This window comes from Periplaneta americana, chromosome 5 (genome assembly GCF_040183065.1).
Source record: "Periplaneta americana isolate PAMFEO1 chromosome 5, P.americana_PAMFEO1_priV1, whole genome shotgun sequence".
In the NCBI taxonomy this organism is placed as follows: Eukaryota; Metazoa; Arthropoda; class Insecta; order Blattodea; family Blattidae; genus Periplaneta; species Periplaneta americana.
The window spans coordinates 47,366,556-47,510,734 of record NC_091121.1 but is presented as its reverse complement, the minus strand read 5'-3'; the positions used below and the strand labels follow the sequence as shown (position 1 = coordinate 47,510,734).

Here is a 144,179-nt window from a genome sequence, read left to right as displayed (position 1 = left end):
AATTTATGTAATATTATCACATATCAAACCCAAAGACCTTGTATAGTAATATATACAAAGTCTTTGATCAAACTGCCTTCCGTAAGGTGTATTAAAATTCGTGTTTTAATTATCTATACAGAGACAACAATTCTCCATTTAATTAATGTATTAATCAGGTTACTGTAATTATAGTATAAGATTTTAAATTATATTATGATTTCTGCAGACAATGAAAATGTATTTATGTTATAATAATAAGAGGAAAGTGCAGTATATGTAATTAACATTGTTAAACCTGTATTTCGCTTTTCGCAATTGGCATTACTGAATAATAACATCGAATTTCTTTATTGCAGTAATCGATATTCATGTATTTCAACTTCACAATGTCTGAATATTTTAAATATTCGTAAATATACAATTATTAACATTTTGTGATCGAATTTTAGGGACATATTATTTACATTTTTATTGTATTCACGAAATAGTCCTAATAAATGTCACTCCAGATCTGAGATTACTACAGATAATATTCAAGTACGATACATTTTGAGTGAAATATGTGTTAAATTTGTTGTGATCTGGGAATAATTTTGTAAGGTTTCATATGAAGAGAAAATACACAGTTGTTGTTTAGTCAACTGTCCGAAGACAAGCCTGAACCTCACAAGTGATACCAATAAGGCGCTACTTATGAGGCAACTAAGCCAGGAGATAATAGGGTTGAGTGGTCAATTCCTTTCCCCCTCCATTGCATACATCGTTGACTATGGTCCGTCTCAGAAATCTGTAGAGTAGAAATACGAAATAAGACCTCTGCGCAAGTGGTATGTGGGAGGGCTAGGACCAATGACCGCTCTGGGCAGAGGCATTGGTTGAACAAAGCTACCAATCGCTTGCAGGAAGGGATTCATTTCTATCTGAACACTCTACCACGAGCATCTTACCCCTTAGCGGCCTCGAGCTGATGCTCCCGCAATACACTCCGGCACAGATAGACTCCGTCCCCATACGCGCCAAAGTCTCTACAGATTCCTGGGACGGATCATAGCTACATATTGCATATTACAGCGCTCTGCAAATGAACAACCAAAGCGACTATGACCATGTAATAGAGTATGAAAGTGACCGAACTTAGAAAGCTACAACAGTTTCCTGACAAATCTCAAGAAGCCATATAATACTGCTCTTCAACTTTCGCACCATGTTCTCTGGCTGGAATGAGCGGAATTGTAGCTCGAAAAATGTTAATACTTTGAGGCCTATGCAATGAAATTCTTGCTTCATAAGTCTCCAGGCTTGGCTGACATGCCTAAGGCTGGAACCGTGTACGAATATCACATTGGCCAATTGTGGATCCTATATGCAATGATGATTCTTTCCAACAGATGAAGAGAGTGGCGTTTATGAATCCGTTGTTGATAGGCGGACTATCTTGACTCAACCCCAAAAGAACCAGGTGTCAACCCCAGACGAGTGCCTGATAAACCCCGGGGCAAGGAACACCAAGGCCATAAATTTTGTAATAGTATCAGAATCCAGTACTGTCCTCGATATTTCACTGCAGACTATTCTTAATTATTGCAAATGAAGAAGAAAACGGGCAGGAAATAATATGAAGGATATAAAGAAAAGGAAGAAAAGTTAAGAAAGATACAATTGAAAAGAGATGAGTGAAATTATAAAAATAGGAAAAGAAGACTGTAAAAAAGAGACAAAATCTGATGAAGATGGGTAAAGGAAGAAAAATGAAATTATGAAAACAGGAAGACAAGACGATTAAATAGGGACAAAAAGTAGTGATGAAGATGAGTGAAAGAAGAGAAAAAATGAAATTATGAAAATAGGAAGAGCAGACGGTGAAAAAGGATAAAAATTAGTGATGAAGATGAGTAAATGGAGGGAAAAATGAAATTAAGAAAACAGGAATATAAGACGGTAAAAAGGAATAAAAAGTAGTGATGAATGTGAGTAAAAGAAGGAAAAAATGAAATTATGAAAATAGGAACAGAAGACGGTGAAAAGGGGCAGAAAGTAGTTATGAAGATGAGTAAAAGAAGGAAAAAATGAAATTATGAAAATAGGAACAGAAGACGGTGAAAAGGAACAGAAAGTGGTTATGAAGATGAGTAAAAGAAGGAAAAAATTAAGTTCTAAAAACAGGAAGAGAAGACGGTGAAAATAGGCTGAAAGTAGTGATGAAGATGAATAAAACAAGAGAAAAAAATGAAATTAAGAAAACAGGAAGAGAAGACGGTGAAAAATGGGCTGAAAGTAGTGATGAAGATGAGTAAAGGAAGAGAAAAAATGAAATTAAGAAAACAGGAAGAGAAGACGGTGAAAAATGGGCTGAAAGTAGTGATGAAGATGAGTAAAACAAGAGAAAAAATGAAATCAAGAAAACAGGAAGAGAAGACGGTGAAAAATGGGCTGAAAGTAGTGATTAAGATCAGTAAAAAAAGAGAAAAAATTAAATTAAGAAAACAGGAAGAGAAGACGGTGAAAAATGGGCTGAAAGTAGTGATGAAGATGAGTAAAGGAAGAGAAAAAATGAAATTAAGAAAACAGGAAGAGAAGACGGTGAAAAATGGGCTGAAAGTAGTGATGAAGATGAGTAAAGGAACAGAAAAAATGAAATTAAGAAAACAGGAAGAGAAGACGGTGAAAAATGAGCTGAAAGTAGTGATGAAGATGAGTAAAAGAAGAGAAAAAATTAAATTATAAAAACAGGAAGAGAAGACGGTGAAAAAGGGGAAAAAAATTAGTGATGAAGATGAGTAAAAGAAGGAAAAAATGAAGTTATGAAAACAGGAGGAGAAGACGGTGAAAAATAGGCAGAAAGTAGTGATGAAGATGAGTGAAAGAAGAGAAAAAATGGAATTATGAAAACAGGAAGAGAAGACAGTGAAAAAGGGGCAAAAATTAGTGATGAAGATGAGTAAAGGAAGAGAAAAAATGAAATTATGAAAAGAGGAAGAGAAGACGGTGAAAAAGAGACAAAAGTATTGATGAAGGTGAGTAAAGGAAGGAAAATGAAATTATGAAAACAGGAAGAGAATACGGTGGAAAGGGAATAAAAAAGAGTGATGAAGAGTAAAAGAAGACAAAAAAATGAAATTATGAAAATAGGAAGAGCAGACGGTAAAGAAGAAACAGAAATTAGTGATGAAGATGAGTAAAGGAAGAAAAAATGAAATTATGAAAACAGGAACAGAAAACGGTAAAAGGGAACAAAAAGTAGCGATGAAGGTGAGTAAAAGAAGAGAGAGAAATGCAATTATGGAAACAGGAAGAGAAAACGGTAAAAAGGAACAAAAATTAGTGATGAAGATGAGTAAAAGAAGAGAGAGAAATGCAATTATGGAAACAGAAAGAGAAGACGGTAAAAAGAGAAAAATATAGTGATGAATATGAGTAAAAGGTGAAGGGAACGCGGTGAAAAAGGAACAAGAAAACAAGAAGTACTGATGAAGATGAGTAAAAAAAGAGAAAAAGGACGATAAGAAGGCAAGGAAGAAAGGAGTAAAGAGAAGTGAAGAAAATGAGAAGAAAGGAACTGAAAGAGGCGGAGATGGGAAGGAAGAACCGAAAGGAACAAGAAGGAAGAACTAAAAGGAACAAAAAATGAAATAAGGAGAATAAGAATTGAAGAGGTGGATTTGGAGAAGAAGAAAGTAAGAGAAAAAAATTAAAAAATTAGAAAGATAAATACTGGGAGAGGCTGAGATGGAAAGGAAGGAAAAAGGGAAGAAAACTTAAAAGGAAGCAAAGGATTTGAAGCAAAACGGAACGGGAAAAGAATTAAGAATTTGTAAATCCTACGTTCTATTATATTTCAGTATTTAACAATAGCGTATATTAGAGATAAAAAGCATTTAAATTCCCAGTATAACTAAATATGTAAGTTAATCCATGTTACAACCGCATAAAACGAAAATTAAGTAGGCTATATAATTTGGTATTATTTGTGCTGACATTATTATTTTCTTAAAAGTAATCTACATTCTCCCTCTTCTCCCGCTTCCTTGACTCCGTCATCGAATTCAGGACCCCTAGCTACGAGTTTTGTTCATTACGAGCCGCAGAAAGGCAATTTGTGGGCTTTCTATGGCTCGCGGGTCACTCAGTGAGAATGCAACATAAATTTAAAAACCTGTAGATTACATCATGAACTCCTCGGTTGTGACAGACAGACAGGCAATAAATAATAAGATTCGGGTAAAGAATGCTGGCATTTCCACTCCCTCGCCATTTTCCTCGACCAATCACTTCAAGAATATGGAAACAAGTGACTGCGCTCGGGATGAGTAGTACAAGGCTGTGCATAAACGAAGCTGTACACTCCGGGCTCGAAGAATGGGCCTTCATGTTGAAATTCACCGTCTTCTAAACTTTGTGTTTATATCTATATGTTAGATCATTAGGTTTCGAAATAGGGGTAGCGACCCCCTGGGGGGTTGTGTAAAGAGGGGTCGCGAGATTATTTACAAAATAAAACAAAGTACAAATTGTTTAGATTAGATTTTTAATATTTCACCTGGGTACAATAATATAACTTTATGAACATGATTAATTATTATTTTATGGAATTCATTTTCACATGTACATAAAATATCAAAATTAAAATCTAGACAAAAGTTGACTTATAGTCTGCTAAAGGTGTGTTCAAAATTTCATGAACTTCTCTTCAGTGGTTCCCGAGTTATGTCCGTTTTTGTAAGTACCTCGTCAGAAAATCAAACTTGCGAGAAATAAACAAGCAGCGTGCCATTTAAAATCCCAGCGCGCAGGTTATTTAAAAATGGCTACTAATAACCTCCTATTATGTAAGATGGCCAATAAAGTAATATATATTGTGTTCTACAGATATCAAAGAACAGTTCTACACAGTAACGTTTTGGAAAAAGTTCAAATTCTTTTGCCAAATTTCACCATCCACTTCCCTCAATAGTGATGTTGCAGGCTTATTAATTGAAAATAATGCAATGAGGATTCTTTGTTTTCGAAACAGAAACTTCTAAAAATATTGCTCAAAATGGCCACTATGAGTTCTAATACAGGCTCCTAAAAAAAGGCAGCATCATCGATTGTATTACCACAGTCTAATGTATACATTCACGAAGCTTGAGTTGTGAGGGTGCTAGGAACAATAGTCTGTGCCGGTACTATTTCGCATTGTCTATAATGAGGCGATAGTAGCGATCCTAGTTGTTAGCAACTACCTATGAATGCATATTTACTACATATTGAGCTTCGTGACTGTATATACTAGACTGTGTATTACTCTCTTCCATATTCCAGGTGTCTGTTTTATCTGCTGACAGCCTTGTTCAATATATTCATGAAGAATTTCTACTTTAGCATTAGGCCTGAAATACAAAATGGCCTTAAAATGACTTTGTTAATAAAAATCCAATAAATTGAGCTCAGGAGATCGAGAATATATATATATATATATATATATATATATATATATATATATATATATAATTTGAACTGGTAATGGAAATTACGGGAAAACGGCTGAGCGGATTTTAATGAGTGACCCCTCATTTTCATGCCTGGCATCCAAGGTTTTTCGGAAAAGTAGTAGTTTTCAGTGAAATGTCAATTTTCCTATATAATTTTCCTATTTTCCAAAATCCATCTGTTGTCAGTTTTGAGAACTAATTCTATTCAATCACGGCCGACTTGATTGAATTTCAGAACAAAACACAAACTACAATAAACAGTAGGCTATTACACGAAGGCCATGACCTGCAGGATTGCCGACATATTTAGATCTCAATTCAATTTGTTATTAAAAACTGATTCTGCAGTGTATAACTTTCTGAGTACAGCTGTGTATTGGATATTCAAATCTACGAAACTTGAGGTAGTTTGATGACATTATTACCATTAAAAATTAAATATTATTATCATGATGCGTCTATTCTTCATTAATTGTACATCATATTGATGCTATATTGATGACATGAAAGTGAAACGTTTTGAGGTTATGTAAGTAAATGTAGAGAATATCATAATTTAGATCTTCATTTCTATAATTTACTGAGTGGCTGCTATATATAACTACAAAACTTAAATAAGGTAATAATATTGTTACTAAAAATCAAATATTTTTATACTTATTAAACCAGTGGGGTTGGGTCTTTTTCATATACTTAATGGCGGTGTAGTGTAGATATTGATATGTGTCATTGTCTTCAGTATTGGCTCGAAAGAGCGCAAAAATTACAGTTCCTAAGGAAAGATCAAAAGGTATTACTTACTGATAAAATAAGAGGCCTAGAAAATTTTGTAGCCTCCAGATCATTTCAGCAAGATTTCTTAGTAGGATAAAATGATTTTCCGCTGTACATTTCAAGTTCTACATGCAGCAGCTATACGAAAATGCTATTGTTCGAAAGCTTAGCAAACCTGACATTTTTTTTAACTTTTGCCTACAATCCACAATGACCTGAAATAGCTACTGCTATCGTCCTGACATTGATACTTGCGTTTTCGCGTTGAAACTCAAAAACTGAAGTTGGATAGGTTCAAGAAAAAGTATTTGGCCTAAAAAAATCCACTCAGAGGGAGTATGTTTCATTATTATGGAAGCAAATAACTATCAAAAAGACAAGTATTCTTCATTGAAAATAAATCTGAAAAAATTTTATTTGAACGTCTAACGAACTTAGTTTGCAGCAGTATTTGCTGCACCAGCCACTAGTATAGCTTGAAACAAAACAGCAATACCTTGAATGAAGAACATTCTTTATCTGTGTGTTTATCTGCACACATACTTACTTACTAACTTACTGGCTTCTTTCAAGGAACCCGGAGGTTCATTGCCGCCCTCACATAAGCCCGCCATTGGTCCCTATCCTGAGCAAGATTATTCCAGTCTCTATCATCATATCCAACCTCCCTCAAATCCATTTTAATATTATCTTCCCATCTACGTCTCGGCCTTCCCAAAGGTCTTTTTCCCTCCGATCTCCCAACTAACACTCTACATGCATTTCTGGATTCGCCCATACGTGCTACATGCCCTGTCCATCTCAAACGTCTGGATTTAACCCAGATGTTCCTGAATTATTTTTTTTTTTTTGTTTCAAATTTCGAAAGATAGCATGTATATTGTTCCTAGTGATCCTTAGTAATGGACAAATATGTTTTAAGTAATAATCTTCCTAGGTTTTGTAGAAAAGTGCGTCCTTCTGGGAGGACGTCAGGATAATATGACTACAATTTCATAAGAAATGTGAAGAACGATTTTTCGTAATAGAAAAGCGAATTTCAGCAGTGCGTACCAGAAGATTATACTCGTGGTCCTCCAAAAACATAAGAAATACTAAAAATAACATTTAGGGGCCTAATCATGTTAAAATTAGATATCGTTGCGCAGAATTAGATTTATTGGTATTTATTTAGGAATGATAATATGTTGGAATACCACAAAACAATTGAGAACATGCAGACATAAATAAATATCACAAAGTATAGCATGAATTAGCTGTGGATATCCAGTCATTCATGCTTATCACTAATCCAGTGATTATGTTTTTTTACTAATCTAGTAAATAATGTTCTTTCACCAATCATTTCACTTGATGTGAAAAGATACAAAACAGCTGACATGAAGGGGCAGATAACACTTGAGGCTCATTGTGGTTGCTTTTTTCTGGCATATCCTGCATTTCAGTTGCTTCTTCTTATGATTATGAATGTCCACTGGCAGATCAGAAACGAAGTGGTCCCGTCCATCATACCGGGATTCAATTTTCGATACCTTGGAAGGCCTACCTTTGCTGGTGAGAACCCGTTTGTTTGATTCCAGAATAGCTGTAGCAACTCGTCTCTGAAAAGACAGATGATCTATATTCTCTTCATTATGCCTCTACAAAAGCCAGGCGTTCTGTTCAGCGACATCTATGAGATGAGCAATGATTGGGAAGTACCATTTCTTCCCTCTGATGGACGTCCGATAGAGAGACACGTTCTGGTCCCCGCGATCAATGCCTCCCATATGACTGTTGTGTGACTCAAAAAGACGAGGTTGAGGCACAGCTATCCTTCGTTTCTTCTCTCTTGAAAAGCGCCAAACTTGTCTCAGTGGAAAAACTTCTCTAGGTCATCGTTATCTGTCACACACATGCCAGTTCATCATGATGAAGTCGAATCTGTCTCTCGATATTGCATTTGACACAAGTTCATTGTGACTGTCTTGTTCCCCTTGCCAGTACATTCTTCTTCTGGGAACTACTACATAACCACTAAGCAGGACTACAGCTAGAAACACCATCATTTCATTTTCAGAGCAGTCTCCTACTCTGTTCTTCTTTGCCGCGTACTGATTGGTATAAGTGACCATCATATTTAGAATTTCTTCAACGAAAAATTGTGTGAAGTATTCTAATGGACTTCTACAGGGTTTGAGTGATACTTTACACATCAGAGGCCATTCCATGCTTGGAAGAGTAGAGTCTTCATTTTCAGGTTCCTCTGTAGTTTCTCTCTCGGCAACCAGTGTCCCAGTAATGCCTTCCTTGTTTGTCTGCAGAGATGGAGGGGCCATTGTAGACCTGGTGCTTGGGAGTGTTGAATCTACTTTTACAGGTTCCCCTCTATCTTTTTTCTTGGTAGCCTTATTCCCAGTAATGTCTTCCTTGTTTGTCTCCAGGGCTATAGAAGGCGTTGGAGATCTTGTCCTACACTTTCTAGATAGCGGAGATGAACCAGGTAACAGACGGCAAATTTCACACCTGTGGAGTAATGGTCAGCGCATCTGGCCGCGAAACCAGGTGGCCCGGGTTCGAATCCTGGTCGGGGCAAGTTACCTGGTTGAGGTTTTTTCCGGGGTTTTCCCTCAACCCAATACGAGCAAATGCTGGGTAACTTTCGGTGCTGGACCCCGGACTCATTTCACCGACATTATCACCATTTCATTCAGACGCTAAATAACCTAGATGTTGATACGGCGTCGTAAAATAATCCAATAAAAAAACAGACTGCAATCCTATGTCATATGATGATTCCTCACATACATTGTTGATAGCCATGTCAGTTACAAACACACCGGCACTCAGCTGACTTGCAGGCAAATTATCTATATATTGGTTGTCTTCTGCACCTGAATCCTCATCAGTCAAATCATCATTTTTGCATTGAGAGGTGGCAAAAGTGCGACATCTACACCACTGTTTGGAATAGTTTCACTGCTGTCCATGATTTCCAGAAGTTCATGCAGGGTGTAATTTTTCTCCTGGAAACACAAAGAAAATACCATATTATCCTGACGTCCTTCCAGAAGGACGCTAAAACATATAACGTTATAACTAGTTATGAATGTAAGTTCACCCAAATTTAACATAAGTGTATTGAAATCCCTAACCTTTGAGATATTGCCCCATAAATTTCAAAAAAATAATCCGTAAATTACGGTAAATATAATTACCCATTTATAACAAGGTCAGTCAAATCATCCATCGACGCTGAAGTCCAACATTCAGGTCTAAATTCCCCGCTCACAACTGACGATTAACATGCAGCTGCTGTGCAGTCGTCAACAATGGACATTCAAAAGGCGCGTGACTAACAATAGTAACATTTCGAGCCTAATATTAATTATTACATCATTATTTCTTAGGGCATGCATTCCGTCCTTTTGGAAGGACGTCAGGAACATCTGGGTTTAATGTTCCTAATTATGTCAGATGAAGAATACAATGCGTGCAGTTCTGTGTTGTGTAACTTTCTCCATTCTCCTGTAACTTCATCCCTCTTAGCCCCAAATATTTTCCTAAGCACCTTATTCTCAAACACCCTTAACCTATGTTCCTCTCTCAAAGTGACAGTCCAAGTTTCACAACCATAAAGAACAATCGGTAATATAACTGTTTTATAAATTCTAACTTTTAGACTTCTTGACAGCAGACTGAATTGATAATAGCTTCTCAACCGAATAATAACAGGCACTTCCCATATTTATTCTGTGTTTAATTTCCTCCCGAGTATCATTTATATTTGTTACTGTTGCTCCAAGATGTTTAACTGTACACTGCAGACAATAACTGTATCTCAGAAACTAAGTGAAATTGAAATGTTCTTCTTGTTTTTATGTCGTCTACCAATTCACCAGAGATATCCAATATGTTTGGTTACACCCTGTATACTATTGAGTAACTCTACATTTCCCTCTCCGCATTTTTTCCACAACAGCCTCGTATATCAGGCTTGAATCATCATAATGCATAGATTCTCTGAATGTACTAAAACCTATACTCGTGTAATGAAATTGAAACCCTCTCTCCACTCCTAAACGTTGGAGCTTTCTAATCACAAGAGCCACACGCCCACTCCATTGTAATAAATCAGTATCGACGTCTTGGTCACACGGCCCTGACTTCAGTCATCGAGCAGTAATTTATGTGGCTGGGTGGGGCATTAAGGTCGGGGCCGTTCGGGACCAAATTATCACTCCATTCCCTCTCTTCCGTCACGACACAATAAATTTCCCTCACGTAGGATTTAGCACAGGTGCACACTAATATTCCATTGCTGTATACAGTAGACCTATACTTTTTGCTTATTTCATTATCTTCATGTACATTAATGTACGTTCCAACAGTCTCCGGAGCAGTTTTGCTGGCCGCCTCTAAATAATAATATTTATTATTAATTATCATAATAATCATAACAATAATAATACTTATTTTTAATAATAAAACAATAATAATAATAGGCCTAATAACAATGGTAGTAGTAGTAGTAGTAGTAGTAGAAGTAGTAGTAGTAGTAGTAGTAGTGGTGGTAGTAGTATACTTATTTATTTATTTATGTGCTGGACAACAGACATTGGTCAATAAAAGTCCAGCACAGTGATAAAAATAGTAGTAGTAGTAGTAGTAGCAGTAGTAGTAGTAATAACAATAATAATAATAATAATAATAATAATAATAATAATAGTAGTAGTAGTAATAGAAGGCTAATAACGATGGTAGTGGTAGTAGTCGTAGTAGTAGTAGTAGTAGCAATAATAATAATAATAATAATAATAATAATAATAATAATAGTAATAGTAGGCCTAATAACAATGGTAGTAGTAGTAGTAATTTATTTATGTAGCTTATTTATTTATGTAGTTTGTTTATTTATTTATTTATTTATTTATTTACGTGCTGGACAACAGCCATTGGCCAATAACAGTCCAGCACAGTGATACAATTAGTAGTAGTACTAGTAGTAGTAGTAGTAGTAGTAGTAATAGTAGTAGTAGTAATAGTAATAGTAGACTAATAAAAATGGTGGCAGTAGTAGTAGTAGTAGTAGTAGTAGTACTAGTAGTAGTAATAATAGTAGTAGTAAAAATAGTAGGCCCAATAACAATGGTAGTAGTAGTAATAGTAGTAGTAATAATAATAGTAATAGTAATAGTAGGCCTAATAACAATGGCAGTAGTAATAATAATAATAATAATAATAATAATAATAATAATAGTAGGCCCAATAACAATGGTAGTAGTAGTAGTAGTAGTAGTAATGGTAATAGTAGGTAATAGTAGGCCTAATAACAATGGTAGTAGTAGTAATAGTAGTAGTAGCAGTAATAATAATAATAATAATAATAATACAGTAATAATAATAATAATAATAATAATAATAATCTTTGGGGAGGCCTAAACGTAGATAGGACGATAATATCAAAATGGATTTCAGGGAGGTGGGATATGATGATACAGACTGGATTAATCTTGCACAGGATAGGGACGGATGGCAGGCTTATGTGAGGGCGGCAATGAATCTGCGGGTTCCTTAAAAGCCATTTGTAAGTCAATAATAATAATAATAATAATAATAATAATAATAATAATAATAATAATAATAATAATAATAATAATACAGATATCTAGTTCTCGCAAACCACGGATGTACAAAATAAGGTTCGTCAGCTGACAGAAGCAAATAATTTACAAGGTATTTCAAGTCCTTCCAGTTCAAAATATCGTAAGTTCAAACTCGCGAAATAATGTGAAATTTTGTGTCTATGGGAAATTCTTTTATTTTTAGCTCAGATATATTCTAAATTAGTGTTTTTCAATAGAAATTTCGACTTTAGTTCAAAGTGCGCAAAAGATAACTAATAGCATATCTGACCGTGAAACGAGTGGGTCCGTGTTCAAATTCTGGTTGGGATACGTTACCTGGTTAAGGTTTTTTCCAGGGGTTTCTCCCAGCTCATTAAGAGCAAATGCTGGGTAACTTTGGGCGCTGAATTTCGTCGGCATTATAACCTTCGTCTCATTCAGACGCTAGATAATCATAGCACTTGATAAAGCGTCGTAAAATAACCAATATATTCTATCAGGATCGCAATTATCTCATTTTCTCTTAGGAACATCATGTTTTATCTGTAGTAATGTCACGAGAGGTCTGAGATCTGCCGATAAATCCACGAGCGAAGCGAGTGGATTTATCTGGGAAATCTCAGACCTCGAGTGACATTTATTAGGACTATTTCGTGAATAAAATATAAATTTAAATAATATATCCCTAAAATTCGATCACAGAATGTTAATAATTGTATATTAACGAATACTTAACCTATTCAGACATTGTGAAGTTGAAATACTCGTAGATGAATATCGATTATTGCAATAAAGGAATTCGATGTTATTATTCAGTAATGCCAATTGCGAAAAGCGAAATACAGGTTTAACAATGTTAATTACATGTACTGCACTTTTCTCTTATTATTATAACAAATACATTTTCATTATATGCGGAAATCATAATTTAATTTAACAGTAACAGTGGGGACAGCTATATACCAATGCTTATGTATTCACAGCGAGACATGTTGCTACACAGTGAAGCCATCTCTGTATAGATAGGCCTAATTAAAACACGAATTTTATTACGCCATACGAAAGGCAGCTACACGAAAGCATTTTTTATAGCTCGACAAACGCATTCTCGCTGTAGTGTGTAACGGAACTAAAGCTGCAGCTACACAGTTCAATATTCCAATCGCGTATGCGTGCAATCTGGGAAGAATATTGAAAGAATCAAGTTTAAAAGGTACGTTCAATTAAGATGCATAAAGATTTTGTGTCTACATGGTGCGCCGTTTTGAACATGGTCTTCACTGCGTAAATGTATTAATTAATATTAAACATCAATCTTGCATTCATTGCTTAAAAGTTGAAAGAAAAGTTTAACCGTGTAGTTGCATCTTAATGGATTCATGATAATCAATTTACGGGGAAACAGTTGGCGACAACGACTAAACAAAAGAACGACCATGCGATAAATTCATAGCGATAAATCTAGCTGTAGAAATTATCGCAAAGTCTGACTGTGATTGGTTGGAATTCAAAATTTCATTACACTTCATTGGTCGAAAGTGGAATGACGTCATATAAACGAAATAGTCATAAATAAAACTGCCTTCGTTACACATTACAAAGAAACAAAATGTATCAACAATTAAATTGTTACCATAGTAACCATAACCATAGTGTTTCTGTGTAAAACAACAGTAACCATAACCATAGTGTTTCTGTGTAAAACAGAAGTATTACATACTTACTTACTTACTTACAAATGGCTTTTAAGGAACCCGAAGGTTCATTGCCGCCCTCACATAAGCCCGCCATCGGTCCCTATCCTGTGCAAGATTAAGCCAGTCTCTATCATCATACCCCACCTCCCTCAAATCCATTTTAATATTATCCTCCCATCTACGTCTCGGCCTCCCTAAAGGTCTTTTTCCCTCCGGTCTCCCAACTAACACTCTATATGCATTCTGGATTCGCCCATACGTGCTACATGCCCTGCCCATCTCAAACGTCTGGATTTCAAGTTCCTAATTATGTCAGGTGAAGAATACAATGCGTGCAGTTCTGTGTTGTGTAACTTTCTCCATTCTCCTGTAACTTCATCCCGCTTAGCCCCAAATATTTTCCTAAGCACCTTATTCTCAAACACCCGTAACCTATGTTCCTCTCTCAGAGTGAGAGTCCAAGTTTCACAGCCATATAGAAGAACCGGTAATATAACTGTTTCATAAATTCTAACTTTCAGATTTTTTGACAGCAGACTGGATGATAAGAGCTTCTCAACCGAATAATAACACGCATTTCCCATATTTATTCTGCGTTTAATTTCCTCCCGAGTGTCATTTACATTTGTTACTGTTGCTCCAAGATATTTGAATTTTTCCACCTCTTCGAAGGATAAATCTCCAATAAAGTATTACATAGCGATAAAAAATATACATTTTCAAATTATATTAAAAAACTGTAAGGTGTCACTTATTGATCTCGATGAAGTTATAACACACACAATACTTGCAGAAATATTTTGTTACAATAAAAATATTCGTTTCTAAATGTAAGGTTTGACGCATCTGAGCTTTTTATCCTAAATTCCCTCATTCAGTTTCAATTGAAATCTGTACATTACTTCTAAAAACCCCTGTTTACTGCATAATGAGGCTAATTGTAATTCTAACAATGTCCGTGTATTTGAATTGAAGATACTTTGAAAATAATGCATTTCCAATAGGCCTACAAAGATGTAGGCCTAACTCATATCGTAATACTAAGAATATAATAATTTGCCTTCACATTAACGAGATCATGTTGGCAACACTGAATGTAGCTTGTTTTAATTAATAAAATTCCCACCGTCTGGTCGGGGTGTACTTGAAGCTTTACGTAACACGTAATGAGGTTTTATATATAGAATTGTGTACCGATTGTTGCGTGTCGTGCTACACATGATTCATTGCGCTCGAAACAAAAATGTTTGCATAAAATATTATCAGGTTACAACCTAAATTCTTACGCGTGACAAGTCGCCATTGTAATTGTCCCGTAACAGTCTATTGTTTCGCATAAACAACACACAATTAGAACATGTCGCAATGTTTTTGTTCTGTCCTTTATTAACATTCTTGCTCGGAATTCTTGAACCTGATTCCGAACTCATAACTTGCAATTAAACGTTCTTAATAATGTAGATGGGAGATCTGAAAAGAAAAAAAACCTATGATAGCAATATTTATTCATTTAGTTATAACGTCTTGGAAGTCGGTATCTAGAAAAACGGCGTCTCTACTCCCAGCAAACAACAACACAAATCTGCAGCAGATAATGTATTTAATTTGTTTCGTGCTTCAGAGACATTTTATTCTTCTTGTAAAAACATATCAATGGCAGCGCTCGAATAATTCTTTGTGGTGTTTTTTTTTTTTCGTGCTCAATACTTCACCTTTATTTCAATTACAGAAAAGTAATTTCAGAAATTTTATCTTATAGTTTTACTTAATGATTCGGCTTGTTGGAATTCGCAATTTAAAAAAATAGAGGATTAATATTATCGTGCAACCATTTTATAAAACAGAAGACACGCGATTGTTATAAATTCAAGCAGTCGCAGATCTGGTTATTTCTATCGGGAATGAACACAGCTTCCAACAGATGACATCTCAATGTGAAAGGTGGAATATATTTATTAACAAGAGAAAGTGGCATTCCTGTTCCCGATTTTGTTGTTATTCAATACGTAATAAGAGAGTTGAATCTCTGTTATATAGATAGCATTTTTTTCAGTATTGTTTTAATATCCGTGCAATGAATTATACCAGCATGTTTAGATTCCATAGCAACTGAACAACCAAATTACATCTAATTGGAATGCTGGTCGCTACAGAGACAAATGAATGATATTATTGAAGAAACAGTTGAATCGCTATATAATACTGTAGTAATTTGTTTTATCATTTTCTACACGTTACTATGCATGTACGTCCATACTTGGTGACGTCCTTAATTGTAACTATGTGGTCATGACCGTATACTGTTATGACAAGCGTCTTTCAAATGCTACTCAACTTGAATAAGATGTGTGTGTACGTTTACAGTATACTGACGTAGTACATATAGGATGATGCATCGAATATGTTGCAATTACATACGAAAAAGTACATAAAACAGAAATAAAAGGTTCTATTTATGATTATTTTGATTATACATCTTGATTACACTTTGTATCATTATACATTTAATTATAATAACAAACTTTCTAGTGTTAAAATGAAAGTGATTGATTAGTTTCGACTTTGTGTTAGTCATCTTCAGAACTAGTGAGGTCCTTGCTTCGTCTGATTTCTTCAGTTGTTTTGCTGTGGGGTGCGTTTGTGTTTGGGAGTGTGGAGTGAAATAGGGTGTGTGTTCTGAAATTTAGTTCTGTATTGAGGATGTACTGTAGGTGTGTTTTTGTGTTCTATGTATTTAATTTCTGGTTTTTCGGTTGAATATCTACGATTTCCATGTCTGTTGGTGTTTGTGACGTATTCTGCGAAGGAATTGTGTGATTTGGGTATGCCTGTGATGTGTTCTTTGTATCATTTTTGAAATGGTCTTCCAGTTTGTCCGATGTAGAAGCTGTTACAACTATTGCATGATAATTTGTATATCCTTGTTAGGTTGTATTTGTTTGTTTGTCTTATTTGAGTATTGAGATATACTTGTAGTGTTTTGTGTTCTGTATTAAATGTTGCAATTTAATTTCCTGAATGAAAATCACCAAATTTACACAAATTTTAGGAATAATAAATAATACATTAAAAGCTAAATTAGTACAAAAATCCACAAGAATAAAAATATACTAGTGGCTTGTGCAGCAAATGCTGCTGCAAACTAAGTTCGTTAGACGTTCAAATAAAAATGTTTCAGATTTATTTTCAGTGAAGAATACTTGTCTTTTTAATAGTTATTTGCTTCCATAATAATGAAACATACTCCCTCTGAATGGATTTTTTTAGGCCAAATACTTTCTCTTGAACCTATCCAACTTCAGTTTTTGAGTTTCAACGCAAAAACGCAAGTATCAATGTCAGGACGATAGCAGTAGCTATTTCAGGTCATTGTGGATTGTAGGCGAAAGTTAAAAAAATGTCAGGTTTGCTAAGCTTTCGAACAAAAGCATTTTCGTATAGCTGCTGCATGTAGAACTTGAAATGTAGAGCGTAAAATCATTTTATCCTACTTGCTGAAATGATCTGGAGACTACAAAATTTTCTAGGCCTCTTATTTTATCAGTAAGTAATACCTTTTGATCTTTCCTCAGGAACTGTAATTTTTGCGCTCTGTCGAGCCAATACTGAAGACAATGACACATATCAATATCTACACTACACCGCCATTAAGTATATGAAAAAGACCCAACCCCACTGGGCTAATAAGTATAAAAATATTTGATTTTTAATAACAATATTATTATCTTACTTAAGTTTTGTAGTTATATATAGCAGCCACTCAGTAAATTATAGAAATGAAGATCTAAATTAAGATATTCTCTACATTTACTTACATAACCTCAAAACGTTTCACTTTCATGTCATCAATATAGCATCAATATTATGTACAATTAATGAAAAATAGATGCATCATGATATTAACTGTAATAATATTTAATTTCTAATGATAATAATGTCATCAAACCATCTCAAGTTTCGTAGATTTGAATATCCAATACACAGCTGTACTCAGAAAATTGTTATACACTGCAGAATCAGTTTTTAATAACAAATTGAATTGAGCTCTAAATATGTCGGCAATCCTGCAGGTCATGGCCTTCGTGTAATAGCCTATTGTTTATTGTAGTTTGTGTTTTGTTCTGAAATTCAATCAAGTCGGCCGTGATTCGATAAAATTAGTTCTCAAAACTGACAACAGATGGATTTCGGAAAATAGGAAAATTATGTAGGAAAATTGACATTTCACTGAAAACTACTACTTTTCCGAAAAACTATAAATTCCAAGCTTCAAAATGAGGGACCATTTATTAAAATCCGTTCAGCCGTTTTCCCGTAATTTCCATTACCAGTTAAAATTATATATATAGATAATACTCTAGCATTACCCTCCCTTTTATACGGTAGTGAGATTTGGACATTAAGTAAAATAGATATGAGCAGAATCAAAGCAACGGAAATGAAATTTCTTAGACGGACAGCAGGATCTATTCTTTTAGATCGAAAAAGGAATGAAGAAATATTGGAACAATTAGAAGTAGAGTCAGTAGAAGAAAAAATAAACAGATACAAACTAAATTGGCTACACCATGTAAAACGAATGGACAATTCAAGAATCCCGAAAATGATGATGCAATATCAACTCACAGGACATCGACGGTTAGGAAGACTCTTTAGAAGACTGCTAGATGGGGCCGAAACATCTACACAGGCCTAATTCGTGACGGATGATGATGACGATGAATGAAAATGTTATCTTGTGTGTGTTTCTTATCTTGTCTCGAGTATCTACTCAAATTCTTTTGCATTCTTGTTTGTATTGTTGCTCCTTTTTCAACGGAATTCTTACATTAACGATCAATCGTGAGATTTCAAATTTACATTCTATAGTGACACGATTTTTATAAAGGTGCGGCAATAAATCGGGCAATTTTGCGACAGCACTTATTTTGATTATCAATTTGAGCTTATTTTGATTTGGCTTGAGTGGGGGGAATGACGCTACCATCAGCACTTTAAAGCATTTCAGTTGCACTGGAGTTGTGGACTGGAGCACAACGTGCATCAGCTAATGCCAACAAGACCTGGGTAACTTTGAGATTACTGGTTCTACACAAAAGAAGAAAGGTGGTAGTTTGAAAACATCCGACAATATAGAGGCAGTAAGAGAGGCCATTGAACGGAGTTCACGCCGGCCTCCGGTATCACTCGGGCTTTCCGACGGATTGTACATAATGGTCTTCATTCCCACCCTTATAAGATTCAAATTATTCATGCACTACAGAGAAATCTGTCAGTGCACAGTATAATATCTTCTTTATACTGTGGGCAGTGTCTCCTGCAGTTTATTAACCCTTAAATTGGCAAAACTTCATTTCTCACACTGGTTTATTAAACCGTGTCGGATGTAAAAAAAAATAACTATCGCAATGTCCATATTTTATATTATGTCGTACAATTTTAATTTAGTAGTCTGACCCAATATTTTGGGTTTGTCCTGCAACACAGAATAGCTCACAATAAAAATAGCAAATACCTTACTATAATAAAAACCGGACAGTTGTATACTAGCAGCATTGGCGTGAGTGCGAAATATCGCGGACCTGACATCTAGCGGAGCGGGATGGAATTACGTCCACATATGCAAATATTAACATAGCGGGATTCGGACTATTGTTTAAAACGTGAGTTACTAATGTGGAATAATATATGAAACACTTAAGAAACGTTGAATAGTATTTAATGTAAAATTATTATCTTATATCAAAGCTGCATAGGCCCTATTATGAGAAATATTGTACACTTCATATTACTTTCCATAATTAATTGTTACATATTTTCTCTTAGCTTTAATGAGACGAAATCAATTCTGACATTAAGAATGAATTTACAGTAATGTTTTATATACGCGTTGCTGACAACTGCAAAGATAAATTGATAGTAATCTGATGCTTGTAATAATTAGTAAAGGCATGTGAACAACAATAAAACTTAATTTGATAAAACCTTAAAATTTTCAATACATTTTAACTTCTATTCATTTATTAGGTCTAAATAAAAAAGCTAATTTGTATTTTTCTATCAACACAAAGACGAAGGAATTAGGCCTACTAAAGAATGTTGTTGACTCACGTTTTATGATACCTCGGAAACCGAAGGTACGATTTGGAGCAATTTGTAATGCTGTAATTTTGTAGCAATTATAAACAGCACATATACACCCTGACATTTTAACACAGTACTAATTAATAAAACTATTAACTAGCCCAGCAACAATATACATTGCAGTTGATTACAGCTTCTTTCACGAGTATCATCACACCGGCCGCCTAGGTAGCAGCACCAACGTCGTTCGCACGTAAATTTCTAGCTGTCCGGTAATATTATAGTAAGGTATTTGATTGTAGTATTGTGAAATTTTATGACACTCGGGAGGAAATTAAACACAGAATAAATATGGGAAACTCGTGTTATTATTCGGTTGAGAAGCTTTTATCATCCAGTCTGCTGTCAAAAAATCTGAAAGTTAGAATTTATAAAACAGTTATATTACCGGTTCTTCTTTATGGTTGTGAAACTTGGACTCTCACTCTGAAAGAGGAACATAGGTTAAGGGTGTTTGAGAATAAGGTGCTTAGGAAAATATTTGGGGCTAAGCGGGATGAAGTTACAGGAGAATGGAGAAAGTTACACAACGCAGAGCTGCACGCATTGTATTCTTCACCTGACATAATTAGGAACATTAAATCAGACGTTTGAGATGGGCAGGGCATGTAGCACGTATGGGCGAATCCAGAAATGCATATAGAGTGTTAGTTGGGAGACCGGAGGAAAAAAGACCTTTAGGGAGGCCGAGACGTAGATGGGAGGATAATATTAAAATGGATTTGAGGGAGGTGGGATATGATGATAGAGACTGGATTAATCTTGCACAGGATAGGGACCGATGACGGGCTTATGTGAGGGCGGCAATGAACCTTCGGGTTCCTTAAAAGCCATTTGTAAGTAAGTATGTAAGTATTGTGAAATTTTAATATTCCTACCAATTTTTTTTCTATTGTATTATTAAAATTATAGCATATAGTACATTAACCTGTTGTATCTATAGGATACTTTGCGGATTTAAGAGTTAATGGAAACCAGAATCTCGTCATGAGCGATGAAGCCCATTTCCATTTATCAGGGTTTACTAACAAACAAAATTTTCTTGTAGGTCTGCTTAACTTTTTAGACAATTGTCAAAACTGGGGTACGGCTCTACTCAGCTTGTTATGAGGAGGTAAGCAAGAATTTATGTTGTTCTGAGTTTCGGTTGCAAATTCATACCCATCGTCAACCACGATCTCCTAATAAGGTGCTGTAGAGACGATATGCGATCTTAATCCTCCTCTGGTGATACCAAGGCAAGGAGCTTCCAGACACTTCATAAATCCACTGTCAGAGTGATTCTCATAGAGATGCAAGGATACGAAACCAGGACATGCTGCAAGCAAACGAGATCTAGAGCGAGGCCAGAGCACGCTGTTCCGGCCAACGTTTCCTTCTCAGCACAGACGTGTTAATTCCTAAACGTCCAGTATCAAGTGCAACATACTGAATCTGCAAAGTTTAAAACACTTCTAATGGTTTTACAATTCATTTTAAAGATAAGTCGCAGTAAGTTCAATTAAATGGTTATACCCTATTTCAGAAAAGGACGATCATGTGCGGTTTGTGTTTTTATAATGAAACAATTAATACAAAAAAGAAGAGAATTCAATTTAGAAACACACTTACTATTTGTAGACTACATTAAAGCGTTCGATACGTATTAAGAGGAAAATTCTGGACAATAATGACTGAAAAAGGATACCCAAAACATTTTATAGATATGATTAAAATAATGTATAAAGATACAACAATTGTTATAGATAATGGTAATTGCACTAATTTTAAAATAGAAAAAATAAACTTTGGAGTAAGACAGGGCTGTTCTCTTTCGCCGACTTTATTTAATATATATCTGGACGCAGCTGTCACAGAATGGCAAACACAGCTAAGTAAACATTTTAAACTAGGAACTACTATTGTAGACACAATTATGTTCGCAGACGATCAAGTCATATGTGCAGAATCAGAAAATCAATTACAAATAGCCAAACTACTGCTCAGAAAATTATGGAGAATTATAATCTCAAGATTTCGACAAAAAATTAAAACAATGACCTTTCGAGGGAAATATGCAGTCCGATCCAAAATAGTTTTAAACGATGAAATTATCGAAAAAGTACAGAGTTATAAATATTTAGGATGTCACATATCTTACAATTGGGAAAATGATATAAAAGAAAAAAATTACAAATTTCAAAAGATGTGTGGGACGATTAAAAGAACATTACAAACAAAAACAATAAAAGAAGCGAAACTAAAGTTTTATAAAGTAATGGCAGTTCCTATTGTGACATATGGATCAGAAAATTGGGCCATGAATAGATCAGACAGAAGATTACACTAGTCTGCGATGAAATTACTGCCTCCAAAGTTTGAATGTTTTTAGAGTATTTTTAGCATGCTGAAGTCAAATTCGAAGCCAGAAAGTTCCTATCACGTACCATTTTTTTTTGTTATTTTAATTTTCTTATAATGTATTACGACAATTTATAGAGTAATTATTTAAACTATAATACTTCAACAACTGCAGTTTTAATATGTTAATATATGAAAACCAAATATATTCAACATAGTTTTAAGATGTTTATATTGAAAATCAAGGATAACAGATGTTTCTCAGCAGATAGAGGGTGCAAGCGTATAAGGAAGTTAGAGTGAAATAACGTGCAGCCTTGCCATCATCTTTATTTGTGGGAGATAGAAATGTCAGCCATACCTTGGTGAGAGACTCAACTCAACTCGTCTAGTTCCTCTCACATTTCAATAGTCGGTGTTTCACCTGGAAACGAAACGAAATCAGTTTTTGAAGCTTTATTGTGGAGTAGAAAGTTGAGAGTTTTTTAGTAAAAATGTATTTACCATGTCGCATCGAAAATGTATAAATAATCCAGACCATTTTTGTTATATAACTTATGTAGGCTATACACATTGCCTAAGCAAAGGCGTAATTTTACAGATTTTGTGAAAAAGTCATATCATGCCTATTTTGGAATCAAACTTGGAGACCAAAGTAAAGCTTGGACACCACACAAAGTATGTAGAGTATGCACTGAAGAACTTCGTCATTGGATCAACGGCAGAAGACTGTTGCTATCTTTTGGAGTACCTATGGTTTGGAGAGAGCAGTTGAACCATAGTAATGACTGCTACTTCTGTTCGTGTGATGTGAAGGGATACGATTCTAAAAATAAAAAAACAAATCGTGTATCCAGTTATTCGGTCAGCCATTTTACCCGTACCTCATGGCCTGATGTATCAATCACTGTGCGACTAGAAAATCTTGAATAGTTTTCATCTGAGTCTGATGTAGAGGTGAGGGAAATTGTGACGAGTGACAGTGACTATCTACCAGAGTCGGGTGCTGCAGAACGTGGCATTAAATAAGGAAAGAGACTGTTTCTAGTACATATGTGAGAAATTTCCAATACTACCTGAAGCAAATTAAAAGACAATATATTTAATGGTCCTGACTAAAGAAAACAGATGTCTGATGCAGCATTTAAAACACTGTGGGTGAAAAGGGGAAAGCAACATGGATATTCTTCTGTGAATTTGTTTTAAAATTTCTTGGTAACAACAAGGGTCCTAATTACCGAAACATTGTGGCTAACATGCTTGAAGCATACAGGGACCTTGGTTGTAACATGAGTATCAACATTTATTTTCTGTTTTCTCACCTAGATTATTTCCCCGAAAATCTAGGAATTTTGAGCAAAGAGCAAGGTGAACGATTTCACAAGGATCTGCAGGAGTTCGAAAGGAGATGCCAGGGACTCTGGAACATCAGTATGCTTTCTGATTATTGTTGGATGTAAAAGCGTAAAATAGCTGAAGACAAAAATAAAAGAAAGAGGACCAGGAGGACTTCCTCAACTAAGAAGCAAGTGGTGTAATTTTTTATGTGATACATTGTGCTAATTTATACATCCAATAGTGAAGGAAACAAGACAAAACAAAGCAAAAACACTCTAGTGACATGTATGAACAACCATACGCATAATTTCAGCAAGTTGTGTGTTTTAAATATTCCTTTTTCATTTGAAATAAAAAAGTGAAATGAAAAAGTTTGTGATAAAATTCACGTAATTATGCAATGCATTTAAAGTGATTTTGCAAACAAACCTGACGTGATAGAAGTAAACGGATTGAAAATTCGAATTCAGCACATCGACATTATATAAAATCACATTATTTACTTTAGGCAACAAACACAAAGTTAAAATTCGCAGGCTAGTGTTATTAGAAACGTCAGAGATGAAGTTCCTCAGATACGTTGCAGAATGTACTCTAAAAGACCATATTCCTAGTGAAACAATAAGACAAGAACTCAAAATTTTTAATTTAAGTGAAAAGATACAAAGTTACAAACAAAAATGGCATGGACATATTTTAAGAATGGATTCTTCTAACCTAACCAAACAAGCATTACTATACCAGCCACAAGATCACAGAGATGTGGGACGTCCTAGAAGACGATGGGAAGACGAATTCTGAGAGCGGAACGGGCCGATGGCCTATCATGAAGATGAAGAAGAAGAAGATTATTTTTCAGTCTATGACATCACACAATATTTAAGGAATAGTTCGTAGCATAAAAATTAAATATTGTGACATCCTTTACCATTTGAACATAGGAAATGTGTTGGAGGAAGAAAAAGTGAGACAAAACACCTTGTAAAGCTTGATTCGAATTCAAATTCAAGAGTGCAGGCATTTAAATATGACGTAACTTTTATGCTTCCAAGCGCTGCAGACCACTGAAACTTGCTGGATATATAACTAAGACATTGTTGATTAATTTTTCACAATATATAAAAAATGGCCAACATTTCACCCGTTCTCCTTTAATATTGCAAACAGAAATATTTGCAAGGATGTTCATTATTCGGTTTGTGGTTTTATCTTAGTGATAACTAGGGCCCGGAAGTTCATGCCCTAAAAAAAAACTACGAAATTGTATGCAAATATGCTCTTAAAAACTTGAAAATATGCCAATAAATATGCACTATTAAATTAGAAGAATTAATGTCCCTTGGCAGTAGACAAGACGAGTCAGTATTAATAATAATAAACTTACATTATTCCTTAGAGGTTGAAGCAGAAGTGGTCCCGCTGCCAATGTTGGCTGATGAATTGCAGTTCACAACCATCACTTTGCACAAATTTTCAACTGAAAAACTTCGTCTGTTGTCTCGCAGAACACTTTTGTAACGTGAAAAAACTTCTCTCCACGTCACAAGGTGTTATTGAGGCATATTTAAATGATGTTAACTGCTCCACAGAGAGAGGCAAGTCTCTTGGTGTCACAGACGGTTTTCCTTCGACGATGTCTCGAATATCGCAGATCTATTTATAACCAGGATTTTTGAAATTACATAATTCACTTTCTCTTTCACTTTTTGTCCCATACTACAAGGAATAGAACTTAGATCGCATATTGTTTTTTCAAAAACTGTAGTGATTCATTTAAGGGAGATCCTACAGCTTCCAATGACGTTATGGCGTTGGTAAGAAAGAAAAATGGGCAGATATGAAAGCAAAGATTCTCTTCTAACCCAGTCCATGACAAAATATTTTGCACTATTTCTATTTATGTAGCATCATTCGAATCCAACGAATTAACAACCTCGTTGACTATTAAAATGTGCCGAGCATAATACAAAGCTCCAGATGAAAAATAATAAAAACCATAAAACTCATTAAAATATGCCATATAGGCACTAAAATATTAAAATATGATGCATTTATCAAAGTCACGAAAATATGCAGTTATGTGTACAATAAAATCATGTTCATATAACTGAAAATTCCATAATTCGTGCACACAATGTATAAGCATACATTTTTAACACCTAAGAAAAAACATGCAAATGCATGAACTTCCGGGCTAGTGATAACGAAATTTTTCTATGCATATGACCAAATAAAGCAACAAAATATCTGTAGGCCTATTATTTCTTTCAATTCGTCATTTTTTGTACCATAAGAAAACCTAAATATTTCCTTCGGAGGTAGACGATTCTTCCACGAAGCTCAAATGTGGTCATGCAGTGGATATGGGATTGTCTTTAGAGAATTATCACCGCCTTCTTTTACGCTCCGTTTCACACACTAAGTTTTTATACTTGCGAGTTGGTGCAGCAAGTGTTTTAACTCCGTTTGAAATGCTCTACTAAATTTCATAGCTCAAGTTTATCAGCCTCAAGTTATATATTAAATTCTCGCACATTAAAAATATATAATCTTGATTGAAGATCGAGACAGGAACAACGAAACAAAAAAAAAAACACTTGAGCAATAAACTGAAACGGAGAGTAAAAAGGTATGTGATAACTTAGATGCATGAATCATCATTAGCTACAAGAATGTTGAAACGTTTTTAATTTAGGATAACTTTTTAATGTCATCCCATTTTAAGATATTACATGAATTTGTAAATGTTTGTAGAGTCAGAAAGGAGAAGTCACTGCAAAATATGCTCACAGTTTCAGACGAAAATTAAAAACAAAAAATTGTAAAAATTTCTACTTATTTAACAGAAAATATTCTACAACAAGTGGAGGAATACGAATATGTAAAAATTACGACTCTCAGATGAAATTGTCTGTTTTATAATACATACACAAAACAATATCACGCAGCGTTATCGGACGGCGGGAAACATTCCGAAAAAGGGAATTTTAGGCACGGAGCGAGATGATGGCGGAACTTGTTTTTGCAATAAAGGGTCAAATTCAAGATTTTTAGTATTAAATGTGTTATAAATAGTGCTGTCGACCGATCAAAATATTTAATCGATTAATGATATGAATTTGCAAAAAGTTGTAACATACTGTAATACACAATTATTGTTAAATTTAATTTATGTTCAGTGATAAGAATAAGAATAAAATGTTGTGTACTTGTTTATGCATTATCATTATATTACAAACAATATTATTTATAGTTATTTACTAACATATTTATTATGTAGACTAATAATTTATTGTGTCAATTCTCCGGGGATTTTTAAGACAAACACAAATTAAAAGAGTATGAAGACTCATCTAGTTAATATTGCTTCATCCATGATTTTAAACTTGCTTCGAATTAAGTACCGCTCTGCATTTCGTAACAATGTTTCCTCCATCACTAAACACGAAAAACCTTTTTTTTTTTTTGTCAAGCACTTCTTCACGATCGTTCAATTTAATTCCAAACGTTTCACCGAGTTCACCTCTCAAATTCTCATATGACATAATGGAGTTTTCACTTTTCACAAACCTCAGAAATCTGATTTTTTTTTACCAAACTAAATATACGTACAAGCTTAATCTACAAATTCAGTATAGAAACTGCAACAGTGCAGCAAACTGGCCCCTATTGTAACCGGGTTACAAAATTTTAGAAAGAAAAGTTAAGTTACTCTCTCACTTGCACACAGTGTATCCAAGGCTAAAGGATAAAGGGGACGAATCCCAGAAAAGTATGTATTTCATATGCTAGAAAGATGAGTTGACAACAAGATGGAAGTTTTCTTAGAAAACCATGAAACTTAATAAGGATTTCACATTGTGTTTCAACTTTAAATAGGAGTCGACCAAATCACCGTCCTCATATTGTCTTTGAAGTATTTGTGCAAAGATTTGCCTCTTGCTATCTGCTTTGTAGTTACAAAATAACGATACTATTGTGCTTTGAAGTAAGCAATTTCTGAGAGACGAATATTGTTGGAATTTTTAGTATGAGTTTGCATTAAAAAAAATAATAATTAATATCAAATACAACCGAATAATTTTAATCAGTCTTAAGGACTCTATACTTATACTAAAGATTCATTTGTATTCTACGTATTAATGCGATTGTATAAAAATTTTACAGCAATTTTTATAGTTAGTAATACTAGTTTCCAAATTAGTACAGTTTTCATGTTAATTAAATTTATTCTGCGTTTAATTTCCTCTCGAGTGTCAGTTGTGTTTGTAATGTAACATAAGGGAAAAATTAAATATAAATGTCCCTTGTTTTATTGTTACACTGTTTCTCAAATACGTATTGATATGACATTTCAAAACAACTTAAGACTATTATTTTATAGATATTTAAAAATGGTAGGAGGGCGAGATCTTTTGTGTCGGAACGGGACTTCTTACACACTTGAACTAAAAATATTTGCATATAAGATAATTCTGGCCAAAATTTGTAAATGTAATACGTGAGACCTATTTCATAGAGAAAATTACGACGTAAAAATATGTAATCGAATTTGATCCGTACTTAGGCTTTTCTTCTACCGTTTCATTAGATATAGTTTGTACCTATACTTAGTATTATCAAAAACTGAATTCGAAATTTTCAATGGAGTAGTAGTAGTAGTAGTAGTAGTAGTAGTAGTAGTAGTAGTAGTAGTAGTAGTAGTAGTAGTAGTAGTAGTAGTACTATAGCAGTATCAGTAGTGGTAGAAGTAGCAGTACCAGCAGTAATAGTAGTTGTATTATCAATAGTAGTAGTATTAGCAATAATAGTAATATCAGTAATCATAATGGTAATTTATTGTTAATGGCAGTAGTAATAAGACTAGTAACAATAGCAATAGTTATAGTAGGCCTATTAGTAGTAATAAAAATTCCGATCACATTGGTCTGCCCCGTGATTTGAACCCGGGACCAACCCGATGTTTTATCACAAAGCCATCTTGCTCAGTAGTCTAATCCTTGTTCTAATGACAGTGTGGATCAGCTATCATTAATTCAAATACACAAAATGCTTTACAGTGCACAATGAATTTCTTTATTAACCCAACGACACATTAACGAGTCCGTAATAATTCCTTAGCGCGTGACTCTCTGTAGGAAATATGAATTTTTACCATCGGTTGTTAATAGCAACGAATAAATTAGCATCATTGCCTATTAATGCCATTATTACAACCGTTTTTGCCTCTATGCTCAACACTAAGTAAAAACACGCTACGTCGCAATAAATCACCAAGGCAACAAGAACAAGCTGTTTTCTTCACATTTCAGCCACCATTAGAGCCACATATGTTCTTATATACTGGTTGTGTACGGAGATAGGGAGTTCTGGCGATTTATAAATAACATAATTGCCTGTACCTCATAAATAAGGCGGATTAATCAAACTATAATACATACATTGTGTTGGGGAGTGCGAATTTACTGCCTCAAGAACATGGGCTACAGTATGTAAAACAGATCAGATTAAGATTAGACCGTATGTCCTCTATGCAAAGTTGATTACATACAGTGGCGGCAAGTGTGTTTAAATTCGACACAGTTAACAGTTGGTAACTCAATCAGCTGAAGAATTATCATCAAAGTAATCAGAATTTCACCCTCAATATTTATCCTTTGCAACAGCAGCAGCAGTATGGGTTTCCAATTCACTGTGGGCTAAAGCAAGGAGATGCACTATCACCTTTACTTTTTAACTTTGCTCTAGAGTATGCCATTAGGAAAGTCAAGGATAACACAGAGGGTATGGAATTGAACGGGTTACATAAGCTTCTTGCCTATGCGGATAACGTGAATATGTTAGGAGAAAATCCACAAACGATTAGGGAAAATACGGCATTTTACTTGAAGCAAGTAAAGAAATAGGTTTGAAAGTAAATCCCAAAAAGACAAAGTATATGATTATATCTCGTGACGAGAATATTGCACGAAATGGAAATATAAACATTGGAAATTTATCCTTTGAAGAGGTGGAAAAATTCAAATACCTGGGAGCAACAGTAACAAATATAAATGATACTCGGGAGAAAATTAAACACAGAATAAATATGGGAAATGCCTTTTATTATTCGGTTGAGAAGCTTTTATCATCCAGCCTGTTGTCAAAAAATCTGAAAGTTAGAATTTATAAAACAGTTATATTACCGGTTGTTCTTTATGGTTGTGAAACTTGGACTCTCACTTTGAGAGAGGAACATAGGTTAAGGGTGTTTGAGAATAAGGAGCTTAGAAAAATATTTGGGGCTAAGAGGGATGAAGTTACAGGAGAATGGAGAAAGTTACACAACGCAGAACTGCACGCATTGTATTCTTCACCTGACATAATTAGGAACATTAAATCCAGACGTTTGAGATGGGCAGGGCATGTAGCACGTATGGGCGAATCGAGAAATGCATATAAAGTGTTAGTTGGGAGGCCTGAAGGAAGAAGACCTTTGGGGAGGCCGAGACGTAGATGGGAAGATAATATTAAAATGGATTTGAGGGAGGTGGGATATGATGATAGAGACTGGATTAATCTTGCTCAGGATAGGGACCGATGGCGGGCTTATGTGAGGGCGGCAATGAACCTTCGGGTTCCTTAAAAGCCAGTAAGTAAGTAAGATAGTTTTTGCACGTGTTCCAATGGTTCGTTTTCCGTTATGATGATAATGAAAATAATATTTTTTTTTTCTGAATTACTACAGTTTAGAAGTCAATGCAATAACATTTTTCAATTTCAAGGCTATCGGAGAAGTATTGTGACAGGAGGTGAACGAGACTTGAAATTGTGTGCACTGTACTGATGCGATGACTGACGACGATAAGTAGATGGATTCTGAGTCATCACGCACATCATCTGCACACGGCGCGCTCGTCCATAACAAGGCAGATTAATTACGTGAAGCTAGATAAATGATCTCGTTTTTCAAGAAAGCAAGTTTCTCACATTTGGCTATCTGAAATCGAAATTTTGTTGCTTCCAGCGTTCAACTGCCGACGCCCTTTCCGGTGGAACAGTAAAATGAAAGAGAGATTACGATAAAAAGATAGGCTCATCAATTTATCATAGAATATACAAAATAAAAAAAAACGATTTCCTGTAATTTATTTTGATACAGAACAAAGAGAAATAGTTTCCTTTTGGGTGACAGCTAATGGCATTGATAAAAGACCGTCGATTCATAAGGTAGGTAAAAATTAAAATAAGGCAAGTTATGTCTATTTATTAATGTAAAAAAATGTAAGACAAAGAATTTTCAAATTGGATTTTGAATACTGTTATAAAATTATCTACGTAGAAATGAGTCACTGTCCCAGTTGCCAGTGAACGTTCGTAAATAATCACTTTAAAATCTTTTCAATAAATGTCGCGAGAATTGCTTTGTCGTATAAGATCTATATCTGAATAAATATGAAGTAGAATGAGAGAGAAATTTCAAGTGTGATTAAGTGAATTAGATATTTGATGTTTTTCTATGTTATGGGTTGAGTTTAGTATGAGGAGTACTATAACTGTAGGAGTATTATAGAAATAAATATATGGAAAAAGGAATAAAATAGGAAATTTAGGAGTGAAGCGAAGAGAAAGAGATCAATACGTAAATAAACAAAGGGTAGGAAAAAAAAGTGATGCAAGTGTTGTAAAATAGAGTAAACGAAAAAGTCAGCACGTAATGTAGGAGAAAATGGCTGGAAAACAATGATTAAGAGTAGGTAGGATTTGAGGGTAGAGAAGAAAATAAATAAATAACGCAAATTATTAAAGAAGGAATATGCAATATTTAATAGGTGAGCGAGAAATGGAAGGGAGACAGTCTAGGTAGGAGGGAGAGAATAAAAGAGGGTAGAGAGGGAAGGACATATAGCAATTCAGTCTTAACAGAACATTAGAAAGTAATCAGGAAATTCTCGGCAAAGAATACACTAATAGAAATGAGTTGTAGTATTAAAGGGATGGTGGATCGAAAAACAGAAATGTGAAGGTCCACCATAACTGTGAATTGTAAAGTTGACTGACAAATATCATATCATATCATATCAAGGTGTATATCCAAATATCTACTTTAAAACCCCGTATTTTTTCAATGACTTTTTCGGTCCATATTGAATCTTTCGTACACTACTTTTAACACTTGAATATAAATAATTGATTAAATGGCGATCTTACTCGTGTTAATTATGTAAGCATGTGCGGCTTACAGCTGTTTCGGTGCTACTTGACACCATCCTCAGAGACATTTTTGGCATTAAGTTTCTATGGGGTGGGCAAAATAAAACTGACCCGCGGAAAATATATATGAAATATATGAATGTATATGTATAAGACTGACGCGGAAATGACCCTGAAAGAAAACCGTGATTTCGATGCAACAGTGGGTTATTAGATATTAATTAATATTCTTCAAAGAATATTCATTGTTACAGACCCGTAATACATGTACAGTTACCCTTAAAAAGAATGAGACGATTCTTGGTTGTCGGAAGTTAAAGTTTTACAGCGCGGTTCACTCGATATCGACGTATAACGATAAGTACCATGACAAATAGAACAAGAATTGTTACAAGGACCACAACAAGGACAAGGATCAGAATAAGGATCACGAAGAAGACAGTCATTTAAGGCCACGATTTCACAACATAGCTCGGGTAACAAAATATCATTGCTTCTCTGTACCGAATGGCAAATGCCTGCTATCGGATCTACATTCTGGACTGCTGCTGTCACTGTCTTGTCTCGGTAGCTCATATAGCAGCGTGTCTGTTCCACCGTATAACCGAAATGTTTCGTGTTCGATCCCAGGTAAAACCCTTTTTCTTATTGAGGTGTAATTAATTTGTTCAGAGTTCCTCGACTGTATAATTTGTCGAAAAATATGGAATAATTTATGCCCAATTTTTTTATCTACAAGTGGGCTGAATCTCGTCAAAAAGTAAATAAATCTTACTTGGAAGTTAAAAGTATTCTTCCTGAAACAAAAATCATAAAAAACAAAAAGAGACCCGTTAACTTAAAATCTTGTACACATACCATCATACATTTCACCAATCGAAATCCACTAGATTGGTAGCGAAGGCAAGATGGTTGACAGCTTGTGCTTCCCCCAATATTTCCATTTGCGCAGCCCTCCGGCTCCTAATACCGCGGTTCCTCAATCTGCTGATCACAGTCTGTGAAGAACCAGGAAAGTTAGATGCTGCTCTTATTTCGTTAGCAGTCCGAAAGGGGTCCAGTCGAACTGTCTCGAATAAGAGAGCATCCTCTTCCAATGAAGAAATCCGCGGACGCCCAGGAATAGGGCGATTTTTGACCTCCCCTGAATTTTGTAACAATGAACCCCCTCGCGACTGTACTTCCAGGAGCACCGACCAAACGGCCAGCAGATCTAGCCCCATATCCAGCCTCAACTAGAGCTATAACTCGCTGTCTCATGTCACGTCGCGTCGGTACGCCATTACGATGAGAAATGAGAGATGACGATAATACTTTAGTGTAGACAATGACTATTTAACGTGATATAGAATTATTGAAATAACAGGCATCTTGCATAGTAAAATTAATAAATCAACCCTGAATTAAATATTTCAATAACAGGATATAACAGGAAATCCAATTATTGTTGCGAAACTAATCAAATTAAATCTAATTACGTTAAGTAAACAAATCCCAAGTTATGACACCACATTGCTACAGCTAAATTCTATGTTATTAACATAAGCATTGAATAGGTCCGTGCTTATGCGTTGGACGACAAAACCAAACATCGAAAGTGCGAATGTTGCCGCGGAATGTAACTTCTTGCTTTTTATAATGTAAATCAGACTTCTAACTACAATCATTCATATTTCTTACATTATTTATTAATATTTATGGCCAACATTGAATTTGTAAAGAAAAGACTTTAGAAATCTCATATGGAATTTGTGATCTGTAGAGACATAAACATAGATTAACTCTCGGAACTTTTCCGTAAAAGTAAATTAAATTCACTCCTTGAAACTGGAAACCCTAGTCGTAGAGCCATTTTCCCACCAGCATACAAGCTGAAGTAGCACAGCCATTGATAAACGTTTTGTACACAGAATTAGACTGAATTCCTATTCGACAGAACCTATAATCAATGGCTTGTCTGAACATGATAAACAAATCCTAAGTGTTTCCAATGTCACTGAACAATTTCAAAATATTAATTTAAAAACTAAGAAAGGATCGTAAATGTTGTATCTAATGATTATTTACATTTATGTCTACAAAATGAATATTGGAAAAACGTATATGATACTGGTACTACTGATATTAACAGTTAATGTATTGCATTTTTCACTTAATTTCATAATCACTTCAGTGGATTTTCTCCACTCAATGTTGTGAAAAAATTCAAAAGTAAAAACATGTAGATAACGCAGGGACTTCAAAATCTCGTGTATTAAAAAGAAGAATCTATATGTAATGAGTTGCAATGTAATGATCCTCATGTTCTTAAACACTGCAAGGAGTACAGTGTAATTTATCAAAAATTATGAAAGAGGGAAATAGAATATGTTTGAATAGAAAAGTACAAAATTCAGATAATGCAATTAAATCTATTCGGAATATTATTAAATTTAAACTTGTAGATATCCTAAGAAAGAAAATACTTTTTCACTAAAACCAATGATTATAAAGTAGAGGATCCCAAATCTATTGCAAATTCTTTTAACGTATTATAGTATATAGTACAGAAATATTATTGACAACTTAAACATTCAAGATTTTGCAAAAGATACTGCAATTGGTTACTTAACAGATGCATTTAATAATTAGTATTAATATATGTAATTAGTCAAGAACTGCAACAGTGCTTTTCCATTCAATCATAACATGAATAAAATTGAATGCATACTAAATTAAACACTATTGCAAACACGTAGATAAAATAGTTAAAATTAACTGAAGGTGTGAGAATGAAATAATCTAAAGCCATATTTTTAACAAAAATTGTTTTGTGCGAGTGCATTTCTTACACACATGGGAAAGCTATTAATAAAATATTGTAATAATTACTCAACAAATTACATAGCCTAAGGACTCTAAACCTTTGTAAAATTTTGTCTATTATTATATATATTTTTATAATTTCATTTTAATTGTTAGTTTTTAATATATATGCATTTACATTGTATGTGTGTATGTATAAATGCATTCATTAGATTAACGTTTACAATATTATAACTTGTAATTTTGTATTGTCTGTAATCATTAACACATTAACACTTAATCTGAGGACTCTGTAAAACTCTATTTCAACGTTATTTAGCTATTTCAAAGTTATTTAAACTTTGAAAAAAAAAATCGTTGTGTAGAGTAGGAATCGAACTCGCACTCTTCTACACGAGACGCAGAAGTCTTAGGGTCTGAGCTATTGAAACGACACGAAAGCTTTCCTTTCTGTGCGGAATGTCGATCTAGTCATGAAGGTCCATTGTCGATTTAACTACATGATTTATGTATATATTTATCTTTTATTTACGTAATATTATCATATTTTTTGCAGTTTTTTAATTGAATTTCGGAACGATGCTAGTAACAAACCAAATAGCCTGAATTTAAGTAACTCAATATTCGTTATCTTGTGTATCAGTGCTCTGGTCTCCGATCATGCGCAGTGTCTTACATCTGAGACTTAGGAATATTCAATCGTCTCATCCTTTTCTAGGGAAACTGTAAATATTACAGATTTTCCGGGCCAGTTTTATTTTGCGCACCCTGTATAACATTTCTGTTTGCGCTAAATCATACGCAATAGGTTTATAATAATTTTATTGTAATATAATAATAATCCGAGGCATGACAGCCCATGCAGGACCATGACAGACCAGCCGGCTGCTCGCCTCACGTCCACATGCCGAAGCATACGTGTTTGAACGGCTTGATTGATGGGTTGCGATCACCCCCTTATAACACATGGTGGGAAATAAATGACAAGCGGCAAAAACAGTTGAAAATTAGCGTTAAAAATAATTTTCGCAGTAGTTAAAAAAGTCACGCTACTATACAGAGTGAACTGTAAGTAACGTACTTAATTTCAGAGGGTTATTCTTTGAGATATTTCAAACAAAAAGGTTTAATTCAATTTTCCTCATCTTTTGCTTCCTTTCCGAAATAAAAATTGTTCTATATGAAACATTTCATAGTCTGTTTTGGGAAAGCCATTGATTTAGTTCCCAATATGATCAGTCAATTTAAGAGATCAGTGTATTATGATAATAAATGACAGGACAAATTTCAGTACTGTCCTTTAAATCTGCATAAATTTGATCTGATTTACCATGTAGCATTGTAAAATTCCTTTACAGAACGAGTCCACACTTGTGGAGTAAGTCCACACCTGTGGAGTAACGGTCAGTGCGTCTGTCCGCTAAACCAGGTGGCCCGGGTTCGAATCCCGGCCGGGGTAAGTTACCTGGTTGAGGTTTTTTTCTGGGGTTTTACCTCAACCCAATACGAGCACATGCTGGGTAACTTTCGGTGCTGGACCCCGGACTCATTTCACCGGCATTACCACCTTCATTTCATTTAGACGCTAAATAACTTAGATGTTGGTACAGTGTTGTAAAATAACCCAAAAAATTAATTTACAGAACGAAAAGTTGCATTAGTTGGGATCATATTTCTGCACATTTAAAAAATAAAATAAAAATTCTTCCAATCATTTATTATAATACACTGCTCTATTAAATTCACTCAGCATGGCTTTCCCAAAACATGCTATGAGATGTTTAATATAAAACAATTTTTATATCGAAAATGAAGCAAAAACGAAAAAAATTGTTTTAACTTCTTTTGTTTGAAATACGTCAAAGAATAACCGCCTCAATTAATGGCATTACTTACTAAGTAATAGTCAATTTTAAACGATTGTCTGGCGTTAAAATATAAACTTTTTGGAATGGCTGCCTAGAAATAATTATTCACGAGAAAAGTTCGTAAAGATTCCCTTTTGGCACAAACACACGAGGACCAAAAATATAATATTACGAATGTGTGACATACAATGTTTTTTCTACGACAGCACAAATTTATATTAAATAAATATTTCAAGTTTGAGAGGTTATGAGATCACATTATCACGGCCGTATAAACTCAGAATCATTAAGAAGTAAGTATGCATGGGATGGTAGCCTGTTTCATTGATGTTCACGATTTCATGGCCGTCTAAACCTGCCATATAATCAAAAAGCGGTTAGGAACAATTCAATGCTACATCTTGTAACAATGACTACTACATACATATAATTAACTTCAGAATAATAAGGGCTAAAATGTAGATATGAATGTTAAATTTGTTACTGTATTTGTATAACGTGTAATATTTAAGTAATGAAAGATCGAGGAAGTGCATTAGTTTCTCACTAAATGAATGGAATGGAATTTAACTGGGGGAACACGGACGGCCCAACACTGCGACCTATTGAGATCTATTGCGCTAACCCTCGATATGGAATGAGTTGCATGCTATAGATCCCCTATGCGCACCGCCCTAACCACATGACTCCCTAACGACCGGTCCCTACAGCCAACAGAATCCATATACCATTCCTGCTTCGGCAAATTCCCCCAAGGCCCCCTGTCGGTCCGAGGCGAAACTCCTCCCCCGAGTAGGTCCGCCTCGGGTACTCGTTGCAGAAGCCATCCAACATCGCTTAACTACATTCCACGGAGGCCGGTCGAGAGGGCCAGCAGCTTCGGGGGACGACCGGTAGAGTGATCTGAAAAACCAGAAACGGGATGATAAGGAAAGGATGATGGAGGAGGAAAGGAAGTGGCAAAGATGAATGGGGTTCCAATCGCCTGATAAAGTTACCTGATATTCATCCATAGGAGTGAGGGAAAAGACCCGAAAAAAACCTCACCCAGGCACTCGTCCTCACCGGGAATCGAACCCGGAACCGCTGGATTTGGAGCTAGACTCGTTAACCCTCCCACTATATGAAGTTTGTACAGTAGTGGCAAAAAAAAACTGGACCGACCCTTGTAGCTGATTTCAGAGCCTTGTTCACTCAGAGCACGATAGACTGGTAACTAAGACTTTCGTAGTTCGAATCCTGCCTGGGAAGGAAACTTTTTTTTTGTTCCTTATTCAAATTTATTCCCAATACTTTTCGAGTGCAGCGATATTTTACTACTTAATTAACTTATTATTAAGATACGATACTTTCTGCCGATGATCAGGTTTTAATCTGAGCTTCCGAAGATGACCTACAAATGGCAATATTTAAATTAAACAAAATTAGCAAAGAAAATGGCTTAACTATATTGGCTACTGAAACAAAAGTGTTAGCCTTTAGAGGATTAGAAACAATTAGAGCCAAAATCGTGTTGAATGGAAGGATGATAGAACAAATTAATGCTTTTAATTATCTGGACTGCAATATCTCATATAGGCTACAAGAAAAGAAGATTTTACAAATAAAATAAACAAATTTAATTACTTCTGTGGGGTAATAAAAAGAACTTTAAAATACACTAGCAAAGAAACAACATTAAAATTTTATAAGTTATGGCAATCCCTATGTTGCTATACGGCTCTGAATTCTGGACTCTTACTAAATCCGAAGAAAAAAGAATCTAGGTGATAGAAATGAGTTTTTTGAGGAGTATAGCAGGTTATACTGTCTTAGACAAGAAACGCAATGAAGACATCAGACTAGAACTGAATATATTCAATTAAATTGAAAAACTCACAGAATATAGGAATAAATGGAAGCAACACGTTGAAAGAATGACTAAAAACCGTATTCCTAAATTAGTATTCAACGAACTGGTAAATGAAACATAGGTAGACCCAGGGAAAGATGGCTTCAACAATTTTAAAATTTATATACTTCATGAGGCCGGAACGAGCCAAACAAGGCTTAAACCATGTGGCTGATGATGATGAAGAATTAACTTATTATTCCCAGAACATGAATTTTACCAGCAATCGAAAAGTATTGGGAATAAATTTGAATAAGGAAAAAAAAAAATTTTTTCCTTCCCAGGCAGGATTCGAACCACGAAAGTCTTAGTTACCAGTCTATCGTGCTCTGGAGTGAACAAGACTCTGAAATCAGCTACAAGGGTCGGTCCGGTTTTTTTTTTGTCACTACTGTACATTAAATATTACATTTTCTTTGGCAGTGCGTAAAATGAATAGCAGTGCCTAAAGTGATTAATTACTTTTTTACGCACTAATGTTTTAAAGGCTCACTTTAGGCATTGAAAACAGTGGGTAAATTGCAACGTTGTGCACTATCGTAGAAATATATATATATATATATATATATATATATATATATATTTTATTCCCACAATTACAACCTCAATATGTTGAATATGTATTTTTTTAACATTCTCTTTACAATAGTTACATCGAATACATATGCACAAAGCTATCAAGAGTTTTATATTTGTTAAAGAAATTAACGACTTCGGTTTCTCAAAATTATTTAAGATGTGCCTACTTTTCTTTCTTTCAGTCGATAATCCGATATGCCCTAATTTTCTGGGGAAATAGAATCAAAATTGGAAGCGTCTTGATTTTGCAAAAGAAAGTTATTAGAATGTTATGTAAATCAAACTGTCTGGAACATTGTCGGCCACTTTTCAGACAATCACGAATTTTAACAATCATAAATTTGTATATATATGATCTAATACTTTACACTCGACAAAATATCGACAATTACTCATTAGTGGCCAATATACATGATCATGAAATTAGAAATAGTAAACAAATTAATATTCCATATTGTAGATTACACAAGAGCAACACAAACTTTTTAATTATGGGGACGAAATTATATAATAAGCTCCCAAGTCAATATTATAAATTACCAATCAATAGCTTCAAAACTAGATTTTACAATTGGTTATTAAGTGATCCTTTTTATTCTGTTGCTGAGTTTTTCAACACAAATTTGTATAAAATTGTATTCTAATAAATGAGTTTAATTGCAATTTAGTTAGTTTTCTTTAATTTAAAAGTTTCAAATTATTTCATGTTTTCATTGTATTATTTAAATTTTACCGTTTCTTTTATTAGTGTTTTTTAAAATGTATTTATATGTTTTTAAATGTATTTTGACGAAGCCTAAAACTGCATATCTAACGGCCAAATAAATTGAATTGAATTTAAGTTAATTTCTCTCTCAGAAGTATCCGCGTCTAAACTTAATATTGAGTGTCAGTTTTCGGATACAAAATTTGCTCACAATTATGATAGAAATCATAAACCAACCTCGCAGGGTAAGAGAAGGAAATAATTCCGAAATTATTATGAGAAGGATAGAGAACGTCTAGCTCCCCCGCCAGTCTTTAGTGCGAGCTGCGTGGAACATGCAATTACCAGAGATTCGATATCTCTCGAACCTGCTACCACGCTCCAAGGTTAATTTTTATAAGAATTATTATAGCATGAACTAATTTAATTATAGAGAAAAGTAAATGGAGAATTCTTTTAGAGGGAATTGTGAAGACTATGATCTCACTATTTCGTCACGTACGTGCAAGAAATACGCCCTATAGCGGACGTGACACTGGCCGACGAATTAACTGACTACAATGTTATGAAATACATGTAAATACAGCAACTGATAAGTCTCTATGCCTCTCGCTATGGACTAAATAACCAGACAGAAACCTTGAAATTACTAAGTATGTCACAAATATAGTACGAAACTACGTGACAGAAATCTCTTGCAATTCCATCTCACAATACTGACTACTCAGAATGCAACTTACTTTGCTTCAGTATTTCCTAGGGAATTAAAAATCATAAACCGAAAAACACATCACAATAGGCAATAACTATAAAGATAACCAGCTATGCAGACGACACGGTCCTTATTGCACGAACTGAATTAAGGGGACTGGGTATAGATGGCTGTGGGATTAAAAAATTTCAATACAAAAGTTTAGTTCAATATTTCTAGGCTTTTAGTACTCACACTGGAATAAAAATGTCCGTGCTTATTCTGAATTCAGTGATATTAAAGACAACTATTAGTTTCGTACCCAAGTGCAAAAGAAAGGCCCTAACTGATAATCTGTTTCCCCACTTTGCTAAGTGTATCTCTCTTGAGATGCACATTACTTGCTACAATCTTCACTCAATCAATATCCCGAATTTAAAAGAAAACCTACAAATTAAACCAAACCCTTTAACTCTATTAAATATGGAATATAATCTAAATTTAACAGAAGAAATAATGAAATCAGAAGTAAACACTGAAATACTAAAACAATTGTCTTTAGAGACAATTAATATTAGATACCCTCCACAAAACTGGCTTCATTTATACACTGACGGATCCTTGATCTCCAGAGAACAAGGTGCCGGTGCAGATGTTACGTGCTGTCTCTTCTCACTTTATAGATTTCTTGGGTATGGAACAACAAGTTTCGATGGAGAAATCATTGCAATAAGTGAAAGTCTCAGGAATCTTCTATACCACATCAGTAAATTTAAAAATGCAGTTATATTGTCAGACTCCAAAGCAGCTATTCTATCAATAGTCTCTAAACACACACCTTCATCTCAAACAGCAGAAATAAATAAAATGCTCTCTCAATTAATATCACTCAATAAAAGAATTTTATTCCAATGGATACCATCCCACTGTGGAATCCTGGGAAACGAGAATGCGGATGCTTTAGCAAAGAAGGGCAGCACTGCTACTTACAGACCTGTTACTAAATCTACGTATTACTCTGTAAAAAGATTTATTAAATCTACATACTTAGACTTTAACAAAAAAAATTGATAGCACAATCCCAAGGGAAAAAAATGGAACTCTCTGCATCAAAATCCACAGTTAATTCCAGATTTACCACGAAAATCGTCTGTAGCTGCATTTAGATTGGCAACAGGCCATGATTGTTTGGCCAAACACCTGCATAGAATTGGAATATATCAGTCCCCTAACTGTCCATTGTGCAACTCAAACCAAGAAATGGATTCGGAACACCTCAAAATCTGTGCTTCAGTGGCTGGCCATGACAATATCTTTGAAAAATATTGGAGTGCAAGAGGTCAAATGACTTTATTGTCAAATGCCTGGCATTAGAAAACAACAACAATCTTCACTCATATACCTTGTATTTTTTTAGTTATCAAATAATGTATATTGTAAATTTCTAAAGCAAAATTTAGTTAAATATTTCACCCCTAGTGAAACAGAAGAAATATTTAAATTTGTTTAACATTTTTTCAATTTTTTCAGTGCATATATATATTTTTTTCTCGTGTTATGTGTGTGATATTCTTGAACCCGTGGGTCTACTATGTAGAACACAGGCTGCAGAAAACACTGTAAAAATTTCATGTAAATTTATTTAGTAGTTTCAGAGAAAAATGCACTTAAGTATGAAAAATGTCAACTGCATTAAAAAAAAGACTGTATTAATTACATGCACCGCCAAATCTAAAAGGGTTTGTCTGTAGAAATACCTCCACAATATTTATATTGTTTTAAAGAGAAAGCTTTGTACTTTTTTTAAACACAAAATAAGCACAAAACCTGATTTTTGGCCCCTAATCACTACCTGGTTCCCTTAAGGGGAGACTCCACTGAAAATAATGAAAATTTTCCAAAAAACTTTTATTGCCTGTTTCACTTTTTCGGATATAATTTTTATACCCCAAACGAATTGAGTTCAATTCTGATTACAAGTATGTTTAAAAATGTTCTTAAATTAAGGCTATTAGGGGCGTGGCATTTAAATAGCTATCGAAATTATTTTTTCATCAAAGAACTCTCTTTAACAAATTTCTGATTAACTTTTTGTTCTAAAGTTGGCTCCCTGGAATTACTAGATGACTGTAGCAGAGGAGAATTTTAATAGGTATGTGTTACATAAATATTCATTTTTCTTTCAAATCCATTTTTCCGTAAATTTATTTTTCTTGATTCAACACCAACTTTTTAATTGCAAATATTAATCTATCTAGGTGAAATTTTTACTGTAAGTATTTATAAAGTAGATAGATGTTTCTATGCATTTATTTTGTAAAAAGTATTGCTAGATATTTTATTATATTAATATTTTTTCATGAATTATAGAAAAAAACAACATTTTGAACATTTCAAAACATTTTTTGAAAGTGAATAAATGATATATTTCATAAAATGAATTCATATAATTGTTTCTCTTTCTTGTGAATAACAAAAAAAAGGAAGCTTAAAAACTGAGATGTTCTACTAAAAAGTTGGGTTTGAAAATATTTCGAAAAAAAAAACACCACAGCAGTTACGTAAAATGTCACAAAGAAACTGGAGACGTATCCAACTCTGATGGAGCTCACACAGATCCATCAGATTAGGTAAGTAAGTAAGAAATATCTGGAAATACGGCGACTTGTGTCCCGTCCTGTACTTTGTTCTAGTCTTCCCAGTCTCTTTCAGTGTCCATCTTTGTCTCTTTTTTCCATCTCTTTCCCTTTTCTCCATTTCTTTTCCTTTTCTCCATCTCTTTTCCTTATCTCTGTCTCTATATCTATAGGCCTATCTCTTATACACAGAATCATCATGACTACAGTTTTGATGTTGCTTTATCATGAAACATATATGAGCTATTCCATCTCAAATCGACCGAAATATAGAGAAAATTGACTTTACAATTTCTAAATATAATCAAACTTTTTTGTACGTAGAGAACTGTGATACAATGCTTTGTGCAAAGCTTGAGGCATCAGAACTTCATAGTGTTTAAATTTAAAATATTTAAATTTATCGTATTTTCATAAAATTTGCAACTTTAAAATGTTGTAGCTCCGAAACCCTTTCACCCAATGATCAAAATCATGGTTTATTTTGATGCTGAGAAATTAAAGTTTATATTGACATATAAACAGGTTTTCTTACTTTTTTTTTATGTAAATGGAGAAATTTAGATTTTTCCTCATTAAGACGCTTTTGCTAGGGAAGAAAATTTTTTTTAAATATATAGTTAGATTCCGCATATGTTTTACTGATGGCACGTTGATAAAGTATTGAAAATATCAAATAAAGAAAATAAATAGTACGCGCGTGAACTAACCAGCTGACTGTGAGGCGGGAGCTAGCCGAGGTAAGCAAGGCCAGGAGACATAAACACGTGATATGTCGTCTAGCAGTCATGACTGTGCTAGCTTTATCACAGGTTTTCATAAACACAGGAGTAAAATGACGCCCAACGCTCTCTTATCTTCAGCTCTCGGCCAGTGCGTGCGGTACTGCGCCGTTAAACTCTAGTCGTGTGAAAATAATTTATTTAATACCCTCGAAACTTATTGCCGTACCACTAAGCAAACAATGCCGAATCCCTCTTAATAATGTAAGGTTTTTTCTCAATATTTTTTTACATTTTTACAAATTAGCAAAACGCCTAAAAGTAAGTAAAATCAGATTATCTGTCTCTCTGTGCACAATAAAAATAAGGATTACTTCTTAACATAACCTACCAAATGTCAGCTTCAAAAGAAGCTCTCGTTCAATGTTCTGCAGTAAATGGTTCCAGAGTTCTGAGCGCTGAAAGATGCTTGTTTTTATAAAATACGCTAAATTTGTCGCTCAATAGTACGAAAACCGTTTGACTTTCGATAGTAGGGGAACTAGGCCTAAAATGACATACCTTAAAGAAATCTTGAAAAAAATATGTATTCTTACCAAATTTGTTTTGGTCAATTATATATAACTGATACTACAACATTAACACATAATTAAGATCAACAGAAAGTGGAAAATACTGACAATCTTTAACTGAAAGGTATGTTTGAAAATAGACAAACTATGTCATTTTACCCAAGTTACTAGGGTAAAATGACACACTTAAGTTAATTTTTACATGGTTCAAAAAAAATTGTTCTCTTAGATACACTTGCACATTCATTGTGTCCCATGAGAAATATTTCTTGCACTGTAGCCATGTTTCTTCTGGTTTATATTGGCTGTAAAATTCATTGCAGTACAGACAAGGTGCATCGTTCTCAACATCACCATCAAAGGCCCGAAGAAAGAGACATCAAGTGGCTGGAGTCGGTGGGTGCAGTGACGAGGGAAGGCTAACATGACGTGTAATCACTGTTGCCAACTTCTGTGCACTATAGAGCTGTAAATCCAAACTCATCTTACAATGTTTTCCACAAAAGCGCTTTTTGGTGAAGTAGGTGCAAGTAAACTTCAGACTCGTCAAGCCTAGCTCATTCATAGAGGATAAATCAGAGTAACAAAATTCAGTGCATATAAATATTGAAAATATATTTATTTTAGAAACTTTCGTGTTTTATATATTTTAAAGAAATCCCCATCTCACCTATTTTAAAATCAGTTAGCTTTACGAAAAATTCAGTTGAGCAATGTAAATTACATAATTTCACAGAAGTAATCAGTAATCAGCCATTGCAAACAAATTTGACACCAATTTTGCAAATCGCTACCGCCCATAATATATGGCTTCTCATTTCCAGTCAGAAACATGCACGTGGGTAAAATGACATAGTATCACAGTCTACTATATACAGTCGCGAAGCTTGAGGTGATTTTTTGCAAATCTCGTGATAAAGCGCTCCAAGCGGTTAGCAACTAGAAACAATAGACTGTCCACGGTCGACTTTGGACTGTGTCGTATTTCCATCGAGTGCTAGCTCGTTGAGTATTTCACATTGATACTTGTGAAATGTTCGTTATTGGTTGTAATGAAAATGTTAATGGCTAAAATACAGTAATTGGAATAATAATATTTTACTAGAGACGTAGAAAAATTAAGTTTGTTTTAATGAAATTTATTGATCACGTTTTATTTTCAATTCTGGTGGGATTATTATTGCTTAGGCCTACTTTTTTTTTCAAAGGATATGTTTTTAATTATACCTGTTAATTTTGTTGTTATTTTTATTTGTTACTTTACTAGAGACGTAGAAAAAGTCTGTTACAATAAAATTTATTGATGACGTTTTATTTCCAATTCTGGTGTGATTATTATTGCTTAACCTCATCCCACTTTGTTAACTACGTAAGCCTACACTACAAGTACCGGTACACGTAAGTTACTCCATTAATTCATATTTCCATTATTATTGTTGTAAAGGGAAATGCAAATTAATATTTATTGCTTTCATAGTTAATTATCGCTATAATCTTGAATGAGTGAAGCGATTATAGTAAATTTCAGTTCGTTTTGCACAAAAAAAAAAAAACAAAAATAATAATATTAACCTATTTCTTGCAGATATCTTCGAGTTTATGGTGGAATTTAATATACTTCATTAAAATAATAAATTAACTTGATGCATTTAATATTTCAATAATGGAAGGAAGATGTTAATTTTTCCAAAAGAACACAACGAAAGTGTAACATATTTTGTCGTCTACTAGGAGAGAGATCTGCGATGATAAGGCGATAGTAGCGATCCTAGTGGTGGGCAACTACCCATGTTTGCATTTTTACTACATATTGAGCTTCGCGACTGTATATAGTAGACTGTGATAGTATGTCATTTTAGCCAAGTAGGTGGTATGTCATTTTACCCGGAATGAAGAAGAATAAGAAGTAGTGTTAGTACGACCTAACCTCTTTATGAATTTGGATATTGTAATGCTTGTTATAGAGGGAAATATTCATGTTTTCAGTCATGAACATTATTTCACTAATATCTGAAGCTTAAAAGGACAAAAAATACATAACATAACTCAACAATATTATATCGTCTTGCACTTTTTTCCTTTAGTTGCACCTGCTTCACCAAAAAGCGCCTTCGCTTGCTAAAACTTGGATGTAACCACTGTTTCCAGCTTCTGTGCACTATAGAGCTGTACATTCAAACTCAGCTTACAGTGTTTTCACAAAACACATAGTATGTCATTTTACCCAAGTATGTCATTTTAGGCCTAACTCCCCTATATTTTTTAAAATGCACTCTCCTCAGCACCTTGTCTAAATAGGGAAAAAATTAGAGTATAAAAAATGCGAGGTTTTTTACTGATCGATTTCATATGGAATAGCCCATATGGAATCTCCATTCTCTTATTACATTACTCCACCACGTAATGTTTTGCGCTTGTTTATCGAACTCATAACACTACTAACACTATATATCCGCACAGTTCGCCTCTACTTTAAACATGTCTCTTTTCCAGAAAAATAATCATCTGAGTACACATGGGAGTCATCTAATTCCAGTCCGTGATGCTGCAATGAGTGGTGAGTAAGCAGAAGCTCGCTTGCATGCAGCTCCGGAGGAAAGGAGCAGACGCCCATCTGCTATGAATTTATTTTCATAACAGAGACTAATCGCCCCGTAAATGGATTACATCAGATAACACAAGCAGAAATTATAACAAAGAAGATCGGCTGCTGTGGCAGAACCACAGCCTACGCTATTCGCACACAAGGTTGCCAACTGCAGCACAGAGAACAAAGTAACTGATAAAAATAACACATTTGCAGAGAGTGTAGAAAACGTTCTGTCGTGATTTTGTTTAAAGAAAAAGTTTATTAAAAATTTGGTATGGAACCTTACAAGACATCTTTCACTTTTGCAGGATCGTCCCTGCCAAATCTACATCACCACCCCGCTATACAGTGTTACAGATTTCGACAGAAGGCAGTTATAAAAGCACACTAAGGCCCATATTAGCAAATGTAATAGAAACAAGACCAGATACCTCGAAGGCAAAGCAATTCATGGAATCAGCTGAAATGAGAACTTTAAGGAAAAGGGTTGTAGTAAAGATGTTCGACCACGTTAAAGGTCAGAACAAACAAAAGAAGCTTTACGGAAAGGAAATAAGGAATTAAAATCTTACGAAGCAAATGAGGATTATATTGAGCACTTTATTTTTTTTTATTTACATTGAACATAATGTTGCTGAAATTTAAGAAACCGACAGGTACACAGCTTTCTATTGATGGACTGGTTTATTGATTGACTGATTTTATTTATTTATTTATTTATTTATTTATTTATTTAACTACTCATTCATTTATACATTTATTCATTTATTAATGAAATAATATTAAAATGGATTTGAGGGAGGTGGGATATGATGACAGAGACTGGAGTAATCTTGCTCAGGATAGGGACCAATGACGGGCTTATGTGATGGCGGCAATGAACCTCCGGGTTCCTTAAAAGCCAGTAAGTAAGTAAGTACTCATTTATTAATTTCATGATCCATCCATCCATCTACATACCTAGCCATCTATTCTGGTGGAGTTTCGTCCAATACGCGTTCTCTTTTCTTAAATAGAACTACGTGTGGATGAAATCACCTGTTGACAAGGAGAGCAACGGGAATACTAGGAGATGGGGAAATACAAGGAGAACAAATAGAATAATTACAAGAAAAAACATGGAAACAGAAGAAATTTAAGGAGAACAGAGGAATACAATGAGGACAGGAAGTAGACAAGGCGAAGAAGCGGAACACAAGGAGAACATGAGGAATACAAGGAGAACCAGGAGAAGACAAGGAGAACAAGGAAAAGACATGGAGAACAAAGAGAAAACAAGGAGACGGAGGGGAAGACAAAAATACAAGGGTAAGGTGAGGAGAACAAGGGGAAGACAAGGAGAACAAGGGGAAGAAAAGGAGAACAAGGGAAAGACATAGGTAACAAAATAAAGACAATGAGAACAAGGGAAAGGCAAGGTGAACAAGGGGAAGACAAGGAGAACAAGAAAAAGTCAAGAGTAACAAAGTAAAGACAAGGAGAACAAGGGAAAGGCAAGGTGAACAAGGGGAAGACAAGGAGAACAAGAAAAAGTCAAGAGTAACAAAGTAAAGACAAGGAGAACAAGGGAAAGGCAAGGTGAACAAGGGGAAGACAAGGAGAACAAGAAAAAGTCAAGAGTAACAAAGTAAAGACAAGGAGAACAAGGGAAAGGCAAGGTGAACAAGGGGAAGACAAGGAGAACAGGAAAAAGTCAAGAGTAACAAAGTAAAGACAAGGAGAACAAGAGGAAGGCAAGGAGAACAAGGGGAAGGCAAGGAGAACAAGGGGAAGACAAGGAGAACAAGGTAAAGACAAGGAGAACAAGAGGAAGGCAAGGAGAACAAGAAAAAGTCAAGAGTAACAAAGTAAAGACAAGGAGAACAAGAGGAAGGCAAGGAGAACAAGGGGAAGGCAAGGAGAACAAGGGGAAGACAAGGAGAACAAGGTAAAGACAAGGAGAACAAGAAAAAGTCAAGAGTAACAAAGTAAAGACAAGGAGAACAAGAGGAAGACAAGGAGAACAAGAAAAAGTCAAGAGTAACAAAGTAAAGACAAGGAGAACAAGAGGAAGGCAAGGAGAACAAGGGGAAGGCAAGGAGAACAAGGGGAAGACAAGGAGAACAAGGTAAAGACAAGGAGAACAAGAAAAAGTCAAGAGTAACAAAGTAAATACAAGGAGAACAAGGGGAAGGCAAGGAGAACAAGGGGAAGGTAATGATAACAAGGGAAAAGCAAGAAGAAGAAGGGGAAAGCAAGGAGAACAAGGGGAAGACAAGGAGAACAAGGTGAAGACAAGGAGAACAAGAAAAAGTCAAGAGTAACAAAGAAAAGACAAGGAGAACAAGGGGAAGGCAAGGAGAACAAGGGGAAGGCAAGAAGAACAAGGAGAAGGCAAGAAGAACAAGGGGAAAGCAAGAAGAACAAGGGGAAGGCAAGGAGAACAAGGGGAAGGCAAGGAGAACAAGGGGAAGGCAAGGAGAACAAGGAGAAGGCAATAAGGACAAGGAGAAGGCAAGAAGAACAAGGGGAAGGCAAGAAGAACAAGGGGAAGGTAAGAAGAACAAGGAGAAGGCAAGAAGAACAAGGGGAAGGCAAGGAGAACAAGAGGAAGGCAAGGAGAACAAGGAAAAGGCAAGAAGAACAAGGAGAAGGCAAGAAGAACAAGGGGAAGGCAAGGAGAACAAGAGGAAGGCAAGAAGAACAAGGGGAAGGCAAGAAAAACAAGGGGAAGGCATGAAGAACAAGGGGAAGGCAAGGAGAACAAGAGGAAGGCAAGGAGAACAAGGAGAAGGCAGGAAGGACAAGGAGAAGGCAAGGAGAACAAGGGGAAGGCAAGGAGAACAAGTGGAAGACAAGGAGAACAAGGGGAAGACGAGGAGAACAAGGGGAAGACAAGGAGAACCAAGGAGGAGAATGAAAACCAGGAGAAGACAAGGAGAACACGATAAAGATATGGGGAACAAGAGGAAGGCAAAGAGTAAAACGGCACAAGGCGAAAAAAGGATAGGGAGAAAAAGAGGACTACAAGGAAGGGGAAGGCAAGGAGAACAAGGAAACGTCAATGTAAACACGTGGAGTACAAGGAGAACAATATTGTGGAATATAAGTACAACAAAAAGAAAGCAAGCAAAATAAGGGAGAGGGAATCAAGGGGAAGAAAGGTAGAACAAAGGGAATATAAAGACGAGAGGTGGTTGTATTTTTATGTGACGATTCAAAAAATTATCCCTCTTTAAGAGAAAGAGTTAGTTAAGTTATACGTCACAACAACTTGAATTTTAATTCAAATCAAATTATGGCATACTTTTAAATTAACTTCGTTTTATTATTTTAAACCTTGTATTCATTTCTACATCGAGTTCCGCATGTTGTGAAACACCCTGCATAACATATAACATATGTAGCAAATTCTTAGTATATACAGTCTTCAAAATCCTTTAACATATGCTTTCTCAAGTTCTGTTTTAATCTTATTCAATCGCAAAATAACTTAAACTGGCTTCAGAATCACCGCTAGCAGCAATGTACCTGTCACATACCACCACCGGCGATTACTGCACTCACAGGGGAAGACTTCAGACACGACGCCGTAAGTGCTGTTCATATATCAGTTTGATAGGCTTCCCGTATGTTACATCATTTCATTCCACGCGGGATACAGAAATTGTGTTTCGTTTAACAGAATCTCTAAACAACAGATGTTTAATGTAGACAGAGGAAAATTCATAAATTGACAAAGACAAGAATGAAATAAAATTTAGAGGAAAGTCTAGTTGCTATGAAAAATCTGCACAATAATCCATCTTGCAACTATAAATACCAGAGTTGAATAAAAACCAGTAAAAACGTAGGCCTGCAAGTGATTACTAGGGACTGAAATGTATTACTGATTGGTACAAAGTCGTAGATTACTTGCTGAGCAACTTTTATTGTATAAAATATTCAACGGTCTACTGGATAATAGCGAAATATTGTCACAAAAGCAGCTTAACGCTAGAACATCACATTTAAGAAATCGTCAATTGTTATATTATAAAAAACCAAACATTTCATCACATAAAAATTCATCAGTGTTAAAAATGTGTTCAAATTTCAATGAAATATGTAAAACATGGGATCTAGATTTCTGCATTTCTTACATGGAATACAAACATTTTCTTATGAATATACTGAAGGTAGTTGATTTTATATAAAATTGCTATTTGTTACTCTGTAATTTCCCAATTATAGCTACATTTTACATTTTTGGCTATGATATCTATATTTAATTATTTTTCATTTATTTTATTTTGTATTTTTCATTTATATCTATATCTGTGTCTTTCATTTAGGTAGTATCTATTTGTCTGTTCTTTCCCCCCCCCCCTTTCTCATTTTCCATTTTAATTTGCAATTACACTTGTATCCTGCATTTTTATCTGTTTCATCTTTTTTTCATGTTATATTCAATTTATATTGTTTTAAACGAATATCTGTACTGTCTATTGTAATTGGGGCTTTGCCCTGTTATATTAATGAATGAATGAATGAATGAAATAAAGTAAATAAATAAATAAATAAATAAATAAATAAATAAATAAATAAAAGTAGTGCATAGCGAAATAAGTATGACAAGTGTGTTATAACGGGTTCGAGGAAAAGTTTGAAAAAACGAGCGGAACTAGTTTTTTTTCAATTTCCGTGAATCTGTTATGCATTTAACGCAAATTTATTGCATACTATTTTTTAACGATCGTCATTAATTAATTAAATAAAGTATTAAATAAATAAAGTATTAATTTTAATTTTTTGCAAGGGAAAATTACTTAGAAATATAAGAATGGCATGTGGTTATTATGCTATTACGTATATTGTTTATTGTGATTTCTAACTGTTTTTCAAAGGTTGGAGTTATATGATATTGTAATTAGACTAAATATTTTAACACCTTCAAGATGGATGAAGAATTAGTTGAAGTGGGAGAACATCAAGAGACAGAGGAAGCATGGGAAGTACAGTGTGCTGATTTAACAATGATTACACTGTACAGCATAAAATTTGTCCTATTTATAAAAATATGTATATTCGATATATTTTGTGGTCGCAAAAAACGAATCTGCAGTTAGTTTTTGTCCAGCACGTACTTTTTCTCCAAAGTAAAAAGATATTTATTGTTAGTGAAATGTTGCACTACTTTCTTCTTATGGGATGCAATGCAACATGTCACTGAAAGTACACTTTCCTGACAGCCACCTAGACTTCTTTCCAAAAAAAAAAAAACCTTGGTGCTGTAAGCGATGAACACGGGGAGAGATGTCATCAAGAAATATCTACCTTCGAAAAGCGCTTCGGTGGAAGGTGGAATGCCAGCATGCTGGCTGAATATTGCTGGCCACGCATCAGAGAGATTGCAGAAGCTGTTTACAAGCGTAAAAGATCAAAAAAGACTTTTTAATTTGTGAATTTTGACCAAACAAAGGTTGCTTTACTGTATGTGCTAGTGTAACAAATCTGTGTAAATAAGTAAAGTGCGTGTACCATAGTGTTAGAAAATTTTGGTTTTCAGAAATGAACTCAGCACCTCTGATTTAGTTAAAATTAGTTTCATCTAAAGGACTGAATTAGAATTAGAATTTAGAATTAGGAAAGCCCATTACATCCTTAGGAAACAAAGTTTAAATGTTGTTATCCAGTATATTAGAGGAGAAAAAATCGCTCCGGCGTCGGAGATCGAACCCGGGTCCTTGGTTCTACTGCATCATTTCGAATTCCTATGTTTACCTTCATTGCACACCTCTACTCCCTCTTTCTTATCTGTCCGATTCCACAGTCTTTCTCGGTATCATAACTTAAATACTCGGCCACAATATGACAGCACGCTGGAAATACCACTGCACACATCATCTCTTTATTTTTCGTCTTTCACTGTTGCTACTTCTCGTCACTGGAATTCTCTGCCGCCTGAAGTCAAGGGCTGCCGAACTTTAATTTCCTTTAAATGTAAATTAGAAAAGTATCTTATGATCAGTTGCCAGACCTAACGTGTTGCAAATGTGTTCCACTGTATTTGTTATTATTTTTTTTTCTATTTTCATTATCTAAATCGTGTTTATTTATCATTTAACGCCAATATGTATCCCACTGTGTTGTTGTTTTTTATTATTAATATATTTTTTGTGTACATTTTATTCAATTGTCGGTTTCTGATTTAATTATGAAAGTCCTGCTTAATTGTAATCTAATATTAATATGTATACTAATGTGTTTATTTTTATTTTTACTGTGTACATTTTTCTTTTTTTATTGAATTATCGGCTTCTGTTTTTATGTGATTCGCATTTGATTCTAACAAATTAATATGTATTTCACTATGTTTATTTTTATTTTATGAGGTAAATTTTATGTAACTACCTCTTTTGATCTCATTATGTAATCAGTATGTAATTACTTAATTCTGATCAAGTTTTATGATCAACTGTGTAAGCAAGTTTTAATCCTGGTTGAGTGTAAGAGAAGGCCTTAAGGCCTTAACTCTGCCAGGTTAAATAAAGCCATTATTATTATTATTATTATTATTATTATTATTATTATTATTATTATTATTATTATTAATTTTCTTTCGATAACCATGATCTTCGCTTTTTTTTTGCACCTATCTTCATCCTATATTGCTCGCAGTGATTGCCGTCAAAATAAAGTTACAAATATAGACCTACTACCGGTAGCTGAACTGGAAAAACTTCCATATCCGACAGAAATACATGATAAATATTAAAGTATTAGAATATATTTAGACATTTCTTATTACAAATGGCATTTTTATCACAGTTTACCAAAAGGAAATGAATTCCTTTACACTCTTTATAACAGCACAACAAAAATAACAAAAAATAAGGAAACAATTCTAACGTTGTGTAATAATAATTTGATTTAATTGACTGCACTTTGAATCGATAAGTAACTCGCTTTTAAGTTCAATTTGTTCACATTACTACTCGAAATAACAGTACCGTTATTTCTTCTTTAACACAATCCACATTAACCAAATAATTATCTTGTTGCTAGGTTGCAAAATAGTTCTAATAATAAATGTTGCATAACAAAATCGAAGTTAAGACGACTTTGCGTGTATCATTAACTAAAATTTAACTTTATATATTATATCTTGCTTTGTGACCTTAGGATAGAACACGACATCGTGAACAGCAGTTGAGCTGCTTTACATGCGAGATGAAAACTGTTTCACTTGTAGATGTGGTCGCCAAGGCACATGGCTCTCGCTGCACAGGTGATTGGTGGTCAGATTCTTGGCTTAATTAAAATCACACTGCGCAGAACGCGTTTGCATGCCTGCGCGCGCAGGTGATTAGCTTGTATATTGATCACCCTGTCACTTCACACGCTCCTTCGGTTGGAGCGCTTCCAGCTGTCTGATGAACATTAATAACCACGTCTAATAAACTATTCCACACAGCTGAGTTAGGGAATTCTAGATTTGGTATGCAGAGACATTACAGTTGTTACACAACATTATTCCTCTTCTTCCACAAGTTTCGTTTCACACTCCCTCTTCTTCTCTCTGCACCCATCTCCCCTTTCCTCCCCTGTCTTCAGCACTCCTCTATTCTCCTCTCTCACTTGACCCCTCTTCTTACTTCTCTCGTTTTCATTCCTGGCTCCTTATCGCTATTATATTCTCCACTCCACTTTCCTGCCTAACAACTGCGGAAATGAGATTTTTAAGGACTGCCGGCTACAGCTTACTTGACCACAAATGGAATGAACTAATTACAAAATAATTGAAAATTACACCTATTTATGAACATCTCAACCACTATAGGAAAAAATGGCTTAACCATGTCAATAGGATGGACTCCCAAGACAAATTCTCCGCTATATACCACATGGAAGACGATCTTCGGGACGCCCCATGAAAAGATGGACAGAGACCATAACAGGCCACTAGGCCTAATACCTGCACGGACGACGACGACTCCACTTTCCTTTCCTCTTCTCTTCCCTCTCTTATCCACAACTTCCCCTTTCTTTTGTCCACAACTTCGCCTTTCTTTTGTCCACAACTCCCTCCTCTCTCTTCTCCATTCCACTCCCATTTCTTCCTGTCCCATTCCCCCCCTTTTCTCCTCCCGTCTCCACTCTCCCTTCTCATCCTTTCGTCTTCCCTCTTCTCCTCCCGTTTCTCATATTCTCTTTCCTCTTCTCGACTTTTGTCTCCTCTCTCATTTCCACTCCCGTCTCACCTGTCCTTCAGCCTACTCTCTCTCTCCTCTTCCCCTCCCGACTCCCCTCTCCTCTTCCCGACACCCCTCTCCTCTTCCCGTCACCCCTCTCCTCTTCCCGTTTCTCGTCTTCCCGTTTCTCGTCTTCCCGTCTCCCCACTCCTTTCTTTTCACTCTCTTACTCACGTTTTCCATCGGCCTTCTTTTATCCACTTCTGTCTCATCTCTTCTCCTCCCGTATCTCCTCCCCTTTTTCCTCTTCTCTTCCCGCCTCCCCTCTCCTTTTGTCATCCCTCTCCTCCTCCCGTATCCTATTTAATCCTCTCTCTTCTCCACTTTGTCTCTTCTCACCTCTCCTCTCCACTTCTGCCTCCACTCTCCTCCCGTCTTCCATCTCCTCTCTCCTCTCCACTTCTGTCTCTCACCTCCTGTTTTCTTTCTCTCCTCTCCCCCTCCCGACTTCCCTCCTGTCTCCTTTCTCTTATCTCCCCTCTCCTTCTCGTGACTTTCTTCTCCTCCTGTCATCTCCCCTCTCTTTCTCTTCCTCCCTCCCCTTTTCTTCTCCCATCTCCTATCTCTTTCTGTCGTTTCCCCTCTTCTCCTCTCGTCACCCCTCTCCTCCTGTCTCCCATCTCCTCCTCTCTCCTGTCTCTTCAGTTCTCTTCGGTTCACCTCTCTCTTCCATGCTCCTTCCCTTATCTCCCCCTCTGCCTTCTCTCCTCAATCTTTCCTACTACTCTTCTCTTCTATTTTCTCCTCCCTCTTCTCGAATCTCTTCTCTTCTTCTCTCCTTGCTCTTCTCCTACCCTGTCCTTTCCTTTCCTCTTTCCTCTCTTCTCTCCTGACAGGATTTCGTTCTCCAAACTCCGTATGCATCCTTCCCTTACTTTTTATTACATGAAGAATGACAGGAACGTTATGTGAGGTTGCAAGATATGTATGTATTTCACAATGTTTACGAATATAGGCTACAATTTATTATCGCCACTGCACGGAAAGCGAGATATTCCGCAAGCCGTGTCTCTGCTCGTATTGACGAATTTTGATCGTAATCAGTACCTACGAGTCAATTCGCTTATCCCACCTAATTACGGATTCCTATGTTTGAAGAGAGGGTTGCAGCACTTCTCTATTGCATAGGCCTATTCGGTCTCCTCACCCCATTTATGTACTTTATTATTCTCTCTATACATCGCTACCTTTCGTTGTAATAAACTTCAAAGACTTGACTAGCATTATCTCTGCAAGAAATACAAATACATTACCTGCTTTGTTGATTATTTGTGCTTATTTTCCACTCCACTAGCCGGGATAATGCGAGGTTTGCTGCTTGAATAACTAAAGTTGAACGCTCATGCTACGTGAATTTGTGGTCTTTTGTTAGTTTATTGAATGATTTTACAAGGTGCCTTATACCTTTTATTCGATGCAAAGTGAATATCTGATCTATTCTGACATCAAAAGGATGACGTAACGAGAAGAAAAGAAGCTTAATATAATGATAGAGGTCTCAAAATAGGCTATCATGTACGGGTATGTATGTATGTATGTATGTATGTATGTATGTATGTATGTATGTATGTATGTATGTATGTATGTATGTATGTATGTATGTATGTATGTATGTATGTACAAATCACGAAAATGGCCAAATAGACTGAATGAGTTTTGGAATCACACTGTTCAATTTATGAAGAATCAGTTTGGTTTCATGTGCTTCATTTCTGATATATTATTTTAGTTATTATAGACCAATTGTTTCATTTACAGTTCACCTTGACTTTTAACCCAATATGGTATATTAGGATGGGGTAGTTCTTATAAAACTAACCTTAATCCACTAAATTTATTGCAGAGAAGAATGATTAAAATACGTATAAAAAACATATTGACTATCCTACCGAAGAACTGTTTTTAGAATTGAAAGTTTCGAAAATACAATAAAATTTATATCAATGCATTATTAAATTTTATACATAAAAATCACATGTATTTCAGATCATATACTCACAAACACAAAAACAAAGGTATGGATACAATACATAGTAACAATAACGAAGACTGGGCCTACACAAAAAGATATGATAATAATAATAATAATAATAATAATAATAATAATAATAATAATAATAACAATGATTTATTTTAGCTGGCAGAGTTAAGGCCGTAAGGCCTTCTCTTCCACTCAACCAGCAAAAGTATATATACATATGCATGGACTTGCAAAGAATTCAACAATTTGATTTAGATGAGAGTTACATGTATACAAGAGTTATTTACGAATTAAACAACAAAATGCTATGAACTATTAATTAAACACTGAAATACAAACTATGTAGCAGAATTAAGCTAAAATACATAGAATGTTAATATATTTCAAATAATGTTAGATAATAGAAAGAGATTATTATGAGACAATTTTGAAAATACAGCACTATCAGGATGATGTCTAAAGAAAGAAGTAACAATGTAGTCAGTGATAGTTTAAATCAGCATGATTGGAGTGAAATGCTAATAAGGTTATCTTTTAAGCTGTTTTTAAAGGTGCTTATTATCTTGCAGCCCCTACCGTACTTTGTGACAAGGAATTCCATTGACGCGAGGTGGATACTATAAAAGATGATGAATAACAAGATGTTCTATGAAGAGGTATACTTAGCGTGCCACAGATAAGTGATCTGGTATTTACGTCGTGGTTAGGGTATAGATAAGAGAAACGAGACGAAAGGTAATTTGGTGTTGAGGTGTGCAGAATTCGAAAGAGTAAAGACAAAGAGTGCAAAGTTCTACGTTCTTTAAGTCGGAGCCACGAAAGACTTGCGAAGGACGGTGATATGTGATCATATCGTAGGATGTTGCACACGTATCTGACGCACATATTCTGAGCTCGCTGTAACTTGACTGACAGTTTAGAACTTAGGTCACTTAACAAAACGTCACAATAATCGAAGTGCGGCATTACTAGGGTTTGTACTAGGGTAAGTTTTAGTTGCTGGGGCAAGAAGTTTCTCAAGCGACTCAAACAGTGAATGGAGGAACAGATTTTTTTTTTATAGTTTCTTTAACTTGAAAATTCCAACTCAGATTATTATCAAAAAAGAAGCCAAGATTTTTTACGACAGATGAATAGAGCAATGTGAATGTTTGGGTAAGTCTGCTATAGACAATGTTGCCCATATTGTTTATAAGTTATAACTAAAATTGTCTTCTAGTTATAGTTATCCTAAAATTACCTGAAAATTCCCACCTCGTATTTTTGTAGAGTTTAGATGATTAAATAGGTACATGCTTTTCACTTAACCCGTAAATTGGCAATGTATCCTATAGGATACAACAGGTTAATAGGCTATATGTTATAATTTTATCAGAACAATAGAACAAAATTGGTAGGAAAATTAAAATTTCACAGTACTATAATAATGCACAACATATAAAATATGAACATTGCGATAGTTGTTTTCTTTACAGTCCGACAATAAACTAGTGTAAGTAATGAAGTTTTGCCAATTTAAGGTTAACTGATCATGTACTGCTACAAAGAGAGAGTCAGTATTGTTTCTCTAATTTACATCTCATTGAAAACTAGGGTTTCATTAACGTTTTATTTCAGTTTATAGCAAACTTGAGAGCGCGATAGCGTTGTATAGTTAAGACGTTCTATCTCACAGCTGTTCCATGCGGAAAGTGCAAAAATCATTCATTAAAGTCTGCCTATATTTCGTTTCAAATTCGTCTTTTGAAAAACATCCACTGAAATGAAAGGAACCGCAAATGAAGGAGGAAACCTACATCAAACTCTTGTTTACAAATAATATAAAGACATGCTGAAGAATAAGAAATTAGACACCGTTTAGTTTTCGGCAAAGAAGTAGTACGCAACTTAGAGCAAAAAAATACTGGGTGTTCATTTAAAAGTGTGTCATGACGTCACTGTTGTTGGGTCACCGATTTGAAGCGAGTTTCAGCTTATATGTTAGAGAAGTTGCCTATTATTTAAGGCGTTCTTCAATCTGAACTTGAGAACGTGTACGGTATAACTTGAACGTCGTAGCAACAGATGGCGGTCTGTACGGTCTGTGTGCTACCATAACCTCTTTCGAACTGTGTTTTGCGCCGCCAAGTCGTACGCAGGGTATTTGTTATCATCGGTTGCGTACGGTAACATTCCACAACACAAATCAAATGCTCCGTGTCCATGTTGACCGTCGAAGTTAATGTCAACAAATACGTAAGAAATCGTCTTAACCCTCTCCCCATATCCCGACAGTACGTATTTCCAAACAGTTCACATTCCTGCCACTACCGGCGTTACCGTACGTATCGGTACGTACTCTTCAGAATGAACGCCGTACTTGCTAGGCAACTTTTCTGCCTCATAGGTTATACACCTCTGCGGAAGTGTAGGAAGTTTGAATTCTCTAGGCCCATCGGCTAGCCACATGACGGCATACAGCGACCCATGACACACTTTGAACTGAACACCCAGTATGTGTAGACTAAATAATACTGATGATATGAATTACATGACAAATTTAATTGGAATACAAACGATATGTAGAATAAAGTACCGTTAAACAGGGCTACTTTGACACCTTGGTCTAGTTTGACGCATTTTGTGTTTTGTTTATTGTAGTTAGAGTGTATTTTGGTTTTATTTCGGTTTCAACATGTCACTTCCATTGTCACAGATGTTCAGTAAATAGCCACGGTCCGAAGGTACGAGAAAATTCCGCGAAGCCGGAATGCCGGAATTGCAGAAACTAATCCAAAGATAATTTAAGACAAGCGCTAGATGCCATTTACGATATGTCAAAAAATAAAGAGCGGCCGTTGTGTATAAAATTCCACGGGCAACGCTTAAAAACAAGTGTGTTAAGAGACGTAACAACACAGTTGGCCACCCAAGTGTTCTTTCGATGATTTTAATACGATTTTTTTGGGTGCCAAAGAAGCCCCAAACCCGGGGTAACTTTGACATATCTGTTTTTATCTTTTTCCTCAAAAACATTTCACTTTAGAGCAATTGTGAACACACCAACTGATTCAGTTTGTCTTATTTGTATTTATTTGATGTCTTTAAGTTAGTAATTGGTAGTGTAATATCGAGAAAATGTATTTTAAAAAATCTGTCAAAGTAGCTCCGTTTGACAGTAAAATAAAATACACTATCTACCAAACAGTAATTGGGCACTGTTTTTCCCCCTTCAGAACCTCGTGGTACCACCTCTTGCTGCTAATAACAGCAGCCACCCTGTCAGTCATGCACTCCACTAGTTTGTGTAGGATATCCACTGGAATGCGTTGCCATTCCTCTTGCAACATGGCACTCAGTTGGACAATGGAAGTTGGCCCCATGTTTTGGCGGCTACTATGCAGTGGTATGCAGACAATAATGTTCACCGGTTGGATTGGCCTGCACAGAGTCCTGATCTCAATCCCATTGAGCACCTTTGCAACTAATTGGACTGGCTATTGAGGTCTCGAGCATGCCTGACAGAGTGGTTGTTGTTATAGCAACAAGAGGTGGTACCACGAGGTTCTAAAGGGCCAAAAACAGTGCCCAAGTACTTTTTGGTAGATAGTGTAATATTTATTATAAGATAAATAAAAAACCATAGTCAAATGTAGATAATTTCTTTTCAAATGCCATTATGTTACAGATTAACCAAGTTTCAAAAACCATATTAGTCTCGTTAATTGATTTCAGATGAAAATAATAATAATAATAATAATAATAATAATAATAATAATAATAATAATGATTTATTTTATTTTAGTAGGTTATTTTACGACGCTTTATCAACAGCTTAGGTTATTTAGCGTCTGAATGAGATGGTGAAAATACCGGTGAAATGAGTCCGGGGTCCAACACCGAAAATTACCCAGCATTTGCTCATATTGGGTTGAGGGAAAACCCCGGAAAAATCTCACCAGGTAACTTGCCCAGAACGGGAATCGAAACCGGGCCACCTGGTTTCGCGGCTAGACGTGCTAACCATTACTCCACAGGCGTCGACAAATAATGATGATGATGATGATGATGATGGTGATGATGATGATGATGATGATGATAATAATAATAATAATGACAAATTTAATATGCACTTTAAAGCTACATTGCTTCGGAATAAACTAGTAAAACTGCAGATAAGATTGAGGTTATGATTACATAGGCATAACTAGAGAATGAAGAAGCAACTAACATGACACAGAACTCACAATCCTTGAATTCCTGGAAGTTGCCATCTTCTGAATCCATTTCAGCCCTCAAACTTAACTTTATCGTAGTAAACAAATGACTCATTAATTATTACTGTTCTGGCAAATTATATCAGTAAGTGAGTTACTGTATAAAGTTGATCTTCACGCACCATGAACCTTACTAACTTTTGGTTAAAGGCTGATCCACAACAAACCGGGAATGGAAACGAGAACGAGAACAGAAGTATTGTTAACATAAATGTATTTAAATGTGAACATTCACAATTAACGAGAAGTTTGTCGGAGCCCGGGAACGGGAACGTGAAAGTTAATTGTGAATGCTCACATTTAAATACATTTATTTTTACAATATTTCCGTTCTCGTTCTCGTTGTTTCCATTCCCGGTTTATTGTGAACCAGCCTTGAGTTACGACTGAAGTACAAGTTAAGTTGTGACTCTTAATGCAAATTCCGCATTTTCTAGTCTCTAAAGTTGGATATAAGTGAAAGTGAAGTTAAAGTAACGTTCCTGAACACAGTCCTTAGTGTAGTCAGCCGGTGTGGGTTGGGAATGCGCCTAGATAGTGAATAAGCATAAAACATGCACTAGGTCGAAGAGCTGGGTTGAGGTGACCATCTCTCAAGGAGTAATAATAAAAAATAAAATTTTCATCACGTACATAAACTTCTGTAACAATGAACCTCCTAGCAACTCTAAAGCAATAATCAAACCTTTTTTTTTAATAATGGTGCCTGCAGTTTATTCTGTAAAGTAGTTGGCAATATTACATGTTGACTTATCGATATACATTACATATTGTTCTCGTGGGTCAATACCCAAGATAATTGTGCACAAATGAAACAAGCTATTCCAGTTCATAGTTCATCTATGTTATTACGTGGCAGTAGAAATGAAACAATAAAGATGTAATCGCTGGAAATACAAACTCCTGGCTGATATTGTAGTAAGCCTTGGAACAGTTATTGTTTCTCCGCTCCAGCGGCTCTGACGTCACACGCGATAGCCTCCCCACTGCACTGTTGCGGTATGATCTTTGTTAAGCAATTATACTACTATAAAACATGTCTGTATTTACTGTAAAAAAATCCAGGCACTTTAAACAGCAGAAACTCTTTTAAAAATTCGGTTCACATTGTCGTCCTAAATAGTATAGAAATTATCGTGCCTGCCATGGATTCAATCCTCACTCAAGGTGATAAATATTATCATAGCTTCCTTCGTAAGGTATTTAAGGGGTTAGGTACAGCTTACAGCAGTAATATGTTTTGAAATATCCAACATTTTTTCCTCTATTACTGTATTTTGTACAATAATGAAAATTGGTATGTGTAAAACACTGTTCTTCTGCTATAAAAAAAATATTTTTACGATTTAAAAAAATTATTTACATTTCTTTGTTTCAAAATTCAGTTCACTTTGCAGTGATGCAGCGTTTTCCTCATAACTCATAAACTTGTTAACTTTTTCATGTTCTCTCTCTTTTATTTTATTGCCGAAACTCATGTTTATCATATCATGCTCTTTCAACTACATTCGTTAATAATTTTTTTTTTATTTCGTGTTAGAAGAAAATACTGATATTTGACAATTTTAAAATTAATTTATTTTTTATCAGACAATCTATCAAAGGTAGAGAAGTTATTTTGCATCTTCATAAATATTTGCTTAACCAGTATCCCTTGTTTTCTTTTTCTTCATTTCTGAAATTTAAACGCCTAAAATGTTATTAGGCCTATATTTATTTAATTGTAATTCTTTATATATTGCATATAGACTGAATTGAATTACATTAGCTCATAAATTAAGTTATTACTTTTTCGTATATTCTCTATCTCAAATTAAATAAACATATTTTAATCGTTAAAATTTGACAGATGAATACTGCTGGAGAATCTTTAGCGCATTGTAAATATTCATAATTTAAATTTGTATGTCACTATTGTATTGAAAATAAGGTTATGGTTTATTTAACGACGCTCGCAACTGCAGAGGTTATATCAGCGTCGCCAGTGTGCCGGAATTTTTTCCCGCAGGAGTTCTTTTACATGCCAGTAAATCTACTAAGCACACTTAAATGCAACAGTACACTCAGCCGGGATCGAACCCGTAAACTCGAGCATAGAAGCCCAGCGCTATACCATCTACGCCACCGAGGGCGACACTATTGTATTGATTAAGGCTCGTTGAGTGAAAGAGAATGCCTTATGGCCTTAACTCTGCCAGTGAAAATAAAACATTCTATACTATTCTAAAAATGATGTTTTAAAAGTGACGTCCTTGCTGCCACAAACATTGTCATGTCTTTGTTTTTAATTTCACTTATTTATTTTTTTGTCATTTCCCATAACTTGTGATCTTTCAAATTCGTGTATACTTGTCTCAGGAACTATTTTACTTATTGTTTTTTGTTGTTCACTTTAACACTTACATTAAAACTATAAAATGCTGGAATAATTTCGAGGGAAAAATTGTTCCGGGACCGGGTATCGAATCCGGGACCTTTGGTTAAACGTACCAACGCTCTCCTAACTGAGCTACCCGGGAACTCTACCAGATAAAGATCCAATTTTCCCCTCTATATCCACAGACTTCAAAGTGGGCTGACAACCGTCAAGCAACCAACATTGAGTGCACACTAACTCTGTGAGACTTAAATTGTGGTTTTCTGTTGACGTACAGTGACGTGTATTATGCAAATCAAGCTTTCAGGTATAACTCCCTGTAAAGTTGATTTGAATAATTTCGAGGGAAAAATTGTTGTTTAGTGAACTGTCCGAAGATAGGTTTAAACCTCGTAACACCAATTCTAATTTTCTTTAATTAGAACGTTAAATATGTTCAGAAATTTAAAAAAAAAGTGTTGTGTAACTATTTAACATAGGAGGCTGATTTTTTGTCCATGTGCATTATATGGAGTACGTTAATAGAAGGTTGAGAATTTTTGGCCAAATTTAATTTTTCACTTAAAAATACATGTAAAAATTTCTTAAATCAGATCACAAAAATTATTATTTAAAAAAAATGCTATTAAATGAATAACTAACAAAATCTTTTACCTCCATTGATAAGTAAGATTGAGAAAAACAAAACAAAAAAATTGAAGAGGTTATGAATGGTATTTGTTTTAGAAAAGTGTATCTATGTGAATCGGTATGCGGTTTATTACGATTTTGCATATTTTGAATTAATTTGTAATCAGATCTATGATAACTACCGGTACACTACATTTTTAACTTTATACACATTTAATAAGAAAATGCTGATGAGTAAGTGGCAAACTTTTCATGACCCTAGCTCGCAACTTATTGGGTTCATTTTGAATTTCTTAATATGTTAACATGGAAAAAGTATATAGCACACTTCTCAGTGTCCTTAACGCTGGCAGGGACGTGTAATATATTTACAAGAATACCCGTTTATAGTAGCTGTACCACCCTTCCTCAAGGGAACATAAATGTGAAAAGAGATCTTCGGGATATTTTTTGTCTCGTATTAAAAATTAGTGACTGAAAAACCAAAACTGGGAATATCAACTACAGTTTCATTATAAATATCAGTTTCCATCACAGTTGATGACATTGGAATTCGATACATTGGCAACATTAGAGGTGACGCTGAATGTATATTTGTTGTTCTTAAATCAAATCATACTATGAAGTAAACTGCTATCATATAAAAAATTATTAAATCTCATTTGTTTAACGAGAACATGATTGTGAACTATATTCTGGATTTTAAAGAAGGTAGAAGTAGGAAACAGATGGTTGATATAGAAACGTTTTCGTTTTTTAAATAAAACCATAATAATTAGACTGGAACCAGCAACTTGCAACCGTTTTGGGGGCTCTCTGCTAACAATTAATGGATTAAAAATGACTTAGGCAGTTATAATAAGAAAACTAGTCATTATGAATTATTTACCAGCATTAACTACATAAATATTATGTGTGCCATGAATATTAATTAAATTATTGTGTTAGACTGTGTTGTCCTACCATTTCCCTGTGTACTGTTTGTGTTTATTTGAAGTGTTTAGTGCTTCGAAAAGTTCTGGAAATAAATTAGTGTAGTGTAAGTGTTCTAAGTGTTTAAGAGTAAGTCTTAAAATGGTTAAGATTTGTGTAAGCGTTACAAGCGCCTCGTAAAAGTTAATAGTGTTTTCAGCTTAGCTCTAAGGGAAATTTAGTGTCTTCTAAAGTAAATTTTTTTAGAGTTGTGCTCCTGTTGTGATTTTGTATTTGTGTTCTTGTTATTGTTTTGTATTTGTGTCATAGTTTTGTAACTGTATTACTGTTTTGAATTTTTTGTTTGAATTATTTTGTATTGGTGGGTTATTTTGTGTTTCGGTTTGTATTTGTATTTTGTAGTGTCCTTTGTGTTGTGTTTTATATTTGTTTTTTTGGCATGAATTGTGTTTGTTTCCTTTCATACTGTACCAACATTACCACTGGAATTGTGTTTGTTTCCTTTTGTACTGTACCAACATTACCACCGGAATTGTGTTCGTTTCGTTTTGTATTGTACCAACATTACTACCGGAATTGTGTGTGTTTCCTTCTGTACTGTACCAACATTACCACCGGATTTGTGCTTGTTTCCTTTTGTACTGTCTCAACAATACCACCGGAATTATGTTTGTTTCGTTTTATACTGTACCAACATTACCATCGGAATTATCTTTGTTTTCTTTTATATTGTACCAACATTACCACCGGAATTGTGTTTGTTTCCTTTTGTACTGTACCAACATTACCGCCGGAACTGTGTTTGTTTCCTTTTATACTGTACCAACATTATAATCGAGATTGTAGTTGTTTCTTTTTATACTGTACCAACATTACCATCGGAATTGTGTTCGTTTCCCTTTGTACTGTACCAACATTACCACCGGAATTGTGTTTCCTTTTGTATTACACCAACAATACCACCGGAATTATGTTTGTTTCATTTTATACTGTACCAACATTATAACCGAGATTGTAGTTGTTTCTTTTTATACTGTACCAACATTACCATCGGAATTGTGTTCGTTTCCCTTTGTACTGTACCAACATTACCACCGGAATTGTGTTTCCTTTTGTATTACACCAACAATACCACCGGAATTATGTTTGTTTCATTTTATACTGTACCAACATTATAACCGAGATTGTAGTTGTTTCTTTTTATACTGTACTAACATTACTACCGGAATTGTGTGTGTTTCCTTCTGTACTGTACCAACATTACCACCGGATTTGTGCTTGTTTCCTTTTGTACTGTCTCAACAATACCACCGGAATTATGTTTGTTTCGTTTTATACTGTACCAACATTACCATCGGAATTATCTTTGTTTTCTTTTATATTGTACCAACATTACCACCGGAATTGTGTTTGTTTCCTTTTGTACTGTACCAACATTACCGCCGGAACTGTGTTTGTTTCCTTTTATACTGTACCAACATTATAACCGAGATTGTAGTTGTTTCTTTTTATACTGTACCAACATTACCATCGGAATTGTGTTCGTTTCCCTTTGTACTGTACCAACATTACCACCGGAATTGCATTTGTTTCCTTTTGTATTACACCAACAATACCACCGGAATTATGTTTGTTTCATTTTATACTATACCAACATTATAACCGAGATTGTAGTTGTTTCTTTTTATACTGTACCAACATTACCATCGGAATTGTGTTCGTTTCCCTTTGTACTGTACCAACATTACCACCGGAATTGTATTTGTTTCCTTTTGTATTACACCAACAATACCACCGGAATTATGTTTGTTTTATTTTATACTTTACCAACATTACCATCGGAATTATCTTTGTTTTCTTTTATACTGTACCAACATTACCACCGGAATTGTGTTTATTTCCTTTCATACTGTACCAATATTACCACCGGGATTGTATTTGTTTCCTTTTATACTGTACCAATATTACCACCGGGATTGTATTTGTTTCTTTTTATACTGCACCAACATTACCATCGGAATTGTGTTCGTTTCCCTTTGTACTGTACAAACATTACCACCGGAATTGTATTTGTTTCTTTTTGTATTACACCAACATGTCCACCAGAGTTATACAGGCCTATGTTTCCTTTCGTACTGTAGCTGTGTTTGTTTTCTTTTATATCACCACCGGAATTGTATTTGTTTCCTTTTATACTGTACCAATATTACCACCGGGATTGTATTTGTTTCTTTTTGTATTACACCAACATGTCCACCAGAGTTGTACAGGCCTATGTTTCCTTTCGTACTGTAGCTGTGTTTGTTTCCTTTTATATCACCACCGGAATTGTATTTGTTTCCTTTTGTAATGTACCAACATTACTATCGGAATTGTGTTCGTTTCCTTTTGTACTTTAGCAACATTACCACCGGAATTGTTCTCATTTTATTTTGTACTGTACCAACATTACTGCCGGAATTGTGTTTGTTTCTTTTTGTACTATACCAACATTACCATCGAAATTGTATTAGTTTCCTTTCATACTGTACCAATATTAACACCGGAATTGTACTTGTTTCCTTTTGTACTGTACTAATATTACCACCGGAATTGTGCTTGTTTCCTTTTGTACTGTACCAACATATTCACCGGAATTGTGTTTGTTTCCTTTTGTACTGTAGCAACGTTACCACTGGAATTGTGTTTGTTTCCTTTTGTACTGTAGCAACGTTACCACTGGAATTGTGTTTGTTTCCTTTTGTACTGTAGCAACGTTACCACTGGAATTGTGTTTGTTTCCTTTTGTACTGTACTAACATTTCCACCGGGTATCTCCTCATTCGTAATGTAAAAAATTGTCCATTCATTATTTTAATTTATCCAATTTATCATGTTTTGAGTCTAAAAAATTGTGTAACAAAGATACAAACATGCACTTAGAAAATAAGCGAAGTGTTTTGGAAACATGAAAATCTTTTTTCCTTCCGTATCACAAAACGAATCTCGTTCCAGAGAAGAGCATGGAACATATTCGTAAACCGCATTGTATCACATTTGTCGTACAACATGTCTTGTTCTTCTCTGCATTCCTATGGCAACCAAATCGGTAGTCACGACAACAGAGACTTAAAACATACGACAAGCAATAACCGAATCGCATTATTTTTGCACGGTTGTAACCGACCGTGAAAACACTGAGAGAGGGACTCATTGTCTTTCTCAAAAAGAAAAATTACATCGTCACAATAGCTATTGTCTGATTTCAGTTGAGAAGGTAATAGATGGCTCACATATCGTGATGCGAGGGTGTGGCCGTGACTCAGACATACGTTAATGGCATCCTGAAACTTCTGTTAATCCCTCCAGGGTTACCAACTGCAGAGAGTATCTTTGAGAAGAGATTTAAAAGGATTTAATTGTCTTGATTTTCTTTGTGATACATGTTGCATGACTTTTAGAATTTATTGGTACTTGATACGGAGTGCAAAGTGCAGTTCAGGGACAGAACAACAGGAAATAGGCTATCTATATACATAGGCCTACGTTATAATGAAGCATGGAAAAACAAGTTTTTATCTTCTACGTGCCAGTACGTTAATACTGCAAGTTCAGACACTTCAATTATTTGTAACTTTATTACTACAAACGTATGCAGTAACATACTTACTAGTAAAATATAGTACATATACATATAATACGAGGGTACTTCAAAAAGTAAGGTAACAAGAGCTCTCATGGATAAACTTTTTTTCACAGGCAGATATACTGATACACAGTAGTAGGCCTGGCACGCATTACTTTTAAACATAATCACCATGCTTGTACAAACACTTGTTACAACAATATACCAAGGCATCGATGCCGGCTTAGAAGAAAAATGCGTCAAGTCCCTGAAGCCACCTCTTGACGGCTTGCTGAGTGGCCTAAAGATTTTATCGAGAAGTGTTAATTCCAATACCGAAGAAAAATAATGCCAAGAAATGTAAGGAGTTCAGGACTATCTGTCTAATATAGCGAAGATTCTCTTGCGAATACTGAATCGACGTTTATATTCTAAGAAGGAAGAACAGTTGGAAGAAGGGCAGTTTGGCTTCAGGAAAGGAAAAGGTACGGGAGATGCAATTGGATTGCTACGGTCAATCGGCGAAAGATACCTACAGAAGAATAAAGAAGTAGTATTTGTGAATCTAGAAAAGGGTTTTGATAGAATGGATTGGAATAAACTGATGGAGATCCTAAAAAAATTGGTGGGGACTGGAAAGAGAGAAGACTGTTCCGTAATCTTTAGACTACAAGAAACAACGAGTCAAAGTCAGGATAGGAGAAGAAATGCCAGAAGGAAGTGAAATTGGGAGAGAAGTACGTCAAGGATGTCCTTTATCACCTTCCCTGTTCATCATCTACTTGGAGAATTTAGCGAAGAACTGTTTTCAGAACATGTGAGGAGTGATAGTAGAAGGAAGAAGAATAAAGTGCATAAGATTTGCTGATGATATGGCGTTGTTGCAGAAGAGGAATGACACTAAAGGATATGCTACTGGAGCTAAATGACAGCTGTGAGCAGTATGGGATGAAGATAAATACAAATAAGACGAAGTGTACGGTCATATGAAGAAAAATACAGAAGATAAATTTGCGAATTCTAAATGAGGCAGTAGAGCAAGTGGACAGCTTCATATATTTGGGGTGTACTATAAACAGTAACATGAGCTGCAGGCAGGAAGTCAAAAGGAGGATAGCAATGGCCAAGGAAGCTTTCAATAGAAAAAGGAGCTTCTTCTGCGGACCTCTGGAGAAATAACTAAGGAAGAAACTAGTGAAGTGTTTTGTATGGAGTGTGGCATTGTATGGGGAAGAAACATGGACATTACGACGAAGTGAAGAGAAGGGAATAGAAGCATTTGAAATGTGGATATCGAGAAGAATGAAAAGTGTGAAGTGGACAGACAAAATAAGAAAAGAAACTGCGTTGGAAAGAGTGGGTGAAGAAAGAATGATGCTGTAACTCTTAGAAAGGGGAAAAGAAATTGGTTAGGTCACTGGCTGAGAAGAAACTGCCTACTGAAGGATGCACTGGAAGGAATGGTGAACGAGAGAAGAGTTCGGGGTAGAAGAAGATATCAGATGATAGACGACATTAAGATATATGGATAATATGAGGAAGCAAAGGGGAAGGCAGAAACTATGAAAGATTGGAGAAAGCTGGATTTGCAGTGAAAGACCTGCTCTTGGGCAGAACACTAAATGAATGAAATATATTTATGGTTGACGAATATGAAATTAATGTTTTCGTGCTCACTTCACCACTAACGGCATTTCTATTTCCATCTCAACTGCATAGAATTCCTGTTATCCTCAAAAAATACATTTGTGTTGTTCCCAATCTTGAATGACAAATTTATTTATTTTCAGTTCCTGTTGTTATATTTATTATTATTATTATTATTATTATTATTATTATTATTATTATCTATCACTATATATTATTCGCTGACGATCTTAAAATTTTTCGAAAAATCAATAGCGTTGCCGACTGTCAATTTATGCAGGATAACATTAATTCAATTACCAATTGGTCAGTTGATAACGGGATGATGATTAATGAATCAAAAACTTACGTAATATAATTTTCAAGGAAAACCTCTACAGTCTACAATAAAATATAACTATCATCTAAAAAATGTTTTAATTAACAGAAAAGATTGTATTAGAGACCTCGGTGTATTGATTGACAATAAATTATATTTTCACAACCACATTGATTATATTTATAACCATGCAATAAGAATGTTAGGAATAATTCGGACAATTACTTATTCTTTTTCAACACCTGACTCTCTTTTAATACTATACTATACATTAGTGAGATCGAAACTCTAATATGCATCTGTAGTTTGGAACTCTATTACTACTTCTGATTCGGCAAAACTGGAAATTATTCAAAGGAAATTTATTTCATTATGTTCGTACCGATTCTTGTCTAATAACTCTGAGTAAAACTATGATAAAAAATGCGAGCACTTTAAATGTCGAAGCCTGTATACCAGACGTCATGATCTCGATTACTTATTCTTATGTAAGGTCCTTAAAGGTGACATTAACTGTCAATCTTTCTTAAACAGTGTCAGCCTTCGTATCCCTATGAAGACATGAGACATCACAAACTCTTCTATATTAGAAATTCTAAATCTTCCTCGCCGGTCTCGAGATGTATTAAACATGCTAACTTACATGTAGGCGATTTCGATCCATTCAATGTATAGAAGTATTAGAATATGGCAATGTCTTTGCTAATATTATTTGCATAATCCTTATACACAAATTGGTAGTACGAATCAACTCCTTTCTCTAATAATTCATAGTTTTAATTCTTGTAAATTAATTTATGCTCGACCATGCCGAAATGTAGTAATTATACACCTGGTAGCAGTCTTTAATGTATGTCATTAAAGTACAGCTATTCATTAAAGTTCGGGTTTTCGATTATTCTCGGATATGCTATCGAAAGACAACGAGGGAAACGTCACGGAGGCTGGAAATCCAATACTGTCGCAGAAGGTTATGTTCTGTTACTATAATAATTAGCGTTAATTGTAAATAATATTCAAATAAATTCAATTTGTCATCTCGTTTTTCAATTCTAAATCAATTTCCAGGTTATATCAAAATTAGTTCATGTTATTCTCTACATTACATCAAGGTCAATGACATTATTGTTCCTCGGAAAAAATCAATACTTTCGCGTCTGCGCACATCTCACAATTCACGAGCTATGCACAAGGTCACTTCCGTTCTTCTGTCAGATACAAATAAAATGAATACGGTAAACTAGGGTCTGTTGGACAGTCGGGCATGTTGGACACTCTGTACTTTAACGTGTTACCGCGCCACGAGTGGGGCTACTTCCGTCATTGACTTCTAGCAGAATGTGGTGCCCACAAGTGGCGAGGTAACACGTTAAAGTACTTACTTACTTACTTACAAATGGCTTTTAAGGAACCCGAAGGTTCATTGCCGCCCTCACATAAGCCCGCCATCGATCCCTACCCTGTGCAAGATTAATCCAGTCTCTATCATCATATCCCACCTCCCTCAGATCCATTTTAATATTATCCTCCCATCTACGTCTCGGCCTCCCTGAAGGTCTTTTTCCCTCCGGTCTCCCAACTAACACTCTATATGCATTTCTGGATTCGCCCATACGTGCTACATGCCCTGCCCATCTCAAACGTCTGGATTTAATGTTCCTAATTATGTCAGGTGAAGAATACAATGCGAGCAGTTCTGTGTTGTGTAACTTTCTCCATTCTCCTGTAACTTCATCCCGCTTAGCCCCAAATATTTTCCTAAGCACCTTATTCTCAAACACCCTTAACCTATGTTCTCTCTCAGAGTGAGAGTCCAAGTTTCACAACCATACAGAAGAACCGGTAATATAACTGTTTTATAAATTCTAACTTTCAGATTTTTGGACAGCAGACTGGATGATAAGAGCTTCTCAACCGAATAATAACACGTATTTCCCATGAGCGCAAGCGATTGCATATCCGAGAATAATCGGAAACCTGAACTTTAATGAATAGCCTAGGTGTACTTTAATGACATGCATTAAAGAACTGCTACCAGGTGTATAATTACTACATTTCGGCATGGTCGAGCATAAATTAATTTACAAGGATTAAAACTATAAATTATTAGGGAAAGGAGTTGATTCGTACTACCAATTTGTGTATAAGGATTATCACTCATTATGCAAAGAATATTAGCAAAGACATTGTCATAAATAGCAATAAATAAATAAATAAATAAATAAATAAATAAATAAATAAATAAATTATTATTATTATTATTATTATTATTATTATTATTATTATTATTATTATTATTATTATTATTATTATTATTATACTGTAATTTATTTACACTGGCACGGCGTGTCCATTGTTACTGTTATCAAGGACTACGGCTTTATTTCTCGCTGGTCCCCGCGGGAACATTCCTGTACAGCAGATAATGAAGATCTGATATTTGGGCGCACGGACTGGCCAGCAGCCCCGTCACGCCAAGGCCACAACGATTACATGAATCGTGAGACCGCGTTATTAAGGACGCGACCTGGCTCACTCTTGCACGCACCTTGCTCACCTATCACCCACGTCTCCCGCGATTGAGTTCAAAATGTGAAACAGTGGATAAGATTCCCCTTTATATTTGATAGCTACTGACAGCAGTCAACCGGAAGAAATTGAGGAAGCTATAGAAATACGAAAAATATGAGAAAGAAAGAGAACAGAAATACAATCATTAAAATATAAACATACTAGTGGCTTGTGCAGCAAATGCTGCAAACTAAGTTCATTAGAAGTTCAAATAAATGTTTTCAGATTTATTTTCAATGAAGAATACCGGACATTTTGAAAGTTATTTGCTTCCATAATAATAAAATGTTTTCAGATTTATTTTTCAATGAAGAATATCAGACATTTTGAAAGTTATTTGCTTCCATAATAATAAAATGTTTTCAGATTTATTTTCAATGAAGAATACCAGACATTTTGAAAGTTATTTGCTTCCATAATAATAAAATGTTTTCAGATTTATTTTTCAATGAAGAATACCAGACATTTTGAAAGTTATTTGCTTCCATAATAATAAAACGTTTTCAGATTTATTTTCAATGAAGAATACCAGACATTTTGAAAGTTATTTGCTTCCATAATAATAAAATGTTTTCAGATTTATTTTCAATGAAGAATACCAGACATTTTGAAAGTCATTTGCTTCCATAATAATAAAACGTTTTCAGATTTATTTTCAATGAAGAATACCGGATTTTTTGAAAGTTATTTGCTTCCATAATAAAAAAATGTTTTCAGATTTATTTTCAATGAAGAATACCAGACATTTTGAAAGTTATTTGCTTCCATAATAATAAAATGTTTTCAGATTTATTTTCAATGAAGAATACCGGACTTTTGAAAGTTATTTGCTTCCATAATAATGAAACATACTCCCTCTGAATGTTCTTTTAATGGCAAATACTTTTTCTTGAATCTATCCATCTTCAGTTTTTGAGTTTTAACGCGAAAACGCAAGTAACAATGTCAGGACGGTCAGTGAGTTTTTCATGTGGGAGTAAACCAATAGCTATTTCAGGTCATTGTGGATTGTAGGTGTAAGTTAAAAAAGTCAGGTTTGCTATGTTTTCGAACAATAGACATAGCATCTTGGTATAGCTGCTGCATGTAGAGCTTGAAATGTAGAGGGTAAAATCATTTTATCCTGCTAAGATATCTTGCTGAAATGATCGGGAGACAACAAAATGTTGTAGGCCTCTTATTTTATCAATAAGTAATACCTTTTGGTCTTTCCTTAGGAACTGTAATTTTTGCGCTCTATCGAGGAAAATGATGCATATAAATATCTACACCACACCGCCATTAAGTATATGCAAAAGACCCAACCCCATTTGATTAATAACTATAAAAATATTTGATTTTAATAACAATATTATCTTACGTACGTTTGTAGGTTATATATATAGCCGCCACTCAGTAAATTATAGAAATGAAGATCTAATTTAAGATATTCTCTACATCTACATATATAACCCCAATGTTTCACTTTCATATCATCAACATAGCATTAATATGTATAATTAATGAAAAATAGTCACATCATGGCATTAACTATAATAATATTTAATTTGTAATGGTAATAATGTCATCAAATTACCTCAAGTTTTGTAGATTTTAATATCCAATACACAGCTGTACTCAGAAAATTACATACCGCAGAATCAGACCTGTATATTATTTTTAGTAAGTCTTGAAGTATTTAATAATCTATTGAACATGAGCTCTAAATATGTTAGCAGTCCTGCAGGTCATGCCTTCGTATAATAGCCTATTGTTTATTGTAGTGTGTGTTTTGCTTTATTCTGAAATGGAATTAGTTCTCAAACTCACGAAAGATGGATTTTGGAAAATAGGAAAATTATGTAGGAAAACTAACGCTTCACTGAAAGTTACTATTTTTCTGAAATACTTCGGGTTCTAAGGTTCAAAATGAGGGGTCATTTATTAAAATCCGTTCAGCCGTTTTCTCGTAATTTCCATTACCAGTTCAAATTATATATATATATATATATATATATATATATATGTATATATATGAAATAACTGTAATATGTTAAACAAGAAAGACAATAGCAAAAATGGAGAGAAGGGCCAGACTGAGGCAATAGAGAGAAAAACAAGAACAGAGATAGACTGAGGCAGAAACAAGAAACAAGAACAGATACAGAGACAGTAAAAGAAGATATACAAAGATAGAGACAGGGCGAAACAGATGCAGTGATAAGCAGAGACAGAGATAAACAAATGAGGAGTCAGTTATAAGAGGAGACAGAGAAAATAGATACAAAGACGACAGAGGCAGAGAGAAACAGATTAAGAGATAGTGATAAGTAGACACAGATAAAAAGACATATGTAGAGAAAAACAGATGAAGAGTTATAAGCAAAAAATGATACAAAGACAGAGGTAGAGGCAGGGGGAGACAGATGCAGAGACAATGATAAGAAAAAAACAGATATAGAGACAGAGATACACAGATGCAGAGAAAGTGATGTGAGGAAACAGATACAAAGACAGAGGTAGAAGCAGGAAAAAACAGATGCAGAGACAGAGATAGAATGAGAAAGAAACAGATGTAGAGACATAAGCAGTAAAAGACAAAGACAGATATAAACAGCTGCAGAGAAAGTGATAAGCAGAAATAGATACAAAGACAGAAATATAGACAATGCGAGACAGATGAAGATATAGTGATAAGCAGTGAAAGATACAGACAGAGATAAACAGATGCAGAGAAAGTGGTAAGCCATAATAGATACAAAGACAGAAATATAGACGGGGAGGCAGATGCAGATACAGTGATAAGCAGAGACAGATACACGGAGGCAGAGACGGGGAGAAACAGATGCAGACACAGTTATCAGCAGATACAAAGACAAAGACGGAGGCAGACAGATGCAGCAATAGTGATAAGCAGAGAGAAAGAAAATTAGAGACAAGGGTAGAGATAAACAAGTGCAGAGACAGTGATAAGCAGGGACAGGGGCAAAGGTAGAAACATACAGGGATAAACAGAAGTGGAGACAGACAGAAGCAGCGATAGGGACAAACAGATGCAGAGACAAAGATAGAGATAAAGGCAGGAGTAGTCACAGGCAGAGGCAAACAGAAGAAAAAACAAAGAGAAAAGTCGAAGAGAGAGATAAACAGAAGCAGAGAGAAAGACAGAGTCATAATCAGGGGTAGAGACAAACTGGGAGAAAGAGGCAGGGATAAATAGAAGGGGAGAGAAAGAGTCAGACACAGACACAGGACTAAACACGGGCAGAGCGAAACAGAAGCAATGGCAAATACAGAGTCAGAGACAGGGATAAACAGAAAAAGAGATGACAAAGTTAGCGGCAAGGATAAACAGAAGAAGATACAGAGATAAGCAGAAGGGACAAATTCAGAGGCAGAGACAGGCAAGCAGAAGAAGAGACAAAGACAGAGTCAGAGACCGGGATAAACAGAATAAAAACAAAGACAGAGTCGGAGACGAGGATAAACAGAAGACGAGACGAAGACAGAGACAGAAAGAGATAGAATAAGAGACAAAGAGAATGTCAGAGACAGAGATAAACAGAAGAAGTGACAGAGATTCAAAGACAGGGATAAACAGAAGAAGAGAGGAATAGAGTCAGAAATAAGTACAAACAGAAGAAGAGACTGGGATAAACAGAAGAAAAGGCAAAGACAGAGTCAGAAACAGAGATAGAAGAAGAGACAAAGATAGTGTCAGAGACAGATAAACAGAAGGAGAGATAGGCAGTTTCAGAGACAGGGATAAACAGAAGAAGAGACGAAGACAGAGTCAGAGACAGGGACAAGCAAAAGAAGAGAAAAAGTCAGAGTTAGAGACAGGAATAATCAGAAGAAGAGATAAAGACAGAGTCGGGGACAGGAACAAAGAGAAGAAGAGACAAAAATAAAGTCAGAAACAGGACACATAGAAGAAGAGACAAATACAGAGTCAGAAACAGAGATAGATAGAAGAAGAGACAAAGACAGTGTCAGAGACAGAGATAAACAGAAGAAGAGATAGACAGTTTCAGAGACAGGGATAAACAGAAGAGGAGACGAAGACAGAGTCAGAGACAGGGACATTCAAAAGAAGAGAAAAATTCAGAGTTAGAGACATGAATAAACAGAAAAAGAAATAAAGACAGAGCCAGGGACAGGAACAAAGAGAAGAAGAGACGAAAACGGTGTCAGAAACAGGGACACACAGTAGAAGAGACAAAGACAGAGTTAGAGACAGGTACAAACAGAAGAAAATAGAAAGACAGAGTCTGGAACAGAGACAAATGGAGACAGAGACCAATTCCGTGTTGGAGTTCTCGAAAAGCCAAGCCAAAGCGGTGAATGAGTGAGATGATAGTCAAAATGTGCTGTGTTCAAAGCCAAGGAACACAAGGTCAAATAAACGGAAGGGAAGTATGAGTGATATAAAACAGAAGGTGAATCATAAATCAGAATGCGAGCAAGAAAAATAGGTGACATAAATGACAAGGAGATGCACAAGCCAAGCGGCGGCTGCAGAACAGTCCGGACAAGACGAGCCCGACAGCGCTGTCATACGCAACGGCTGGCCTGTGACCCCTGACCAACGCCGGACTCTTCTTCCATTGATCTTGCGGCCAGGCAATTTATTCTGTCAGCATCTGCCGAGACACACTCGAAAAATGCCACCTTTTTGTATGGCAGTCTGTCCGTGTGTTGCTCTTGCAACAAATATCTATGTTACAGAATACATTCGTTTACTTCGTGACAGTACAATAGGCCACACACTAGACAAACGAATTTTGGTGAAGACAATGATACGTATATTAAGAAGAAATCGCACAGAAAACGTCGCGCTATATTTTTACTGTAATATTCTGTCGTTCAACAGCATCCAGAATTTAGTGAAGCAAAACTGATATATTAAAGATAAATATTCTACAAACGTAATATTTGAAGAAAAATCGTATACTAAAGACGAAAAGTAGTCTTTCTGACAATAGGCTTTTGAAAGTAGTCAATATCTGACAGCTCTTTACAATATGTGCACTAAAATACGCTATTTACACTATCATAAAGAATTAAGGCTTACCTTGATCAAACATTATTTACACTATTGCATACAATTTATAAAATTAGTAGGCTGTAGTATTATGAAATAAAATACCTTGTAGGCCTATTAAAATACACAACATTGTACATAAGCTTAATAGTGTAATAATGTTTGATCAAAATAGGTCTACATTCTTTATTATAGTGTAAATAGTGAAAATACTAGTACTTACTTGCTGCCTTTTAAGGGAAGACTCCACTGAAATTCATGAAAATTTTTCCAAATTTTTTAGCTATTTCACTTATTCAGAATGTATATTTTCATACCCCAAATGGATTCAGTTCAATTCTGATTACAAAAACTCGTATGTTTACACTTTTTAAATTAAAGGAGCAGTCCGCGATAAAATTAAGTTGGCTTTAATCAAACACGTTTTTCAATCTAAGTAGAATGTAATTTACCGCATGTCAATGCGAGGAATGGTTTTTGAGCTACTGACTCCGCACAAATACAGACGTGGACAAATTATTAACAAAATTGACGATTTTTATGATATTTTGTTTACAAAATTTGACTTTTCAATTTAGACTACAGTTGACAATTTTGGATATTTCCATCATTATAGTAGAGAGAAATATGCAAAAATGTCAACTGTAGTTTAAATTGAGGAGTCAAGTTTTGTAAAAATATATAATAAAAATCTTCAATTTTGCTAATAATTTGTAAATGAGCAAAAATGTCAACTGCATTGAAGAGTCAAATTTTGTAAAAATATAAAACAAAAATCTTCAGTTTTGCTAATAATTTGGAAATATCCAAAATGTCAGCTGTAGTCCAAATTGAAGAATCGCATTTTGTAAAAATATACAATAAAAATCTTCAGTTTTGCTAATAATTTGTAAATATGCAAAAATATCAAATGTAGTCGAAACTGAGTTAAATTTTGAAAAATATGCAACACAAATCTTCAATTTTGCTAATAATTTGGAAATACACAAAAATGTCAACTGTAGTCTAAATTGAAGAATCATATTTTGTAAAAATATATAATAAAAATGTTCAATTTTGCTAATAATTTGTCCACGTCTGTACTTAGGACGTCATAGCCACTGAACTGGTGTGATTGCGTAGTAGACCGAGAACATCCGCATGTGCAGCGCTTTGTATTAAATAATCTTCTCGCGCCGTAGTACACGTGAACAGAATTTCGGACTTAGTTGTGGTTGAGTGAAGTCATATTTTGATTTTCATTTAATCATAAAATAGCACATACCAACGTTGTGGTTTTATGTAGGGCTATTTTCTTTTATATGAACGATTTTGAACTACAGTAGACTAAACAGAAAAGATTGTATCTTAATACAGTTTAAAATGCCGTGGTGTTGTGATTGTTCGTGTTCAGAAGGAAGAACAAAAGCAGAACATGGAGAAGGGGTATCACTTCATGTATTTCCGAACAGAGAAAAGTCACCACAAATATTTAAAACATGGGTGAAGAAAATCAACAGAAAAGGTTTTACACCATCGAAAACTGTTGTTGTCTGTTCTAATCATTTTCATGAAATTAATTTTGAAGAATCGTCTCTATTAAAAAGAGGTTTAATGAAAGACAATAGAACTCCTATGAAAATGAAGAAAACTGCTGTCCCTTATTTTTGAAAGGAGAATCTCCCCAAGACAGTTCTAATACTAAGCGCTTCTCTGCTTATAAATGAAAAAAGTCGTCGAAGAAGTAATAGCAAGTTGCAGTGATGCACCTATAGCTGAAAATATTGACGTATGTGTAATTCTCGATGAGGCTGAAAATTCACAGAAACGTAATATAAACAAAGCTGTGCAATGTGAGATAGGGTGCGAGACGCTAAGAAATATATGTGGTGAATCAGATGTGAGTGAGCCATGAACTGTCTTAGACAAATCTTTTAAAATACAAGAAGAAACTTCAAATTCTAATTCATCAGGTATAAGGTACAAATTATTTGAAAATTTTTCAAAAACTTTACAACTATATTTCATCGGCAAGACAACATTTTATAAAATAATTTCAAAATTCGTAGAACCAACAGTAGTTGTAGTTATTTTCAGATTCATGAACAACTTACCAATTCCGTAAAAGATAAAAACGTGCGAATCGCGGTGATGACCAATTTGACTCACCTGGTTACAGTGCAAAATATGTCACTTACAGTGTAATGGACCTCGATTCAGATAAGATTATAGACTTCGTAGTTCTGCAAAAGGGTCTAATTGTAGGCAATCTTGAAAAAGCAGCATGCGAAAAAGTTCTAGATCGTCTAAAAGAAAAAAATTGAACATTACCCTCTCTCTGTCGGACCGCAATAGAGGAATTAGGAAATTCATGAGGACCAAATATGAATGGTGGACCATCATTTGACATTTGGCACATTGCAAAAAGCTTATCTAAAAACCTTAAAGCTGCCGCAAAAACATATAAGAAAGTAAAAATGTGGAAAGATAGCATCATAAATCACTCGTGGTGGTTATGTGCTACACGTGAAGGTGATTCTGACGACTTAGAAGACAGATTCATTTCTGTATTAAATCATGTTTGTAATATACACGAACAGAGACATATAAAAAATGTGCACACATTCACCCATACAATAGCGAGAGGGAATGGACCGAACCTGGATCCGAACCAACAATGCTCTGAAAAATGCTGTATGCAACCCTGCCCTTTAAAAGACTTAAAGCAGACTAATCAGTTTTGTCACACCAGCAAACTTGAATCATATCTTAACGAGAGATTGGTTTACACTCCTAAGAGAAAACACTTTCCATATGATGGAATAGTAACAAGAACTATGATTGCGATAATGGACCATAATTACAACGCGAAAATAGATGTAACTGGCTCCAGACTCCAGTACTCTAAAGCCACTAAACGATAGGTGGAAAAGAAAACATACAGCAGGAAGGAAAAAGCACGGAGAGAAGATATACAGAGAAACGTGTTGGAAGTATCTCGTGGTTATCAACTACTACAATTCGATGATCCACATGTTTTAGAGGTTCTCTCAAACATAGCCCCGGTGCCTAAACCCTGTGACTCAACAATTATGGTGAAATAGAATAATATAAACCATGTACTAATTTATTGCTGACGTGAGATAAACACATATCTGTAGTCCCTACATAACGAATATTTCACGTCTCACATACATTCACTCACTCAGTGAAGACGTTGACTTAGGTTATAATTGATCAAAATATTAAACATTTTCAATTTGAATCCTTATCAGACCCAAGTCGTTGTAATCATAGAATGGAACAGAATGCATTGTACACGGGATTTAAAGTGGGATAGAGTTTGGGTAAGTTATTACTAGTATTATTATTGTTTATTATTATTATTATTATTATTATTATTATTATTACTATTACAGTATATGCATGTGATAGGTCCTAAGTGAGTTAATAATAACTGACTGTAACATATGAATATGTATTTACTCGTTCTACACCACTGCATGTCAAACGGAACTACAATGCAGTCTTATGAAGCGATCGGTGGTTATGACGTCAGAGCTTGCAGTAAGACCTTTAATATTTCACAAACTAAAAGGCGTAGAGAGATGAGACAAACGCCGTTAATCTAAGGATTACTTAGGTAAACATCCTATAATATAATCAAAATTTCGAATTTTATCGCGGACTGCTCCTTTAAGGCTGGAAGGGGGCGTGGAATTCTTTTTTCAAATTTCTGATTACAAATCTAGTAACTTTTTGTTGGTTCCCTGAAGTTACTAGATGAATGTAGCGGAGGAGAATATTAATTTACATAAATATTCATTTTATTTTCAAATCTATTTTTCTGTGTTCATTTTTGTTGATTCAACACCAACTTTCTTATGCCAAATATTAATCAATTTGGAAGAAATTTTTACTGCAAGTATTTATGAGGTAGCTGCATGTTACTATGCATTCATTTAATTTATGAGAAATGGTGCTAGTTTATTTTATTAATATTTTCTTAATGCTGCTAGTTTATTTTATTAATATTTTTCTTAATATTGCTAGTTAATTTTATTAATATTTTTCTTAATGCTGCTAGTTTATTTTATTAATATTTTTCTTAAGAAAAATATTAACAAAATAAACTAGCAAAATTTCTCACAAAATAAATGCATGGAAACATGCAGCTACCTCATAAATACTTCCAGTAAAAATTTCATCCAGATTGATTAATATTTGGCATAAGAAAGTTGGTCTGCAATCAACAAAAATGAACACAGAAAAATAGATTTGAAAATAAAATGAATATTTGTGTAAATTAATATTCGCCTCCGCTACATTCATCTAGTAACTTCAGGGAGCAAACAGAAAGTTACTAGATTTGTAATCAGAAATTTGAAAAAAGTATTCTTCGATGAAAAACAATTTTGACAGCTCTTTAAATTCCACGCCCCCTTCCAGCCTTAATTTAAAAAGTGTAAACATACGACAATTTGTAATCAGAATTGAGCTGAATCCATTTGGGGTATGAAAATAAATATAAATTCTGAATAAGTGAAATAGCTAAAAAAAGTTTGGATTTTTTTTTTTTTTTATTTTCAGTGGAGTCTTCCCTTAAGGAACCCGGAGGTTCATTGCCGCCCTTACATAAGCCCGCCATTGGTCCCTATCCTGAGCAAATAGTGAAAATAGCATGTTCTAATGTACATAGTGTAAATAATTTAAATTATAAATATTAGTGTATTTGTTAAAATGGGCCACGTTTCGTTCTGCCTCACTTAACGAAACAACAGTTGCGTGACCCGTCAGTCAAGAACTTAGCTTGCTAGATGCACCAGTTAAAAACTCCAGTAATACTAAATCCTGTAGCCACTTGGGACGAAGTAAGGTCCCTACTTACAGTATAAGACAATAATAGTTCATAAATTGAATAAAACGGACCATGTGCCTAGGGTTTACTATAGACAGACACAAAAACCAGCGTGTGTGTAGAAATCTTTTCAAAGGTTGTGAAATGTACATTAGATAGGATGGTCGACAGTTCCAACGCTTATTATAAGGTAAGCCAATAAATTACATTTGTAATGTCATGTATTAACCGCAATGTTTTATTGTCTAAAGGTGGCGTGCTGGATCACGACTAAGAGGATTGTTACTTGCTCATGTCACTTATAGAACGGAACTTGTTTCCGGCCGGACACATGTTATTACAGGCTTGTTTCCGATCTCTGATAACAAATTTGAATGACATCATGTGAGGCAGGAGTCACACGACAGCTGAACTTGGCGCGAGGTGACAGACCAGTAGTGAGTGATTTCATACTCAGAGTGCACGGCGACTCACTGCAGAAATTTCCAAGAAAATCGAGCCTTTTTGGGAGGGGTACATAACAATCCTATCCGATGCCAAGTACAGTTAAGTGAAAATAAAATAAGCCTGCAATAAACGAGGTTTCGTTCTTTCCAAGAAAAGCATCTTCCGTGTACTTAATAAGACTGGTAAAGCTCGAATGGAATTAATTTGTATCATCTCGTGAGGTGCGGCGATTTGTGACGGGGAGTGGATTTGCTTGCTTTTTCCACTCTGGAATTAATCCCATCCGAGCTTTGCCAGTCTTATTAGATACATACAAGATGCCTTTCTTGGAAATAACGAAACCACGTTTTTTGCAGGCTCTTATGATTTTCACGTAACTGTACTTGGCATCGGAAAGAGTTGTTACGTACCCCTCCCAAAAAGGCTCGATTTTCTTGGGCATTGCTACTGTGATACACCGTGCACTCTGATTATGAAATCACTCACTACTGGTCTGTCACCTCTCAACGCAATTAAGCTGTAGGTTTGATTCCTGACGCACATGACGTCATTCAAATTCGTTATTAGAGATCGGAAACAACCCTGTATTCCTGTCTGCCCCGGAAATCGAACCTCGGTTCGCAATTGTAAAATTCACACTGGGTGAGTAAAAAAGAGGTTAAGATGCATTAAAGTTTGCTGAGTTGGAGGCAACTAATTTCTTGTGATAGATCAACTGTATATCAAACAGAAGAATGAATGACAGATATAACGAAAGCTAAAGGCGTTTTTCTGCTCATAAGCTTTGTGAGTTGCTTTCCTAAAATGGATGAAGTGATCTAAATGTACAAGCAACAGAATGTTACCAACTTTAAAGGAAAACCTGTTGCTAAAGATAGCCTGAAAGGTTCATTTCTTCTACTACCAAATTCTTGTGATCAATTAAGAAATTCCAGAGCAGAAAAAAGACCAGAAGAATGTTCCTCCAAACTCATTAACGTTCGATTTTGAAGACGATCGAAGTTAACGCATTAAGAGAAATATATAAAAAGTTAAATCAATTTTCTTCCAATGTTAAATGTTCATTATGTGTGGATTGAGAAAACTGGAGACTTCAAGCCTAATGAGAATCCGTTTTTAGCCAAAGGTAGTGCCACTAAAGGACATACCTGACTATTATACATGTTTTGAAGCACCGGGAATGTGTCACTTCTTACTAATGAAATTTTATTAATTTCAGTTATTGTAATGATCACTTCTGTAAAATCTATACCCTGGTCCATAATATCGTAAGCAAATGCTCTGCTAACAGAATTACCATGAAAATATCTACAAAAAATGAATATAATTTATTTTGACTGTGGGGTAATAAAATAACTTTAAAATACACTAGCAAAGACACAAGATTAAAATTTTATAAAGTTATGGCAGTCCCTATGTTGCTGTACGGCTCTGAATTCTGAACTCGCATTAAATCCGAAGAAAAAAGAATCGAGGTGATATAAATGAGATTTTTGAGGAGTATAACAGGCTATACTCTCTTAGACAAGAAACGCAATGAAGACATCAGACTAGAACTGAATATATTCAATTTAGAATATAGGAATAAATGGAAGCAACACGTTGAAAGAATGACTCAAGACCGTAATCCTAAATTAATATTCGACTACAGACCAACTGGTAAACGAAACATAGGTAGTCCCAGGAAAAGATGGCTTCAACAATTTTAAAATTTATATACTTCATGAGACCGGAACGAGCTAAACAAGGCTTAAACCATGTGGCTGATGATGATGATGATGATTAATTTTGGATAATTTGCCATTGTGTGTTTTTCATTTCAAATGAAGATCTATTAACCTTTGAAGCGTTGGGTCGAATAACGGTCTATGTTACAATCTGCTAACTGTGCAGGAGGAACAAAAATTTACATCGTAATTCCGCTCATAAATGTTTACTATCGGACAGGTAACATAGACCGTTATTCCATCAATATGTTTTGTACACTAAGCGAAGTATACGATTGTATGTTATTGAAAGTCATGTTACACATCATAGAAGTTTGTAACATTTTTAACTCCACAGAAATACTACTGGGGAATACAGAAATTAACAGTTTTATACAATCAGAATATATGAAATATACAAAATCAATACAAAGGTTAAATTATGAACAAAATTATTATGACACTAATTTTTAAATGCTATATATTAATATCAATTAATACCATGTAATTTATTAAAGTTACACTCAATGTCATATTATGAATAAATGAAGAGAAAACCTATATTACGTTTTGTGATTAAATGCACGGTTAATTAGAAAATTAAGTTTGAAGTTTCAGCAGTCTGACAACATCGCCGCTAACACATCTACTAGTGATATAGATATAAGAGGTCAACGAACTCGGTGTGTCTCTGTAGGTGAGCTGCTCTCTGTGTCGACGTTGCCACTTGCTCGCATGTGCAGTGGCTTGAAAGTTTATTTAATTAAATTTACACGAAAACCGTCCATGCTATTCAAATACGCCAGATGGATAAATTATTCTTTATTAGATTTTCTATCGATATGGACAGAAATCACGATTCTACTTGCAATAGTTACCGAATAAGAGATTGTTAAACATTGGGGGGGGGGGAAAACAATTTTTCTGAAGAAAAAAAACTATGAAATTTTCATCAATATAATATTAAGCTTATAGTTTTCTGTTACATGCAACATGAGCTATTCGCTCTGAAAATCTACAAGGTTATTTCATTTCAATCCTGTAGTTGTTTCTTAGATATTTGTGCAATGCAGTGAGAATGTCAATCTAAGCCCATTCTGATGTTTCTACACGTAAGGACCTTTAACGTACTAGGAAGTAAACTATATTGCAGTGTGTAAGAGAATGCCTTTGCCTTAACCTACAATACAAACCACGCACATTTTATTGGTTTATAATCTCTTTTACTGCAAAAGAAAACGAAATAACGAGGATCCATTAAGGATGTAAACTGTATAAAACATGTTACAGCATATAATGAACTGGGAAACGATTTTCCTTTTTTATATTTATCCTATATGAAACGAACCACCAATCAATTAAAATTCTTGTTCCATGTACGAAGGAGAGTAATTATAAATACCTCACATATCGGAACAGTTTCGTACCGTCTACCCAAATGTAGAGAGTAGCGACTCTTGTTACAAAGTCATTGCACAAGAAAGCTTCAAGAACCTCATTAAAGGAATATGTAACAAGTAACTAACCCGGCGAGATACGATTCCAAGACCAGTCATTAAAATTCTCTTCGTAGAAGCTGATGAGTAAATACTTCGCATTTCAGCTGCCAAAAACAGGAGCTCAACATTCCCTTAACTTGTACGAGAACTTGGCTTTCATGTCACATAATCTTAATGTCCCATTAGACGAGGTTTAGAAGTCACGGAATTCAGCGGAGATTACCCCAGATGCTCTTTACAGTGATGGCAGAATTAAAGTGTCAGAGACGGGGAGAAGTACAATTTTAGCCAGAACAAATATTTTCTGAAATTATAAAGCTTTTACATTTGCAAATTGAATGCAAAATTATTTATCTTTCTAACGAGGTCAATATAAATATAATTAATAAATATAATACATATAATATACAAAACTATTTCTTTTCCTTAAATTATGTAACATCTGAACCAAAATAAGCACACATAATATTACGAGATATTTTCATTTTGTCGATAGATTAATGAAGTTAAGATAATAATGCATATTACTTAATTACTTCGTATCACAATTCATTCAAATTCGAATAGAAAAACTGAAAATATTTATTTACAAATTATAGCTATGACTGTTCCTTTACAAACTCAGTTTCGGAAAATCTAGTTGGGAGCCCGGAGAAAAAAGACCTTTGGGGAGGTCGAGACGTAGATGGGAGAATAATATTAAAATGGATTTGAGGAAGGTGGGATATGATGATAGAGGCTGGATTAATCTTGCTCAGGATAGGGATCGATAGCGGGCTTATGTAAAGGCGGCAATGAACCTCCAGATTCCTTAAAAGCAATTTGTAAGTAAGTAAGTAAGTAATTTCAGTTCAGAAAATAATAATACATAATTCAGAAAATGTGAAGTTAATTTCAGGAAAGGCAGTTCAATTCCGGAAAAGATAAATCTAATTTCTGAAAGTTTTAATATTATTTAAATTATTTTATTTTATGTTGAAAAATATTGCATTACAATAGATGTCATTGTATAAATGAAGATATATTATTATAATCATGTAAGCCAATAATTTCAAATAAACGTTGTTCATTGAATGACTGCATAACCACAATATTTCTGTTCTCCTTAGAGAAAACGGAGAATAAATTTTATTTTAAAATCCTATATATTAAAATTATATTATGTATACAAGGTGATTCACGAGGATTTATCGTCCATTATGGATTTTATTTCCGAAGACATTCTGAGCAAAACATGTCATATAAACATTTGTTCTAATCTCAATATTTTCCGAGTTACAATAATTTGAAGTTGTTAGTAAAATTCCATTATTCTTGAGTTTTACGGGTAAACGGATATTACAGATAAAGAATTGACTATTCAGGAGTATCATTTCTGTAATTAGCCAATAATCTGAAGCTGGAAATGTGTTGTGAATTCAATAGTTGCTTCGTTCCGAATTTTTTTTTTTTCGATTTTAAACTACAAAATTATATTTTCTTACGCATTTATCACAACAATTATTACAAATCACACAACTCTTGTAAATTCTTTAACACTGTACAGTAGGTTGCATAATTAAACTGCAAAGAATCAAGTTCCTAAAGTCGTATGATTGTAACAATTTTTGTGAAGTAATTTTTAGTTAAAAATTGAAAAACAAAATCTGTACAAAGCAATTAACAGCATATTTTTAGATGATGAGAGAGAGATGGAACGGAGAAAAATTCTCTCCGGCGCCGGGATTTGAACCCGGGTTTTCAGCTCTCCGTGCTGATGCTTTAACCACTAAGCCACGCCGGATACAATCCCGACACCGTTGAGAATCGTCTCAGATTAAGCTCCATCTCTTGGGTTCCCTCTGGTGGCCGCCCTCTGCACTACGTCATAGATGTCTATGCACGCAGGACCGAAGTCCATACATGTGTAGAGGTGCATCTCTCTCTCATCATCTGATGAAGCAGAATATCTGCATGGAAATATCATATGTACTTCGGTACATCAAAATAAATAGCATATTTTTAGCTTCAGAACACTAGCCAATTAAATAAATGACATTTCTGTATAGTTCATTCTCTATTTGCAATATTTTTTATCCTTAAAAGTAAAAAAACAAAGTTATTTTACTAACAATTTCAAATTATTGTAACTCTGAAAATATTGAGATTAGGACACATGTTTATAGGACATTTTTTTGCTCAGAATGTCTTCGGAAATAAGCTCCGTAAGAGACGGTAAATCCTCGTGAACCACCCTGTATACAGGGTGGAAGTGAAATAATCCTACAGATTGGAAGGAACGATAGAATACACTTAAATGAGTATAAAACCCATATTACGTTTTGTAATTAAATGCATGGTTAATTAGAATATTAAGTTGGAAGTTTGAGCAATCTGACAACATCGCCACTAACACATTATTCTATCTTCTCGTAATACAGATATGTAAAAGGTCAACGAACTCAGGTCTGTCTCCCTAGGTGAGCTACATCCAACCTCCCTCTCTTGTTACGACGTTGCAATCTGCTCGTATCGTTCAGTGGCTTGAAATTAGTGGCTTTAAATTAAATTTACACGAAAACCGTCCACGCTATTGAAATACGCCATAGAGATAAATTAATCTTTATTAGATTTTCTATCAATATGAACAAAAATCACGATCCTACTCGCAATAGTTACCGAATAAGAGGGTGTTAAACATTTGGGGAAAAAAAAAAAATAATTTTTTTAGAAGAAAAACTGTGAAGTTTCCACCAATATTGTAACTTATTACACTTTTTTGTTACATACAACATTATCTGTTCGTTCTGAAAATCTGCAAGGTTATTTCACTTCCACCCTGTAAGCCTATATATGTAACTGAAGTATGAGAAAACCTTCAAATCCTAAATTGACTTCATTTTTGTCTGAGTTTGGTGTAATTTCTGATACTGAATTTACATTTTCCTAAATTGAGGTTAGCTTTTACGAAATTAAGTTAATTTTTAATGAACTATTCATTTCCGAAATTAAGGTTGAAAAGGTATAGGGTCATCTAATGTAACTACTCTTACAAATCGTTTTTTGCGCGTGATAGAACAGTGAACTACAATTGTAGGTTTATTAATTGGTGTTCCCTTATGCTACAAATGTAAAAGAAAGGATTACACTTGCTTACTCAGTAGATTCTATAATTAAAGGAATCACATTGCACGTACAATACAGTTATTTGGTAAGCTTAAAACAGGGGCAACAAGGAAAATGCGTTTAGACAGTTTTACCAGTTTCAGACAAATCATTTATTTATAATTTTTCTTTTGTTAGTTTGCTTTGTGATTATGTTGTGTCGTGGTGATCTGTGTTTGTATCAAGTATGAATTACATCTTTATTTTCGTGTTGTATGGTGTACAGTACAAAAAATAAATTTACTTATTCATTCGTTTTATGGCTGCCGTATAATAGATTTCAATTAATAAAATAAGTAAGCTAAAAGAGAGACCAACAACCAACACTAGAAAAGCTATATAAAGATCAGATATAGAAAATGGTTTATGATCTTTAAGATCTTCTAAATCCTTTCCATAAAATGAGTAAGCATAACTAAGTGTTATTTCAAAAGTGTTATCGTTGTACCATTTCGTCGTTAAACCAGCTTCAAACATGCTACTCAGAAGGCTATTTACTTTTGAAATGTATGGAGATCCTCTGAGGAACATAAAAGACTGAAAGTAAGTGAGAGGATATTCCTCGACAATGTGTACCTTGCGGGATCTACCAGGAGTTTCTTTGATGATAAGAGAAGAAATATACAAGCTCAAGAAAACAGAAAAGTTCCTGTAACGTTCTACTTCCCCTATGCCACTCATTTCGTTTAGAGAGAAACGGGTGGCTAGGCTTCTGGTTGTCGGAGTGTCGATGAGTTCAAAAGTGTCTAGGAACTCTTCATTGACTGTAACAATTGGCAGCCCTGAGTGATCAAGCTCTTCTAGAGTGTTGATATCTTTTCCATAAACAGGATATTTAAGACTCTGGTAAAAGGCACCCTGAAATATACAAGTAATTACAATGCTGAAGAGCATGCAAGAGGTTAGAAAAATCTTTTGGGATTCTGCAGTAAAGTGAAGAAGTTTTGTGTAACTAGAGGGCATAAAAACGTTAAGAATTTCAGCTAAAACATCACTACACTTTACTGAGCTATGATTATCTCCTATATTAGATGCTTCTAGTTTTCTCAAAGTGTACCAGAATCCAGTAGAAACAAAATAAGTAGAAAGTAACACAATCCACAATTGAACACTGAAACATCTGAATAACGTCAACCAAACTGGAACTCTTTCTGCTTTCGGCACGACGACGCACATTTTTCCAGTGTGAATAACAGGCGTGGTGTATTCAATCTCTACACTCTTAAAGTATTTCAAGATTTTACTGTTCATCGCAATGTCAGCAACACCTGAGACAAGGTCCTTCAAAGATCCCGTTATTGTGCCATTCTTGAATTCGATTGAAGACGCAGTATTGTCGGATGCAAGTTGGAGTGAAGCCGTGAAGTTCATTTTCTGTGCCACAACCTCCAGAATAAACGCGTCTCTCCCTCTGTACTTCAACGAACCGTTTCTTTCTGTTCCATCGTTTACAACTTCAGCTGTTCCTGCGAATTCAAAGAAACAAACCTTTAAAGGATATCCATGCATGTTAACGTTTCGTTTCCAGGGAGTTTCCATTGAGATGACATTATTTTCTAGTAACGGGTTAAATATTTTTCCTCGGAATGTATCATTAACTTCAATGAAAGGGTCATACATCCACACTTCATCCTCACAAGTTGCCATCTTCACAAACGAAATCAAATCTAGTATTTTAAGTTTATGCCAAAATTTTTCAAACAACAAAAGCTGGGCGTACGTCTGAAATTTCACGTCTTTATGTCTGTCTTGTACTATTAGTACCATAACAGGTACATCTGATCTCCAAGATGGATCTAACTCCTCAATAAAATTCAACACACTTACAACATTCATTGCCACAATTAAATAAGAAACATCACAATTTGATTCCCTTTTAGTTCCTTCTTCCATTATTACAACTGGAATATGTACATATTTGTTTAGTCCTTCGAGAATAGATGTTAGCCACAAGTCCTCTACTTCTGAAATATTGGCAGGTATGACTGAAATCACTCCAGTTCTTCTGAAATGAATTACTGAAACGTTCCACAAGAGAGTTCCAAATTCACAAAATGGAGTTATGTTTCTGTTAAATATCTTCCGCTGAATTGAAGCGTTATGCACAGATTTCAAAGTAATTTCATGCAAAGATATTAGTACCACAGATAATGCAGCCCAGTTCATTTTGTCTCAAATAACTGAAGCATTGTAATTCCTTCACAATCACCGCACCAATTCTATAAGGTTAGTAATGTCCACCATTTCCGCTTGCCACTTCTCGTTATACGAAACAATGAATCGATGTCCGGTTGCTGTTATAACTAATTCTGTTTACATCTTTTGTTCTCAAAGATCAATGCTTCTCAAAAAAAACCTTTACAGCTTTAATGTAGCAGTAAATTATTATTTTGTTTTGACGTTGCGAAGGTAATTGGTCTTTTACATTATCCATCATGGCCTGTATATTGGAAATTAGTCTTTCGCGTGTAAATTACACACATATCCGACATGTCTCTTATACGGTACATAATAAGTTACTTATTCCACAATTCTCAGATAAATCTAAATTTACACATGCAATCTTCACAATTTTATAAAACTGGCATGTCAAAGTTAATCATTTAAACAAGGAAATCCATTCTTTTTTCCTCTCCCTATGGTGAACTCTTGTCCGTAAAAGTACCTAGGCTGCGCTTCAGCGTCAGTTTGAATTTTGTTTGGGCTAATTAGTGGTTGGACATTTCCCGAAATTTTCTTCAACTGTAAAGCGAATGTCATGTGATCTCAGACGAATCCTCGATCTCTAATCACCAAAGCACCAACTCACCAACATAACTCTCACTGACGCCAGATTAACATCTGTTCTAAACTCATAATTATTCTAACAAAGTACTTATTACAAAGGATGAGAATTTTGTACCTAAACATATTTTGTTTGAGAATACATAATAATAATAATAATAATAATAATAATAATAATAATAATAATTTATTTGAACGATCATAATAATGGTACACCTTTGGTTCGCACTCCCGATGAAGCAAAACCTTGTGGCCTGGAGTGGAGTTTACATCGAATAATGAAAAAGCATTATTACAAATTTATAAATTTAAGCCCACACTAAAATAATTATTTAATTGTTTAATTTAAATAATCAAATATATGTAAGCAAGCGTAAAGTGATGAATATCAAAATAATAATAATAATAATAATAATAATAATAATAATAATAATAATAATACGACAAAGAATAATATAAGAAATACAATGAAATTATATCAAATATATGTAAGCAAAAGAAAGTGATGAATATCAAAATAATGATACAAGAAAGGATAATTGTATAATATTTTAAATTATGAATTTGTAGGGTACAATTTAATTGTGGATTTGTAATGTATAATATTTTAAATTGTGAAATTGTAAGGTACAATTTAAATTGTGGATTTGTAATACATGTTTTAAATTTGTGGATTTGTAATGTATAATATTTTAAATTGTGAATTTGTAAGGTACAATTTAAATTGTGGATTTGTAATACATATGTTAAATTTTAGATTTGTAAGGTATAATTTAAATTTGACTCTATCTATTACAATAGTGTATTGCTAGATAACTATGAACTATTCTACATATATAAAATTCGATTAATAATATAAACATAGTATGTAATATTGCAACACTTGTACAAAATTTTTCTGATAATGCATTTAGGCATAAGCTTTGTAACTGGCGAGTGGATTGATTCTATATAGTACATAGATAATTTAATTGTGGATTTGTAATGTGTATTTGTAATGTATTAATTAATTGTGGATTTGTAATGTACTTAAGCATAAGATTTATAATTGGCTAGTTGATCATATATTGTGTAGAGTAGATACTTTTTATTTATTTTAATTTTTGGATTGTAATATCTATTTTAACCGACTCTGTATATTGCAGTAATGTACTGCTATATGAATATCAACTATGAACTATAAAATATGTAACATAAACATAGCATGTAGTATTGTAAATATTGTATGCAATGGAACATGCTGTTTTAGCACAATAAAGGAAAAGAAAAAGAAAGGATAATATAAGAAATACAATGAAATTATATCAAATATGTGTAAGCAAAAGAATGTGATGAATATCAAAATAATAATACAAGAAATAATAATACGAGAAATACAATGAAATGATATCAGGTAAAACACAGAAGATTCGGTTAACTAGAAAGTACAAATAATAAAATGAAATGAAAAATATTAAATAATACAATTGTTAAATAAATGCAAAATATTATGTAATAATATAATGGAGTAATAATTATTATATACATAAATGATATTTTAGTTTTAATTGATTTATTGAATTTTGAAAGATTCAAAGATTCCTAACTTAGAAAAATAATTGTTTTTTTTTTTTTTCTAAATTTCATGTAAAGAAAAAATGAAAAATAACAAATGGAATACTAATCAGTGTTTAAAATCAGTTGAAGTGCTTGCTTTTTATATAATTTATTATTGGAAGTTGCTAATTTTGAATGTCTTTTAATGAAGTTATTATACAATCTCGGGGCGAAATTTGAGGCATGCCTTAGTTCTGCTCCAGAATTGCATTTGGGTTCAAACAAGGGACATGATATAATTTGTCTTCTTGTACTGTAACCATGATCATGATAATTATTATTGTTTTTGTGGTAGTATTTTAATAGGGTATATATGTATATTTGTTGTTGATTCTCAATATGACGGCATTTCATCACGAATGCTTTCAGAATATAAAATTTCATAGAGAATATGGATGCATATTTCAGTGTTTTAAGTACTCCTATATGTGAAGGGTTTCAAGACATTACTAATCCAAATGAAAGAGTTTCAGGGGTATTTAAGGTTTAAGTTCAACAGCGAACGGTTAAGTCCCTAGCAACCAAAAATCCCATTTATTATAGTAGCCTTCAGCAGTTACAGAAACAGTTATTCATGCTTACCACAAGATAGATAAAGATAAAAAACTTAGGTTTTGTGATATTGTGAGATAGTCACGTCCGGGTTGAAACCGTTCATTTCATGTGTTAGAGAATCTAAGTGTAATGTTTTGTTTGTGTGTTTTAATAATTTATTTATTTGTCTGCCTGTCTCTCTGTTTGTCAGTCTGCCTATCTTTGTTTCTATTTATCTATGTAGCTATATATTAATTTACCAATTTATGTACTTATATATTTATTTGTGTATTTGTGTATTTATTCAATCACTCACTTGTTCATTTATATATTTATTTACTCATGCACTTATATATTTATTTACTTCCTTATATCCTGACTACTTTATTATTAATTCATTCATTTTATTTATTTATTTATTTATTTATTTATTTACTTATTTATTTATTTATTCATGTACTTATATATTTATTTGTGTATTTATTCATTCATTCAATTATTCATTTATATATGTATTTACTCGTGTACTTATGTATTTAATTACTTTCTTATATCCTGATTACTTTATTATTAATTAATTCATTCAATTTATTTATTTATTTATTTACTAGCCGTACCCGTGCGCTCCGCTGCACCTGTTAGAAATAAATATAAAGTAATTACGTAATCAAAATAGGATGTTTGATCCAGGGAACATTCGTGTTTGTTAGAAGGATAAATCGTTTAATATGTTACTTAATTGAAATTGTATTTAAATAATTAAATTGCGATCATTTTAGTCCAGAGAGCACTCATTTGGTGCAATGACAATTCCTTTAACATGTTTCTTATTTGTTATTACACGCAAATAGGCTATAGTTAAATGAAGATTGACATATCATTTAGTTTTAATGTGTAAACTTTATATTACTTGCTATATGGTTCCATTGAATTATGGTAATAACTAGACTTCGTTGAATTGCCACACGCAACATGCTATCAGGTTGCCGATGTACGGTAGTATAGAGGAGGTGAGCGACCGCCCGGTCTCGTAGTATAAGCAGTTCATGTTAAGAGTTGTGACCGGTCCAAATAGATAGAGCAGCTACAGCTAATGTATACCTATGTAAGCACTTGTTTTTGCATTGCTGTGGTTGGAATAGTCAAAGCTTAACATTTGTTCAGTGCAGACAAGAATTATGCAGATAATTACAGTAAAATAATGGAGGTAATTGATGCATTGGATAGCACAGACAGTTCCGCTGTTGCAGCTATAAAATAATTTCCTTCTGAATATTGGAAGATATTGTGTTCACTGACTCTAATTTTAAAATCGTGTGCAAAAGCATCGCCCTGTTAGAATCGACTAAACTACAACTCTCAGAAGCCCTTAATATAGTGGATAAAGTATCACAAACTGTTATCCAAAATAAAATTTCACTAATTTCAGAAAAAGTGAAATGTAAGTTGAGAAACATTATTGCTAAAAATTCTGCCTATTCACAACTTCGCATTATAAATGATGTGGTATCAGGTCACGACAAGTCGTCTGAAGTTGGTGTACTAAAAAGTAGTGACTTTCCGTTTTTCAAATATGCACCTATTACATCGTCTGATGTTGAACTTACATTTTCCCAATATAAAAACTGTTTAAGTGACCATCGGAGGAGATTACTTTGCAGTCGCTCAAAATGTACGTCACTCTTCACTGCAATGCACATATTCAAGAATGATGTGAGTATATTACATTAAATTTTAAGAGTTAATATATCTCACTATAAAATAATTGTATATTTACATGTTTAGACATTTCCTACTTCAATGATCATTCATTATATTTCTTGAATGCAGGATACAGGCTTTATTGTAACCGCACTATACTGCTCAGTGTTTACATCAGAGGCATATTCCATCCTTTGCACGCCCCTTTCTCATACAGTCTATACCGCGTGAATAGTAAACCTTGTGATTCTCGCGGCAATTCCACGAAGTCTAGTAATAACTTAATTTTAACCCTTGTTTTCTACGTCTTCAGTAAATGGCGCTTGGCCCACTATGGTTCTGAAACCTTCAAATAACTTAAATAGTGATACAGCATAAACAGTGATATGTAATTATATTTCTTTATTTCGAAAATGTAAGAATTCACGATCTCCTATGTACCATTGCCATGCAATGAATAAATGTGTTTTTTCTTCCTACTCAAAAATTTTATATTTTGCACATGGGAATTACTGCATGAACAACAACGCTACAATCTGAGGCGGCGGTGAAAACGTATTGTATTATTATTTTAAAAGTCTATCAGACCTACCAAATTTTGCATAGAATAAAATTTATCGGAAATCATTTTAAAGAAACTTTTGTTATGTAACATTTTTCACAAAAAAAAACAATAATAAGCGAGATATTTCGATTTAATTCAGGCCCCATTAAATGAAGTATTTTGAATGCCATATAGCCTAAAATCTAAATTACAACGAACTTAACTTATATTTCAATTTTCATCGAAATCCGTTGAGCCATTATCGCGTGAAAAGGTAACAAACATCCAGACAGACAGACATAGAAACAAAAATTTCAAAAAAGCGATTTTCGGTCTCAGGATGAATAATTATACATGTTAACACCAATTATTTTTGGAAAAGGGAAAATTACCAGAAAATTTTCGGCTACATATTTATTATTATATTATATTATATTATATTATATTATATTATATTATATTATATTATATTATATTATATTATATATTATATATTATATATTATATATTATATTATATTATATTATATTATATTATATTATATTATATTATATTATATTATATTATATTATATTATATTATATTATATAAAAAGTGCGTTGATAACGGATGTACTCCGATAAGAGGGTTTTTAATTTGTTGTGGGGGCTCTTGAATCTCAGAAGCAACAACCTTTACAACAGCGCAACATAATCTGCTTGGCTCATTACCCAATTTTTTTTTGCATTGCATTTATTGCATATATACTCTATTTTATGTATTTTAACACGATTCGATTGAGCATAGTTAAAATTTGAATTATAAAATAATGGATTGCTAAGCTAACGTACTATTACTGCATACTAAATCAATACACTCTCGTTGTTCATTAATTCTCTGAGATTAAAATGAGTGTGTACATAAATATTATTTTAAGAAATACAGAAAACGAATGCACAAAAAAGCCTATCAAATTTTCTGTGCATAGGAATAGTTTAATAGCTTTCAATTTTTGCTGTCCAAGGCCCCTTTTTCGATTGTTGTTGCCCAAGGCCCCTTATAGACGAAGTCATTTGTTATTTCATTGCACCGTCTTAGATGGCGTTATTTTAATTTTAAAACTCATTTATCTCATTAAATATCAGTCATATCAAAATGTTGTAAAGAATAAAACTTATCGGAAATCCTTTTTAAAGAAACCTTTGTTATGTAACATTTTTCACAAAAATCAATAATAAGCGAGATATTTCGATTTATTTAATTCAGGCCCACTTATAACCCCCCTTTTAAATAAAGTATTTTAAATGCCATATAGCCTAAAATCTAAGTTACAACGAACTTAATTTATATTTCAATTTTCATATAAATCGGTTCAGCCATTATCGCGTGAAAAGGTAACAAACATACAGACAGACATACAAACAACAATTTCAAAAATGCGATTTTCGGTTTCAGGGTGGTTAACTATATATGTTAGGACCAATTATTTTTGGAAAATCGAAAATTACCAGAAAAATTTCGGCTACAGATTTATTATTAGTATAGATGTATTTATTTATTTATTTATTAGTTATTTATTTATGTACTTATACATTTATTTGTGTATTTATTGATTCATTCACTTATTCATTTATATATTTATTTACTCATATACTTATATATTTATTTACTTATATCCTGACTACTTTATTATTAATTCATTCATTTTATTTATTTATTTATTTATGTACTTACATATTTATTTGTGTATTTGGGTATTTATTCATTCATTCAGTTATTCATTTATGCATTTATTTACTAATGTACCTATGTATTTAATTGCTTCCTTATATCCTGACTACATTATTATTAATTCATTCAATTCATTTATTCATTCATTCATTCACTTACATATTTATTTATATATTTATTTACTCATGTACTTATGTATTTAATTACTTCCTTATATCCTGACTACTTTATTATTAATTCATTCATTCAATGTATTTATCCATTCATTCATTCATTCATTCATTCATTCATTCATTCATTCATTCATTTATGTAATTATATATTTATTTGTGTATTTATTCATTCATTAACTTATTCATGTATATATTTATTTACTCATGTACTTATGTATTTATTTAATTCCTTATATCCTGAATACTTTATTATTAATTCATTCATTCAATTTATTCATTCATTCATTCATTCATTTACTCATTCATTCATTTATGTACTTATATATTTATTTGTGTATTTATTCATTCATTCACTTATTCATTTATATATTTATTTACTCATGTACTTATGTATTTATTTAATTCCTTATATCCTGACTACTTTATTATTAATTCATTCATTCAATTTATTTATTCATTCATTCATTCATTCATTTATTCATTTATGTACTTATATATTTATTTGTGTATTTATTCATTCATTCACTTATTTATTTATATATTTATTTACTCATGTACTTATGTATTTATTTAATTCCTTATATCCTGACTACTTTATTATTAATTCATTCATTCAATTTATTTATTCATTCATTCATTCATTCATTCATTCATTCATTTATGTACTTATATATTTATTTGTGTATTTATTCATTCATTCATTTATTCATTTATATATTTATTTACTCATGTACTTATGTATTTATTTAATTCCTCATATCCTGACTACTTTATTATTAATTTATTCATTCAATATATTTATTCATTCATTCATTTATTTATGTACTTATATATTTATTTGTGTATTTATTCATTCATTCACTTATTCATTTATATATTTATTTACTCATGTACTTATGTATTTATTTAATTCCTTATATCCTGACTACTTTATTATTAATTAATTCATTTTATTTATTTATTTATTTATTTATTTATTTATTTATCTATTTATGTACTTATATATTTATTTGTGTATTTGTGGATTTATTCATTCATTCACTTATGCATTTATATATTTATTTACTCATGTATTTATGTATTTATTTACTTCCTTATATCCTGACTTCTTTATTATTCATTCATTTTATTTATTCATTTATTTGTTTACTTCCTTATATCCTGACTTCTTTATTATTCATTCATTTTATTTATTTATTTATTTATTTATTTATTTATTTATTTATTTATTTATTTATTTATTTATTTATTTATTTATTTATTTATTTATTTATTTATTTATTAGTTATTTATTTATGTACTTATTTACTTCCTTACTTCCTTCATTCACTCAATTTATTGATTTACTTATTCATTTCAGCTGGCTACGGACTGGAAGGTTCGGGGTTCAATCCCAAGTGGTGACGGGATTTTTCTCGTTGCCAAACTTCCAGAACAGCTCCGAGGTTCACGCAGCCTCCTATAAAATTGAGTACCGTGTCTTTCCCGGGCATAAAAGGCGGTCGGAGCGTGGTGCCGACCACATCACCTCATTCTAGTGTCGAGGTCATGGAAAGCATGGGGCTCTACCTACATGCCCCCCAAAAGCCTTCATGGCATGTGACGGGGATACCTTTACCTTTTTATTTATTTATTTATTTATTTACTTATTTATTTACTTGTTTGTTTACTTATTTATTTATTCATTCAATTATTAATTAATTAATTTATTTATTTACATATTTATTCATTTATTCATTCAATTATTTATTTATTTATTTATTCATTCAATTATTTATTTATTCATTTATTCATTCACTCAATTATTTATTTATTCACTCAACTATTTATTTATTTATTCATTCAACTATTTATTTATTTATTCATTCATTCAACTATTTATTTATTCATTCAATTACTTATTTACTTTTATATATATATATATTTATTTATTTATTTATCTATTTATTTATTTCCGTTCGGTTGCTCATTTACTTATTTCAGTGGTAAAATTAATAGGCCTACTCATATTACACTCGTGTAATTTCAAATTCAAACAAATCATGTGATTTTAATGCTTACGGTAAAGAATTGTCACTCTTTTGACTGGTACTAAGAGCAAGAACAAGCACAGAAATCGGAATGATTACTTTCAATCATGACGTGGTATCTTATTACTTCAAAACGTTTCATTTATTTAATTTTTTAACCGTATATGTTTATTATGTAATTCTTTAAAAATGCTTCAGTCATCATTATTTTTATTATGTCTTTCTTTACATTTTCTGTCTTACATATGTTGCTGCCGGTGAGCCATCTTGTGTTTAGATTTGTCGACTACAGAAATGAAATTATTTCTGTCCTGCTATAAATCTGATGTTGCAGTGTTAAGGAAACATTATGTAAGAAGAATCTTCGAAAACTAAACTTCGGAAGTTAAAATCCAGTCGTAACTTGTTGCTAAATCAGTGGTCGAAAGAAGACAAGTCGTTTACCATTGATGGTGAAGCAATAACCTGCAATGACCCTTGCGGTGGCTGAGTGTTCAGAACTCCGGTCTATCACGTAGGCGGCCCGGGTTCGAGTCCCGATCAGGCCTCTGATTTTTCATTGAAAGATCCATAGTGACACTTGTGGCGGACAAGGTCGCAGTTGGGGTTTTTCTTGTAGTTTTCCCGTTTTACACCATATTAGGCATCTATATCATTCCGTCACCATTTCTCCAATTCTACATCTGACGCCTGACGGCGCACGAAGGAAGCTGGTCTAGGGTTGTGTGGGGTGGCCTGCTCGAAACTTGGGTGCACAGCGAACCTTAGTGTAATCGGCCGGTGTGGGTCTGGGAATGGGCCTACCTAGCTTGAGGGTTAGCGCAGTAGATCGTAACAGGTCGCAGTGCTGGACCATAGTGCCCCCCTCCCGTAATTTCTATTCCAATATACTGCAATGAGCTTGGGTTATTAACGAAGTGCATCCCATTTTACAAAATGTGTCCAGTGACATCAAATGGCCAGGAGAGTAATTTTATCCTTTAAATACATGTTAAATAAATTGAGACTCACAGAAGAGAATATCGTGACGACAGTTGTATCACAAAGCTTTTTCAAGTAAACATTGTCCCCTGCGGTGGCTGAGTGGTCAGACCTTCAGCAGGTCACACAGGCGTTCGGGGTTCGAGTCCCGGTCAGGCACGGGATTTTTATTGAAAAGGACAAGGTCGTAGTTGGGGTTTTTCTCGGGGTTTTCCCGTTTCCCCATATTAGACATGTACATCATTCCGTCAAAATTTCTCCATTTCGTCATCATCCCATAGCATTCCCAGAACGCCGGCTAGCGACGCACGGAGGAGGCTGGGCTAGGGACGAGAGGGGGTTGCCTCCTCGATTCTGGGTACGCAGCGAACCTTAGTGTAGTCAGCCGGTGTGGGTATGAGAATGCGCCTAGCTTGAGGGTTAGCGCAACAGATCTTGAAAAGTCGCAGTGTTGAGTCATAGTGTCCCCCTCCCAAAAATCACATTCTATTCCGTTTAAGTAAACGTCATAAAAAAGAAAGGAAAATGGAATACGAACATTAATACCAAACATACGAATGTTATTTCGCATATTACATTAATCAATTTAATCGCTTAGAGAATATATCCTAATATGGATGAAAACATGCAATTCATGTACTTGAACAGAATCAAAGTTTAGCGACCTCTTTCCTTTTGATCTGAAAGAGAATCTGACGTCAATATAAAACATTTAAATAGGTTATACAAAGACTTAACAAGACAATATTGTAATTATATTTTGAATATGGGTTAAAATACGAAATTCATGTAAGATACTTAGATAAAATTCAAATTCAGTGATCCATCGATATGAATTATAAAAACAGGCTACATGTGAAAGAGAGCGATTTTTTTTAAGTGAATTAAAACATATACATGGGCACAATTTTCGGTTACGTGAGACACTCGATTTGAAATAGTTTGTTTACTAGGAGAGGAGACTGCAGAGTAGGATGGGAAATATAATCTGCTGTGACCTGCGTCACCTTATCGTAATCGCTAAGGCGGTCAGTGGCGAATTATTAGGAAAGCACTTGGTCAACGTGAGAGACTCGAAAACTTTTATTCAATTTGGCAAATTAATTCGGCAGCTTTAATCATAAACCTCTCTACTGTTTCTCCATAGCTCAATTGATTTAAGTCACAGGCGAGAAATTGCGTAACTAGCTAATAATATTCCATCACGTTTTCTACGTTTGTTTTCTTGAATATTCTGGCGTTTCTCAAGATTACTTAATAGATTTGCACGTTCTCGATCTAAAATAATTTCAGAAAATCATATTTCGTTTTCTACGCACATTTGATATTTTTTTTATAAATTTCTTTTGGAAATAATACGTACAAGCAACATTTAATTCCTCGTACCTTTTAATGCAGCGTGTTGAAGGTATAATGTCGTATTTAGTATACTATGAAAATGTTAAGATCATAAATTTTCTTCGGAATAGTACGAAAAATAACATTTAATTTGTCTTACCTTCTAATTCAGCATGTTCGTTATGACATAAGGTGTAATGTCGTTGTATATTAAATTTATTAATGCCTAATAGGATTTTCGAGCATAACATACATCGTATGTTCTCCCCTTCTAAACAGCAAAAAAACTCTTCCTCCCATTTCTCATGAAATAATCGTTTTCTAACGCGTACACACTGCTTTGATAATGCTATTATGCCACCACTGATATTGTTTATGAAACTGATATAGAACCTACCCACGCCTAGGAGCTACGTGAGGGAGGAACGGGGACTGTGAAGGTGATGTCACTCAGAGCGATAAGCTCTGTGAAGGTCAGTGAGGGACAAATTCTCAAGTGAGGCACGATGCCCATCTCTGCACTAAAGAATTCATGGGAGTGTAGCTGAACATTCCAGCCTCAGGGTAACCATTGGATTTGTGGTAGGAAATAAATATCAATCGTGAAGATAAATATTATGTAATAATATAATCAAACGTACTCGGCACCAGACATCATACTGTATAGTTACAGTTCACTGAAATCTCTAAAGAAAATAAATGAACATATTTTAACAATTACATGAGGATTTTCCCACAACACGTCGACTTTCGCGTCTGCTTAAAACACATTCTATTAAAAGTATCAGTACACTCGCACATAACCCTAAGAATAAAATAATAAAGGGAAATATTGCGTCATAAAGAGAAAGTCGTTTGTTTTCAGCCCTTTCATGTCCAAAGTTTGCATAGTAAAATTTTTCTTCAAGCCATAAAGAATCAATTCCATCATTGTACCATTTTGTGGTTAAACCAGCTTCAAACATCCTGGCAACTAAACTATTCACTTGAGGTAGCAACACAGATCCTCTTGGAAACATATAGGATTCAATATACATTACCGGACACTCATCTGCAATGTGGATGAGGTAGGGGTACCCAGGATATATCTGCAAATACGCAGTAGCAGCAATAAGGCTCATGAACACAGATACATTTCTGTATTTAGCCACACAATGAACGAAATCTATATCTGTGTTGTCCACTGTGAGACGTTGAGATAATCTGTTAGTTGTAGGGGTATCAATGAGGTCAAAAGCGTCTTGCAGTTCTGCAGAAAAGGCTACTATTGGCAGCCCTGACTTATCTATGTCTTCCAAAGTGTCAATATCTTCTTTGAATACGGGAATTTTCAGCAACTTGAAGAAAGCTGCTTGAAATGCACAAGTAAGAACAATGCTAAACAGCATACATGAAGTCAAGAAAACTCTTTCCGGATTGAAAACAAATGTATAAATTTTAGTAAAGGTAGTTGGTAAACAAATGTTTAAAATTTCTGTTATAGATTTAGACCACTTCAAGTCCCTGTGAGGCACATAAAAGTTTACAAACCACTTTATAAAATGCCAAAAGGATCCTGAAGCAAGGAATGTGATAATTAATGCAATCCATAGATAAAGACTGAAAATGTGAAACAGTGAAACCCATATCGGTATCATTGCAGCTTTTGGCACCACTATACACATCTTTCCTGTATGAGTTGCAGGTGTTACATAATCGATATCTATTGTGTTGACTTTCTTCATTATTTTAGAGTTCATCCCCATATCTGCTTCACCAGAAGCAATGTCTTTGAGTGTTCCAGTTAAAGTCCCATTTCTGTACTCGAAAGATCCACTGTCATCAGGGGGCAGTACTACATCTACAGTGAAGTTCATATGATCTGAAAGAACATTTAACATGAAAGCATCTCTTCCTATGAACGTAGTATGATTATTTTCAACGATCAAGTCAGCTGTCACAACAAAGGGATATGCTGATACACTCACGGGATATCCTAACATATTAAGCGTTCTGTCTTGAACGGTATATGTTTCATAAAGGAAGTCCTTCAATACTAGACTATACATCTTTCCTCTTTTTGTGTCATTCAGATCCACAAACGGATTATACATCCATACTTTGTCACTTCGATTATTCACTGACTTTACATACGTCAAAACATTCAGAATCTGGTATCTGATCCACAAAATATCAAACAGCTTTGTGTACTCTTCGCGGCTTTCGTCATTTTTTGACACAATTAAAATCATGAGAACTGTATCTGGTCTCCAAGATGGATCAACGCTTGTAAAATATTTAATAACACTTCCATAAGTTTCAGCAACTATTAAGTATCCTATGTGACATGCAGATGTTTTCCTTGACGGTCTTCTTTTCAAAAACATATCAGAAAGAATGTCAACTCTTTCGTTCAGTAGCTGTTGTGTCATTAAAACAGGAATACGCAATTTGGAATGTAAACATGTTACAAAGTTTTTCAAGAAATCTTCGTCAAGTCCATTAGGATAAATGATGAGAACTGAAACGATTCTTGATAATTTGAAATGCCAACTGGAGACATTCCAAAAGAGATCGTATAACTGATGCGATCCTAGAAACACATCTTCGTACTGTAATTTCTGAATTACACTTCCATTTGCAACAACAAACTGTTGCCACGAAACAACTAAAAAAATGAACGTCACATATTTAAAGGAACCTTCATTCATTCTTCACTGCTTATCTTATGAACCGAATTAAATAAGACTTTGCTGATAGTAGATTACGTATTATTATAATAATTGCTGTTTCTTGTTTCACAGAAGAACTTTTTGTCACCCGCAACACACATATAGGCTATGTGTACACTACTATGCAGTAATTTCTCGTGTGATATATCTGCACTGTGGTACTGTAATGAAATAATATAATAGCAATACAAAAGGTAATTTTAGGTTCGATTCATCGACCACTTTGTACTTACAAGTAACAAATTAGATTATAGCGTGATCTTTGTTAATTTATATCTCATATTTTACTCAAGGATCGATACATGATACAGTCCATGTCAATAATACGGTATGATACTTCACTCATTTCTTCGTCTGTAATCTCTCAACATAATCATTGTCTTTCCGATTGTCGGAACGCTGAAGGAAACAGACTCTTCTCTCTTCGGGGTAATAGAAGTAGTCCATTCTGTCAATAATAAGCTAAGAATTCCTGCACGTTTATGAGCAAATACAAAGTTCCACCAAATACCGCAACGAAAATGGAGCAGGTAATACACAAAGATAGTTGATGTACAATATAATGTAAAATTTTCTCTATGTTCATATTACATTATGTGAATTCATTGTATTTCTTATTTTATTTTAGTGTCTAGTCTATTTCTACAGAGTGATTCACGAGGATTTACTGTCCCTTACGGAGCTTATTTCCATAGACATTCTGAGCAAAAAATGTCATATAAACATTCGTCCTAATATCAATATTTTCAGAATTACACTAATTTGAAGTTGTTTGTAAAATATCATTATTCTTGAGTTTTAAGGGTGAAAGAATATTACAGCTAAAGAGTGAACTACTCAGGAGTATCATTTCTTTAATTAGCTAATATTCTGAAGCTAAAAATGTGTTGTGAATTCCATAGTTGCTTCGTACAGATTTGTTTTTTTTTTTTTTTTAATTTTTAACTACAAAAATTACATTTCCTTACGCATTTATCACAACAATTGTTACAAATCACGCCACTCTTGTAAATTCTTTAAGACTGTACATTAGGACGCGTAATTAAACTCTAAAGAATCAAGTACCTAAAATCGTATGATTTGTAACAATTTTTGTCATAAGTGCGTAAGAATGATGTCATTTTTGGTTAAAAATTGAAAAATAAAATCTGTACAAAGCAATTAACAACACATTTTTAGCTTCAGAGTATTAGTCAATTAAAGAAATGACACTTCTGAATAGTTCATTCTATTTGTAGTATTTTTTACCTGTAAAACTAAAAAAAAGGTATTTTACTAACAACTTCAAATTAATATAACTTTGAACACGATTAGGACAAATGTTTATATGAAATTTTTTGCTCAGAATGCCTTCCGAAATAAGCTCCGTAAGTGACGGTAAATCTTCGTGAATCACCCTGTATATTCCTACTGCTCATTGAGTCCTCAGAATTGTTGAACATTATTATATCCTATTTTTTTCACTAGAGACTATAGTCTCAGTGTGTGAAAATAATGGTTCTAATTTTACATAATTAGGAACATTAGATTCAGACGTTTGAAATGGGCCGGGCATGTAGCAAGTATGGGCGAATTCAGAACTGCATATAGAGTGTTAGTTAGGAGGCTAGGGGTAAAAAGACTTTGGGGAGGCCGAGATGTAGATGGGAGAATAATGTTAAAATGGATTTGAGGGAGTGGGATATGATGGTAATGACTGGGTTCATCTTCTTCAGGATAGGAACCGATGGCGGGCTTATGTGAGGGCGGCAATGAACCTCCGGGTTCTCTAAAAGCCATTTTTAAGTAAGTAAGCAAGCTAATCCATTAGACTGATTTTTTTATCTTTATCCAAACAAAAAGAGACAATGTACATCCCTTTATTATACTACAAGATAGACTGTCAAAGAAAGGGAGAATCTCGTTATAATCGGGACATTTGGTTATCCCAGTTGACAGTAACCATCCAGTTAGTAGACTTCTGACTTGACAGTTTTGGAAGATTTGCTTCCAACGATAGCGACGCAAGATCTTAAAATTCGTAATCAGCATTGTTTTTTTTTTTTCAGAATGCATCGAGAACATTTAATCACTCTCTCTATTGATGCCAGTGATGTTAGAGATGATAATATAGTTGGTGTAGAATTAATGAAATTGCAGAGAGGAAAACAACAATACGTTTAGAAATATCTGCAGTGTTGCCAAGTCAGCGGTTTTGTAGCTAAATCTGGTGTTTTCAAGACTATGGTCAGCTACAGAATTTTACCGTCAGCGGCTAGCTATTTATTTGGCGTTTTTTTATCCTGGCAGAGGGAGACGATATTTTTAAGTTTTTTTTTTTCTGTAAAGATGTTATAATTCTTTTTATGTGTACTTGCCGACAACAATATTAGTTAATTATAAACCAGGGATTAATATGGTATTATCACAATTTTTCATTGTGCGAGTATTAAATATCAATGTTTTATGTAAACTCGATTTGGTACAACCATATCCATTTCCTGCCTCATCCATTGCTGTTGTACAAATACGGTATGCCACATTTGTTAAACTCTTAGTCAAATCATACAGTATATGCATTGTTTTTGTAAATTAATTGATACGTTTAATCATAAAGAGTAGATAATGAACTGAATTATTATTTTAATTTTACAAATGGCTTTTAAGGAACCCGAAGGTTCATTGCCGCCCTCACATAAGCCTGCCATCGGTCCCTATCCTGTGCAAGATTAATCCACTATCATCATACCCCACCTCCCTCAAATCCATTTTAATATTATCCTCCCATCTATGTCTCGGCCTCCCTAAAGGTCTTTTTCCCTCCTGTCTCCCAACTAACACTCTTCGCCCATACATGCTACATGCCCTGCCCATCTCAAACGTCTGGATTTTAAGTTCCTAATTATGTCAGGTGAAGAATACAATGCGTGCAGTTCTGTGTTGTGTAACTTTCTCCATTCTCCTGTAACTTCATCCCGCTTAGCCCCAAATATTTTCCTAAGCACCTTATTCTCAAACATCCTTAACCTATATTCCTCTCTCAGAGTGAGAGTCCAAGTTTCACAATCATACAGAAGAACCGGTAATATAACTGTTTTATAAATTCTAACTTTCAGATTTTTGGACAGCAGACTGGATGATAAGAGCTTCTCAATCGAATAAAAACATGCATTTCCCATATTTATTCTGCGTTTAATTTCCTCCCGAGTGTCATTTATATTTATTACTGTTGCTCCAAGATATTTGAATTTTTCCACCCCTTCGAAGGATAAATCTCCAATTTTTATATTTCCATTTCATACAATATTATGGTCACGAGACATAATCATATACTTTTTCTTTTCGGGATTTACTTCCAAACCGATCGCTTTACTTGCTTCAAGTAAAATTTCCGTGTTTTCCCTAATCGTTTGTGTATTTTCTCCTAACATATTCACGTCATCTGCATAGACAAGAAGCTGATGTAACCCGTTCAATTCCAAACCCTGCCTGTTATCCTGAACTTTCCTAATGGCATATTCTAGAGCGAAGTTAAAAAGTAAAGGTGATAGTGCATCTCCCTGCTTTAGCCCCGCAGTGAATTGGAAAAGGATCAGATAGAAACTGACCTATACGGACTCTGCTGTATGTTTCACTGAGACACATTTTAATTAATCGAACTAGTTTCTTGGGAATACCAAATTCAATAAGAATATCATACAATACTTCCCTCTTAACCGAGTCATATGCCTTTTTGAAATCTATGAATAACTGATGTACTGTACCCTTATACTCCCATTTTTTTCTCCATTATCTGTCGAATACAAAAAATCTGATCAATAGTCGATCTATTACGCCGAAAACCGCACTGATGATCCCCAATAATTTCATCTACGTACGGATTATCATTCATTCATTCATAGTGTTCTGCCCATGGGCAGGTCTTTCACTACAAACTCAGCATTCTCCAGTCTTTCCTATGTTCTGCCTTCATCTTTGTTTCCACATATGATTCATATAATCTTAATGTAGTTTTGTATTATATATTATTTAATTTATCATTCCGCATTATGGTTTATGTAACACATATACTTAAAAATTAAAACCAGACTCATTGTTAGCAGGCAGATCTCCAGGTCATTGTGAAATCAGACTTCGAACGGACTGGTCTGATTGTGAATGTGATTGTTTCCGAAGTGTCCAGTATATTGTTCTTGATCTACTTCATTCAATTTTGAAGAAACATGGGTCAATGTTACTTATGTCCCGCCGACTATAGAGACATAGGCCAATTTTACACATATTTAGTATAACTTGTTGCTTCTTTGACAGGTTAGGTTTGGTTAGTTTAGGTTTTTGTTATAGCCTACCTTGCATATACGATTATAGCGCAACATTGGCAGTGATAAAAGTGAAATATTCGTTCAGTGGGCGTTGGATACTCTACATTCACCGAAACATGTCGCTTACGTACAAAAGGTTAGAGATTTGTGAAAAAACATAATGTGTTGAAATGTTGAGTGGAAGAAGTTGCCGGTGATAGTTGGAAAGCTCCATGTAAAAATGGTGTAAGGTGATATTGAATGCAAAATATTCAGATTTAATTGTCCATACGATTTTGTATAGAACATAGAGCCTACGAAGTGATAAACACTTTCCATAATTTACTCTACATTTTTATAAAATTCTCCAGGTCCTAAAACTGTATAGTTTGTATTTCAAATTTGGAAGTGATGTATGAAGGTAAAATCTGGAGTTTTTAACTACAGTTTAGCGGTTTTTTTAAGCTTGTGCAGCGGTAAATGGAATTCTGAGTTGCCAACACTGAATATCTGGCCGTATTGAATAGGGGTCATCTGAAGTAAAAACGCGTATAGAAGACTGTCAAGTTTGATAGTATACACAAGTCTTCGCTCAGTCAACTTAAACCGGACAATGTCTCAAGTGCTGGACGTGGTTGCTATGGTGAATGATGTCATCAGCTGTTGAAATCTACAATGTAAAATTGCCACCTACCTACCGACATGTAATTCGAAAACAACACTGAACAATGTTAATACGGGTTCTTCAAACGTTGATGAATTAGCCAGGCATTGTTTTCACGCGTGTGTTTTGGCATTCTTTTAACCTTCTCTACCCCTTCAGAGGCCCACAGTTCCAATGACAGGAGCCAATAATTTACAACCAGGGGTCCACTACATAGTAATATTGCTCGTTTAGCATGACTATGTCGTCCCGAAGCCAAAGATAATTTTTCATTTTATTACGCATCATCGTTCACGTAATTAGAACCGTCAGACTAGGACGTCACGCATTCATAATGGACGCTATAAAGTGTAAGAAAGAATTACTTAGCGTCTCAGAGACGTACTCTTGGCTTGCCTAAAAAGTATTTATCACTCTGCATGAATTCGTTTTTGTAAACTTCTCTTAAAAGTCAGATTATGGTTTGTTGAAATCTTGTTAAACTGTCTAGGTAACATATGACAAGCTTAATACATTTTTGGGAACATAAAAATAAACACCACGACAGATTTTTGTTTTTATCCCTGTCGTCATATTCCGAATGTCTTGCCAGATGAAGAGATAATCTGTCTGTATGTCATATGACTGGAATTTGCTTGTTGTCCTTTACTCAGCTTCAGATTAAAATATTACCACAGTCTAGTATATACAGTCACGAAGCTCAATACGTAGTAAATATGCATCTATAGAATGTTGCTAACCACTGGAATCGCTGCTATCGCCTCATTACAGACAATGCTAAATAGTACCTGCACAATCTATTGTTCCTAGTACCCTCATAAACTCGAGCTTCGTGGCTGTGATATTACCGTGTTTAATACGGACTTTATTCTTAGTTTCTGTAATCTTAAGGCTACTTAATTGCAATGATATAAGTAACAGACCTAAATTGGAGGATACAATTACTTAATATATCTATTTTATAGTACAGTGGACTCTCCTAAGTTCGACAGAACAGAATTGAAAGTTCTGTCCAATAAGGGTAGTGGGTGTGGCAGGTGAAATGTATACAAATTCTTATTGGTTATCCAACAACGAATACAGTACTGTACTTGCATTTCTTGCCCGCCCCGAGATTTGTGTATGCGCTTCTGGTACCACAGTGGATTTCGACAGTTCTGTCTCACAAACGGCACAATTCTCAAATAGAAAAAGAGGAGTTCATTAATTTAAAATCAGTGATCAATATGGATGTCCTAATCAATAAAATATTTTCTTTTCCTTTAACAAAAGCTCACTACAAGACACAGAAAAAATTCCCATTCAAATGGCAAACCCATTTCTTAGTGCCCGTATAGGGGCGTGTCTAATTCTCCTACATAAACAGTCGAACTATAAAATGTCGAACTTAAGAGCTTCCACTGTATAATCTGTTTTATTATTAATTAATTTACGGATTTTGAATTGCTGATTTGTTGAATTTCGTAAAAAAATTAACATAGATAAGAAAATCTCAATGATAGAGTGAAATGTTTATAGTTAAATTAAATAAATAAAATCCAATATGTACTTTATATTATAGTTAATTTCTTCTTCTACTTCCTCTTAAATTAGGATTCAATCCTGTTATATTTCAATCGGTGCTATTGTGTTCGGAGGCAGGTGACCAGCTTTCCTGCCAACGTTTCAATGGTCGTCCCTGAGGTCTAGGGGTGTCTGGTTTTGCTGTCATTGCGAGTTTTGGTAAACGCTCGTCCGTCATCCTCAATACGTGGTCTCTCCATCCTTTTCTTCTTGCTTTGACCCATTTTACTATGTAGGCCTACTGTACATCATATATATTTCTAATTTCCTCATTTGTTTTCCTGTCTTGTAAGCTGTATCCTGTGATACTTCTTAAAGTTCTCATTTATATAGTTGTCAACATTTGTTCAGTCTTTTTTCGTTTCAGCTCTCGTTTCAGTAGCATAAGTAAGAATGGGCCTAACAGATGTTTTATAGATCCTAGTTTTACTTTCAATGTTCATATATTTGTTCCCCCAAATGACGTCCTTTAAACAATCTGCCATAGTTGATGCCTTTATTGCCTGTTCTCTGACTTCTTCTATTAAATTTTTATTACTTGTAATTTTTGATCCCAGGTAACTGAATGACATAACTCGTTCTATACTTTTATTATATGCTGACAGTTTGTATCTTAATTTAGTTAATTTGAATGAATGAATGAATGAATGAATGAATGAATGAATGAATGAATGAATGAATGAATGAATGAATGAATGAATGAATGAATGAATGAATGAATGAATGAATGAATGAATGAATTAATTAATTAATTAATTAATGGGGGAAATGACAGGGAAAACATTTAAAAAGTAGTAGGCCTACGCGAGGAAAATTGAGACAAAGGAAAGATCTATGTAAGCTCCAAGCCTATTGACCACTTGTCTCTCTCCGATTTTTGCTATTCCATCTGAAGAAATATTAGATAAATTTCAAGGGGAAAAGCAGCAAATGAACGTAAACAAATAGCTACCGCGGGAGGTGAGGAGAATCAAGCATTACAGAACAGCAACAGAGAAGGATTTATTTTTATTTTATTGGGTTATTTTACGACGCTGTATCAACATCTAGGTTATTTAGCGTCTGAATGAAATGAAGGTGATAATGCCGGTGAAATGAGTCCGGGGTCCAGCACCGAAAGTTACCCAGCATTTGCTCGTATTGGGTTGAGGGAAACCCCCGGAAAAAACCTCAACCAGGTAACTTGCCCCAACCGGGATTCGAACCCGGGTCACCTGGTTTCGCAGCCAGACGCGCTGACCGTTACTCCACAGATGTGGACAACAGAGAAGGATTCGTGCCCCATTTTTTCAGGGATGATCTCGATATTTGAAGACTTCGGGGGTAAATAACGATAACCCACATATACAAATTGCATACATTTCAATTTTTACTGCAAACACAAGAGGATTATCATATTTTTCAACCGCATAATCTAATCTTTGTTAACATACTTACATAACAATTTAACCAAATCAAAGATAATGTGACTCATAGGCTGATAACAACCAGAAAACTGTCAATCTCAATTTTTAGAATTATCACTATTTACCCCCGAGGTCTTCGTTTGTCTTAGCGTCTTAGGACAATAGTTTAGGCTGTTTTACTTTCTATCAGGCAGAAAACACAAAGTAGAAATTAATCTTGCTTTTCCGGGTGTTAGGACAATAGTTTAGGCCGGTTTACTTTCTATCAGGCAGAAAACGAAAAGTACAAACTAATCTTGCTTTTCCGGGTGTTAGGACAATAGTTTAGGCTGGTTTACTTTTTATCAGGCAGAAAACGAAAAGTAGAAATTAATCTTGCTTTTCCGGGTGTTAGGACAATAGTTTAGGCTGGTTTACTTTCTATCAGGCAGAAAACGAAAAGTAGAAATTAATCTTGCTTTTCGGGGTGTTGGGACAATAGTTTAGGCTGGTTTACTTTTATCAGGCGGAAACCAAAAATTGAAAATCTTGCTTTTCCGGGTGTTGGGACAATAGTTTAGGCTGGTTTACTTTTTATCAGGCAGAAAACGAAAAGTAGAAATTAATCTTGCTTTTCCGGGTGTTAGGACAATAGTTTAGGCTGGTTTACTTTCTGTCAGGCAGAAAACGAAAAGTAGAAATTAATCTTGCTTTTCGGGGTGTTGGGACAATAGTTTAGGCTAGTTTACTTTTATCAGGCGGAAACCAAAAATTGAAATTAATCTTGCTTTTCCGGGTGTTAGGACAATAGTTTAAGCTGGTTTACTTTTTATCAGGCAGAAAATACAAAGTAAAAATTAATCTTGCTTTTCCGCATGTGGCCCAGCTATAATTTATTAATGCAATAATTTAGATATCGTATATTGCATAATGTACTATATTTTACGAGTATTTAGATTCCCAGACATATATACCCGAAGCCAAACACCCGAATAAACATTTCCCCGAAACCGATTTCCCGAATTACCATTCCCCGAAACTCTTTTCCCCCCGAACGACAAATTCTAGAAAGCTAATAACTCCAAAAGTTTTCTGAAATATAATGAATACGAAGAAATAAAAATTCGGATGATATTTTCCTACGAAATTTTCAAAACGGTTATACCCTCATTTATACTGTCAGTGTTGTGATTATTTATCAGATTGCATTGCGCTGGCTCCAGAAAGTCATATGGAAACGTGGAGGTTTTGTAAGTCTTCTGCCTCTTGCCCGTTGATCTGCAAAATAATTGAGATCGAAGTAATTTAAAATGGTTAACACATTGTCTGGTGCTACCTCTCGAGGCTCCTTGAAAAGTCCCTAACATCCTCGCGATGAACAAATGCCCTTTACTTCTCGGTCCTCTTTATCACTGTATGCCTCCTGCAGGCACTCTGACTGTACACGTCTGTGCACGCTTTGGCCTAAGTGAAAAAAGCAGCAGGGTATTCGGCTATTGCAAAACATTCCTGTGGCATTGGTAATGATAGCCACTTCAGAGTCGCATATAAGTATCTTCCGGTAGCGTCTAAAATTTGGTACAAGACAATTTGCATAAAGAGCTTGGCTTTTGCTTGAAAGAAATGCGTATATGAGTGGTACGGCCACAAAATCATCCTCGATTTTTTAATTATTCCTTCGCACTATCATACTATGAGAATAAAATGGGACAAACCTTGATTGTGCCATCGAGATATCAAGTGTGACTTTTCATTAGCAATTCTAAATTCTGACACATAGGAAACACAATCACATGAGATTCTGGCTCCACATTTTCGCTGGAGTTATCATATAAGAAAAATGTTTCCCTGTTCCCCTTGAGAAGTCCTTGTGTAACATTCGGAAACTTGTTCCTGACCGGATATTGATTGAGAATTGGCTGGTTGGTTTAGCTTTTTCTGTCTATCAACGTCTTTGCCAGATTCTCACGTTCCGGTAACAGTGCAAGCACGCGTAACGAAAACTTAGGATGTTCATTCTTTAGTACGTTTGCCGGAGTGAGTTAAGGCACTCACATGCGATACGTTTCAGCCTACTTTTCACTAATTGCACCTCCGTAGCTTAGCATCAGAATCAATTGTTAGTTCGTTGTGCATCCGGATTTTAGATTCGAGGAAAATTGTTCGGGACTTTGTATCCTTCGGGCTTTCGGATTCGGGGAAAATTCTTCGGGTCTTTGATTCGAGCGATTGGATTCGCGGGATTGTCCTTTCGGGCATATATGCATTCGGGGCATTTGGATTCTGGAGAATGGGCGCGAACGATTATTTATGCTGCTGTATTTTATGACGTTATTACCACAGTCTAGTATATACAGTCACGAAGCTCAATACTTAGTAAATATGCATCCATAGATAGTTGCTAACCACTAGGATTGCTACTATCGTCTCATTACAGATAATGAGAAATAGTACTGGCACAGACTATTGTTCCTAGCACCCTCACAACTCAAGCTTCTTGACTGTATATACTAGACTGTGTTATTACTGCATTAACTTTTATATTCTATTATATACTTGTATCTATTTATATCATAAATAAATAATCAACAATAAATAATTAAATATTGAAATAAATAAATAATGAAATTGATTTTCTTAAATAGAAAATTACACACTCAGAATTAGGAATATTAAAAACGTGGAGTTCCTCAAGCATAAATTTTAGATCTATTATTGTTTCTAATTTATATTAATGATTTAGTCGCAACCATACATAATTTATCCCAGAAAATCTTATTTGTAGGAATACACGTGCGATTGTCACAATAAATTGAATAAAAATTTTTGCTAAAGTGTTAAAACTAATGAACGAATGATGTCCTGCGAATATAATAACACTTAATGTTGATAAAAGCAGTGCAATCAGATTTAGTATACGTAATATTTCTCAATTACCCTACAGTATAAATATTAAATGGGACTGATCTCAATGAATATTTAAGGGGAGGCAGAGGTGAAATTTTCGAACAAAACTGAAGAAAAAATTAAAATTTGGGTTTTTCCATTTTTATTATCTTTATTTTGATATTCCGATGTTAGTTTTTGATTTTGTGCCCTTAAAAGTGTGAAATTAAAACCAAAATAACTGTATTACTATATTATTCCCATAAAATAATACATATCATTATTTATATACCTTCTCTGAACATATAAATAAAAAAGAAATATTGAAAATTTCTTACAATATGGTGCATGGAGCATTTTATATAAACGATATAAAGTTTTATAAAATTATTAATATTTACAGAACTATTGTACTTAGAAAGTTGAAACTTGGTATGTCCATTACTAATAACATACTTAGTATCCATGATCACTTTCAAACAAATCGGATAAATTTTGTGGATTTTGAAATATTCACCTCTGTCTCCCCTTAAGAACAAAATTAATTGGTTTGGAATTGGATAACTACTTGTGAAAAAAACACACAGAATATAACTAGACCTACTCTAAATGAGTATTATGCATTAAAATGCTTGCCTATCCTGTATTAACGATATAAAAACACCTTCTGTGTCACATGTGCAGCACAAGTGTTTGCCTGTTGACCCGTAGCTGCGCTTGGGCGCGGGTTCGATTACCGCTTTATTACCGCTATGGCTGATAACATGGCTGGGTTTTTCCCCTGAGTCAGTGTGAAGTGGTGATCATGACGGAGAGAGCGCGCGCGTGTGAACGGGGCCTCGTGGCCTCCTGTGTGGTCTGTTATGACTGATGTCATGCGACTCGGATGTCTTTGATGCGAATAATAAACCTTCGCTGCGTTGCTACACTTTATCCAACTGATACCCATCGGCCCTGCTCTATGGACAATGAAAGAAAACCCACCTGGCCCCCTCTCCACACCGCGATTAGTCTGCTACCTAGATTCATTCCGTCCGTCCATCTGTCTATCCTTGGAAAGAGTGATGGTTGGTCCTTTTGGCAGAATTTCTGTTTTCATCATTAGGAATTCTTTTTTGTACGCTTGAATTTCCCTCGATTTAATTCATACGCGCACTGGAATGGTGGAGTCTTTCTAGTACAATATATAATAATAATAATAATAATAATAATAATAATAATAATAATAATAATAATAATAATAATAATAATAATAATAATAATGGCTTTATTTAACCTGGCAGAGTTAAGGCCTTAAGGCCTTCTCTTACACTCAACCAGGATTAAAACTTGCTTACACGTTTGAACATAAAACTTGATCAGAATTAAGTAATTACATACTAATTACATAATGAGATCAAAAGAGGTAGTTACATAAAATTGACCTCATAAAATAAAAATAAACATAGTGAAATACATATTAATTTATTAGAATCAAATGCGAATCACATAAAAACAGAAGCCGTTAATTCAATAAAAAAGAAAAATGTACACAGTAAAAATAAAAATAAAGACATTAGTATACATATTAATATTAGATTACAATTAAGTAGGACTTAGCCTACATAATTAAATCAGAAGCCGACAATTGATGTGGGCTAATTGATTCTGTAGACTTAACTATCTTTCAGAAGGAATATTGCGGAATTTTTTGCCATAAAGTTGCCGTGCTTGAATTCACTAGCAATCTACTCGTGCCGTGGCAGTATTTTGTCCAGCAGCTCTGCGTGATGTGTGGGTTGCAGGCAGAAGTACTGGCAGTGAAATATGTTAGACGGGCGTTACGTCAATGCAAGGTGGTCGAGAAAGTCTGTCGGACATGGCGACCATCCGCAAGACCTGTGTGGAATCTAGCGTGACTGAACGACTTAACACAGACGGAGACCTATACAGGATGAGATTAATGACCAAACCACAAATATGTAAGAAACACATTCACGCTCCCTATAACCTTTGTGTGTGTATTAAAAATGAGAGTTGCGACCATGTCGTATGATGAATGCCTTACGTGCTTCGCAACAATTATATTTCTTCACTAGCCGTACCCGTGCGCTCCGCTGCACCCGTTAGAAATAAATATAAAGTAATTACATAATTAAAATAGGACATTTGATCCAGGGAACATTCGTGCTTGATAGAAGGATAAATCGTTTAATGTGTTACTTAATTTAAATTTCATCCAAATAATTAAAATGCGATCATTTTGGTCCAGAGACCACTCATTGGTGCAATGACAATTCCTTTAACATGTTTCTAATTTTTATTACATGCAACCATAGTTTAATGAACATTGACATCATTTAGATTTAATGTGTATACTTTATTTTACTTGTTATAGGTTTCCATTGAATTACGGTAATAACTTAATTTTAACCCTTATTTTCTACGTATTCAGTAAATGGCGCTTGGCCCACTATGATTCTGAACCCTTCAAATAACTTCAATTATATTATATAATAATACATTACATATATTATATATTATATTATATTATATTATATTATATTATATTATATTATATTATATTATATTATATTATATTATATTATATTATATTATATTATATTATATTAGAAGTTACTGTAATAACATTATAGCATTATGTCCATATAGAGAAACTACACTTTCCAATGGTGAAATAATAATTATACCAATCGGTTAATTTAGCTTCCGATATTACTTCATACAAACACAGAAACATTCTCTGTAAGCTATCTTTCATAGCTTTCGATTGTTGCTGTCCAAGGCCCCTTATAGACGAAGTCATTTGTTTTTTATTTCATTATACGGCCTTAGATGGCAGTTATTTTAATTTTAAAACTCATTTATCTCATTAAATATCGGTCCTATGAAAATTTTGCAAGGAATAAAACTTATCGCAAATGATTTTTAAAGAAATATTTGTTATGTAATATTTTTCACAAAAATCAATAATAAGCGAGATATTTCGATTTATTTAATTCAGACCCCCTTATAAACCTCCTTTTAAATAATGTATTTTGAATGCCATATAGCCTATAATCTAAGTTACAACGAACTTAATTTATATTCCAATTTTCATCGAAATCGGTTCAGCCATTATCGCGTGAAAAGGTAACAAACATACAGACAGACATACAAACAAAAATTTCAAAAAAGCGATTTTCGGTTTCAGGGTGGTTAATTATATATGTTAGGACCAATTATTTTTGGAAAATCGAAAATTACCAGAAAAATTTCGGCTACAGATTTATTATTAGTATAGATGATACTCGTATTTCCGTTTATAATTTACTGTGTCAAGGACAGTGGGAAGTGATTAGGGTAAAAAAATCCAGAAACCTTTCCTTAAAAAGTATGTATTGTTCTTCCTTTGATTTTGGATATTTAATGCTTCAAAATGAGGCTTTAAACGTTGCGTTCCTGCTACCACACCCATTGCCATACTTCCCCCCCCCCCGTAACTTCTGATTTTTCATCTTCAGATACACTTATCTCAGAAACTATTTATCATAGAAAGCTAATTTTTTATGCATATGCATTGTATGAGGAAATTAATGGGAGGTTATGAACTTTAGCCAAATTTGATTGTTCATTTACATAAAAAAATATGTTTGCTAGTAAGTGTAAGATTCTACTAAGACGATATTCCCGTAATCTGCCAATACATGGCTGTATATTTCAGCCACAGAGTGTGAGCGAAAGTCTAGTACACGGTCGTGAGAAATGGTTCCTGCTAAACCATATTCAATCCGAGTAAATCAGGGAGTTTGTAGATTTTTATTGGTGTGTGGGCTTCCGATGGCGATATTTGTCATTCTTTCTGTGAAACCAGTGCTTGATTATAATAGGTGGCAGCTTCCCCTAGCCATTCAGGTAAGATGCCACTTTAGTATAGGCTAATCACTATCTAAGCAAGTAAAGTAAGTAAATTCATGGCGCTACAGCCCATGAAGGGCCAAGACCGACCAGGCGGCTGCTGGCCTCATGTCCACATGCCAAGCAGAGGTGGACGATCATCCAACTCGATGATCCCCGCAGCCGTTATAGCTGATTTGCGAAACCGGATTTTCAATACCTATCGTAGCTCCCCAAGTGCATCACGATGCTGGGTGGGTAACGGTCCCATACACTGCCAGAAATTTCTTCCTTCATGGGGATTCGAACCAGCGCGTATTCCGTAACGCGGGTCCTATACTGTTTTCGCTGTAAGAAAAATCCTAATGTAAACATAAGCACGTTGCTGTCATACCCGTGATTGACTCCCAGTCGAAACACTCACATGACGCAGAAAAATATAGTTCGTATTTGGAAACCATAATCTTGTATTATTTGAAAATAAAACATTGAATTCTAGTTGTTAAATACATTTAACTTCACTCATGTGTAAAACGCTATGTAAAAGAAAAGCTACTTTTATATTTTGTTATGTACTATGAACGCGGATGAATACCAACAGTAATACTGAGGTAGTCTGTTCTTGTAACAAGCTGGCGTCACTTGACCTTGTAGTTGTTCACGTAAGCTAGTATTGAAGTATGGCTTCTGTATCCTCAACTGTCTATAAGACTTAAAAATAATTTAATTGCAGTAATTATAAAGTAAATGTTTCCTAAACAAATGAATGCATAGTAGTGAGGTTAGGCCTACTTGAGGAGTAACGGGTTATGTTTAACATGAAACAGAATGTACAACAGTAGGCGGGATCACGTACTGAGAATCTATGGCGCCAAACAGCGGCCAATGAAGCCTCACTTCAGTCACGTGCTATTGTTTATATTAGGATTTTTCTTACAGCGAAAAGATTATAGGCAGGATGCCTTAGACCACGACGCCACGGCGCGGAACTATAATCACTATCTAAATCAGATACCGTATTTGCTCGTGTAATTTGCGCCCCTGCGTATTTTGCGCACCCTACTTTTTAAGGGATTATTTTGAACCTTATTTTTGCTCCGTGTATTTTGCGCACACATTTTACGTACATATTTTTTTCAGTGTAGTAGGGATTTTCCTACCCTACAGTCCATCGTAGGTCATTCACCAGCAACTGAAGTACCTGCTTCAGAAAAAAAACCCAAAGTCCCGCTACTTTAACAATGCTTGTCCTTGGTAGAGACAAGTTACCGGTATAGAAAATTAGCCCTACCGTAAATACTTACCTATACATATACTAATTGAGATAAACTCAGAACAGGACCTCTTATTTGAAAAATCCGCATATTTTACGCACCCCAATTTTTCAGTGGCCAAAGTTAGTTAAAAAGTGCGCAAATTACGCGAGCAAATAAGGTAATTCATAAGACAACCTCGCCTTTCAAAATTTGTGCGGAGTTTTAAATTTCAGTGGAGAAAATATAAGATTAGTTACTCTAAAGTACATCTGAAATATTTAAATATTTATCAGAAAATAATCTAGTTATGTAATGGGATATGTAAGGAATGGGAAAATGCCCTTATGGAATGCATCTAAAATATACGAAATTCCATTCCGAAGCATGAATCCAAGGATGGAAAATCAGAAATTGAACCTTCATTTGAAGAAATCACTCCTATTCATAGACCTCCGATGCCCAGGCCAACAAATAAGAAAAGGTAAACCGTCAGGAACTGACGAAGTCCAAGACGAAGTCAGAAGCGAGAGAAAATGCATACAACAGAACAAGTTACCGGCAAAGATCGAGTTCCTATTAAGAAAGAGGTGAAACAAGCCCCTTCATCTTCTAGTGATGAGTAAATTAATCTTCCAGGTCTAAGTGACGCCGATGTGGAGGACGACGGTGGCGAATTCAATATTATCTGGAAATGTCACTTCTATAATAAAAGAGAACCAGATGCGAATGGATGAAGTGCAATAGATGCAAGCAATGGCTGCATGAAGACTGAGGAAATTGAAGTGACTACTGCCTCAATCGCAATGCCTGTTGAGAGAAACCTTGTAAATGTCAATTTAAGATTCTAATATCAAAATAAATGTAAAATAGTATGTTCTGTTTCATTCACATGCAAATATTTTTTTACCCCAATACATGTGACATCTTATCCCATTGCATGTGGCATCTTACCCCAATACATGTGGCATCTTACCCCATTACATGTGGTATCTTACCCAACTATCGGGGAAAGATGCCAGTTGTACATAGATGTAAATGCAATGACATCACTTCTATTTATTTAAAATTCTAAGTTCTAAATTTTCATCACTGCTAAATAGAGGTCTGCATTGTATAAGAGAAGTTCAAAATTTTTTTGACCGCTTGTTCATCCACACTACTGAAATATTCCTTAACCGTGGCATTCCTTAACCTTCCCCCGACTTATCTTATAGGTAAAAAATTCAGTAAATCAGATCACATTTTTTATCTTATTTTATTTATTTTATTGCTAGTAAGTTCCAAATGAATAGAAGTTAATACAATATAATATAAACTAGCCCACTCCTGGATGAGTAAGACTCGTGCTCAGGAGGGGATTCCAATACCGACAAAAATAAAATTAAAATTGAGAGTGGATACAGATTAAAAAGTGTTAAATATCTTTAAACCCAAATTATAAATCCAATACAATTTTTTTTATTTTTTTGTTAATTTGGAGAGTATTAGTGGTTAAAATATTACTAGAACAAAATTTGTTTCATAATCTAGGACCCTCACTCATGCTATGATAAAAATCTGCATTGACTTTACATTTAGGTTCAGATGAACGCAGAGAATTCGTATTTTTAGTTCCACATTTATATATATATATATATATATATATATATATATATATATATAAATTCCTTTCAAAGTTATTAAGATTTCTGTGAAAATATTTTAATAAAATAAAATAATTAATTTGTTTAATGTTGAAAACTTTCAAATATTTAAACAACAATTCAGTTGAGTAATCTTTCTGCTTTTTTAAACAAATTTTTAACACTTTTCTCTGTAGTAAGATTAAAGAATAAAGGTTGGATTTATAAGTTCCACCCCAACCTATAATACCATACATCAGGGCTGGGCACATTACGTGATTCTGAGAAATGAGCGCTGTGTGCTTTAAAGAGCGGGTCTCGCGAGCGGTGTGACGTATGCATACTGTACGTCATTCAGTATCGGTGCAGTGGTGACTGTGCAGAATGACGGCGAACTTTGAAGACGGAGCTTCCGCTCATACACTATAGCGTCCCGCTATTCCCAATGCTTTTTAATGTATCATGGGAGGAGGAGTTCTTTTTGGTACAGAGCAGTGGATTAGCAAAATGTTTAATTTGGCATAAAACACTCCAACTGATTAAGAAGTTCAATATCCAACGACATTATTCTTTACAACATGCTACTGAATATGACAAATATGTTGGTAATAAACGCCATAAATTAATACAACTTAAAGAAAATGTTTCACAGGCACATTATATTAGAGTATCTATTTGATATTTACATTGTATTATAAGTTATTATACTTTTAGTAATATATAATTTTAAATTATACAAGTATTATGATATATAATATATCATATTATATATCATGAACTGTAATATACTATACTATGATATATCATGATATTTGTATAATTTAAAATTCTATATTACTAAATGTACTATAATAACTTACAATGCAATATAAATATCGAATAGATACTCTAATATAATGTACCTGATAAACTTTTTCTTTAAGTTGTATTAATTTATGGTCATATCATATCTTATATCGTATCATATCATGATATGATATGATATGATATGATATGATATGATATGATATGATATGATATGATATGATATGATATGATATGATATGATATGATATGATATTATCATATCATATTATATTATATCATATCATATCATATCATATATCGCATCGCATTATATTATATTATATTATATTATATTATATTATATTATATTATATTATATTATATTATATTATATTATATTATATATTAACAGGAAGACAATAATGCACTTAGTGAATCGGCTATGAGAATTAGCTACAAAATTTGCCACGAAATTGCAAAGGAATTGAAAACATTCAACGAAGGTGAATTCATCAAGCGATGTTTAATTATATTGGCAGATGAACTCTGTCCACAGCAAGTAGGGGAAGTGGAAGCCATATGCCTGTCTCGTAGAACCGTGGTGAGTATGTGCGTATGGGTTATGTAAATAAGCGTAATGATTTGTGTGTGTGCATAGAGCGAAGTTTATTTCATTAAATTAATGAAGAGTGTTATAAATTCTGTAATGTACACTGGATTGATATAATATCCTTATAAACTGTTATGTACTGACAGACTGAATGATTAGAACAACCGTGGCTCTTGTTATATTAATGCAGGGAAGGTAGCTGTAATGCGAGACCGCCACTGCGTGAGCGTTCTGCTCTGGCTTGGAATTGAAGTGGCTTTCGGAGCGAGAGCAGCTCTGGCAGACTAGACTGAGCCGCTCTCATGCCCGACCCTGCCATACATAAATAGATTGAAATAATGCTAAATAAATTATACGTAAACAATTAATTGACAAAATATTTCTTAGAACAACAAAGTAATATAATGTTTTACGTAATTTATCACAAATATAATGAATATGATTTTTCCATTTTAAATTATTATCATTAATTATACCTAAGTATTTAACCTCCTTAACTTCATTAATAAATGAACAGTTGCAATTTATATGGAAACAATCAAAATTATGCATTTTAATTTCTAGAGTAGATAAAATTTGTTTATTACCTTTATTATTTGTAGTAAATGGGATAGATATTGTTTTATCTTCATTAATTACAAGTTAATTTAAATCGAACCATTTTTTTTTTCATTAATTTTACGCCGCAATTTAAAATGAATAGGCCTTTTCTTCCATACAAGTAGAAATACAAGTAAAATTAAAGAACTAAAAATAAATTAACAACTGATCTACAATAATAATGGCAGAATTTAATGACACCACAACCTAAAGTGCTGGAAATTTAATCAGAAAATGTTATACTCACATAGACCTACCGATAAATTAAAGGTAAAAAAATAGTTTATAACATGCAACACAATTTAACTTTTATGAAAATATTCTTCTTTCCTTCAGATGAATCCACGAGATTAAATTAAAAACTTCACAGAAATAAGTGTTCAAAATGTAACGGCGACATTTGAGTGAAGTCTCATAGGAAATTTTGAGAAGAGATTTATAAATATTCATTTATGATTATAAGCAGAAGAATGACTTCACGATCAACTCGGGCTGTGGCCATAATTATGTGAATCTTGCGAGCACTAAGTTCGCTCATCCAGCGGCATTTGTCACGCTTGACGTTGAGATATTAACAACGCCACCGTCTGGTAGCTTGTTCTGCCTACACCTGGGACCACAGCTGATGACCTGATCTCGGAGGGTCAGCATGAAGTAATGACAAGCTACGATCACTGCATTCTATCGATGTGTCAGTCTGCCATGCTATTCCTGCGTATTATTGCGGCGTGCAAGATACTTTTCCGCGTATTCTTGGGGTAACTCTAATCCAGAACGAGAGTCATGTCTCAGTACTCTGTCACACTTCGTCGATTACAAGGCTATTTTTAAAGATAATTTTAATTTCAGTATATCTTCCGAAATTTTTTCCAAAACCTCTGAAATTGTAAGATCAATTGAGGGATTTGCCGGAAAAAGGGCGTATACGTCAATATGGCTAATTGAGATACAGGCAATCTAAGATTTTAAAACACATCTGAATAAAATGTTATACATGCACGCAGCCCTGTCCTGCAGGTATGTACAGTACAATCAAAACAAAATTTCGCTACTATAATAATTATAGTTATAATTATTATTCACTACATTTTAAACCGTTTTCCCGAAGAAGGGCGTATAGGTCTATCCGCCTTTCTTCCGACAAAGCCCTCAATTGTTCTAAATTATTTTCTGAGATCTGGCAGCACGGTATTAGAACCTGGAAGTTAGAGTGTAGTGCAGTGTTATAAATATGGCATTTTTTTTCTTTATTTAGGCTACTTTTTTTTAGGGAAAAAGCAGAAATTGGAAGACGAAGGAAGAGTCTCTTAAAGAAAGAGAGAGAGAGAGAGAGAGAGAGAGAGAGTCGTTAAGTATGATGAAAAACGAGCAATTTTTTTAAATAAATATGCCCCTTTAAAACATTCTTTGATAAATGGAAAACACATTAGGGGCCTACATAAAATTTAATGTGCATTTATGGTCTTCTCAGATGCTATGACGCCATTTTTAAAGCTCTGGTGCACATGATTTTTAACTTACTTACTTACTTACTTACTTACTTACTTACTTACTTATGGCTTTTAAGAAACCCGGAGGTTCATTGCCGCCCTCACATAAGCCCGTCATCGGTCCCTATCCTGAGCAAGATTAATCCAGTCTCTACAATCATATCCCACCTCCCTCAAATCCATTTTAAAATTATCCTCCCATTTACGTCTCGGCCTCCCCAAAAGTCTTTTTCCCTCCGGCATCCCAACTAACACTCCATATGCATTTCTGGATAGGTATGTTAAAAATACATTACATAAAAATTTAACGTCCATTTACGGCTTTGTCAGCTGCTGTGAAGTCATTCTGAACATCTGCCACACAAGATTTTTCAACTATACTGAACTTGAATTGCAATTTTCCGCAATTTTAATTTTTTGCTTCAATCCACACAAAAAGTTATATATTTTCGGAACTACGAGGCGCATCCAGAAAGTAAGTTTCCCGATTATTCCTCTTGAAAGTAAACGTAATTAGCCGTGTCAATTGCGCATGCGTAACAGATCTATGAGGTATCAATCATATGCCAGCCGGACAGGTCCCGCCTGGTGCCAGTAGCGTGGCAGCAGTGGTCCGAAATGGAAGCTCTTATTCCTTCTCCAGCCGCCGCATTGCGCCAATTGAAATTCATCGGCAGCTCTGTCAGGTCTGTGGGCCGAACATCATGAGTAAGCAGATGGTGCGTCGCTGGTGTAGGCAGTTTTTCGAAGGTCGTCAAAGTGTCCATGATGAAGAGCGCAGTGGGCGACCGTCCCTCATCAATGATGATCGTGTTGAGCTGGTGCGGCAGTGCATCATGGAGAACCGTCGCTTCACGATTACGGAGCTGAGCAGCCATTTTCCGCAGATATCGCGATTCTTGTTGCATGAGATTGTCACTAAGCACTTGCTGTTCAAAAAAGTGTGTGCCAGGTAGATGCCGAAAAACCTGGCACCCGAACACAAAATGCAACGTTTAGGAGCAGCACTGACATTTCTGCAACGGTATCACGATGACGGCGACGAGTTCCTCGACAGGATCGTCACGGGCGATGAGACTTGGATTTCGCACTTCACCCAGGAAACCAAGTAGCAGTCAATGCATTGGCGGCATAGTGGATCTCCGGCCAGGACGAAATTCAAACAGACGCTGTTGGTACGGAAAGTGATGTGCACAGGAAGGGCATTCTGCTCATTGACTTCCTTCCAAGAGGTGAAACAGTGAACGCTGACCGCTACTGTGAAACACTGCGAAAATTGCGACGTGCCATTCAAAACAAGAGGCGTGGAATGCTTACTGTAGGTGTTGTGCTCCTCCATGACAATGCTCGTCCACATACGGCTCGGCGCACAGCAGCTGTTTTGACGGAATTTGGCTGGGAGTTGTTTGATCATCCACCCTACAGTCCTGATCTTGCTCCCAGCGATTTTCACGTTTTCTTGCATCTCAAGAAATTCCTGACCTCCGGTGTGCGTTTTGGCAACGACGAAGAGCTGAAGACGTCTGTCACACGCTGGTTCCATTCACAGGCGGCAGAGTTCTACGACAGAGGGATACAAAAGTTGATCCCACGATACGACAATTGTCTCAATTCTGATGGTGGCTATGTTGAAAAATAGCTGAAACATTGCTGTACCTGTTGCCAATAAATGTTTTCCTGAAAGTATGTGTTCTTTTTTTTTTTTAATAGGGAAACTTACTTTCTGGATGCGCCTCGTATAAGCTCTACATACATAATATTTGGTACACATATCCTTCATGATAAATTAGGAAAGTTTGATCTGGAATAAAAATGTGTTATTTTGTTGCATTTGAAAAATATGACTCCATATGTACATCTCTAAAAGTTCTTAAAATGCAATTGTTTATCTTAAAATGATGAAAGCTAATATCAAAATTGTGTCGCAGACATTTTAAAGGACGTACTTTTAAGAGTAAAATGCCATTTAAATTTTATAATTTATTTTAAGAAATGTCAGATATACATCCATTTTAGTGAATTACTATATCATGTTTTTTTTTTTTTTTTTAATTTGGTCCGTGACGAACCAATCACCTGATCACCGCGCTCTCCTGATATCACCTCCTTGGATTTTTTCCTTTGAAAATATGTCAAGGATTGTGTCTACCAATCTCTGTTCAAGGTCTTGTTTCATTTCGCAGACGGACGGTTCAAACTGAGCAAACTGTTGATATGTTGCAGCGTGTATGGAGAGAAGTGGAATATCGTCTTGACATTCTGAGGTTAATTGAACTAGAGAGGCACATATTTAATGGACGTAAACAAAACTTTGAAAGATGTAGAAAATTTCGCAAAATTTGCGCTACTCTATGTCATGTCTGCCAGTATAAGTAAATATTATTATTATTATTATTATTATTATTATTATTATTATTATCATCATCATCATCATCATCATCATGATCATCAACAATACGATTTGGGCCCATTGGCCCGTTTCGTCTCCATATCAATATTAAAATTGGTCTTTCCAGCGTTTTCTAGGGCGTCCGATTCGTCTTCTCCCTTGGGGTTTATAATGGTGTAGTCGGTATGGAATACGAGTTGGTTCCATCCTACATATACGTTCATGCCATTTATTCCTATATTCTGTGATAGTTTCTATAATATTTGGCATATTTAGTTCCCGTCGTATGTCTTCATTTCGCTTGTGGTCCAATAAGCTATATCCTGCTATTGGCCTTAGCAGTCTCATTTCAGCTGCTTCTATTCTCTTCATTTGTTGAGTTGTCATACACCATGTTTCGGATCCATAGGTTAATGTTGGAATCGCCATTATTTTGTAAAATTTTAAAATTGTGTCAGTCCTAACTTTCTTCTTTAGTGTTCTTTTTATCGTGCCAATTAACTGCTGGAATTTAGAGAGCTTCCTATCTATGTCGTTAATTTGTTCATATGATATCATGCAGCCTAGGTAATTGAAACAGTTCACTTGCTCTATGATTTCATTATTAATAATTATTTTTGTTCTTAATGGCGTTGTTCCCTTAAAACCCATCACTTTAGTCTTTTTAGTAGATATCTGAAGATCATATTCTTTGGCGATGCAGTTCAGTTTAAACAAAGCTCGTTGGAGGTCATCTTCTGTAGTTGTAAATATAGCCTGATCATCAGCAAACAATATTGTATTTAGAGGTGTATTGGTTCGGTTAAAACCTGTTTCCATATGTAATAGCCACCTTCTGGTGACGTCGTCAATGTATAAATTAAATAAAACAGGTGATAAAGAACACCCTTGTCGAACACCTCGTGTTATTTCTTTGCTTTCTTCGCTTATTCCATTCTTTAGTTTAATTCTAATTTTAGTGTTACTATATAAGCCTTGTATTACCCTTATTAGATGATCTGGTATTCCTTTAGATCTCAATACTTCCCATAATTTTTGACGATTAACAGTGTCAAAAGCTTTATTGCAATCAATAAAGGCAATATAAGTTGGGATGTTGTATTCCCTATTTTTCTCAATCATCTGGCTTATGGAGAATACACAATCGATACAGGATCTATTCTTCCTAAAACCATGTTGTTCTTCCAGTAATATATTTTCTGTTATAACAGCTAATCGGTTTGTTATTATTTTAGAATATATTTTATATCCGGTATTTAGAAGACTGATCCCACGATAATTTCCACAATCTCTCCTGTCTCCTTTCTTAAATATGGGCGGGAAGAGGACTCTCGTTAGCCATGTAAGGCAACCATCTAAGGGAAGGAGACCCTAACAGAAAATCACCCTCTCCTGAGGATAATAGGTTGCTCGGAGGGTTGGTAGCCCACCAGTGTAAAAAAATCTTACTCATAATCTCCATAGCGAATATAGCCGGACTGATTTTCCCATTATTATTATTATTATTATTATTATTATTATTATTATTATTATTATTATTATTATTATTATTACTGGCTGTTGTACAGCACATTAAATAAATAAATAAATAAAATTATTATTAATCATACGATATCAAGGGGATCTATTGAAATGTGTAATTAAAAAAAAATAATAATAACATAGCAGTAAATTGCTTTGTTCAAGCCATATCCTGTGTTATTTTGATGTTACAAGACCTTATAGTCACTTTAGAATAGCATGCTGAAATTCGTCAGGATCAACTGCCAGACCCTATTGTACATTATACTCAATTTAATATTCAAACTAAAGACGGGCGGGATTGAATGCGTGTTTTAAAATCTCACAATGCTAAAGATTAATATCTGCAGTATAGCTCTCTTTAATGTCATTTGAAATATATTGCAAAGTGTCATCGAAGTCCATAAAGCTTTCAGGTAAGTTAATGTTACGAACCCTTCTCATTTGTCGTTCCTGAATGAACGAAGAGCATATAAAGAAGGCAGTGCTCGGGTTTTACATATCACATTGCTGCATTATGCTTTAATTTATGCAGACATCTCTCTTCAGCAAATATTTGCTTCCTTTCTATCCCATTGTTGAAGTTTACGACTGCAGTTAATGTTGTTTGTACTGGCGAACCCTGCACAATGGTCTGTCTGTTACTAAAAGGGTTCATTTTCCACCGCAGAAACTCCATCATGAGAGTCAGAAACATATATTGTACTGCAGAAACCGTTTTAGAGTTCTGCACTACTTTTTAAAGAAAATAGCTTCTCATGGAGTGAACATACGCGAGCGCTTTATTTTATGCACACGTACACTGGCGTTCAAAGATATCTGACCCTACCAATCGATAGCGGTCGATAATTTGTTGGTGTAAGTGTGGCTTCCTTAGTTATAACTTCTATGAATAGATGGCGAACATAAGTCAGAGTTGCTAATTATACATAAATATACCCGCATTACAGAATTCAATATTTCATCCCCCTATGCTGATTGTAAAACAATACTGTGTTTAGCTGGAAACCACTGATATTGTCAATTATGAGAATAATTCATGCATTATGTACATCATCTTTTCCCCGATACTTTTTCAACGGCCCCAATAATGGTGCCACCTATTGAGCATTAGCGGAACTCTTTGAAAGTTTGTCAATTCTTTATATCTTTGGTTCTGATTTATCCCGTGGTTGGAAAGTTCGCTTACACGATCATAAAATCGTAGGTTAGATACCTTTGAACATCAATGTACATTACTTACTTACTTATTTACTTACTTACTTACTTACTGGCTTTTAAGGAACCCGGAGGTTCATTGCCGCCCTCACATAAGCCCGCCATTGGTCCCTATCCTGAGCAAGATTAATCCATTCTCTATCATCATAACCCACCTCCCTCAAATCCATTTTGATATTATCCACCCACCTACGTCTCGATCTCCCGAAAGGTCTTTTTCCCTCCGGCGTTCCAACTAACACTCTATATGCATTCTGGATTCGCCCATACGTGCTACATGCCCTGCCCATCTCAAACGTCTGGATTTAATGTTCCTAATTATGTCAGGTGAAGAATACAATGCGTGCAGTTGTGTTGTGTAACTTTCTCCATTCTCCTGTAACTTCATCCGTCTTAGCCCCAAATATATTGCTAAGCACCTTATTCCCAAACACCCTTAACCTATGTTCCTCTTTCAAAGTGCGAGTCCAAGTTTCACAACCATACAGAACAACCGGTAATATAACTGTTTTATAAATTCTAACTTTCAGATTTTTTGACAGCAGACTGGATGACAAAAACTTCTCAACCGAATAATAACACGCATTTCTCATATTTATTCTGCGTTTAATTTCCTCCCGAGTATCATTTATATTTGTTACTGTTGCGCCCAGATATTTGAACTTCTCCACCCCTTCAAAAAATAAATTTCCAATTTTTATATTTCCATTTCGTACAATATTCTCGTCACGAGACATAATCATATACTTTGTCTTTTCGGGATTTACTTCCAAACCTATCTCTTTACTTCCTTCCAGTAAAATTCCCGTGTTTTCCCTAATCGTTTGTGGATTTTCTCCTAACATATTCACGTCATCCGCATAGACAAGCAGCTGATGTACATTTCTGCATGAAAAATTACATTCTCCAAAAAGTGTCTGTGCAAGTTACAATAGGGGTAAGGGAAGCGCAGTCTCCATGTGCATTTAACCTTGGCACTGAAAAAGGAATATGATGAAGTTAACACTACGCTCTGGCCGACTTCTGTTTCCAGAAAACACCCGTTGCTGAAGCTGTGGTGTCGAGAATAAATATCTACTCCAAGAACTTACAGAAGGAAAAAATCAGTGCTCAAGGTATAACTGAGATATTAATAGTTATGAAGCCATCGGTATGTATGTATGTATGTATGTATGTATGTATGTATGTATGTATGTATGTATATATATATAGTGTAATCGCGATAGCGACAGATTGTAGAGCTTACGATAGCTAGAAAAAAGTTACGTCTTGGATTTGAGAATATGGATTATATTCCGACTCAGAGAAGATTTTGTGAACTCGTACAAGCTCCTACATCTCAAATAAGATTTATTGCATTATATTAGAGAAAATGAAAAGGAAAGCATTGCGCAGGAGGAGGAAAAGGGGACAGAAGAACGGAGAAAGAAGGGTTGAAGGAGGAAAAAGAGAAGAAAAAGAGGAAAGAGTAGATAAGGAGGATGAAATCAAGGACGAAAAGAAAAAGAGGAGGAAAAGAGAAGAAGGCGGAGGAGAAAATGAAAAGGAGGGAAAGAGAAAGAGGAGGAGTAAGGCAGGGGAAGGAGGAAAAGAGAAGGAGAAAAAGACGGAAAGGGAAAGAGGAGTAGGAAAAAGAGCAGGAGCAGAAAAATGAGGAAGAAGAGGAGAAAGAAAGACGAGAGGTGCAAGAAGAGAAGAAAAAGAGAAGGAAAAAGGAGGCAAAAAGAGGAGGAAAAATGAAGCGGTAAAAGAGTGGAGGAAAAAGAGGAAGAGGAAAAAAGAACGAAAAAGATGAGGAAGAAAAAGAAAAAGATCAAGAAGAGGGGGGAAAAGGGAAGTAACAGAGGAGAATAAAAGGAGGGAAAGAGGGAGTAAAAAGAAGAAAAAGAAAAAAGTAAAGAGAACGAAAAGCGAGAAGGAAGAAAAGAAAAAAGAGAACAGAAAGAAAACGTGAGGAGGAAATGAGACAAAAGAAGATTAAAAAGAGGAGAATGAGGAGAAAAAATAGAGAAAAAAGGGAGGAAGAAAAAGAGGAGAAAGAAGAGGAGGAAAACAGAGTGAGGAAGAGGAGGGACTAGAAAGAAGGGGAGGAAAAAGAAAAGAGGGAAAAGAGGAGAATAGGAGTAAGGAGAAAGCGGAAAAAGAGTAAGAAGAAAAATAAAAGGAGCAAGAAGAGTGAAAAAGTGAAGGAACAGAGAAGAAAAAGAGGAGGGAAAGAGGGAGTAAAAAGAAGAGAAAGAAAAAGAGGAGGAGCAAAGAGGACGAAAAAATTAGAATGAAAGGAAAAAGAGAATAGAAAGAAAAGGTGAGGAGGAAATGAGAGAAAAGAAGAATAATAGAGAATGAAGAGGAAAAAGGAAGGAGGAAAAAGAGGAGAAAGAAGGAAAGGAAAACAGAGGGAGGAAGAGGAGGGACTATAAAGAGGGGGGAAGGCGGAGTCAAATAGGGGAGGAAAACGAGGGTGAAGAAAAAAGGAAGAGGAAAGAGAAATCAATGAGGGAAAGAGAATAAGGAGAACGCATAGGAATGATAAGAGGAAAGAGAAGAGAAGGGGTTGAGGAAAATCGGGGAATGAAAAAGAAGATATAGGAAAGAAGGGCGTTACAGACAGCGGAGGTAAAGAGGAAGAGAATGAGAAGAATAAAAATAGAAGGAAAAGGTAAAGGACAGAAGTGACAATTGGAAAGAAGTAATGAATTTTATGGAAAACGAGATTATTGTTTCTTTTGTTGGTGGTGGTGGTGGTGGTGGTGGTGGTGGTGGTGGTGGTGGTGGTGGTGGTGGTGGTGTTGGTGGTGGTGGTGGTGGTTTTGGTGGTAGTGGTGGTGGTGGTGGCACCAGACTGTTATAGATTAGCAATAGCAATTGCTATAACCTTGAACTACAGCAATAATTGACTTTCCATGTATATTTCACTCTGATATTTTCTTTACATTGTACAACAGTTTCTATATTTTCGTTTCATAGTTATTACGAATTGTCAATGCCGAGAAACAGAGCGTATAACGTATTTCCAGTATTAATAATATGGACAATAAATTCATACGGTAATGAGAATTTTGTAAATAGCTGCATGTAAAAATAGATACAATATGTAAATTTTACATCTCACCGTAATTATTTCACACGACTTTGACTCTTGTCATGATGAAAACGCTTCTACTAGTAAAATTAATTTCGTTCTCATTCCCGTAACTTGGCTTTTTCTATAATTTATACGTACAATAAGAAACTCTGTGCAAAGGATGTACTGCACGTTGCCTTTCAAACTTCTTCCTTACGCGAATCTCACATGAAGTTTCCACTCATCACCATAGCAACACAAACAGCTGAACATACGTTTGAGAGGTTTTCTTACAAACGTGTACAAAAGAGAGGAATAAGAGATTCAATGTGCTTTGTTCGGCTGCTACTGGAACTCTATTACAAAACGTAAGTAAAAGAACACTAAAACTACCTTCAAAATACTGTCTGTATCTGAATGCCTTTATTTGCAGCTTCTGCAGCCAGGCGGCTGTATAAAATTACACACAGCACGGTAGACAGCCCATTCCGAAATGTGAAAGATTTTCTGTCTTTCATTAATCACCAAGCATGCGGGCGGTCTCTAGGCAACGAAACAAATGAGAGAGCCGTGATTACTATTTATACGCATTACCGCTACGATACAATATTTCAATCTATGCCGCTATTAATTGGCTTTATTAATAGGCAAAGCTTTAACTATTTTGCCCTCTGGATGGGAAGTAATGGGCTTGCTGACAATTTAAATATTTACCCAACATTACGACCGCGGCTTACGTAAAGGCTAACATGTTAGTCTTCCAGAATTATGAGTAGGGCTAGGATTTTGATGAAATTGCATCTTTTTTCTAGTAAGCCAGAAACATTGCTGCTTTAGTATTTATATGTTATGTGATAAACTGAGTGTTTTAAAACATATTTGTTACGGCATTTTTTGCACTTTTTACCTCTTACAATTCATAAGAGCATTTTTTGTTTTATTCGGTCATTTTTGGTATATTTTCATTTAATTTTGGCCATAAATTTCCATACTTACTTACTTACTGGCTTTTAAGGAACCCGGAGGTTCATTGCCGCCCTCACATTAGCCCGCCATAGGTCCCTATCCTGAGCAAGACCAATCCAGTCTCTATCATCATATTCCACCTCCCTCAAATCCATTTTAATATTATCCTCCCATCTACGTCTCGGCCTCCCCTAAGGTCTTTTTCCCTCCGGCCTCCCAACTAACGCTCCATATGCATTTCTGGATTCGCCCATGCGTGCTACATGCCCTGCCCATCTCAAACGTCTGGATTTAATGTGCCTAATTATGTCAGGTGATGAATACAATGCGTGCAGTTCTGTGTTATGTAACTTTCTCCATTCTCCTGTAACTTCATCCCTCTTAGCCACAAATATTTTCCTAAGCACCTTATTCTCAAACACCCTTAACCTATGTTCCTCTCTCAAAGTGAGAGTCCAAGTTTCACAACCATAAAGCACAGCCGGTAACATAACTGTTTTATAAATTCTAACTTTCAGATTTTTTTGACAGCAGACTGGATGATAAAAGCTTCTCAACCGAATAATAACAGGCATTTTCCATATATATTCTGTGTTTAATTTGCTCCCGAGTATCATTTATATTTGTTAATGTTGCTCCCAGGTATTTGAATTTTTCCACCTCTTCAAAGGATAAATTTCCAAAATATCTCCATTATTAATGTAAAATATTGTTTATTTCCTTTGATATTTTTCAATTAATACCCATTATTTTGTGTTTTATATTAATCGTTTTTGTACACAAATATTGTCATTTTAACGTAGTGCACCCCCACGCAATTGATCAGTCCAACCACCCCTTCAATATAAGACTCCTCTGTACCTGCTAGTTCCGGATAAGAGTGGCCTTGTGGTGGACTACATGGAACTACATTAGGTAAAATAATTCATTAAGGGAACGCACAGGTGAAATTACTAAATCTTACAGTTTTAATTTTTTTTTCTCAAAGACCAAGGACACTAGAATAAAATTATGTGACACGTTTCCTTATTAAGATGAAATAAATGGCAGGAATTTTTTTCAACGTGATTTTCTTTAATTTTCGACGTGTGGAACCATTTATATATTAATTTAATTAATTTATATATAAATGGTTCCACACGTCGAAAATTAAAGAAAATCATGTTGAAAAAAATTCCTGCCCTTTATTTCATCTTAATAACGAAATGTGTCACATAATTTTATTCTAGTGTCCTTGGTCTTTGAGAAAAAAATTAAAACTGTAAGATTTAGTAATTTCACCTGTGCGTTCCCTTAAGTGTACTACTTAGAAGAATTATGTAAAATTAAATAAATTTGAATGTTGGTACTAGAATTTAATTTAATTACTAGTATAAATATTAATATTCCTACTAAGCAAATTATGTAAGATCAATTTTAGGGCATTTTTAAGGACATTTTTGAAAGATTTTAGTTCATAAAAGCATTGTTTTCAGAACATTTTTTCATGATTTATAGGTCATCAAAATTTTAGCTCTAATTATGAGGCATCACTTTCCATGGAAAATTGCACACTTTTAGCTATTTACAATACGGACTTTAAGTCACAGTTCTCAAATTTGCATGAAAATCTGTATTGGAGTAATCTGAAACCGGTATAGTATATTCTAAGCTGTGGGGGTACATTTGCTAGCCGCACTTCACAGTTTCCTTGAAAGGTTAGACTGTAGATCAAACAACCATTTTAGAACTTCCTTCACATTCAATTTGTTTTGACAGGGAGAACAGGGAATTCCCAGAAGTTTTCAGCTATAGTAGTCTATAAGAATGTAGTTAAACTGTGATTTTCAGCGTATTCCGAATCTCACCGGACTGGTGGACAACAATGACGTCACGCTGCAGTGAAATAGGAACAAAACTGTTGGAAGGATCGATGGCTGTCATGGCGACTGTATGAGTTGTCTGTGCTACGCTAGCAAAATTTTGCGAAATTTCCGTACTGCCATCTCGTTCAAAGAGAAGAGAGCATAAACAATTTATTTCTCGAACCGGTAGTAATAACTGGTCCGTTGACATGTTCGCTCATAAGCCATTAACATATTGTTTTTACGTTGTGCTCATTACAAACAATACAGCAGAACTAAAGCAGAACACACCGCCATGACACAACAGTGCACGATGTCATTCGTGTGCTAATTCCCGCCCTATACAAGAACCAATCAGATCCATTGATGGCGGCTGATGGAGACTGCCACCACCTCTGCAAGCTGATGGCACCGGTGCGACACAGGTGGAGCATCAGTGAAGCCATCGGTGAAATTCGGAACACCCTGATGCCATCAGATTGCTCAGCGCTGAGATTCGGAATACGGTCTTTAACTTACAAATTCAGGGAAATTACTGTCAGTTAAAAATAATTTAAAAAACAAAAGATCACCCGAAAAAGACGTAATTAATAATGAGTTTACCAAACACGTAATCAATATAGTTATTATGTAGATTTGATAAAACTTTTGTTGGAAAGTAGGACAAATGCCCGGAGCATGGAATTTTGCGATAATTATCGTGATGTTCACTAAAGGAAATTGAAATTATTGTCAAAACTACCGATCTAGAGTTGCGCTGAGGCGTGGGTTAGATTCTCGTTTGGACTGATTACCTGGTTGGGGTTTTTTCCGAGATTTTTCCAACCGTAAGGCAAATGTCAGGTAATCTATGGGATCTTTATTATGTTTATATCAAAAGGGATACTAAAATAGAGAATCCGTGTTCGATGATCTATATCCTTTCTATTGTTTTTGGACAAATGCATTGACGTTTCTAATATGAAATAATCTCGATGAATTTTCGTGGCCGTAGGGTCAGAAATGCGTTTCAACAGACTTCATACTACAAAGAGGACGACATATAAGGCCAGTACAAGGAAGGGGAACGAGGTGGAACTAATGTTTACAAGATGAGCGAGCGACAGAATGAGAGAGGTGTGACAAGGAGCAAGGTAACAGGTGAGACCAATCAGGATGTGAGAAGAATTCGAAGGTGCCACTTGGACAAACTCATTTGTTGCCATGACAACTAGAGACAAAAAATCGGACTATAGCGCAGGGAATGTTTGAAATGACAGTTGCATTCCATTTCAATTTATCACTGTATATTAAACAATCCCTGATACGTGAATATCTAAAATCTCATACAGTAGAAGCTATAACATAACCTAAATAATATTAATAAGGTAAACGACAGAAACATTTTAATTAAGAATGATGAAATAAACATGAATCATTTTAAAAGGTACAATTATTGAAAGTATTATGTTGGTAAACAAACAAATGCTAGGGAGGTCATAAAAGCAAACAAACGCTAGGAAAGTAATACAATTTGTAGGATAAGCAGCCATAATTGATTGAAACACGTTGTTCCGTACTGTTTTATTAGTAAAAAAGTAGTATGACGTATTAAAAGTGTGATAATCATATAAAATAAATAAATAGGCCTACTTGGTTGTTAGGGAAACATGGACAGCAGACATGCGGTAATTTCAGTATTGTTTGTTTTGCCGCATACCATATTACCATTCTGAGCAAGAAGTAGATGTTCCAAAATGCTTTCAAACATTTCTATAAAGAATCAATTCACTGATATTTTCAACTACTTTTTTTTTTAATTTAAATATACAGAATAAAGAATACAATTACAAACAAACAAGAGAAATAGAAATAAAATAATACAAACAATATAAAACAGAAGATACAGTAGTATTAACAAAATTTGAGACCGAATGAGCAGCGCTCGTGTTCGGTCGCAGTTCAGATATAATATTAATAGGCCTATAAGAGAATACAAAATACAATAAAATAGGAAATAGAATTAAAAATACAGTTACAGAAATTATATAATACAATATTAATATAAGAGAAATATAGAAAAAAAATAATAATAATAAATAAGTAAAATAAAATAGGAACTAAAATTTAAATTACAGCGGCAATGGAATTATATAATATAATATTAACACTAGAGAAGAATAATATCGCACGTGAAAAGTAGGCCTATTTCAAAATTATAGAATACAAATATAATATAGGTTGATTAATTCATACACATAGGCTATAAATTTATTTATCATATTGAAGATATTAACACGTTTCTAATTTACTTGTTATATGTTAGTGGGTCACATGTTAGAAGTTCTGGGTGTAATTTAGTTAAAGCATTGTATAATCGAGGGCCAAACTTAACGCTATGCTTTAGACCAGCAGATGTGAGACATTTTGATTCTACTAATGTTAAATTAATATTTCGTCTTGTGTCATAATTATGTGTCTGTAATACAAACTTATTACGATTTTTATGATAAAATTTTAACAGCGTATACTTATAAATTTGTTCAATATTAAATACATTAAATTCAGAATAAATTAATTTAGTTGGATAATCGAAACGTTTCTTCACACAAATTTTAATTATTCGTTTTTGTAGTAAATTTAACGGACTAAGATTAATTTTTGTACTTCCACCCCAAACAATTATACCATATTGAATGATAGACTGAATAATGGCCAAATACTGTAAACATTTCGTAGAACTCTAATGGGTAAGTAGCATCGAAGATTAACGAATTTATAAATTGTTTTACGAAGCCTCTTACAAAGACAAGTAATGTGATAAGAGGCTTCGTAAAACAACTACTGGTTTAAGATGAGACTGTCACCGGCGTAGCTCAGTCGGCTAAGGCGCTTGCCTGTCGATCCAGAGTTACGCTAGGGCATGGGTTCGGTTCCCGCTTGGGCTGATTACATTGGTTGGGTGTTTTTCGACGTTTCCCCAACCGTACGGCAAATGTCAGGCAATCTGTGGCGAATCCTCAGCCTCATCTCGCCAAATAGCATCTCGCTATCACCAATCCCATCGACGTTAAATAATTGACTAGTTGATAAATAACCAAAAAAAAAAAAGATGAGATTATCTTCATAACTTATTTGTCAAATAATCAGCAGAATCTAAATTAAAACCGTTGAAAGGAAAACTGCAAAAGAATATTACTTTATGGAAATTCGTTCGTACATACGAAACATAAAGAGCGCATATTTTTGAATGAATGAATGAATGAATGAATGAATGAATGAATGAATGAATGAATGAATGAATGAATGAATGAATGAATGAATGAATGAATGAATGTTAGCCGTGATGTCCCATGTTGGACACAGGCCTCCTGTGATGGCGTTAGAAGCCCCTCGACAGGGATGGCTCAAGTGTATTCGATTGGTGAGCCAATCCAGGCGAGCTTGTGTCTACTTCTGTGACATGGTTAATAACCCTGTTAGACTTTAACTAGTTTCAGCACTCTGTTCTTTGTTCATTTTTTTTCTTGCACTACACACATTATACTGACAATGGCACTTCGACAAACACTGATTGCTTTTTACACTATTTACCTGACACTTTCTCAACACTGACTTTACTATTTACAAAACTTATCTTACACTTTCACTAATACTGACTTTACTATTTACAATATCTTAACACTGATTACGTTATCTATTTACAATGACCTTCCCTAGTTCTTTCCCCAAAACTCTGTTCTTTGCTGTCCTCGACCACTGTTTCCCCGCCTCTTTGGTAAACATGTCAGACCATCTGAGACGTGGTCTTCCCTGTCCTCTTTTTCCGACGTAGGGGTCCCATATCGTGACTGCATGGGTCTTTTAGTGACTATTAATGTTTAATTTTTCTAATTTAATATTTATATTATTAAAACAATATTGCAATAAAGTATCATCTCGTGTACACAAATACATGTCATTATGGAGAAATGAAAACCGAATACAAAAATGTATGTCGCATCACAAAATTTCTCACATGTTTAAGCACAGAATAACCCATTAATTAAAAACATAAAAGACATAAAATTGTACACGAATGGACAGGACGCGGCATGTTGGACCCTCAAAGCGGATCATTCGCCACGCCCTCTGGTGCCACGCCCTTGCGGCTACGCGGGAATTCATTAGCGAAACAGTGGACTGTCGGTTCCTGAGATTTACGTCTGTAACCATGGTGACACTGAAATGCACTCTCCATCCGGAACAAAGTCCTGTAACTACGCGATATTCTTCTTTCTGGTAATTTGATGTTAAATTCTTATTTCAGCATTGAGTCGTGTTTTAAAATTGTGACATCCTAGGATTTTATGTGGTGATAAAAACGACATATATAGCCGCGCACCGACGCCTCTCGACTGACTTTTATACCGGGCCAAGCAACATTTCTGAACTTTACACCCCCTAGTGATGGTTTCGATGTTCAGAAAGGTTTGTAATAAAAGTTATTTATTGCTTCGCAGCTCTTTGCCGTGTATGAGATTGAGTTTCAAGTGGACACAATGCAATCTATGCCCACAGTTATTTCGTTACATGGCATGCGAGGAAGAAATTATCTGATTTTCATGTTTTACACGAATACTTCAAGAAATTTAAGATGGGTAAAACATATTTCTTCTTTACGTAACAGACTTCGTAAAACAATTTATAAATTTGTAATTCTTCGCTCTTACAGCCCTACAAATATTCTGCAATTAGTTTATTTAGGTTTCATTTAATCTGTCATCCATTATGGTATAATCGGATGGGGAGAAGCAACAAAATTTACATTTTCTCCGCTCATATTGCTTCAAAAATGGATAATCAAAATTTGCTTAAATAAGTCAATGATTATCCTACAAATCTGATTCATTCCGATTTTAATGTTTTCCAAATTGAACAAATATATAAGTATACATTAATAAAATGTATATGATTATATCTCGTGACGAGAATATTGTACTAAATGGAAATATAAAAATTGGAAATTTATTCTTTGAAGAGGTGGAAAAATTCAAATACCTGGGAGCAACAGTAACAAATATAAATGATACTCGGGAGGAAATTAAACACAGAATAAATATGGGAAATGCCTGTTATTATTCGGTTGAGAAGATTTTATCATCCAGCCTGCTGTCAAAAAACCTGAAAGTTAGAATTTATAAAACCGTTATATTACCGGTTGTTCTTTATGGTTTTGAAACTTGGACTCTCACTTTGAGAGAGGAACATAGGTTAAGAGTGTTTGAGAATAAGGTGCTTAGGAAAATATTTCGGGCTAAGAGGGATGAAGTGAAAGGAGAATGGAGAAAGTTGCACAATACAGAACTGCACGCATTGTATTCTTCACCTGACATAATTAGGAAGATTAAATCCAGACGTTTGAGATGGGCAGGGCATGTAGCACGTATGGGCGAATCCAGAAATACATATAGAGTGGTAGTTGGAAGGCCGGAGGGAAGAAGACCTTTGGGGAGGTCGAGACGTAGATGGCAAGATAATATTAAAATGGATTTAAGGGAGGTGGGATATGATGATAGACACTGGATTAATCTTGCTCAGGATAGAGACCGATGGCGGGCTTATGTGAGGGCGGTAATGAACCTCCGGGTTCCTTAAAAGCCAGTACGTAAGAAAGTAAGTAAGTATACTTTATTAAAATATTATCATAAAAATCGTCTGAAATATTAAGACCAACATGTTTATCCTACCGAAAGAAATTTGACATGTTCTTTAGCTGAACCTAAATGTCACACAACCACTGGAATAAATCATAGCCAGAGTTACGGGCCAAGGTTATACAACTCTATTTTGATAATAAATCCCAACCTAGGTTATTTTGAGTTTAATAAATTTAAGGAAAAAGTTAAGCAAATTAATTATTATTCATGTCCCTTTTTCCTTTACTTCTTTTTTTTAAATTTAGGGTATTTAACGACGCTCGCAACTGCCGAGGTTTATCAGGTCGCCGATGTGCCGGAATTTTGTCCCGCAGGAGTTCTTTTACATGCCAGTAAATCTACTGACATCAGCCTATCGCATTTAAGCACACCTATTTTTCTTAATTTCAATATACTATTTAGTAATTTCAACTTATATTCTGTTCTTGACTTGATTCTCTACTTTTATCTTCCTAATTATCTCTGTTTTATAATAATTATATTGGTTTTGTAATTTTATTGGATCTTTGTTATGTTCCATTTAGGCTAGTACAAAATAATTATTTATAGGAACCGCCCCCGAACACAAGCTTGCTCAATATGGTATA

At 34.6% G+C, this 144,179-nt stretch overlaps 1 non-coding gene across 1 annotated transcript; it reads right to left on the bottom strand.

The window, feature by feature from the left end:
* Positions 1-88,359: 88,359 nt before the first annotated feature.
* On the bottom strand, positions 88,360-88,431 carry TRNAS-GGA (transfer RNA serine (anticodon GGA)). Its single transcript has one exon. It is a non-coding gene; the product is annotated as a tRNA-Ser (tRNA).
* Between the last annotated feature and the right edge of the window lie 55,748 nt (positions 88,432-144,179).